The sequence below is a fragment of the Diospyros lotus genome, chromosome 9 (assembly GCF_014633365.1).
Source record: "Diospyros lotus cultivar Yz01 chromosome 9, ASM1463336v1, whole genome shotgun sequence".
Lineage (NCBI taxonomy): Eukaryota > Viridiplantae > Streptophyta > Magnoliopsida > Ericales > Ebenaceae > Diospyros > Diospyros lotus.
This window is the reverse complement of record NC_068346.1, coordinates 7,219,781-7,347,943: the sequence shown is the minus strand read 5'-3', so window position 1 is coordinate 7,347,943 and position 128,163 is coordinate 7,219,781. Positions and strand designations below refer to the sequence as shown.

At 34.9% G+C, this 128,163-nt stretch overlaps 5 protein-coding genes and 1 pseudogene across 8 annotated transcripts; 3 read left to right on the top strand and 3 right to left on the bottom strand.

The window, feature by feature from the left end:
• Positions 1-20,209: 20,209 nt before the first annotated feature.
• LOC127810467 (probable RNA-dependent RNA polymerase 1) lies at positions 20,210-38,001 on the top strand. The gene is made up of 4 exons (XM_052349978.1): positions 20,210-20,737; positions 27,442-29,309; positions 30,205-30,355; positions 36,811-38,001. The coding sequence occupies exons 1-4, from the start codon at positions 20,213-20,215 to the stop codon at positions 37,651-37,653; spliced, it is 3,387 nt and encodes a 1,128-aa protein (XP_052205938.1). The 5' UTR covers positions 20,210-20,212; the 3' UTR covers positions 37,654-38,001.
• On the top strand, positions 25,085-74,792 carry LOC127810464 (probable RNA-dependent RNA polymerase 1). Of its 4 annotated transcripts, XM_052349973.1 has the most exons (5): positions 60,352-60,689; positions 63,353-63,887; positions 64,685-66,552; positions 71,423-71,573; positions 73,643-74,792. In XM_052349973.1, the coding sequence occupies exons 2-5, from the start codon at positions 63,372-63,374 to the stop codon at positions 74,486-74,488; spliced, it is 3,381 nt and encodes a 1,126-aa protein (XP_052205933.1). In that variant the 5' UTR covers positions 60,352-60,689; positions 63,353-63,371; the 3' UTR covers positions 74,489-74,792. The 4 variants fall into 4 exon arrangements, with proteins under 4 accessions (XP_052205936.1, XP_052205933.1, XP_052205934.1 ...); XM_052349976.1 differs by lacking the exons at positions 60,352-60,689; positions 63,353-63,887 and adding an exon at positions 25,085-25,574; XM_052349974.1 differs by lacking the exon at positions 63,353-63,887.
• A 712-nt stretch (positions 74,793-75,504) lies between these two features.
• Positions 75,505-88,402, bottom strand: LOC127809228 (loganic acid O-methyltransferase-like; annotated as a pseudogene).
• Positions 88,403-96,527: 8,125 nt separating this feature from the next.
• On the top strand, positions 96,528-109,834 carry LOC127810463 (probable RNA-dependent RNA polymerase 1). The gene is made up of 6 exons (XM_052349972.1): positions 96,528-96,768; positions 96,944-97,011; positions 99,046-99,582; positions 104,176-106,043; positions 106,970-107,120; positions 108,708-109,834. The coding sequence occupies exons 3-6, from the start codon at positions 99,067-99,069 to the stop codon at positions 109,551-109,553; spliced, it is 3,381 nt and encodes a 1,126-aa protein (XP_052205932.1). The 5' UTR covers positions 96,528-96,768; positions 96,944-97,011; positions 99,046-99,066; the 3' UTR covers positions 109,554-109,834.
• Positions 109,835-110,200: 366 nt separating this feature from the next.
• LOC127810466 (loganic acid O-methyltransferase-like) lies at positions 110,201-115,641 on the bottom strand. Its single transcript, XM_052349977.1, has 3 exons — positions 112,511-115,641; positions 111,047-111,712; positions 110,201-110,759 (listed from the first exon to the last, which is right to left on the bottom strand). Exons 1-3 carry the CDS (start codon positions 112,604-112,606, stop codon positions 110,421-110,423), a joined length of 1,101 nt encoding a protein of 366 aa, XP_052205937.1. The 5' UTR covers positions 112,607-115,641; the 3' UTR covers positions 110,201-110,420.
• Positions 115,642-118,761: 3,120 nt separating this feature from the next.
• Positions 118,762-122,421, bottom strand: LOC127809896 (alpha,alpha-trehalose-phosphate synthase [UDP-forming] 6). The gene is made up of 3 exons (XM_052349059.1): positions 119,892-122,421; positions 119,526-119,799; positions 118,762-119,265 (listed from the first exon to the last, which is right to left on the bottom strand). Exons 1-3 carry the CDS (start codon positions 121,895-121,897, stop codon positions 118,963-118,965), a joined length of 2,583 nt encoding a protein of 860 aa, XP_052205019.1. The 5' UTR covers positions 121,898-122,421; the 3' UTR covers positions 118,762-118,962.
• Positions 122,422-128,163: the final 5,742 nt, after the last annotated feature.

The following is a 128,163-nucleotide window of genomic DNA, read 5'->3' as shown; positions in this document are numbered from 1 at the left end:
GCGAGGATAGACGGTGGTTCATAATGGAAACTAAATAAATATAGGATGCTACTATTGAAAAAAAATTAAAAATCCTGCTAAAGTTTAGGTTTTTTTGTTAATTAACCCTTATTATTATTTTGTATCATTTTCCTCTTGCATTGCATTTGCAACTAGACTCAAGTATATAAGAACACCTTGTATCTAATAGAAAAGTGATGAGCAGGAAAACTTCTACCTCTTATCTTCTCTGTAGCTGCTGGTACTGATATTCGTTTTGGGTTTTTCCTTAACCAATTATGTTAAGGTATCACTTTTGTACAGAAGTGCAATTATCCCCATCATATGAGATGTATTTGCTCATGATGGACTGTTTTTGTTTTCAATGCTGTAATCGAAATTTTATATACACCACAAGATATGTTGAGTTGAATTTGTGGTGCTTATTTTTAAGGTAAGTAGATGAAATAGAAGACATTTATAGTGAAAAAGATGAAGTAAAGAAAATTTGTTTAGAAACCTGACGATGTGAAAACAATAAAGAGAACAACGCTTAAATTTCATAAACTCACTTTTTATTGATTGCAATTAAAGTTTCTGATTGTTGATGTTGGTAACTTTTATTTTTATTTTTATTTTTTTGCAAAATTTGAAACATTTAAAGAAAATGGACAATTACTTGGTTTTTTTTGAGCAAATTTAAAAATTGGAAATGGTGAAAACAAAAGGGTATACTTGTTTCCATAGCACACGTTTTGGCATTTTCATTTACCAGGCCGAAGAAAGGTATCCAAGGGACAATTGAACACCTCCCCAAACCCAAAAAGAATCCTATTATATAGTAAAGTATTATAGTTGTAAATAATCTAACCAATATAAACATGGCATGGTATAGCTACCTTAATAAATGAATTGAATTCAAATGTTGGTTGGGTTTCAGTTTAAGTTTTCAAACTTTTTTACTTTTTTTGTAAGTATATAATTAAAATAGTGTGCCCTCTAGTCTCTATATCCCTTAATAAAAATTAATAAAAGGGTTAATTTCATACACGTTTTCGTTCATTTTCGCCCACTCTCTTTGTTCAAATTAAGAGATATTAATTACTAATCAAAACAATGTATTTTTACACCAAATACTAGTAATTAAATTATATTACATCAAAAATAAAATTTGAATAAGACAAAAAGAAAAATAAAAGCAACAATCATTGGAAGATGCATTTCGGCAATTGGAACCCATTTTCGATGACTTTGACCCACTGGGCACTTGTAATGGATATCTGGAACCGACATAGATGGATACACACGCACTAAGAGGGGGACGGGAGATGAAGATAAAGATGATGAAGATCAACCTACTAGTCATTGACTAGTTAGTTCTATTTAGATTTGGAAAATGAATCATTCTAGATTATTCTAGAACTTGAATAGTTTTAGATTGATTTGGGATTTTTTTCCAAATTTGAAATAACTGAACCCATATTTTAGGTCATTTTAGATATAAAAGGACCTAAAACAAACCTAAATTTTGCTTCTTTTTATATCAATGCAGTGAGGAAGTGAGCAACAATGGAGGGTAAAGAGATGAAGTGAAGATTGATAATGACAGAGACCAGTTATTCTTTTTCTCTCTCTTTTTTCTTTCTCTTGGACCTTAAAAATAGGCGATTTAGTTTGATAGACAGTTTAGTTTTGGTCCATATTCTTCTTCTTTCTCTCTCTACGTCGATTCAAGATTAATTCGCCAAAAATCGATAGCTTTAATATCATTATTTCTGGAATTTTGCTAGAGTCAAACCACATGGAAAGGGATAGATAAGAAATTTACTCATAAAGAAAATAAACATAATAATATATAATTATGAAAATACTATTACCTTATTGTTTTAATAGTATTTATTTATCATGCTTTATTTGATATAATTAAGATTTTTGTTTTAATTTCTGAAAGCACATCATAGTCCAAACCAAGTCTCTCAGTTTTACTTTTGATATTTAAGATTCTTATTAATTATTTTCTATTTAAAACTATACTTACTATTTGCACTTCCAATTATGTAATATTTTAAATGTCCCTAATGATTTTTTATTTCTATACACTTTATTCAATCAGAGTATTTAAAATAAAACCTTGCATTGCAAAAAATAAGTATTCTTTTTATAATTCAAATTTATATAAACATAAATATTACTTAAAGACTTAATTTTGACATTTGAGATGACAATCTGTATCAAAGTATTACACATTTACATTATTAATATATGATAATACAATATTACATAAAACCTTAATAAAATTTACTCTTGGTCTAATTTTTTTTTTTCGAAAAACAAAACCAAACAATTAAATACCATTTTCTACTTTATCTCCAAAACTTGGGAAACAAAATCTAAAATCCGAATTTTTTAAAGAATAATCACCATTAAATGTTGGAGTAATTTGCGTATGAAATGTTTATAACATTTAGAAAGCAAATAGATTTAAGGAAATTAATTTAAATAAATCATTCAAACATAAGAATAAAGATCTAAATTTCCAAATTGCTTAATCAAAGACGTATTATATGTATAATGATTTGGGTCCTCTGGAAATGACCATTGACCAGAGAAAAATGCTTAATGTTAAGAAACATTCTTTTTTCGAATCCATTTTAGAGGAAGAAATACATTCTCTTAATTATAAAAAAAATTATATTAATCAAATCAAAATTTTTAATAAGAAAATAAATAAAGCTCTCCAAAATATTATTGTATATGTTACAAAATTGGATCGAATACAAAGCACAATCAAACCATCAATCACATACACGAACACAAAATTTTATGTAAAAAACTCAAATCTAAAAAAAATCACAATTAAAAAGAACAAAATATCACTAAGTAAGTATTGTTACAACAAAAGTGATATTGTCACACAAATTTCATGGCATTAGGCACTTATTTATAGACCTAAAATTATCTATAAATGTACACAGAAAATTCTATCCTGCTTAGAAAATAATTCATGGAAATATTTCTCCAAATGAGATAATGCAAAAGAATATTTCTCCAAATGAGGTAAATTTGATTCAAAATCGAATTTAACAACATCCAAATTACAGTCAAATTCGAAATCATAATTCTAGTCTAGTTAGGAAATCCAATCACATATGTATTAAGATTTTGAGTCATAATTATCACAAATCTCCATCTTGATTCTAAATTCACATATGAAATTATCTAAAATTATTTCTTCCAATGAAATCACAGAGAATTAATCTCCATGACGAATACCAATCATCCACATCATGGGGAATACCAATCAAATCCACACATCGCTCACTACAGTGGATATGTCCAGCTACACTCAAAAGCATAAGTTACAAGATCAATTTCAACATACCTTTGAGGAGGTATGATATTTTTTTGGGTTTATCCTTAGCAATATAATAATCTGATGGATTGGAACTTGTTTTCGGACTTGACTTGGGGTTTGTCTTAATCTAAGATAAAGCCAGCTTAGATGTTTGACTTTTGTTGATTTCAACCCTCACCTAAATATCAGAACTATGGAGACTTGTAGGGTTATATTCTTTTGCATACGAACCACGAAGTATAGTAATTTCATCAAAAATAACTTCTCTGCTAATTACAACTTTAGACACTTTTTGATCCCATAACTTATAACCCTTAACACCAGATTTATAACCAAGGAAGAGGTACTGTTTAGACCTTGATTTTAATTTTTCATATTCAACATAAATAAATGTGAGACATCCAAAAATTTTCAAATCAGAATAATTTACAAGAGCATATAAGCATAACTCTTTTGGAGTTTTCTTGTTAATAGCAAACGAAGGAGATTGATTAACTAGAAAGCATGCCATATAAGTAGTCTCGACCCAAAAAGACCTTGATAAACCGGAATTAGACATCATACATTGTATATTTTCCATCAAGGTTATGTTCTTCTACTTGATTACACCATTTTGCTATGGCGTACTTGGAACTGTTAAATGTCTTAGAATTCCTTCTTACTTGTAAAAATTATTAAATTCATGTGAACAGAATTCTAAACTATTATTAGTGCGGAGACGCTTAATCTATCTTTCAATACTTGAAAGTAGCAAAAAGATTAGTCTTCTATTTCAAAAAAATACCTAGAGTTTCCTAGAAAAATTATCGATGAAAGTTAACATGTATCTTATACTACCTTTAGATGGTACTCTGGTCGGACCCTAGATGTAAGGCCCAACTTTTGGGCCTTATGTTGAGAAGACCCAAGAATTGAAAACCAAGCCCATATGGCCATATAAAAAGCCTAGGGCTCCTATTTCCCCTCTCTTTTTCTCTTTTGTTTCAATCTCTTTCTCTCATTTTCTCTTCCAACCAATTTTGTGCAAACCAACCGTTCGATCTTAGATCCAACCACATTTTCACAATGAAAGCAACCCCGATCTACATGAAAGTAATTTTGATGTGCCCCAACTAAGAAACGTTTGAGGGAATCCCGTATCTTCTATAACATTGTGAGTGGGTGAATTGTATTATGGTAGTAATTATTGCATTCATATATTCCATTAATTTGGTATTGAATATAATATGCATGATTTCATTTTTTATTTGCATTTGGGAAAGTAGAGTCCATCTTGTCTGTTTTGCGCATATTAACATTTGTGGTTAAATTGCATCTCTATTAATGTGGATATGGAAAGATACGATTCATGTTGTGTGGATTGTGGATGGTAGTATTTATACGTGATATATTGCATATGGCATTTGATAATATTAAATGATGGTATGAAAAGTGTGTTAAATGGAGTAACATCTAAAATCTTGTATGTTAACTACAGTAAATGTTAGCCGTTGGTGCATCACATATACTTTAGGGTGAGAGTGGGTTTGCCCTTACTTGGCGAGAGTGGTTCCGCCATGATGCTTACTTGGCGAGAGTGGTTCTACCGAAGTGAATCTTGTGGGTGAGAGTCGTTCTGGTGCCCCAAGAGAATGGAATATGTGAACTTTGGTTCTAGATGGTTAACTCATATATGTGCATGTCTATTCGTCATTACCTATATTTTTATAAGTACCATTGGATATAGCATGATATGATGATTATTCTTGGATGCATTGATTCTATATTTCTTCCATCATAATGTTTTTTTTTTACCCCTCACTAAGCCAGTGTCGGGCTTACCCCTCAATATTTAAGTTTTTGTAGGTTGACATCATTTTTGACGGTAGGAGTCGTGGTAAACAATTCTACTTCATTTTCTCTAGTCACGCTCTGGCTACAACACATGCATCTCATCTCACGGGTTGAGTATAGGGAGGTTTAATATTCCTTTCGTATGTGAAGTGAAATTTTTTGAATATTGTAAACATGTAATGGATTTATAGCCCGATAGGCACTTCAATATCAATTAAAAGAAATACAATTATTTTGTAATGTTTATGAGATCTTTAAATGTTTGAAGGTTTATGTGTATTGTAAGGCTTAATATTCTCTGTTGGAGTTTGTGACTTCTTGGGGGATGGTGCTGGTCATGACCTCGGATTTTGGGTCGTGACACTAGAGATCAGAATGAACATAGTGATGAGGGAATATTTATAGGGGGGCAATTTTACTGTGCTACCCCTAGAGGTTACTATTAACTTGGAGCCATGTGTGCTAGTAAAGGCCAATGGGCAATCACCACGTGTCAAGATTTAGGAGCTCCGCTTATCTTTATAATCTTTATTATGATTTTGAACTGGAAAGAGATAAAGAGGAAGATTAAGTCAACCAATGATATCTTTAAATATCTCAAGAATTATCTCTATTAGGGAAGATTATCTTTTCTCCCCATGGAAAGGGGATCGACATCTCTTTTTGAAATATATCTTATCTCATAAGGGAAAGGCTAACGGACATCTATAAATAGAGGACAACCTCTACAGGTATGGGATCTGATTCCTAAGGGACTCTTCTATTATTTTTCCATTACTATTATACTCCTCAAAAACCCTATGAACTGACTTGAGCGTCGGAGGGATCACGGGGAGCAAGTCCCCACCCTTTTTGCAAGTACTTGGTTCGAGACAGAAGAAGGTGATCGGCTCTGCATCATCCATTGGCGCCCACCGTGGGGCCTTCGTCTTTTCCTTCTGTTTTCCAAGTACAATTTCAAGCCGTAGGAAATCTATTCAACTCAATTACACATATTTGCTGATTGCATCATGGGTACGCTTGTTTCTCTTTTAATATTTTTTGTGCCTCCTACGGTTTTTATTTTTCAATTATTGTTTTATGTAAAAATAATTGAAAGAGAAGGCCGAAAGATTCATATATATATATGGATATATATATTCAATCACATAAAAGAAGCTTAATTCTGCCATTATTGTGGATCACACGCACATACATACATGATACACATTTACATTCATGTTATATATATATATATGTTGGAGAAAAGCTCCTCATAGAAGCCTAGCAGAGTAAGTAAGAAAAGAGGTGTTATATTATAATATTAAAGGGGAAGGCTTTTTGGAAAAAGGGTATATACCCAGAAGCCGCCATGGATGAGCCAGGAGATGGTCGCAGCAAGCAGCGATAATGGCGGCGACGGAAGCTCCGTTAATGTCGCTTTGGTTAAAACTTATCTCTCTTGTTTTATCATTCTAGTGTTTTAACTACTATCTATTGGAGAATTGCTAGTTATATAGGCAGAGGCAAAAGCTTTTAATTTGAATTGCTTGATATATATGCTCCAATGACTTGAATTTTAATTGATTCTGTTAAAATGTTCTGGATTAATAACGTTAACAGACGAAAGGCTTGCCCCGAACACCTGCGGATGTAGGCGTTATGCCGAACCGCAAAAATAAAATACTCTATTTAATTGCGGACGTAGGCATTACGCTGAACCGCGAAAACAAAATATTTGTTATTCTTTAATTGCGGATGTAGGCGTTACGCGGAACCGTGAAAACAAAATATTTGTTATTCTTTAATTGCGGATGTAGGCGTTACGCCGAACCGCGAAAACAAAATATTTGTTATTCTTTAATTGCAGATGTAGGCGTTACGCCGAACCGCGAAGACAAAATAAGGATATTATTTGAAATCCCGTCATCAACTATAATCCAAGCCATTATGTGCGCATGAAAACCGAAGGTCCGAAAGGCCTCAACAACGTAAGAGTAAATGATCAGATATGATCCCCGGGGGGCCTCGAACCCCCGAACACTCAAAAGCAAAGGATCAGATGTGATCCTTGGGGGGACCCGAACCCCCGAACACTAAAAAACAAAGGATCAGATATGATCCTCGGGGGGCCTCGAACCCCCAAACACTCAAGATGAAAGGATTAAATATGATCCTCGCAGGGCCCCGAACCCCCGAACACACATTATCTCTGACTGCGGATGTAGGCATCAAGACCGAACCGCGGAGACAAAATATGAACATTATTTCTAATTGCGGACGTAGGCATTTCGCCGAACCGCGAAAATAAAATATGGATATTCTTTAAAATCTTGTCATCAACTACAAATCCAAGCCAGCATGTGCAAACGAAGACCAAAGGGGACCACCCCTACTAATTAAGGCACCAGTTCGGAGGCTACGAACCTCCGCCAAATGAAGACCAAAAGGCATTAGTTCGGAGGCTACGAACCTCCGCCAAATAAAGACCAAAGGGGACCACCCTTACTAATTAAGGTACCAGTTCGGAGGCTACGAACCTCCGCCAAATGAAGACCAAAAGGCATTAGTTCGGAGGCTACGAACCTCCGCCAAATAAAGACCAAAGGGGACCACCCCTACTAATTAAGGTACCAGTTCGGAGGCTACGAACCTCCGCCAAATGAAGACCAAAGGGGACCACCCCTACTAATTAAGATACCAGTTCGGAGGCTACGAACCTCCGCCAAATGAAGACCAAAGAGGACCACCCCTACTAATTAAGGTACCAGTTCGGAGGCTACGAACCTCCGCTAAATGAAGACCAAAGGGGACCACCCCTACTAATTAAGGCACCAGTTCGAAGATTACGAACCTCCGCCAAATGAAGACCAAAAGGCGTCAGTTCGGAGGCTACGAACCTCCGCCAAACGAAGACCAAAGGGGACCATAGCCTCGGCCAATGGCCCCGAAGGCAAGGCACGCGGCCTCGACCAACACAGCTTCGGCCAATGGCCCCGAAGGCAAGGCACGCAGCCTCGAACAACACAGCTTCGGCCAAACGGCCCCGAAGATAAGGCAAGCGGCCTCGGCCCCCACAGCCTTAGCCAGCGGCCCCCGAAGATGAGGAATGCGGCCTCGACTAGCATAGCCTCGGTCCTAGGCCAAAAATAACAATAAAAATATATATATGTACTAATTTAAGAGCTGGCCCCTTTTCTACTACAGGAAAATTCTCGAACGTCACTATCACCTCGAGCGACCTAATCACCCTTTGCATGGGAAGACTGAAAAGGCACCGGGAGACTTAAGAAGCGAATTCAGCATCCGAGACTGCTAACCCAAATTTTTAGCAGAATTTTTTTACAGAGGCTCAGAAAAACAATGATGACTACTCCTTCAGCTACTCAAACTCCTCGCTCGATCAGCTCAAGGAGTGGGGGGCAAGTGATGAGGGAATATTTATAGGGGGGCAATTTTACTGTGCTACCCCTAGAGGTTACTATTAACTTGGAGCCATGTGTGCTAGTAAAGGCCAATGGGCAATCGCCACGTGTCAAGATTTAGGAGCTCCGCTTATCTTTATAATCTTTATTATGATTTTGAACTGGAAAGAGATAAAGAGGAAGATTAAGTCAACCAATGATATCTTTAAATATCTCAAGAATTATCTCTATTAGGGAAGATTATCTTTTCTCCCCATGGAAAGGGGATCGACATCTCTTTTTGAAATATATCTTATCTCATAAGGGAAAGGCTAACGGACATCTATAAATAGAGGACAACCTCTACAGGTATGGGATCTGATTCCTAAGGGACTCTTCTATTATTTTTCCATTACTATTATACTCCTCAAAAACCCTATGAACTGACTTGAGCGTCGGAGGGATCACGGGGAGCAAGTCCCCACCCTTTTTGCAAGTACTTGGTTCGAGACAGAAGAAGGTGATCGGCTCTGCATCATCACATAGTCTAGTATACCTTTAGCATTGTGAATGTCTTTATTAAATCCGACTCGTTTTTGCTTACAAAAGATGTAATGCTCACAGAACTCCAGTTTTCTAGTACTTGTTGTTGCTCAACTAACAATGAATTTAGATATGAAAAATCACCTTAAGATGACCCACGTGTAGCTTATCTGAACGATAGGTGACTATCTAGAACAATGGATGACTCACTCCGGATTGAGTGACAGCAATGGATGACTCTTCCGGGAGAAGTGACAGAAATGGATGAGTCTTCCGGGGTGGAGTGATAGTGATGGGTGACTTTTTTGGAAATAAAATCGATTAAGGACGCGGGTAAGAATCCCCGCGCAAACCCTTAGATGCTTAAATCAACCTCTCGAAAAAGTTGAATGCTCAAATGCAAGAAAGAAATGTGAGTGTGATAGATTGCATACCCCATGGGGGGAAAGGCCCTCTTATTTATAGTGATGGAAAAGGCTAACAAGTGTTAGGAGGTCCAATGTTCTTGGCGAGTAACTTGGAGACGATGTTGACCTGGTCTTGCGAGCGTGAAGACGAGTGGAGTGCAAACGTGGGCATGCGCATGAGCATGGGCACATACACTCCCATGGCACCCCCAAGTAAGGGTCACTTGGGGGTCTTGGGGCACTCACTTGGGTTGATACGGGCACGCAAGCTAATGTGTGTGTGCGGGCGGATAAGGCCTCGTGGGCAAACAAGACACCCCCAAGTGACCCTAACTCGGGGGTGCAGTTTTCAGCCACCCCTGAGTGACCCCTTACCCGGGGGGGGGGGGGGATCTGATGCGACCTCTTGGGCTACCACATGGCACAAACTCCTACCTCCAATTTGTTCACTTATTTTTGCTAACCCACTTTGTCAATTTATTTTGTAAGACATATCAAGCCATCTTTTGCTTTATGCAGCCATATCTATTTCACTCATATGTTCAAGATGCATGTGTTATAATTGAGTGATATCGGTATCAGATAAAGAAGAAATAGAAATAGAAGCATCACATGTAACAATAGAACCCTGCAAAACATACAATTGACCGTACTGTTTTGTACCTTTCATCACAACAAGAGCAATTTTACTGACTTTAATAACTCCACTTTCACCAATAAACTTGTATCCATTCAAATCAAGCGCACTCAATGAAATAAGATTTTTTTTTGAGATTAAGAATATGTCTGACATCAGTTAAAGTTCGAACAATACTATTAAATATCTTAATTTTAATTGTTTTAATGTTAACAATTTTACAAAAAAGAATTAGTACCCATCAACACATCACAAGAAGTCAAATATATGTAAAATCAATTCCTATTAGGAGACATATGAAATACGCATACTGTGGGAGAATTCAATATTCATTAGGTTAGGTAATTTTATTAGTTATAGTTTTTTTTTTCTTTATTTTTGGACTTGGATCTACTTTTTCCTCTACCACCAAAATTTATATTATGTGTATTTCCTTTAATCTACAGACCATGCCCTTGATTTTCAGAATTCACCAATAACTGCTTATCAATTTTTTCTTTCAAAAATAAAGTATTATAAACTTCATCTAGAGTGAGAGTATCACGATTATAGAGTATGGTGTCTCTTACGACGTTGTTAAAGAACATAACAAAATTAGACCCAAATCCTCATCATATGATACTTAACTTTCATTCTTTCTAAATCAGAAACAATTTCCTTAAATGTTGTTAAATGACTTTCAATTGACATACTTTCTGCCATTCAATGATAATATAGTTTTTGCTTGAGATGCAATTTATTGGTTAAACTTTTCATCATACACAATTGTTTCAGTTTCAACCATAGAGCAATAACGATTTTTTCTTTCAAAACATCCTGCAAAATTTGATTTGATAAATACAAATGAATTTGAGACAAAACCTTATGATCCTTGCACTATTTTTTCTCGATACTCTGGGATTGTGGCATTTTTTCAAAATCAAAAAATGTATCATCTAAATCCATCTATACTAAAATTGCATGCATCTTAACCTATCATAGAGAAAATCTAATATTCCAATCTAACAAGGAAATATCGTACTTCAACGTAGCCATTAAATAATCTCGAATAATGTCAAATAATTTAAATAAGAAATTTAATTGAAAACATACCAAAAATATCGAATCTAGGCTAAATCTGGGCAAACAATACCAATGTAGATTTGTTAATTTGGTTGACCAGTCTAAAGTGGGTCTGGTCCTTGTGGGTTAGATTTGAACTAGATTTGGGTTGAGATCTGGGTTGGTTGAAAGCTTGGACTGCTGCTTCAATGGCTGACCAAGGGTCATCAATGGCAAAGGAGATCAAGCAGTGACCACGCATATAAGATGAGATGAATGACAAGGATGAGGCGGTCAATCGAACAGAACCCAAGGGCAGTCGATTACAGTCGACAAAGAAGGCTGATTGTTGACAATGGTCGGTCATTGTAGGTCACCCGTGAACAAGAAAAGAGAACAGTTGCTTGGTTAGTTAGATGCAGCTAGACGACAGTTATGGTCGGTGAGGTCGACGTTAAAATGGAAGCTTCTTGATCAAGAGACAAAAACGATGATGGAGTCAACGTGGGTTGGTCAATTGACGCTTATCGAGAAGTCTGACTATTACTCGGCAAGATGAAGGACGATAGAAGGTGGACGATGACAGTGAAATTGAAGGTAGAGGCGGTCAACGGTGGTGGCTTAGTGACAGCGATCGAACGACGACGGTACTGGCAGCGACAGTAGGGGCAAAAGCTGGGAAACTTGAAACCCAACTGAAAGATGACGGATGATGTGCAAATCCAATAGTTGAGATTTGCCAGTCATTGATGGTTTGATCCAACGACTCTGATACCAGTTTGTTATGAAATTAGATCAAATACAAACCATCAATCACACACATGAACATAAAATTTTATGTGAAAAAACCCAAATTGAAACAAACCACGGGCAAATATATATATATATATATCACTAAGCAAATACTGCTACAACAAAAGTGATATTACCACACAAATTCCATGGCATTGGGCACCTATTTATAGATCTAAAATTATTTATAAATGTATATAAAAAATCTATCTTGACTAGAAGATGATTAATGAAGATATTCCTACAAATAAGATAAACCAAAAGGATATTTCTCTAAATGAGATAAATCACAATCAAAATTGAATTTGACAACATCTAAATTATAATCAAATTCATAGTCATAATCTTGGTCTAGATAGAAAAACCAATCATAGATGAATTAAGATTTTGAGTTATAATTATCACAATCTATCTAAATACCAAAGGGCTCTCCAAACAAGGTGTACAACTTGCTTGAGGGGTGTTTAGCGCTTAGTTTTGACTGCTTATAAGCTGTCACTAGAGCTTAAATGTTGTATATCTTATTTTGTTATACATTTGTTAAAAATTAAAGAGTTTTAAACACTGCTAAGCTTAAATGCTGTTTCAATAGCGTTTTATAAAAACTCCCCCCCAGCTTTTACAAAAACGTTGTTGGGAACTTATTTCATTGACCAAGTGATTTATAATTTTGCTCTCTTAAAGCTCTAATATTTCCTTGTCTGCCCTTAAACATTATTGCCTCCACAATTGGTTCCTCCGATCTCCTTCTCGTGGCTATCTCCATCCCCATATCGACCGTCACCTCTAGCCCCATCATCGTTGCCTTCATCTCCTCATTCTTCGTTGCCTTCAACTTTCTTCATTGTCGTCGCCTTCATCACTGTTATTAGTCGTGTTTTTGTCGTTGCCTTCTCCTTTGCCTCCATCGTCGCCCTACCCTTCTCACTGTATAACATATATATTTATATATCTAACATTTTTATGAATTAAACCTAAATTTAAATATAAAGTATTGTATTAATGTATTTTTAAATAATTATATATAATTTATCAACATCTAATGAAAAAAATTTATTAGTTGGACATTAATTTATAATTTATTTTTATTAAAAATCAATATTTTTATAAATTTTATTTGTATTATTTAGCAATAAGTTTATTTTAATATTTTTATTAAGTTCTGATAATTAACTTATAATTTTTTCAAATTAAATATGTAACTATATAAATAACAATTTAAAATATATTTATTTAAATATATTATTAATTTAAATAGTAGTTAATTTTTAAATTTTGCATAACTTGTAAGTAGAAAAGCTTATAAGATGAATAAAAAAATGATAAGCCAAATAGCCTCTTAATCAGCTTCCTTAATCGGAGAAACTAAGGATCTTTCTTTTCTTGTGCTTCGGCAACCTATGTCCTTACGCTTCGGCAACCTATGACAGAGAGAGAGAGAGAGAGAGAGAGAGAGAGAAAGCCACTTTAATGGTCAACCCTGGTCAATTGTCTCTTTTAGATGTGGAGTGGAATGGTCTCTCTCTCTCTCTCTCTCTCTCTCTCTCTCTCTCGTGTAGTATGGTAATTATGTGCAGGAAGGTCAGTATATACGCAATATTGTGTAGATTCATACAGTACATGTGTCTCTCCTTCTGAATTCTGAGTATAAATTTTTGGTCCATTCTATGAGGTTTGCGTGGTTCTTCTTTGCTGATCTCTGAAGCAGTTGAAATTCCTTTCATTTTCGGGTGAAACTCTCTCTCTCTCTCTCTCTCTCTCATTTCCTTCGCTTAGGTTAACTTCGATCAATCATATTGTATCTCTCGCTTTCAAATCAAGAACCCATTCTCTAGTACGTCTTTGCTTCATTCTTGGAATTTTCAAATCTTTATTTGGTTAGTTTCTTGCGCTTGGCAGTGATCCTCGTCTGTTTGGCTCCTGAGACCCAACGCAAGATAAGCAAAAGGAAAAGAACGGGAATTGTGAAGTGTTTTCCTTGCTGTTTTACTGGTTTCTCTGATTTTCTATCCAAATTGCCAAAGTATATCAGTGCGTGCTCACTTGTGCTTTTCCTTTTTATTCTTTCTTGTGGGAAGCTTTTCCTTCTTTTAACGCATTATTCTCTGCACTTTGTTTTAGTTGTTTACTTTGTTTTCTGCTATATTTGATGCATCAAAATGTCTTATGTGGCCTAAATCTTCTCCACCATGTGGCATTCTTTGAGTTGACACCAGTTAAACTTGGCGATTAACCTATGAAAATTAATTTGACCTTTATTAGTTTCTACTGAAGAAAACTGAAATATAATTTTAATGAAGATCTCAGAATTCAAATCTTGTGTACAGCCTTCTTTTTCTGGTTGTGTGTGTATATATATAGGTGTGTGTACATATATATATATGTGTGTGTGTGTGTGAGTCAGCCATGGCTGACCCTCTCAGAGACCTTCAGGTGGGTCGGCTTCCATGGCCGTGGCCATGGAATCGTGTGTGTGTATATATATATATATATATATCTGTGTGCGTGTGCGTGTGTGGGTTGACATGGCAGTCGACCCACTTTCTCTCTCTCTCTCTGCTACGGCTCGCGGCCATTGTACAGAGAGAGAGAGTGAGTGTGTGTGAGGGGGGCCGGCTAATGGCGGTGGGTCGGCAACCATGGCTGTCGCCCGTGTGTATATATATATACGTATGTGTTTGTGTGTGTATGTGTGTATATGGTGCGGGAGAGAAAGAGAGAGGTGAGGCGACGGTCGGGGGTGGTGGGCTGTGGGCTAAAATGAGAATTTTAAAATTAATGGGGAATTTTGCATGGTATGGGATGTAAAAAGCAATTTCACGGGCTGCGGATAGAATTTCCCTTTGTTGATGCACCGTACAAGTTGATTACTATAAAGTTTTGTTAGTTCAAGAGGGATGAATTAAGTTTTTTCATTATTAATAAAAACTTATATCAAGCAGTAAAAAAATAAGAAAATGCAACATACAAGGATATATAGTGGTTCGGTTACGTGTACTCTACTATCTTGGCTTCTCACCGAAGATTTAGGCTTTGTTTGGCAATGCGGTTTGACCGCTTATAAGCTATTAGTACCGCGTTTAAGTTGTAAGACTTATTTAATTACCTGTTTGGATTTACCAAGAGGTTCAAAGCTCTACAGCTTAAACACTTTTGTATTAGCGTTTAAAGAAAGTTTTGGGGTAGTAACTTTTGTAGAAAAGCTTGTGAGAGCTTTTGGAGTTGACCAAAGAAATGACTATTTTGCCCTCTTCCAATTTCAATATTTACTCTTCTCATCCCCTAATCCTCATCTTCTCCTTCAACGAAGCTCTCTTCTCCCACAAGATTTGTGCCTCCTCTGTTGCTGAATCTCCTCCCACAACAGTTGCTAGTACTACTGCCCAGCGTCGCCCATCGTTGCCATCGTCGCCCATCGCTGCCATTGCCTCCAGCGCCGCAAGTCGCCATCGCCGCGTACAAGCCACCATCGCCTCCTTTTGGTTCTAGAACCGCCATTAGCGTTGCCGTCGCCCGGGGTCTCTTCTGTCGTGTCTGCTGCTGCCTCCTCCTACTTCCAAATTGCCCTCTGCCAATTTCAATAATTTTATGTATTGATAAAATTAAAAAATAAATAATTTTATATAATATTTCAACATATATATTGAATATTTTAATGAATTAAATTTAAATTTATAGATAAAGTAAAAAATTATATATTTTTAAAATTATTTTATAATTTATTAACATGTAATTGTAAGTATTTTTGCAATTGGACATCAAATACAATTTTTTTAAAAAAAAATTATAATTTTTGAATTTTATTTACATTATTCAATACCATGTCCATTTTATCTTTTTATCAAGTTCTAATAGCTTATTAGTTCTTACAAAGTAAATACATAACTTTAGACTAATTGTTTAAAAATACATTTATCCAAACACGTTATCAATTTAAACACTACCCAACTTAAACACTATTAAAAAAATGCCTAGCCAAACTAAGCCTTAATCTTATCAACTTACTTTGATAGTTTTTGAAACAGGATCAGCTATGAACATTTATATCTAGTGACTTTTCAGCAGATTCAACCACAAGCAATATATTTTATTAGGGTAAGGCTTAACTTTCGGAACATCTCCAACTCTTTACCCCAAAATAATTTTTTTTCTTTATTTTTGTTATTAAAAACATTTATTTTATTTTCAAAATTATTTACTTATTATATATCAACTTAAATTACTACCTAAAAATAACGCAATTAACTAAAAAATTTCAATTATTAATAATATTTTTTTTATAAAAGCATTACATTTATTATCTCAATTAACAAATTAAACATTACATTCAACATGACAAAATTAAAAAAAAAAATTATTACATATAACGTAAAAACCCCATGTTCCTTTGGCCAGTATTTCAATAATATTAAAGGATTTGGAAGTGATTTATCGTATTATTAAATTATTATCTTTGTTTACGTAGCAGTTTGGTTTTCAAGATTTATGATGCCGTAGTGTTCATTCAGTTCATTTTTAATTATCGTGTCTGTAACTTTTATTTAGTAATTTTTAATTTAGTGTATTTAATAATTATTATTCATTATTTGATTATAATTTATTAATACTAATAATAAGTAAATAAAAAGATATACAAATATATAAAAAAGATACAAAAGAAATTAAAATTTGTTATACTTAAAATGAAAGGGTAAAATGAGGATAAACACATTATCCCAAATTTGGGGTAATTGAATATTGCTATCCCAAATTTGAGGTAATATTATTCGCCACTCCAAATTTTGGGTGGGATTTGGGCCGGGGTGGGTTTCAATGCTTTTACAATATCGCAAATAAAAATGTAAAAAGGAATTTAAGAAAAGGTACAAGAATAATAAGATTATAGACTCTTCTCTTGGATATATTGGATATATAAGGAGATAGAAAAATAAACTAAAGTAAGCTCAATCTCCATCTTTTGAATAAATAAGAACAACAAGACTTTTAATTGTAATATTTTAGAATTCTCATGGGTTTTTCTTTCTTTTTGAGTTCACAGCATTTTGTGCTTCATCAGACATCTAGCTCATTTTATAGAGTTTTTCTATTCAATGCTTCTGTGGAGTTGCCTTTCAAGGATGAAAATGTTCCTTTTGTGTCTTAACTACTGTATATATTTTGTTTTTACAATATCTCAAATTTCAATTAAAATATTAAAATTTGTGTGCAAATTATCTAAAGATCATTTAATGTTTTAAAACGTAGAAACAAATCGCATTTAATGAGTTGTAACGACTATAACTTTTAAATTCAGACAAATGTTACTCGAGTATAAATCTGTATTTACTCAACTAAGTTTGATCTTTATTCGACTATATAAATTTTATAATCAATTATTTTTATAATTTACTCGAGTACAAATTATCTTTTACTCGATTAAATTTTTGACATAAAAAAATTTAACACATACTCGATTACAAAATTCTATGTACCGAGTATAAAAGGATTTTTACTTGATTACAAACATTACTATTTGATTAATTTTATGGTTTAAAGACTTGACATATTTTAAATATATATTTACTTGATTACAAAAATATCAACTTGAGTACATATAATACATAACTCGATTACTACTTTAAATACTCAAATACAGATACTCCCGAGACTAACATATTTTTCAAGGATATATACTCGATTACAAAATCTATTCACTCGAGTACATATAAATCATTTCTCGATTACAAAAACTAAATACTCGATTATTGAATTGCCAAAAACTTGCATTATTTACTCGAACACACAAAAGATTATTTAGTCGATTACATTGGGTCTTTACTCAAACATACCTATATTTATAATTGACTACCTATTGAATAGCTAATGCTTGCTCAATTATAAATAAAATGCACTCTATTATAAAAACCTACTTACTTTGAATTTTAGCTTAAGACTTTTTTGATACAAGAATTACTCGAATATACACAGGATTTTACTCGAGTATATGAACTAAGTTAGACATACACTCGGCTAAAAAGAGCTTATTACTAAATTAATAAAATCTATAATTTGACTTGATTTAAGACCTTTACTTCATTCGATTACTATAAATTTATCACACACTGTTTTGGTCATTATCTATTAACATAAATTTATTTATTTTCTCATCAAATCAAAACTAACACATCACTCAACAATTACGTTTCCTTTAGCCTTTAATGATGTTTTGCATTTGCGCATCCAGTGTATAACAAACTAAGTTTTTGTCAACAAGCAGTCTTCCAAGTCTCAGTCTATCTTTGGTTTCCGGGTGTACATTGTGAGCACCATTAGGTAAAAATAAAAAGAAGAAACGAGCCCAGGGGCATACTCGAGTGGCAAAGAGGCAGGCTAAAAGTTTATCTGGGAATTCTCAGTGTGGATTCAATTTTTGGGGAAAGCAAAATGCTTTCTCATGAGGGAGGATTTTGGGAGTGACATCAGTGGTGATAAGCCCTACCACCCTGGTCATTCGGGCACATATCTCGATTTATCTTCTTAGTGTAGCTCTAGGGATGGGGTGACTGAAGACGCTAATAATAGAGCATAATCCAAAAAACAAAAAAAAAAGAAGAAACGAGGCTGATAGAATGTTCGACTCCCTCGGCATTCAATGGATTGTTAGCTGTTAATTCTTAAGTTTAAGATGTTTAATTGCTCCCATAAATGAGAAATCTGCTGATAAATGAATTCTCAAGAGTTCAATGATTTTCTTTTGATTATGCATCATGTCATAACTTTTATTTCTGATTTTTGCCATTGTAATTATGATACAATTTGTTAATCACCATTTCATCTAAAAATTTAAGTTGTTACATAAAGTGCTAATTTTATTTTCTATACTATTATTTTTCTCTCAATGCGCCTCTAGATTTGTGGCCAGATTTCACTGATAATTGGTCCAATTATGTGCAACACTGAGTTTTGAACTAAGAAACTTTGTTATGATATTGTGTTGAATTATTAATTATTATTTGATTAAAAAATTTAAGTTATTAGATAGAGGGTTAACCTTATCTTTTATAATATTGTTTTGCTCTCAACATTCTCAATTTGTTAACCACCATATGATCTAAAAGTTTAAGTTGTTACATAGAGTGCTAACTTTATTTTCTATACTATTATTTTTCTCTCAACACAACCCTAGACTTGTGGAAAGATTTCATTGATAATTGGTTCAATTATGTGTAACAATTTAAATATTGGGTTGGCAATGGGTTTTGAACTAAGAAGCTTTGTTATGATACTATATTGAATTATTAACCACTATTTGATTTAAAAATTTAAGTTATTAAATAGAGGGTTAATCTTATCTTTTATAATATTGTTTTGCTCTTAAAATTCTCAAAATTCCATTCCTGAAATCATGAGGTTTTCTCTTGTTAGATTACGTGCTAATGGAGCAAATGTTCTCTAAGAAGATAGGGTGCGTGTTCTTGATATGTCCTTGTTCATTTCATTTTTATTGAGTCAAATAGGAACAATAAAAGTTGATAACTTACAGCCAGTTGTCACTAGATGGTTGTTTGTGAAACTAAATAACTAATTCCTTTTACATGAGGATCTGCTGGTTTAAGTTCTGAGTGTAGAAAACAAACAAGGTGCCCTTTAAAATGTTTTATGTTTTTGATATGGAAAATCAAGGTATCTCTGTTTCTTATGCTTTGTTTTTTGATGTTATCCAGTAGTTATGTCAAGTCTTTGCCTGGTATTTTGATGTACTTTGATAACGTAGGTGGCCTTTAAGGTTGATTTATATGACTGAAGAGACAAAAAGAAAAGACATTGCGGATGTTGAGACTCCGAGTTTCTATTATTATTCTTGTGTATTAATACATTCGATATCTTAAACGTGGGACTGTGTAGGAACTCTTAAGTCATTGAAATATTCCTGAAATGGCATATCTATGGAGATTTTTAGAGTTCGAAGTTTAGAACCTGTTTATCACCCAAATGCATCTCGTACGTGGTGTTTAAAAATCCACCAATTACTGTTGCTTGCCTTTTTTTTTTATTCTTTGGCCCAGTTCTGGTGGTATTTGAATTGAAGAACAAGAATTCAAGTAACAACCACCTAGTGAGATTTAAGGCTTTTGATGATGATGATGGTGTCTTTGAATTCTCATTCCCTATAATGAAACTGCTTTTCTTTTTCCTTCACTTGTTATCTATTGCTGATTTAGTACTGCAATAATGAGACTGCAGTTAAAGTTGCTTGGCGAGGATGGGAAAGACAATTAAGGTGTATGGATTTCCTGTCCATGTGACTGCAGAACCAATTAAGGATTTCTTAGAGGGACACACAGGGAAAGGAACTGTAGATGCATTAGAGGTTAAGAAGCCAAGGTATGGTGGTCCAAGATCGTATGCCATAGTTCAATTTACAACAGTGGGAAGTGCTGAGTATATTATCTCCTTGGCCAATCAGGCCAATCAACGGCTGTGGTTTGGGAGTTCTTATTTAAGGGCATGCACAATGGATCTTGATATTGTTCAAAAGCCAAACGTCATTCTTTATGACATGGAAAGCATAATTTTGCATTTCGGTTCTCGGATCTCAAGGGATACAATTTCAGTGCTAATGAAAAATGCAAATACCTCTGCGAAATTTGGTTTTGGACTAAGGAAACTGTATTTCTTCCTCTCCTATCTTTCTGTAGAGTACAAACTTGAGCTCTCCTATGAGAACATCTTGCAGATTGAACTTCGTCGTCCAGGTGGTCGAACAGCACAGTTTCTTCTCATTCAGGTTTTGTGCATTAAAAATTCTAGTACTAACATTTTATTATTTGCTCTCAGTATCCTTCATCAGAATAGAATAATTTTCTTTTGAGTGCTTTTTCCTCTTGAAATAAATTTGATATTATCTGCATCTACCTCATTGGCTTCTGAGTTCTGACTGTATACAGTTATGTGGGGGTTGCATATGTGCAAGCGCATTGAGATGTGAAAGAAGATGGTTTTTAAGTGGTGCCATAGATTTTAAGGCAAGAGAGTAGGTAGGTGAATCTCCTACTTGTTTACCATGTAGTTCAGAGGAGCTAAATACTGTTATAATTTTTTGGGGGATTTATTGAAGGTTGCGTAATTGCTTGTTAGAAATGAAGTAAACTTTGTACCTATTATGGTAAACAGAGAAAAGGAATATAGAACAATACATGTTTAGTCAAACCTGCCTCCTTAGAAATTTTCTTGATATAGGTAATGTCAGGACATTATTTTGCATGTGATAATGCAAAAACAGCTCATAATCAACGTTCAACCATTTGTTGTTTCTTCGGGGGTGGGGGAGTGGAGCTTCACAGCTCTCAGTTTGAAAGCAAAGAATTTAGTGATTGGCAGTGTTCTAAAACGCGGCTGCCTAGGTGCCGCTTGAGTGCTAGGTAGCCCTTGGTCGCCGTGATTAAGGCCAAATCGGTCCCCCTAAGCGCCGACCTGATTAATGGAGCCTGATTAGCGCCTAACTGCCTGGGTCATTCACTCTCTCTCGTCAAACGTGGTCTGAACTTGTCATCGCTTGGGTCGTGCACGGCTTGGATTTGTCGCCACCTAGGTCGTTCACTCTCTCTCATTGGATGTGGCCTGGACTTGTCGCCGCCTGAGTTGTTCACTCTTTTTTGTTGGATACGGCTTGGACTTGTCGCCTTACTCCTTGCTGTGCCATCTTCGTCCTTGCTTGCAGCAAGCCATCTTCCTTCTTGCTGCTTGCAGCAAGTAGTAAGTTACAGCAAGTAGCAAGCATCATCTTGCTGTTATTGCTTGTTCATCTTAAATAATATCAAAAATATATATATATATATATATATTTTTCTAGACTCTGCCTAGGCGCTAGGCCCTATCAACCGCCCGACTAAGGCTTAGCACGTTTTATAACATTGGGGATTGCATAAAGTAAAGGATGAGTATAGGATAGTGATGGGATAAATTTATGCGGACTCATGTTTGGCAAAAGGTGTATAAATCAAGTAAAGTACTTATCTTATCTTAGCGTGTGAACTTGATGAATGAGGTATTACTGGTTACTATTTGGCAAATTACCGGATCACCCAATGATATGGATAAAATTTGAAAGAGAAGAAGAAGAGTCAAAAATAAAAAATAAAAAGAAAACAAAATTAAAGAAGAGAGAATAACATAGGAGACAAAAATTAAGTTTTTAATTGTCTCCCCTTTATTCATAATATTCTTTAACTATTTAATTGACTTCTCTTTATTCTTTAACTATTTATAATCCACTAACTAAAACAATCCTCGTGGACTTTGTCTATTAGAAATAGTTAAAGAATATCATGAATAAAGGGAAGGTAATTAAAATTTTAATTTTTATCTCATATGCTATTCTTTTTTCTTTAATTTTGTCTTTATTTATTTATTTTTTTTGCTCTTCTTCTCTTCTAAATTTTATCTATATTAGTGATATCAGAGCTACAAGAATCTTTTAAACACGCTCAAAATAGTTTTGATAGCTTGATAATATAATAATTGTCTACCATAATCCCCCGTTATACCAATTCATTTCTAAATTTTCAAGAAATTATCATATAAATCTGGTACATCAACTTTGAAACTTGCTCATCTTCACAAAAATAGGTTCCTTCCAATCAAGAGACATTAATGAAATGTTGCTGCACAAGGATGACTTGTCGCCAACAATCTTCTAACTGATTTTTGATTGGCTTGTGAATGTGAATTAAAGCAATGTATCTATTTTTAACCTCCTTGAATTCTTTAGAATTGTCGTTAAGGATTATGACAATGGATTTTTTTGTCAAAGATTGAGAAACCATCATAAATACCATCGTCATTAAACTCATCCAAGTATTCAGGATTATATTGTAAAAATAGGTTTGCTGCATCAAACTCATCAACGCCATACTGTTCACCGCAATCCTTTGCTCCAAACATTCATTGTGATTGACTTAAAGTCAACCGATTTTGATATTATTAATATAGATAAAATAAGAAAAAGAAAAAAAAAGAGAAAAAAAGAAAGAAAAGAAAGACAGAATTAAAGAAACTAATTAGACAAAATCTACTCCACATATCACCCATATGCCCTGTATAGAATCCAAATAATAAATTTGTTTATTAACTTGTTCTCTCATAAAAAATCATTGTGTATCATACTGGAATCATTGAAATCATCTTCATCTCGTCAAATCTTGAAGACTGGAAGCAAACTGAAATTGAAAATTGTAGAACTTTTTAAACAATTGCAAACGGTATGTAAAATATCTAAATCGCAGTGAAATAATCGAAACTAATTTGTCTAATGATTTTTGTATAAGAAAATTATAAAAACTTTCTTATGCATCCACCCCTTATTTGTTCAAGATTTGAATGGTAATGTCGAAAATAGTATATGAACGATTAGAAATTGATTCTAATTATTGTGTTAATTTTATTAGTTTCTATACTTGTTTATAAGCATCACACAGATATAGATAAATATATCTCTTTAAGAATTTGAATTAAAGAAAGTTAGTTGCTCACGTAATATTGTTATCACACAATTCTCTAATTAGTTATTCAATTATATTGTTAAAATTTAAATATAATTGAATTTAAAATAAATTTAAGTTCTAATTATTTATTTTATTATTTGAGAACTTATTTCAATATAACCGTAATTCTAACGGACAAAAATTGAAGGAAGAAAGAAAAATCTGGAAGAAGAAAGAAAAATTGATTGCGATGGCAGTGGAAAACTCCCATACCAGAGCTTTAAGAAAGCTAGTTGCCCACCCAGATCGGCAACCACCCTCATCGAAACCCAAAGCTACCATAAGATACCCCCATTTAAACACACTCTCTCCAATAAACAAAAGGAGCCCCCGTGCCACAAAATGGAGAAACAGAACATAGCCCTTGGGACTTGGAATCAAAGATTGGAAGAAGAAGAAGATGGCAGTGGCAGTATCTATGGAAGATCATCGGGCTCCATGGAGTGTGTATTCTGCAAGAGATAAAGGAAGAGGGAAATGTAGACAGAGGAGGAGAGAGTTATAATCTTGAGGGGAAAAATAGTCAGAAAATGACAAAATTTATCCCCACGAATGTGCTACTATTATACCTGGTAGGCGCCGGGACAAGTTTGTCTCATAGCAGTGGGGCAAATTAATATCTGGCTTGGCTATACCTGGCTTGCGTTTAATTTCAAACATGGTATTAACTAGGCAAGTGGTATTACTACTTTATACTTGTACCAAACATGCAGTTTGTTTTGTGGTCATTTTGTGTTTACTTCAATTGATTTTGGTGCTGTTATATTTTTTGTGAAACATCAAATGAGGCCCAAAGGTTGGGGGGCCACTTGGCAACCGTGGGCTGCCCTTTTGGGTGCCCACTGGAGGGCCATTTTGGCAGCCACCGTTGGCCCAAGCCCAAGCCCTTTGGCTTTTGCCCTTTGTTACGTAGTCTACAGCAGATCACCCCTTGCACGATTTTATCTAAGCCGTTGCTGTTGCCTTTATCCCTTGCCATCGTAGTCGTCCAATTGCCTTATTTATCACTCGCCTCGAGATTGATAAAGGGATTGGGAAGACAAAAGAAAAGAGAAGGGGGTTGGCTGAGAGTCTCTCATTTTTAGGATTTTTACTCTCTCTGTGTGTAAATTCTCTGTATAGTCTTTGTCTTCTTCTTTGTCCATATGTGTTCTCTGGTTTGATTCAAGGTAAACTCCTAACCTTTTCAAAGTGGTTTTAAGCGTTTTGTATAGAGAACTAAGGTTGTTTTGATTTTGTGTATGGTTGTAATCGGATTGATATATATAGTGGAGTGAGCTCTTTTCACTGGAACTCAAGTGGATGTAGCCCCTATTTGGGATGAACCACTATAAATCATGTGCCTCTTGTTTCGTTTATGCTTTTAATATCTGCTGTGTTGTGCTTATACTCTCGGCTATTAGAGTTGTTTATCAGCAGTGCTTGATTTTGACTGTGTATAGAGATTTGTTATCTCTGTTTACTCATAATAGGTGCAGTATAAGAAATGGAGCAAAGCAGCATGGGATAAAAGTTGGTTGCTGATTTCAGTTATTCTGTAAAAGTTGGCGTAGGAGAGATGATAATATAGTGCTGATGCTTGACAGACTGAAATGATTGTCTTAATGAGGAATACGAGTGGTGATTGGGGAAAATGATGGTTAGGAAGCCCAATCTGAGTTAATGTTGCCCGTGGAAGGAAGATTGCTTGCACAAACTAGATAGGTGCATTAGGAGGCCAATATGAGTTAATGTATTTGGGAACTGTAAGGGGTTTGCCTAACTGTTGAAAGGAATGGTATGTAGTAAGTGATGGTGATGGAATCGTAGCCTGAGGAAAATCACAGAACCTAATTAGATGTTACATAATTGAGTTTGACTAAGTTCATGCGGGGAATATGTGACATGGGACATTATGTATCAGGTGAGGAGAGAGTTAGAAAACTGGATGGAACATGTGGCTGCGATGCAATGGTCCTATGCCTCTTAATGATTTTCGAAGATGGTACTTGCTGTTCTCAAACCTTTAGGGTGTAAGATGACATATGACAGAAAGAAGATTATCTTATGTGGTGAGCATTAAGGAAATTACTCAATGCAAAGGTAGAGTTGTTACCTCTATGGGCTTTTGCAATAACATGTCAAGCCTATATTCCACTATATGAGCTCTGTTACTTAATTCTAGATTTTGACGAGTTTCACGTTGACTGTCAGCTACCCTCTATGGGCTTTTGCAAGAATTTTTTTTTTTTTTCATTCTCAGGATCCTTATAGTAGAATTATTGATAAATATATAATAATAAAGAAAAACTCATGTTTTTATAGAAGAGTTAAGAGGAGACTAGACGGGATACACAATATTTTTCATATTTGGAATTTTTTCAATCTGTTAGTGTGCTAACGACCTTCTCACTTCTTTCTAACTGAAATGTCTGCTTTTTGGGCAACCTCCCTTATATTATGGTAAAAGGTCATGGGCATATTACCTGAGCCATATTTATATTATTCTATGAGCTAGCTCATTCAAAGTAAAACATAAGAGTGATGCTTTTTGTTGTTTCTTATGTATTTACTGTTGGCATGTGCTTTGCTATTCTTGAAGGTTGTTAGTTTTCTTCACATGATATTTGCGGTCTATCAAGTCAATGTTTGTCTTGTTAAACCAATCTAACTTTTTTATCTTAGTTGCTATTTTCATTTTGCTCCTTTTTTGCTTTCAGATGTGCATCCTTGTCTCTAGCAAGCTAGAATTTGTGTTTCCGATCCTACCTAGTGGGGTTGAGGCTTCATATGTTGTTGTTGTTGCCTTTCTGTCAATGTTGCCAATTTCCAGAATCCTAAGGAGCTGTACTCAGCCTTGACATATGAGCAAGGTCAAAGCATTAAAACCCAAAGCGAATCTTGTTCAATCTTCACTACAAAAAATTTGATTTTTAGCAGCAGCTTTTTTGGCATTTAGCGGCAGTTTTTAACCGCCGCAAAGTGATTTAGCGGCGGTTTTGAAAACCGCTGCTGATATAGCCGTCGTGCAAAAAAAACCGACACAAAAAACCCGTTTTTTTTTGTAGTGCTTGCTCCTTGGCCTTCAGGAGAGTCTAAGCTACTGCCCCTGAACCTTCAACTTGCCTTAATGAGTAGCTCTCTCCTTTCTCATCTTTTATTCTCTTAGGAATCCTCCAAAATCACAAGTTGAGCAGTGATGTGGGGGAATGAAAATGCCTTTTTTTTAGTTTTTTCTTTTTTCTTTTTAAATTAACAACAGTATCGAAATAGAACAATATAGGTAGCAGAAATAGTCACTAGGCACATGACAGGAGTGCCAGGTACATAGTGGGGGCAGAAAATAATACATATTGGTGCAGCTATTCATTCATTTTTTTTTTTTTTCATTCAATATCTCTTTCCATGTTGTTCTCGTATCCATGTCACTCCAACATTCCTCTGAACTTCATATTTTATGTTATTTAGGGTAATTGGACACTCATCCCAGAATTTATGATCCTTCTGCTTGCTTATTTTTAGCGCTTAAAATATTAATTTGACCAATTGTTATGTGGTATAGTTATTTGTTTTGGAAATATAGGCAGCTATTTGTAGCATTTAAAACTGCTTGACCTTTCTCTTTCTGTCGATTACTAATTTAGTTGTTAGATATGAGAAGATTGACATGCGGATATATTCAATATCCTTGGACATCTTTTAGATTGGAGTCCATTCCCTCTTGCAAACTATGACCATTTCTATCTGACCTGGGCTAACTGCTGATACAATAATTTGTAGGCTAATATAATAATTCTGCATATGGGGAGCAAAGCAATGTGATCAGCTCCATTGCCTTGTTGATGCTTACCTTTGTAGTTTCGAATGCTTGTTATTCTATGTACTTGTGAACATCAATTCTTCTAACTTGTCCTTTTTATTTATAGTCAAAAAATTTCTTCATAGTTTTTTTCCCTTTGTTAACTGCCAGTTGCTTGGTGCACCTCGAATCTACAAGAAAATTGAAGAATCATTCTTCAGCTTCTATAAGGAAACACCTGAGGACAATTGGGTCCGGACTATTGATTTCACTCCATCAGGCCACATTGGCCAATCCTCTGCTCTGTGCTTGGAATTTGGATATGATCTTCAACTTCCAAACTTCAGTTCGTATTTTCCATCTTATCAGGAAAATGAAGGCCCATTTACCTTGGAAGAAGGTTTTACTTATTCACAGAATTTACAGCCAGTCCCCATTGTGGGACCTCCCCAAGGACATAAATTGCCATATAGCATATTATTCAAGGTATCTATGTTGGTTCAGAGTGGATATCTTCCGGGGCCTGTTCTTGATGACAGTTTTTTTCGGTTGGTTGATCCCCAGAGAATAGACATTGTGTTTATTGAACGTGCACTAGAGATACTATCCCATTTAAGTGAATGCTGCTATGATCCTGTGATGTGGCTCAAAACTCAATACACGAATTACCTCAAATCAAGACCAAAGAAGCCTACTATTACCTTGCATGATGGTTTGGTGTATGTGCGCAGGGCGTTAATAACCCCCAGCAAAGTTTATTTTTATGGTCCCGAGGTTAATATGTCAAATCGTGTTCTACGCAATTTTCGTAAGGATATTGATAATTTTCTCAGAGTCTCCTTTGTTGATGAGGAATTGGATAAAATGTATTCAACCGATTTGCGTCCACGTATAGCTTCTTCAAATGAGGAAAAAAGAACTGATATTTATACAAGGATACTGTCAATTCTTAGAGAAGGCATAGTTATTGGCGATTTGAAGTTTGAGTTTCTAGCCTTTTCCTCAAGCCAGTTACGAGATAATTCTGTATGGATGTTTGCCTTAAGACCTGGGCTAACTGCTGCTGATATTAGAAGGTGGATGGGTGATTTTTCACAGATAAAAAACGCAGCAAAGTATGCTGCCAGACTTGGTCAATCTTTTGGTTCCTCTAGGGAAACTTTGAGCGTTGCTAGGTATGAAACTGAAGTACTTCGTGACGTAGAGGTCGTAAGAGATGGAATCAAATATGTTTTCTCTGATGGCATTGGAAAAATATCTGCTGACTTTGCTCGGAGGGTGGCCATAAAATGTGGACTTGAAGGTTGGACTCCATCTGCCTTTCAGATTAGGTATGGTGGATACAAAGGAGTTGTAGCTGTTGATCCCACTTCATCAAGGAAACTGTCTTTAAGAAAGAGTATGTGTAAGTATGAATCAAAGAATAAAAAGTTAGATGTTTTAGCGTGGAGCAAATATCAACCTTGCTACTTGAATCGCCAATTGATCACGCTGCTATCTACTCTTGGGGTTGGGGATTGTATCTTTGAAAAGAAGCAAAGGGAAGCAATATATCAACTGGATGACATCTTAACTGATCCATTGAGGGCACAAGAAGCACTGGAATTGATGTCTCCAGGGGAGAATACTAAGATCCTCAAAGAAATGCTTGTGTGTGGCTATAAGCCTGATGCTGAACCATTTCTTTCTATGATGCTACAAACATTCCGCGCTGCCAAGTTACTGGAAATGAGAACCAAAACAAGGATATTTGTCCATGGAGGGCGATCAATGATGGGATGCCTAGATGAAACCAGAAGCTTGGAATATGGGCAGGTATTTGTTCAATATTCTAGTGCTGGGCATAGGCCATTTTTTGATAATTCGTCTGCGTATGGTGTTACTGTCTCGGAACGGCATAAAGTTATTTTAAAAAGGAAAGTAGTTGTTGCCAAGAACCCATGCTTGCACCCTGGTGATGTTCGAGTCCTGAAGGCTGTTGACGTGCCAGCCTTGCATCATATGGTGGATTGTGTTGTTTTTCCACAGAAAGGAACGAGGTAAGCATCTTTACCCCCTCTCCCCCTCCTTATTTTTTAAAATATCAAGTCTTAGGAAGCTGTTACCCAATGTTATATTCCAATGTGTTGCTTTAATTTTTCAGAGTTGCCAATAATTATGTTCATATATGCTTACAAATGAATTTGTAGCAGTTCCTCCAAGTTCTTATGTATTTCTATTTGCGGTTGTTACTATTCATTATTTGACTAACACGCACTGGTTTGGATACCGATATGGATACGGACATGGGATAGAGTGATTTGGAAAGCTAAGGATTGGGATATGGCATTGATATACTAAACCTTGGTATTTTTTTCTTAATAATGTCTATGGATGTAATAACTAAAAAGCACTAAGAATATTGAAAAAATAACACCAGCACAATATGAAGTATATATGAAGAGACCATTTAATATTTAGTGTTTGAATGTGTCACAGTGTATCACATTTGCCATGCTGAGACAAAGTATCCAATTGTATTACTCTATTTTCTAAATTTCTTGGTTTCCATTTGCATGTGATTTTACAAGTGGTAATTGATTGGATTAGAGCTATGGTTTCATCGAGGCCTTATTACTCGGATGCAGTCAAGATGGTTGGAACTAACAAGATAACAAATAAAGACAATGAGTTTTACGTGATTAGGAGGTTTTGATTTTATCTAATATATTTTAATTTTTTTGGGAGTATTAGTATATTGTGTAATAGAATTTTAAGTATAAGTATTATGCTACCATATTAGGTAAGATAAATACTTTTCATGGAAGATTATAGTATTATGCTACCATACTAAAGTTTAGGTGATCTTTACTTTTTTTGTAATTGATTCAAATAGGTGCACAATGGCCATATTCTTTGTTACAATTGTGATTGGTGTTTGTATCCCAATGACAGACCTCATCCTAGTGAATGTTCAGGAAGTGATTTAGATGGAGATATTTACTTCGTCTGTTGGGACCCTGATTTGATTCCAAGGAGACAAGTTAAACCCATGGATTATACCGCAGCATCAAGCATTTTGTTGGATCATGATGTTACAATTGAGGTATTGTTTAATTTAATATGTCTTAAAATGTTCAAGCATTTTTTTTTTTTTTTGCAATAAAGATTTTTCGTTGAAAATGATCAAGTGTAAAAGAGTTGCATCACATATACTATTGCGTACGTTGATGCAAGTTTCTGCACTATTTTTTCTATAATGAACTTTTTGTCCCTTTGGTTTGTCTTTCGTAGCTCTGCACAAGTATGGTTGCATTGTGAATTACTGTTAAAATACAATATTGTTTAAAGTATGATTTCTTGGGTTCACATCCTAAAGTCAATTGTTGTAAGGTTTGGTTGGTCCAAGATCTTATATACTGTTGAAAATGCCTCAGCAACTGTTATGACGTTAGAGCAGAATTGAAGATAATCTGGAAATCTCTCTTATAGCTGGCTTTGGGAGAGGAAAAATAGGAGCAGAAGTAGCTAACTTAATTGAAAAATAGTTAGTTACAGTCCTAATCTTTTGGCTTCTATTATGATTTATTTTTATTTATCTGTAGTTGAAATTCTTCAGATAATTAGTTCCTATATTTTAGGAGATTATGGATGAATTCAGTTAAGGTTTGATGTATTTAAACAATTCTAGAGACTCAATAAAACGTATCTGATGATTTGCCTCCATTTTGTGAATTCTCTCTGCTGTGTTTTACTTTTATTTTCTTAGTTATCACCAACAAATTGGTATCAGAGCTATTTTTCTTGCGGGACCTGTGAGCTATTTTTTTAAAGAAACACCATGCAAGCTGAAACTCCTTTTACTGCTATAGCTCCTCCAGTGTTTGATGGTCTAAACTACCAAGTTTGGGCAGTAAGAATAGAAGCTTTTCTTGATGCCAATGACCTCTGGGAAGCTGTTGAGGAGGATTATGATATCCCTCCTTTGCCTGAGAATCCAACTGTAGCTCAACTAAGGAATCACAAAGAAAAGAAGCAGAGAAAGTCAAAGGCCAAGTCTTATTTGTTCTCTGCAGTTTCTCCAGCAATATTCACCAGAATTATGACCCTGAAGACAGCTAAAGAGATCTGGGATTTTCTCAAGAAAGAGTATGAAGGAGATGAGAGGATCAAGGGGATGCAAAAGCTGAATCTAATAAGGGAATTTGAGTTGCAGAAGATGAAGGAATCTGAGACAGTTCAAGAATACTCAGATAAACTTCTGGGAATTGCAAACAAGGTGAGATTGTTGGGAGGTGAATTTGCTGATTCAAGGATAGTGCAGAAGTTGCTTGTGACAGTTCCTGAAAGGTTTGAGACAACAATCTCAGCCTTGGAGAATTCAAAAGACCTGTCAAACATCACTTTGGCAGAACTTTTGAATGCCTTGCAAGCACAGGAACAGAGAAGGTTTATAAGGCAGGAAGGGTCAATTGAGGGAGCATTGCAGGCTAAGTTGCAGGTTAGTCAAGGTGGTAAAGAAAAAAAGAAATGGAAGAAGGAGGAAGTGGATCGTTCTGACAGCAAGGTAGGAGGTAGTGGCAAGCCAAACTTTCCTCCTTGTGAACATTGCAAAAAGAAGGGCCATCCACCTTACAGATGTTGGAAGAGACCAGATGTTAGGTGCAACAAATGCAAGCAACTGGGACATATTGCTAAGATATGCAAAAGTAAATCTCATCAAGCTACAGAAGCTCAGGTTGCTGATCACCAGGAGGAGCAATTGTTTGCTGCAAATTGTCTTTTAGCCAATTGTTCAAAGGAAATGTGGCTGGTAGACAGTGCCTGCTCCAATCATATGACTAGCAATCTAGAGTTATTTAAGGAGCTTGAAGACGTCAGGGGCATGAAGGTGAAGATAGGCAATGGAGATTACATGGAGGTCAAAGGCAGAGGAACCATTGCATTGGAAACCTCTTCAGGTACTAAGATGATTTCGAATGTTCTTTTTGTGCCTGAAGTTGATCAAAATTTGCTTAGTGTTGGCCAGTTGCTTGAAAAAGGCTTTAAACTGTTGTTTGAGGATAGCATGTGCGTGATTAAGGATGCTAATGGTCAGCAGGTGTTTAGGGTTAGCATGAAAAGTAAATGCTTTCCTTTAAACCTGAAGAAAAATGAACAAACAGCTCATGTTGTTATTGATAATGCAACTGAACTATGGCATAAAAGATTAGGCCATTGCAATCAGGTTGTTTTGCAGGATCTCAGGAAAAGGAATATGGTGCAAGGATTATCTCTATTGGAAGATCTTAAATCAGTTTGTAAAGCCTGCCAGTTTGGGAAGCAAACTAGGCTGCCTTTTACTCAAACAGTTTGGAGAGCGACTCAAAAGCTGCAGTTGGTTCATACTGACCTTAGTGGACCAAAGTCAGAGTCATCTTTGAAGGGAAGTCGCTATTATATTGCATTTATAGATGATCTAACTAGAATGTGTTGGATCTATTTCTTGAGATTCAAAACTAAAGTTGCAGGAGTATTTTGGAGATTCAAGGCATGGATTGAGAATCAAAGTGGCTGCAAGATTCAGGTTATTAGATCAGATAATGGGACGGAGTACACCTCGGAACAGTTTACTAAATTCTGTGAAGAGGCTGGAATTGAGCACCAATTTTCAACTCCCTACACTCCACAACAAAATGGAGTGAGTGAAAGGAAGAATAGGACTATTATGGAGATGTCTCGCTGCATGCTTCATGAGAAAGATCTTCCCAAGAAGTTTTGGGCTGAAGCAGCTAACACAGCTGTGTTTTTACAAAATAGATTGCCTACAAAATCAGTGCAAGGGAAAACACCTTTTGAAGCATGGTATGGTTACAAACCTCTTGTAAAGAACTTAAAGGTGTTTGGTTGTATTTGTTATACTCTTGTGCCACAGGTAAAAAGAGACAAGTTAGATAAGAGAGCTGATCCAGGCATCTTTATAGGCTATAGCAATTTCTCTAAAGCCTATAGAGTGTTTCAGCCACAGTCTGGAAAAATTGTGATCAGCCGAGATGTCCATTTTGCAGAAGAGGAAAAGTGGCATTGGGAGGATAAAAAAGGCACATCAGTAGCTGTCTCGCCATCATTTGCAGCTCCACCATTAGTTGAGGATGAGACCGTTGATGATTTGCCAATCAGAGGTACAAGATTGTTATCTGATGTATATCAGAGATGCAATCTTTCTATGGTGGAACCTGGATATTACAATGAAGCAGCAACAGATCCCAATTGGATAGAAGCAATGCAGGAGGAGTTGAAGATGATTAAGAAGAATCAGACCTGGGACTTGGTTAACAGACCACAGCACAAGAAAGTCATAGGAGTGAAGTGGGTGTTCAAAACAAAACTGAATGCTGATGGTTCTATCAACAAACACAAGGCAAGCTTAGTGGTTAAGGGCTATGCACAGGTGTATGGAGTAGATTTCTCAGACACTTTTGCACCTGTTGCACGCCTAGATACCATTAGATTAATTCTTGAAATAGCAGCTCAGAAAGGGTGGACTGTATTTCAACTTGATGTCAAGTCAGCCTTTCTCAATGGCTACTTGGAAGAGGAGATTTTTGTGGAACAACCAGAAGGGTTTGTTGTTCAAGGGCAAGAAGACAAGGTTTATTTGTTAAAAAAAGCTTTGTATGGGTTAAAACAGGCTCCTAGGGCCTGGTATAGCAGGATAGATGAGCATTTGCAGAATCTTGGCTTCACAAGGAGCTTAAGTGAATCAACCTTGTACATCAAGCACTCACATGCTGATATATTGATTGTGTCTTTGTATGTAGACGATCACTTGGCGACAGGGAGTAATGTTAAGCAAGTTGATCAATTTAAGCAAGAAATGCTGAAAGTTTTTGAAATGACAGACCTTGGAGCTATGGCTTACTTTCTGGGAATGGAGATAAAGCAAGATCAACAAGGAATCTTCATATGTCAGAAGAGGTATGCAAAGGAAATACTAAGAAGGTTTTATATGGAAGAATGCAAAGCAATCGCCACTCCGATGAATCAAAAGGAAAAGCTAAGTAAGGATGATGGTGCTGAGAAGGCTGAAGAAGGAATCTACAGAAGTCTTATTGGTTGTCTCATGTATTTGACTGCAACAAGACCTGACATCCTTCATGCTGTAAGTGTCCTTTCAAGGTTCTTACATTGTGCTAGTGTAAATCATTACAAGGCTGCAAAAAGAGTCCTCAGATACATTAAGGGAACTCTTGATTATGGTGTTCAGTTTAAACCTAATCAGGTGTTCAAGTTGGAAGGTTATTCTGATTCAGATTGGGGAGGATCTTTAGATGATATGAAAAGCACCTCAGGGTACTGTTTTACTTTGGGATCTGGAGTGTTCTCTTGGAGTTCAAAGAAGCAAGAAGTTGTAGCCCAATCAACTGCAGAAGCAGAATTTATAGCAGCAACTGCAGCTGTGAATCAAGCTCTTTGGCTGAGGAAAATTCTATTTGATCTATGTTTGGTGCAACAAAAAAGTACACCAATTTATGTGGACAACCAAGCAGCTATAGCTATCTCCAACAATCCAGTTTTCCATGGCAAAACTAAGCATTTCAACATCAAATTGTATTTTCTCAGAGAAGTGCAACAGAATGGTGATGTTAAGCTTCTGTATTGCAAAACAGAAGACCAGTTGGCTGACATATTTACAAAGGCTTTACCTAAAACCAAGTTTGAACAACTGAGATTGGATTTAGGAATGTGTCCAGCTGCTGATGCAAGGAGGAGTGTTGAAAATGCCTCAGCAACTGTTATGACGTTAGAGCAGAATTGAAGATAATCTGGAAATCTCTCTTATAGCTGGCTTTGGGAGAGGAAAAATAGGAGCAGAAGTAGCTAACTTAATTGAAAAATAGTTAGTTACAGTCCTAATCTTTTGGCTTCTATTATGATTTATTTTTATTTATCTGTAGTTGAAATTCTTCAGATAATTAGTTCCTATATTTTAGGAGATTATGGATGAATTCAGTTAAGGTTTGATGTATTTAAACAATCCTAGAGACTCAATAAAACGTATCTGTGATTTGCCTCCATTTTGTGAATTCTCTCTGCTGTGTTTTACTTTTATTTTCTTAGTTATCACCAACATATACCCCTGCGGCATTCCATCTCTAACTAGTGTGGGACATGAAAATGATGTTGAATTTCAAACTTCACATGACATTTTTTCTTTTGTATAGGAAGATGCATATTGGTAAAGGTACCATCAATGGCTAAATAATGTTATGATGGCAACTGAGTTCCATAATTGGTTCATTTCTCATTCATGTTTGCATTCAAGTTAGTATCTCATGTTTTTCGTAATATAGCTAACTTCACATGATAAAAAACCAATTATCATTTTAGCAATTGTATTGCATGTCATCTTCAATAGCAATAATCACAAGTTGTAATCCTACTAGGTGGTATTAGCTACATGAATTCTAAACTTGTACCCATTTCTATCCATGGCTATATCATTTGTAAGGTTATATCCTATCCTATGTCATGTTTAAGGGATTACCATTAAGTTTTCATTGGTCTTCCTCTTTTGCTACAAAATTTTTCTTTTTCATCCACAGCTCACATTCTCTTATGATTTTTGCTACTTCCTTTACTTTAGTGATTGATATCATCTAGTAGTGGATGAAATCATTAATGTCCAGTTTAAACGGAAGCCTGGCTTCAATCCAATCATAGCGATCATCTTTGCATTTTGCCTTGTTCTGACATGTGTACATTATCTTAATCGCGACTCTCACATCTTATTTTCAATAGTTATATATGCCACTCCAATCTTATCTCATCTTATCTATACTCCTACTCGGCACATGTTGGTGTCAAACTTCTAACACTCTAGACTATCCAACAAAAATGGTTTTACAGATATTCGTTAAAACTTTCTTTTTAGCTTTAGATGGGTTTTATGATTGCATAAAATGCTGGACACTTTTCTCCACTTGAATCATTATGTGTTGATTACATGAGTGACATCTCTCATAATCTCCATATCTCACTATTGTATCATCCATACCTATTATTTGTTCTAAACTTATGTTTCACATACTTAGTTTTCAAACCTACTTAATTTAATAACTTTGGATGTAAATGTTTCTCTACAATTTAAGTTATTGTTCATGTTTCTTTTGTTTCATCCACTAAGTAACAAGTAAACAAGTTGTTTGGTAAAATTTCATGTTGACTGTAAAGGAAACTTAGGAATCTTATTTTTCTTGGGTTGATTTTATTGATAAGCTGAATCTTCAACTTGGCCAAACCAGTTTAACTTATAGCACCTATGGTTGATATAATTCCAGGTTGATAAAAAATATAGATAAAGATTTATTGATTGAACTTGAGTTCTTAAACATCTTTTATGCTTTGATGGAAACCTAATCCATATATTGCCTCCTCTACCAATGAGAAGTTTACTCCAAAGTAGGTGATGCCATATTCTTGCTCCAGTCTTTTGTTGCAGTATCAAGAACTTGCTTCTCTTATTTTATTTTGTTGAGTGCCAAAAACTAAAAATTTCTCATGGTTGTTTGTCTGATGCAGGAAGTTCAGGAGTATTTCACAAACTATATTGTTAACGACAGTTTAGGAATAATAGCAAATGCCCACACAGTTTTTGCTGATAGGGAACCCCTTAAAGCAATGAGTGATTCTTGCATACAGCTCGCGAAGCTATTCTCAATTGCAGTTGATTTCCCAAAGACTGGCGTGCCCGCTGAAATCCCATCTCATTTACGTGTCAAGGAATATCCAGATTTTATGGAGAAGCCTCCTGATAAGACTACTTATGAGTCACAAAATGTTATTGGAAAGCTTTTTCGAGAAGTTAGACACACTGCACCACAATCAAGCTCTGTCAAATCCTTCTTTACAAGCGAAGTAGCAAAGAAGTCATATGATCTTGACATGGAAGTGGATGGTTTTGAAGATTACCTAGATGATGCTTTTGATTACAAAAAAGAGTATGATTTCAAGTTGGGAAACCTTATGGATTATTATGGGATCAAAACAGAAGCTGAATTGCTCAGTGGTATTATGAAAATGTCAAAAACTTTTGACAAGAGGAGGGATTCTGAAGCCATTGGCTTGGCCGTAATGTCACTGAGGAAGAAAGCTAGAACATGGTTCAACATGAAGTCAGGTGGATCGGATGTTGTAACTGATGATAGTTATGCAAAAGCGTCAGCTTGGTACCATGTCACCTACCATCCTAATTATTGGGGTCAATACAATGATGAAGGAATGAAACGAGACCATTTCCTTAGCTTTCCATGGTGCGTGTATGACAAGCTTATCCTTATTAAAAAGGACAAATTAAGTTTTAGAATGGCTCTCCAATCATCCTCACTTGAAGGGAAGTTTAGCAGTGGCTTGAGTTTGAAATAGAAATCCAGGCTATCCAGCATCAAGCAAATTCTCTGCTTTGCAAGACTAAAGTACTTGAGGATGGCCCTGACTGAAAACTTTAATATGCAAAGACATTTGTAATGTAAATGTGTGCGTCTCTCTCTCTCTCTCTCTCTTCACGTTAGAAGTGTATAATTGTATGAACTTATTAGATGTAAATGTACCCAGAATATGGCTATGATTTGATCGCTTAGGCAAAAGACCAAGAAATGTATGCTGTTGATTGTGACCGGACCTAGTAACGTGTTATTGGACAGATCTATTGGTCTCTTTTCTTGTCTTGTCTTTGTCTTTCTAGACTCTTTTGAATTGAAGACCAACTTGAAGCTTTACCTTATGAAGCCATATTCGTAGAAAAATACTAACTATTTGCCAAAGGTGAGTTCATTTGTTCATTGAAAGCTCGACTTCACCTCTGCTTATTTTTGTGGTAGTCCAGTTCTGTATTGGTTTGAGTTGTATGAGATGAGTTTGTTTTGCTATCCCAGGTGCGGTTATGACCAAAGGTTGTAGCAAAGCCTATTAAGGGACTCTTTGTTTTCCTGTGCGAGGGTCAAGAGAGAATCACTTTTGTGCGAACTTGTGTCGTTTCTTTGCAAAATATCATATTAGTTCTTCCTATCAACAATTGATCCTTTAAGAATATCCACTTCTCCCTATGACTCACATTTCATCATTGTGGTTTGCTGTTAAGATTTAAGAATGTACCAGTAAGAGCCCAAAAGCCCTTGTGTAAGTGGGAAATAGTTCGATGTTCTTGCTGATCATACTAAAAGTACAAAGTTGATCAAAACACAAGTAACAAAAATCTGATCTCAAATGCTACATCATTTTCGCTTAAGAGTAACCAAAATCTGCCCACCCTTCTTGTAGCTTAGAGGATCGAGATGGGTGACTTGGGTCGATTTCCAATAGAATCCATCAAACAGGCCATCTATTATCTCACTTCCAAAAGTGTTCAACAATGCTTCCTTCCACAACAGCTCTTATATGAAGTGTAGTGCAAAGCCTGGATATTCACTAGGTCATCGTAATTGCCTAGTATGGCATCTATTAACTTTGCCCTTACAATGCTAAAACTGCCATTTCTTTCCACTGACCTGACAATCTCCTTCAGAGAGGCAAAGTAAACAGGCAAGTAGAAAGAGTCCATCTAAGCTTCATTGATCAATCCCTGCACAAATGATTGGTCTCCTCTGTGGTTAGTCCATAATCAGGTGCATTTTGTGCTCCAATAGAAATTAACTTCATTTAATTCTTCAAAAGAGGAAGAAAAAAAAGATTAAGAAAAATGAAAACTAAAACAAATATCTCTTGCGCTTGTTGAATCATTGAGACTTGACTTAGCAATTTTATGGAAAAGATGATTTAGTTTATTTTTTTGAATTTATTTTTTACTTAGTTAATGGTAGTTAGTTCCTCAAATCCAGCAATATAAATAGCTAAATAAAATTATTAGTTGTTGAGATTTATGTGGAGAAAATATATGTAATTGTAATCCTTTTACTTGTATTTAATCAACCAGTTTCAATGAAATAAATCATCTTCTACAACAAACTTATTCTTTGTTTCTTGAACCTTTTTTTCACTACACATTTATTCTTCCATTTTTCTACAAATGGAATCAGAGCCTTCTTTTTAAGGGACTGCGAGTGTCATTTTCTATTGAGTATGAATTTAAATACTTGTGAGTTTTGTGAGTACCCAAATTTTTTAGAATTTCATCAAGTAATTTTTCTATTCTTGCTCCTCCTCTCCTTATAGGAGAAAACTATCAATTATGGGCTATTAAGATGAAGTCTTACTTAAAAGCCATGAGTTTGTGGGAGGTCATCAAGAATGATGTTGATCCTGCTTCGCTTTCGCAAAATCCAACATTGGCACAAATAAGGAAACACGAAGAAGATATGGCTAGAAAACCTAAAGCACTTACCTATATACACTCAACAGTGTCATATGCAATTTTCAAAAGAATAATGACTTGTGATTTACCAAAGCAAGCATGGGATAAATTAAAGGAAGAGTTTAAAGGTAGTGACAAGGTAAAGTCAGTCAAGATGTTAACTCTTAAAAGAGAGTTTGAAATACTGAGAATGAAGGACAAGGAGACAGTAAATGAGTATTCTTCAAAACTCATGCAACTTGTGAATCAAATTCAGCTTTATGGTAAGACATTTGAAGACTCAAAGGTGGTGGATAAAATGTTGATCAGCTTACCAGACAAATTTGAATCTAAGATTTCAGCAATTGAAGAGTCTTGTGATTTGAAAAATTTGTCAATTGCAGAACTTATCAGTAAGCTACAGGAATAGGACCAAATGACCTCTATGAGGTCAGAAGAGAACACTGGATGAGCACTTATCATGAAGCACGAAGGCAAGAAAAATAAAGGGAAAGATTGGAAGAAATTTGTTGGTGAAAAATGAGGCAAAGATAGCTCCAAAAAGCTCGAAAAAGTATCATAAAAAAGGAAAGTTTCCACCTTGTGGAACTTGTAGAAGAACAAATCGTTTGGAGAAAGATTGTTGGTATCAAGGAAAACCTCAGTACAAATGTAGAAATTGCAAAAGATATAGATATACCAAAAAGTTCGTAGATTCAAGGTAGGGCAAGCAAAACAACGGGCTGTGGAGCAGGCAAACCACACCTAAGATCAATTATAACCTAAGGAACGGTTATTTATGATCAGAAACCTTCTCAACCACTTGAAGCCAATGTTTGGCTTGTTGATAGTGGTTGTACAAGCCACATGACAGGTGATGTAAGCATGTTCACTTCACTTGACATGTCCTACAAAGTCAAAGTAAAGTTGGGAAATGGAGATCTTGTACAATCTGAAGGCAAGGGTACTATTAATATTCATACTAGAGAAAGTACTGAGCTCATTTCTAGCATTCTTTATGTTCCTTGCCTAAATTAAAACTTGTTAAGTGTGGCTAAAATGTTAAAGAATGGTTATTCTTTGAATTTCAAAGATAGTATGTGCACTATTCATGATCCCTACGGGTGTGAAATTGCAAATGGTAGATGATAGTTTTTCTTTGGATTTTGGTGTGGCTAAACAACATGTTTATAATGCCAAATCTGATGAAACTTGGTTGTAGCATAGAAGGTTTGTGCACTATAATCAGAAATCCTTGAAGTGTATGGAAGATAATGATACGGCGATGGATATGTCTGTTATTTATGTGAGTGATGATGTTTGTGGATGTTGTCAAAAGGGCAAGATGCATAGAAAAGCTTTGTGAATTTTTGTGAAGCTGCAGGTATTAAACATCAGTTGATAGTAGCTTACACTCCACAACATAATGGGGTATCAGAAAGGAAAAACATGACGGTGATGGAGGTGGCCAGATGCATGATTATTGAGAAGTGCTTGCCTAAGTATTTCTGGGCTGAAGCTGTAAATACAACTGTTTATCTTTTAAACAAACTCACTACAAGATCTATGAAGGGTATGACACTGTATGAAGCATGGTTTGGGTTAAAACCATCAGTTAAGCTCTTGAAAGTCTTTGGTTCAGTGTGTTATTTTCATGTACCAGTAGTGAAAAGAAGAAAATTGGATGAGAAGGCAGAATTGGGTATCTTATTGGGTTGTGCAACTAATTCCAAGGGATAGTTAGCAGAAATCTTGGAATAGATGAGACTGCTTTTTGGAATTGGGAGAAAAATTTAGCTGAAAAGCAATCCACAATTTCAAATCAAGATTCAAGCTCAAGAGAAGCAAATGAAAATCAAAAGACCTTTGCTCAAAGTGAAGATGGAGATGATGATTCAGACCTAGAGTCTCCAAACCTGAAAACTAAATCTCTGTCTGAGATTTATGCAAGGTGCAACATGGCTATCTCAGAACTAGCAGATTTCATTGAAGCTTCCAAATATGAAGAATGGCAGAAAGATATGAAGGAGGAAATTGAAATGATTGAGAAGAACCAAACTTGGGAATTCACTGCCAAGCCAAAAGGAAAGAATGTTATAGGTGTCAAATGGGTTTATAGAACCAAAGTAAACCCTGATGGCTCCATTTTCAAGCACACAACTAGATTGGTTGTCAAGGGTTATGAACAAATGGATGGAATAGACTATAGTGATACATTTGCACTTGTGGCAAGACATGATACTATTAGAATGATGCTAGCTTTCGCTGCTAAACATTGATGGAGTGTGTTTCATTTAGATGTCAAGTCTGCCTTTCTAAATGGCATTCTTGAGGAGGAGATATATGTGCACCAACCTCAAGGTTTTGTAATTTCAGGTCAAGAAGACAAAGTTTATAGATTGAGAAAAGCACTATATGGGCTGAAACAACCACCTAGGGCCTGATATGCTAGAATTGACTCTCATTTGATCCATCAAGGATTCATGAGGAGAGAAAATGAAGCTACATTATATGTTAAAGGTCTTGAAGATGGTGAAAAGTTGATTTTGTCCTTGTATGTGGATGATATGTTGGTAACAGAAAGTAATTCTCAGCTTTTAAAGAAATTTAAAGAACAGATGCAACAAGAGTTTGAAATGTCAGATTTGGGGTTGATGAATTACTTCATAGGAATGGAGCTTTATTAGATGAAGAAAGGCATTTTTCTTACTCAAAGAAAATATACCTAGGATGTTCTCAAGAAGTTTAATTTGGAGAAAGGAAAATCAATTGCAATACCACTTGTCCAAAATGAAAAACTAACATTAGATCACTACAAGAAAATTTAAATTTAGTGACGGATTTAGTGACAGACAACCGTCCCTAAAAAATTTAAGGTTAGTTTTATATAAAATTTAAGATTTAGTGACGGGGCAGTTAGCCCCCGTCACTAAATTCAGCCCCCGTCACAAATTTAGTGACGGGTTGTCAACCTCGTTACAAATTTAGTGAAGGGGCTAACAACCCCGTCACTACCCGTCACTAAACTTGTTGTTTAGTGATGGGGCTGTTAGCCCCTATCACAGATTTAGTGACGGGCTGTCAGCCCCGTCACAAATTTAGTGACGAGCTGTCAGCCCCGTCACAAATTTAGTGACGAGGGCTGACAGCCCCATCACTAAACTCGTTATTTAGTGACGGGGATGTCAGCCCCCGTCACAGATTTAGTGATGGGCTGTCAACCTCGTCACTAAACAACAACTTTAAAATCCTACCCTCCCTCACTTTTTTCCGCGCTGTTTTCTTCTTCCCGATCTTCCTCTGCAATTTCTCTCTTCTCCCCCATCTCCCTCTGTGATTTCTCTCCTCCCACATCTTCCTCCGGACTGTTTTCTTCTTCCCCATCTCCCTTTGCGATTTCTCTCTTCTCCCCCATCTCTCTTCGCGTTATTTTCTTTGTCTGCTGCTGCCTCCCGACGGTTCCGCCTCTGTGCCATTACTATCGTTTTTTCAATCTTTTGGAGGTAATTTAATTTAAGGTTAGTTTTATTATTCAGTTAATAGTTATTTTATGTTAGTTTAATTTTAATTATTCTGTATTGTTAGTTTAGTTTAATTTAATTGTTTAAAGTTAGTTATTTTTTGTTAGTTTAATTTTAGTTATTTTGTGTTATTCAGTGTTGTTAGTTTTGTTTAGTTTAATTGTTTAAAGTTAGTTATTTTGTGTTAGTTTAATTTTAGTTATTTTGTGTAGTTTAGTTTTAGTTTAATTGTCTATATAATTTGTTACATTTAGAAATTAAAATGTAAAATTTATTGATTGTTATTTAGTAGTCATAGTGTACATGTATCTTATTTTGTTATCTAATTATATTAATAAATATTATTTTTTATTTAAAACAGTAAAAGTTTTCAATTTCAAATTTTTAATATTTTCTTTTTAATGTAAATTTTTAATTATTTCTATAATTAATTTTAAAATTTTATTTATTATATATATAATTTAAATTTTTAAAAAGGTTTCTTGTTATTTATTAAATTTTTATTTAAAAATTAATTTAATTTTTTTTTAATTTTTTAAAAGGATCTGTGGGGAATTCCCGTCACAGATCAGTGACAAGGTTGCAGAGCCGTCACAGATCTGTGACGGCTCTGCAACCTTGTCACTGATCTGTGACGGGATATCTTCACAAAATTCAGTAATGGAAGATATCCTGTCACTGATCTGTGACGGAATCCAAAAATCCGTCACTAAAATTTAGTGACGCCCACTTTAGTGATGAATTCCTTACCCGTCACTAAAAAATTTAGTGACGGAATTTCTAGTTTTAGTGACGGATTTTTCTGTCACTAAAACTATTTTTTCTTGAAGTGGATGATGGAGAAGACAAGGTGAATTCTATTGTTTACAGGAGTATGATCAGAAGCCTTCCCTATTTGGTTGCTACACAACTTGATCTTATGTTTTCAGCTAGTCTTTTGTCAAGGTTTATGCACTCACCAAGTTAGGCTCACCTTAATGCTGCTAGAAGAGTGTTGAGATACATTAAGGGTACTATTGATTTTGGTGTGTGGTATGAGAAGAAAGCTGAATGAATGTTACAGGGATATGTTGACAGTGATTGAGCTGGAACTATGGAGGATTCTAAAAGTACTCTAGGGTATATTTTTTCATTTGGATTAGGTCCTTTCTCATGGAACTCTAAAAAGCATGATGTGGTAGCTTAGTCAACTACAAAGGTTGAGTATGTGTCTACTGCTGCTACAGCAGATCAAGCAATTTGACTTTGAAAATTAATGATTGATTTTGGAGAAAATATCAAGTTAAGCCTACTGTCATCATGTGTGATAACAAATCTGCCATTGTTATTGCAAATAACCCTGTCCAACATGGTCGAACAATGCATATTAAAGTCAAATGTCATTCCATTAGAGAAGCAGAAAAGAATCAAGAGGTTAAGTTGGTGCATTGCAAGTCAGAGCTACAAATTGCAAATATCCTTACAAAGCCACTCCCCAAGAGTAGGTTCAAGGAATTAAGATGCAAGCTAATAGTTTCAGAGAAAAGTCTCGAGGAGGAGTGTTGAATCATTGAGACTTTACTTAGCAGATTTTATGAAAAAACTGATTTAATTTATATTTTTAAATTTAGTTTTTACTCAGTCAATGGTCAATGGTAGTTAGTTCCTCAAATCTAACAATATAAATAGCTAAATAAAATTATTAGTTGTTGAGATTTTTATGGAGAAAATATCTGTAGTTGTGGTCCTTTTACTTGAATTTAATTAGTTAGTTTCAATGAAATAAATCATCTTTTACAACAAACTTATTCTGCGTTCCTTGAACCTTTTTTTCCCTGCACATTTATTCTTCCATTTTTCTACCGTGATGACATTAGATGGCTTAGGCACTTTGAGAATTAAAAGCTCCAAACTTGTCCTATTATTTTAGGAATCAAGGCATTTTAAACATGAAATGGGGTTCATAATTTAAATGTGATCAAAGAATTCAAGCCATGATATATATATATATATATGAACTGTTTGTTACTGGCTCACTTCATTTGCCAAATCCATGAGGTTGGATCCCAAAGCATCATAGAGCCAACCACCACCTGACTGAGAAGGATGGCAATCATCAACCACCCCCGGAACCATGAGAAACATCATCCCTCCACTCGCCACCTTGATAGCTCTAAACTTTAAGAAGTTGTCCATGTCCTTAACAAACCGTGCTGCGTAAGCATTAGCTACTTCCTTTGAAGCCCTAGTGTAAAAAATTCTCCCCTTATTCCATGCAGGAGAGTCCTTGTCAAGGACCTTCTCGGGCACCTAGGATAGCCACTGAAGTGCAAAGGACGAGTAAACAATAATACGGAGGAAAGAATCAGGGAAGAGCTAGCCATGGAGTGAACCAGGCACGCCAGCAGCAAAGTAGGGTTTTCTTGGAGGGAGGGAACTGAAGAAGGTGTTGAAGTCATTGGCGACAAGGTCATTGAAGAATACTTGGAATTCACATTATCTATATCTATGCTTGAGGCGTTCTGCTTTCGTACTTGTTTTCAATAGCTTCTATTATGCTTTCCATGGAAAGGAATGTGTTGGGTCCAACTGAACATCCCAAATCAGCAATATGGAGAGAGTTTGAGATGGATGATAGGCTTCGAACATCAAGCTTCTAGACAATTGCCTCGACGATCATCATCTTGACGATTATTGAAACCTCTCTATCTACAAAACAAGGCAACAGTTATGTTAGTGTAGCGGTTTTAACTTTCTAAGTTAGGATCAACATTGAATTCAATACACCTGACCCTCAAACCACACTACCTTTGATGGTTTTCTGTCTAGAACTAGTCACTAAAAAATGTGCCCTGTCCTTATGAAAGGGTTGGAAAAGGATCGAAAAGACATATTTCAACTTAATAATATAAATGCATATGGTAGTTGCATATACGTAAATTCATATTTAGATTTACAATCCTTAGTGGTTCGAGACAACATCCACTAGGCAAGCAATATCAATAGTTCCTTGCTACTTAATTTAACTTATATTTTTTTATTGGGAAACTTGTCATGAATGTATGCAATGTGATCATGTGCATATAAACAAACGTATAGCCCCTCCTCTGATCAAGTGAGTTCCTTTTTTAGACCGTTCTTGAGATTGTTCATTCTCCCTTGCACCAGCATTCTTGCTAGTCTTTGTGGCAGTCTCCAATACGGTATTCCAAACAAAAAAAAGTATACCTGTATTCCCAGTACAAATATTCCCCATCCCTTGGATAAAAGTCAACTCAGAGAGACCTAAATTTAATAAAATGGTCAAAAAATTAAAAAATCCAAAAATATTCAAAAAAAATCTAAATTTCATAAAAAGATATACAACTTTCATAAAAAAAGACCTAAGAATATTAAGAAAAAAAGACTTATTTCATAAAAAATACCTAAAAATATTCAAAAAAATACCAAATTTGATAAAAACTTGATGAAAAACTATGATGACAAGAATTTAAATGAAAAACAACAAAAACTTTGTTGAATCCATAAATTTTGTTGACAAACTGTCAAATGAGATTTTAAACAAAAAGTGACAAAATAAACTCAAAGTACTCATCCAACCTTCATTAACACACACCATATGCAGTGGGAAACACTAATGAGGTAAAACTATCATTGAAATTTACTCTTAAAGAAAATAAATACAATAATATATAATTATAAAAATAGTATTTCCTTATTGTTTTAATAGTATTTTTATTAGAACCTGGTAAAAACATTATTTTGGTTCAAAAACCATAAAATAATGAATGAAGCAAGTTTTATCTTAATCATAAAAAGAAATGGTAAGATAAGTTTTGACAGTTATAATAAAGTTATTTTTTATGTGTGAACAATATTTTTATTAAAAATTAAAGAAAAATTATATATAAAAATATTTTTTTCTTTGTTAATAGTGAATGTCTATTAACGCTTTCCTTGTTACAATATTTTTTTTAAAATTTATTTTTAGTTTTATGTTTTGAATATCTATTTTGAGATTGTTAAAAACGCATTCTTTTTATCTGTAGTATTTTTTATATTTTAAAAATTTTGAGTGTATTTATTATAAAAATAACTAAAATAATTTTTTATTATTTTAAATTTTCTTTATAAATTCTTTTCTTAGTTTTAAAAATATAAAAAAAATATATTTTTATTATTTTAAAAAATTAAAAACAATAAAGATAATAGGATCTAATATTTCCTACACATTTTGTTTCAACTCTTATTAAGCTATACATCTTATCAGTTTTTATGCCCCCACATGTGTAGCCTATTCCTCATCATGGTACCAAATTTATATTTCTTATAACCATCCAACCAAGGTTTAGGTGTCAATGATGTTGGACTCCTTGTTGACTTGACTTGACTTGCCTGGTAGCACTTTTGGCTTCTTCCTTCATTAGGCACATGATTCAAAGTGTACCATCTGTAATGGCCCGCTCCCACTTACGGGTGTCACTGGTAAATAATCGACCAGATTACTTACCTATCAAATCACAACTGAAGGGTTGGACTATGTTTCAAGAGAAACGCCCTAAGTGGGAACTAGGTTTCGTCCTTCCCTTCGCTCTACTTAGGAATCGGTCCTAACTCAATCAAGAAGACACAGCGGACTGAGACCCGAAACCCGAGCGAGCTTCACCTCTCTTCAGCTCGCCCCATAGCAAGCCAGAGGTGACCCAGGCACAAAGCTAGCATACAAACACTTCGCTGAGTATTGGGGGTTTATGAGAACGTACCTCGCTGAACTTTACTAGTTTAGAAACTCGGCTTCTCCAACTAAGCCATATTCAATGAATAATCTCACAATCATTTATCAGAGAATAATGATTACAATAATTAAACACATCTAGTGCTCAATAGCGCTTACAATCAATCACATAAATACATGAATGAAAATAACGGAGAGTACACTACAACACATCTCAGGCAACAAGCTAATGCAACATAAAAACATTATCAGACACATTTACCAACTTGCAAGGCCACCTCCACATGGGGCCATCCCTTACCTGGCTCGAAGCCTCATCTCTGCCTCGGCGAGAACGCTAGCCCGAACTCCGAGCTCTTCTAGGATTACCGCATTCCCGGTCGAATCTAGAGGCAAACACATAAAAACCCAACTCTATTAACATTCGACATTAACCCAATGCCCTCGATTTGCCACACATTGCAAAATCACCATCAACACTATTTCCAAACAACCAACCACGGCATACATCAGCCGTTTAATAATTTCCAGCCACCCCGACCCGGGGTTAAATCCAACAACACTCCACAATTTAATATCTCACATAAAGGAAATATTTTGAAAGAAGTAATTAACTCACCTCAGATAATTTGGAAGAGAAAATCGGTCAATCACTCATACCGGCATTGCCTCATTGCTGCCATCTCAAGCCCAAAATCTCCATTTTCAAGCTTTCGACACGTTCCTTGTGCCCCAAAATAATTTCCAGACTCTTCCCCTATTTTTTCTGGAATTTTGGCTATTTTCCCTTATTTTTCCCATTATTTCCTTTTCTTTTATTTTTATTTTTTTTTCCTTTTCTGTTTTTTTTCCTCTTCTTCTCCCGCGCCTCCCCTGCGCGCGCACTGTTCATCGTCCCCAACCTCTCACTTGCGCACAGCGCACCCGCGCGCTGGCTACTGGCCGGCTGCCGCCGCTGCTTCCCTCCATCACCGCCTCCAATGGCGGCCACTAGATGACGCGCCACCTCTGCATCGGCTGCCTCTACCGCAAGCAGCCATAAATGGTCATCTATGCGCGCCGCTACTGCCATGGCAGTCCATCTCTGGTTGCCGCGAACACCATCGATCCTTCCAACTCCTCCAAGCCTTGATGAAAACCGACGACACCTCCAGCTACTCCCACGGCTCTGGAACCACCAAGTGCCCTTGCTTGGTCGTTGCTGCTGCTCGGCTACATCCATGGCTGTCGGCCACTACAGCCATCGCCGCTAGCCGCTAGCCGCATCCGCCTCTGCTGCCATAGCCGACGCCGCTACAGCTGCTGCTCGCGCGACCCATCGGTCGCTTCAGCTTATCCCCGAGCCACTGCCGCTTGCTGGCTGCTCTTGCTCGGCCTCCATGGTTGGCCAGCCATGGCCGCTGCATTCTTGGGTGCTGATCGAGTCCTCGGCTAGACCTCATCCGGCCTCTTCTCCCTCGATCTCACACTCCCTCGCAAACACTCGGCAATGCTCTCTCTCTAGTGAAGGCTCTCGGCCATTTCAAAATATCAGAGGGGAGGAAGCTTCCTCCCCACTTTCGCGTATACCGTATATATATATATAATAATTTACATTTTAATTCCCCAATTACACTATTATTTCACTGCCCAATTTCGATAATCCCACTTAAGGAATTTACTAATTGCACCTGCCCTCCAACCTTAATTAACTTTTGCTAAATCACACAAAATGTTGATTTTTCAAGAATTAATATTCGACTTTTTTACTCGATAAGGCCGATTTCGTCCCTGCGCCTATATGGGACCTCTATTCGATTCGAAAACGCTTAAGGATTGCCTTATTCAGAAAATCGAACCACCCCTAGGGTCCCCTCAGCTCCCAGGAGGTCCCCTCCGATTATTCGGTATTGGCACCCACTTGGGCTTCTACCGAAATTATTCCGAAAATTATTCCCGATCGGACTGCTTCCAGCGTCATTAATCTCATCTTGAGACACTCGTCAATCTCTTGCCCTCTTTCCTGGACATCCAAGTCCCGAGGCACTCCCAACCGCCAATTCGGCAAAGTTTATTAATTAATTTCTCGAGATTGACCCTTGGGCTTTCCAGACCACCCGAGGTCCTGATAAAATAATCCAAAAATTATTTATTTTCAATTCCATGTAATACCGGGTATTACACCATCCAATTGTTATTCATTTCTTCTTTGATTAAGGTTTATTTTCGGAATTACTATTTTTATACGATTCTTCATCGCTCATATCATCGATTTCGATAAAAGAGATAAATTATAAGTAGATATTTAATTCTTATACAAATCATGTATCGAATCCATAATCTACTTATATTAATTTTAATATATTATTTACCTTAAACATTACTTATGCCCTCAAAACAAGGTTTATTCAGTATTCACTTGTCGGAGTGACATGGTGCGCACATTTTTTGAGATGTACCATCCAATTGCAGTCCATTTTTTCTTCAATAAGTTTTACTCTCTCTCTCTCTCAAAAGGATGAAAAAGGACAAGGTGGTGATGGGTGTTTGCACTATATATGGCAATCCCTATCCATTGCTTGGTGCCCAAGTTCACGTATGCTTATCATCTCTAACTCTCACCATTTTTTTTTTGTTTGGGTCCTCTTTTGAAACCCTCACGTATATTTATCACAAAAATGAATATTGTTCATATAGGCATAGCACAGATGGTTTACAAGATAAAAAATTATACTCAATGATGTAAGTTCGAGTCATGGTAGTCATAGTACGGGAGTTTCATCTTCTTATGGGGGTGACTCTTTATGAATACTATGAACTGTGCCTCCTATTTTAAGGATAATCGTGTATCATGATTAACCCCTACCATGTATATAAAACAATGTGTGGAGGCCCTTGAGGAGAAAAATTTCACTTTTACACCCAAAGAATGAATATTGATTGGACCACTCCACTCCTCAAATCTCCTGTCAATATTAAAGTGTCAATGTCCAACTGCTCCTAGTCTATGTAAGGATATAAAGAAATTTAAAAAAAAGCAAGACTTTCACTTTATTACAAAAATATTTTTTTATATTTATATACTTTTATAGTATAAACATATTTTTTTAAATTAAAATGAATTATTTTTATTAAAATAAAACTAATTAATAAAAATGTCCATTCCCTCTGGCTTGCATATTGAATTATTTTCGTGTAAACCTTGTGATTTATTTAATATATTTAACATTTTCATTTTCATTTTTTCAAGCACATCTAAAAAACCTAGTCCCCTAGTTTTACTTTTGATATTTAATAACTCTTATTAATTATTTTATATTTTTTTATAAAAAAGTTAACTGTTTTCAATTTAAACTGTACTTTTTATTTTAAATATTTCTAATAACTCTTTATTTTTATATTTACACTTTATTGAATTAGGGCATTTAAAACATTATATACCTCGCATTGTAAAAAATATAAGTGCTTGGTGCCCAAGTTCACATATCTTTTTATCATCTCAAACCCTCACCATTTTCTTTTGTTTGGGTCCTCTTTGGAGCTTTCGGAAGGGGAAAGAGATCGAGAATGAATATTGATTGGACCCACTCCACTCCTCAAGTCTCCTGTCAACATCAAAGTGTCAATGTCCGACTGCTCCTTGTCTATGTAAAGAGACAAATAAATTTTTAAAAAGAAAAGCAAGACTTCACTTTATTGCAAAAATATTTTTTTTATATTAATATGTTTTTATATATAAAGATATTTTCAAATTCTAATTTTGAGACAATTTTTTTATAGAAAATCCCAATGTAAGTAATTTACGTATAAAAATTTTATATTATTTAGAAACTAAAAATAGATTTAAGCAAATTAATTTATATAAATTTATCAAAATCCTTGTATTTTCAAACATAAGAAGATAAAAATGACCAGTGACCGAATAAAAATGCTTAATTTTAAGAAACATCCCTTTTTTCAAATCAATTTTAGATGAAGAAATATATTATCTTTATTATAAATAAAATTATATTAATCAAATCAAAATTTTTGATAAGAAAATAATTAAAACTCTTGTATATTTAATTATTGATTACGTGTATGTGTGTATTTGATTATTGATTATGTGTTTGTGTGTATCTAATTATAAGAAAATAATTAAAACTCTTGTATATTTAATTATTGATTATGTGTATGTGTGTATTTGATTATTGATTATGTGTTTGTGTGTATCTAATTATTTTGTGTATTTAATTATTGATTATGTATATATATGTATCTGATTATTTTATGTATTTGATTATCAATTATGTGTATGTGTGTATCTAATTATTTTGCGTATTTAATTATTAATTTATGTATTTGATTATTAATTTTGTGTATTCATGTATTTGATTTTATTGTGTATTAAGTGTTCAAAAATAATCTCACGACTAAATTAAATGAATTCCCAATCAACTCGAAAAAAAAAAAAAAACACATTTATGTAGTTTTTTGTGATTTTTAACGTAGGTTGATCAATTGTCTTTTGTTTGCCATGAACAAGGATAATAATGAACATTACTACATAAATTTGCTAAATGATGACCAAAATATTCAGGTCGCAGTCGTGTCCTTGGTACTGGCGAAGACTTTTATCTATCCAGCGAGTGGTCAGAGATAAGTTTGGATGGAAGGTGGGGGACGACAGTTTTTTTTTCTATGGTATGATAAGTGGCACCCCCTTGGGATCCTTATCGATCGTTTCTCCTGTCAGCTCTCCCTGCGGCTTGATATCTCCATTACAGCTCGTGTCTCTAAAATCATTGTTGATGGTAGGTGGGAGTGGCCTTCGGACTAGACATCTCCATCCTTGGAGCTTATCCAGCACCAAATGCCAATCCCTCTTAGGGTGGGTTGCCACGATGTGCTCGTTTAGACTCCGGCTCAAAATGGTGCATTCTTTGTTAAGTCTGTCTTACAAGGTTTGTTAAAGCAACGGGACCGGGTCCCTTGGTATCGGCTTGTGTGGTTTGGGTATGGAGTCACCGCATGTTCATTTACTCTATGGTTAGCAGTTAGGGAACGGTTATATACTCTTGATCGTGTTAATCTATTTCTTCCATTTCCCAATAAGTGTTTTCTTTGCAGGGCAGAATCTGAGAGTCACAGCCATCTATTCTTTGATTGTTCTTATTCTAGGCAGGTGGTGTCCTTTTCTTGACGCTCAATGAAGTTTGCTTGGCCCTGGCATCGATAGGAGACGAGGGTCCTATGGGCAGTAGCTTGGTGGAAATGTAAAAATCCTTGGCATGTTGCTAATCGTTTAGTTTTGCAGACGAATGTCTATTTTTTGTGGGGTGAGCGCAACAACCGGTGTTGGCGAGATTCCGAGTAGTCTTTGAACCAGCTCGCCTATCAGATTCAATGTGCAGTGTGGGCATGGTTGGTCACCATCCCTTTTCCACATACTCTACAGAGCTGTGCGCTTCGACATTTCCGGCGGCTCCCTGCTAACCAGCACTCCTAGCTTAGGTTCATATATTGATAGATATAGCCTTGAGTGTGTGGTCATGTGTTGGTCCCGGGATCAGTTGATATGTGCACATCCTCCTAGTCCCTATGGTTTCTCTTTATATGCATTGTCAGGTTGGTAGCTCTTCTGTGGCTGCTCTCAAGTCTGTTGTTTGCTCCAGGTCTTCTCTTTGACCATGACTGTGATCTCTATTGGAGTTGTACCTATCTTTTTTTCCATGTGCCTCATTTGTGTTCATTTTATGTTATCTTGATTCTGTCATGTGTGGATCTTGAGTGTCTATTTTTGCTTATGTGTTTTGTTCTCTAGGGTATGCCCTAGTTTGTGTTTTGTACAGACAATTTTGTTCTATTTATACATATCTCTTTTACTTAAAAAAAAAATAAAAATTCAGGACGAGTATGTGAATGTGGTAACCACCTCATCCCAACTTAATTCATCCGAAATCAACACTCAAAGAAAGGTATGTACAAAAAAATTCTCAATGCATGAGAATTTGATTGTCATATCAACATGGTTAAATATTAGTATGAATGCTATACACGGCAATGATCAAACGAAACAAAGGTATTAGGAAAAGGGTTGTGTCTATTTTCATCAATATAAAAAGTTTGAATATAATCAAACTCCTAATTCGTTGTTGCACTGTTGGTCTACAATCCAACTTGTTGTGAGACTGTTGTGCGCTGACTTCCATGAGTTGGACTGCTGGGCTTAAATCCAATTATCGACTTAAATTGCATGAGCGACTGGGCTTTCATTTAATCATTGCATTTGGGCTTGGGAACTTCTCCAAATTAATATTCAAATTGGGCTCTATGCTTCACTAATTCACGTTGCAAGCATCCCAACTTAATTGAGAATACTATATATATATATATATATATTTATATAGCATGGTATATCATGATTAGGGTTGGCAATAGTTCGGTTTGGTTTCGGTTTTAATCATGATTTTTTTAGTTTGATCCATACCAACAAATAAAGACAAACTCTTGCAAATAGCATTCATAAAAAATTTTGATAACTCCATAATAAACAAAGACAAACTCTAATAACTCCACACCCCGAACTAAAACTAATCTCCCTAAATATTAGCTACCACAAAATGTACCTAAAACAAATATGTGTCCAATGTTTGACAAGCATACAAAGTTAGCAAGTGACCAAGGCCAAGTATCACCTCAGTATAACCAAATTGATGGGAAAGAACAAATTTATTGCAAACCCACCACTGAAGCCATTGGCAACATCTCCTACATGAGATTAGAAACTTCTCTTGAAAGATTTCATCAAGTGCTCTAATCTGATGGCATTGCCAAAAACTAGGCTATTCTTAATTTGGGTTCGGTTGGATTGAAAATTATATTAATCGATACTATGTTTAAGTCCGCTATATAATTTTCAATTCATTAACGCAAAACAACATACATCATGACTGCATCCTAGAAACAATTTGATGGTCCAATCATGGTACAAACTTAAGAGTAACGTGGAACAGAAATAGCGAGAAGAACAAGTGGGTTGTAAAATTTACCGATCAATCACCTCTTCTTGGTTCATACAGTGATTTCCCCCGTATTAGCAGAGCGTTGGTGATCACCATCAACGGATGTACAGGTCTGGTTATTGGGGAAAAAGAAATTCTGGTTTCTAACCCACTTCTTTTATCGTAGACAACTATGGAGTTGACAATCCATCTGGTTTTGGGGTAGCGAAACTTCGAAGCATTTGCTTCCAGAAAAAGCCCATCCACGCGACATGGTCTGAGTCTTATGAAAAATAAAGCTGTTTTGATGGGCGAGGGAAAGAGAGGCAGAGCGCGAGGGCGAGTGAGAGCAACAGAGGCCCAGTGGTGGCGAACAAGAGCAAGAGAAATGCAGAGAGCGAGGGCGAGGGCGAGTGGATGAGCAAGAGAAATGAGGCAGAGAGTGAGAGGCAGCGAGGGTGAGAGAGAGAATGAGGGCGAGCGAGAGCAAGATGGGCCGAGCCCTGGCGAGAGAAAGAGGAGTCGAGCCCTTGCGAGAGCAAGAGAGAGCCAATAAGGGCGAGCGAGAGCAAGAGAAAGGCAGAGAGTGAGGGCGAGCGCGCGTGGACGAGCAAGAGAAAGAAAGCAAAGAGTGAGAGGCAAGGAGGGTGAGAGAAAGCGAGGGCGAGGTCGAGAGAGGAAGGAGAACTTGAGAAGAGAAGGGGAGAAAAGAAGAAGAGAAAGGTTTGCAGGCAAGACAAGTAGGCTGGGGTGGGCTGGATTGTATATAATATACATATTATCTATACATATTATATTATATATATATTCGATTTAGTTTGGTTCGATTACCCACACATTCGATTCGGTTTGGGTTTTGGTTTTGGTTTGATTTTAGTGAAAATCATAACCAAACCATACCCATTAAAACAATGTTCGATTTTTCTACAAACCATCGTTTGACTAGTTCGATTGCAGTTCGATTCCCCATGATTTCGGTTACAATTGTCATCCCTAATCATGACACGCATGGGGTATATGACTTATATGAATATGTATAATATTTATGTATTATGCATAAATATATTGAATATATATTATATTTATTTCTTTATTACTATTATTATTATTTATATATTTTTTAAAATTTTAAATATGCCCTGATTTTGATTTAATCTTCATTTTTTTTTATATAAACTTGCATATAATCACAAAATATTCAATTAAATCCAGTTTTTAAGATTAAAATAGAAGTATAATTATAACAAAATTTATAAAATTGACTGCTAATCAAAATTTCAAGAGCAAAAAAAGATAATACAAGTAATCAGGATCTTCTCTTAAAAATACAAAGAGATACAACAAAATAATAAATTTTAGTACATTCTCTCTTTGAGCGCTCAAGTAGAATGAACGTGAAAGCTTGAGAGATTGTGAGAGTAGGAAGAGTTAAACTCAATTGATTGTGTATATGAGTGTTACAATTTTTAGCAACTTTAGCTCCAATTTATAGTCTTTTGGTATTGAATGCACCTACTGAATTGACTTAAACAATTGAAATGTTGGTTTTGTGTCATAATTATCACTTTTTGTCTCCACAATCCTCAAATAATTAGTTAGAAATTCATAAAATATGCACATATTGCCTGAAGATTATTTAATGCATTGAAAAGTAAAGACAAACAGCATTTAATGAGTTGTAACGATTATATTTTTCAAAATCAATCAAGTATTACTTGAGTATAAATTAGGAATTAATCGACTAATTTTTATCTTTACTCGACTGTGTACATTTTGTAATCAATTACTTTTGTTGTTTACTCAAGTACAAAGATACCTTTACTCAATTAATTTTGAGTCATGAAATTTTTTTTTATATGCTCGATTATAAAGCATTATCTACTCGAATAAAAGACTCTTACTCGATTAAACTTAAGATTTAGAGACTTGGCTTATTTCCAACCTATGTTTACTCGATTACAAAGAAAATTTACTCAAACATTAGGCGATCATTACTCGATTACAAAAACGATTTACTCGAGTATAGATTAGACATTACTCGATTGCAAACTTTACTACTCGATTATTTTTAACTGACAGAAATATGCATTATATACTCGAGTACAAAGATTTATTTAGTCGAGTATACTTTATCTTTACTTGACTAAGTCTACATATATAATCGATTATTTTTAGAGATAACAGAGCATTCACTCAATTATACAATTCTCTTACTCAATTAATAATAGCTTAAAAAATCTACGCAAGCCTTTTACATACTCGTAAACTTATTACTCGATTAATTTGAGATGATTTGAATAAATTACTTGATTAAAAACTAACTTTCTCAAAAACTTTTCATATTATTTCTAATTGTTTTAGTCATTATTCTTTAATTAAATTTACTAATTTTCTCATTAAATCAAAATATCAAATTTCTCAACAAAAATGCATATGGTAGTTGCAGATATGTAAATTCATATTTAGATTTAGAATCCTTAGTGGTTCGAGACAACATCCACTGGATCAGCAATATTAATAGTTCCCTATTACTTCATTTAACCTATATTTTTTGATTAACAAATTTAGAATTACCGCTCTTGTATGATCCCTGAATTATTAGTAAACTTGTCATGTATTCAATGTGATCATATACATACAAACAAACGACTTAAAATTTTCATAAAAAATCTAAAAATATAAGAAAAAAAAAACTTAAATTTCATAAAAAAATATAATTATTTTTTAAAAAATACCTAAAAAATATTAAAAAAAACTAAATTTTATAAAAAGATTTAATAAAAAACTGTGATAACAAGAATTCAAATGAAAAATAACAAAAACTTTATTGAATCCATAAATCTTATTCGTAAACTGTCAAACAAAGTTTTAAACAAGAAGTGATAAAATAAACCCCATCAAAATACTCATCCAATTATCATTAACACACACCATATGTAATAGGAAACACCAATGAGGTAAAACTATCATTGAAATTTACTCTTAAAGAAAATAAACACAATAATATATAATTATGAAAATAGTATTACCTTATTGTTTTAATAGTGTTTTTATTAGAACATTATTTTGCTTCGGAAACCATAAAAAAAAAAAAATGAATGAAGCCAGCTTTATCTAGCCAAAAAAAGAAATGGTAAGATAAGGTTTGATAGTTATAATAAGGTTATTTTTTATGTGTGAGCAATATTTTTACTAGAAATTAAAGAAAAATAATATACAAATATAATTTTTTTTCTTTGTTAATAGTAAATAAAAATATAATGTTTCCTATACATTTTGTTACAATTCTTATTAAGTTATATATCTTATCTTAGGATTATCGTCTTTGTGTGATTTTTTATCGTTCGTGTCCTCAATTTTGACAGAAAAAATAAATTATAGACAAACCTTTGATCATTGTTTAAATCAAATATTAAACTCATAACCTATTAATATTATAATATATCTCTTGCCCATCACTTGATATATATTCTGAAAATTATAAATCTTATCGATTTTATGCCTCACATGTGTAGCCTATCCCTCATCATGTCTGTTTCCTGTAACAATCCAACCAGGTTTAGGTGTTGATGATGTTGGACTCCTCGCGGACTTTGAAGCACTTTTGGCCTCTTCCTTCATTATATAAGTACATGATTCGAAGTGTACTATCCAATTACTATCCATTTCTTCTTCACTAAGTTTTACTCTCTCTCTCTCTCTCTCTCTAGCTCCAAAGGAAAAGGCCAATAAGGTGGGGGTGGTGATGGCAGTTTTATTCTCCCCCTGTCTGTCCGTCTCTCTCTTCTCAAACCCTCACCATTTTCTATTGTTTGGGTCCCCTTTGGAGCTTAGAGAAGGGCAAAGGGATCAAGACCGAATATTGATTGGAGACTCCACTCCTCAAGTCTCCTGTCAATATCCAACTGCTCCTAATCTATGTAAAGAGACAAGCAAAATTAAAAAAAGAAGCAACACTTCGCTTTATTACGAAAATAATTTTTTTTATATTTATATACTTTTATATATAAACATATTTTCAAATTTTAATTTTGAGACAATTTTTTTTATGGAATAATCACCATTAAATGTTAGAGTAATTTACGTATGAAATTTTTATAACATTTAGAAAGCAAAAATAGATTTAAGGAAATTAATTTATATAAATTTATCAAAATCCTTGTATTTTTCGATGATAAAAATCTAAATTCCAAAATTGCTTAACCAAAAACATAAGAATTGAATTCTCTTGAAATGACAAATGACCAGATAAATATGCTTAATTTTAAGAAACTTTCTTATTTTAAATTCGTTGCGGAAAAACTACAAAACAAACGGGTTAGTGCAAACCAAAAAAGGAACCAGATATAAATTAAAAGTAGAGAATGCGAGAACAGGAAGTAAACTCCCTGTTTCGACTAACGAATAGCAGTCACGAAGACAATGAATTAAGGCTTAGTTCTAGACTCGTAAACACCACTTAGGTAACTCCAAGAATATAGACATCAAGCCACAAAAGAGCACAAACTCCCAAGAACCAAAACCCTCAAACCCCCAAGCCTCTCGGCCGATCAACACCCCTTACCCAAATCACACAAACTTCCACACACAGTAGAATCCACCAAGGAACGGAGAGTAATCACAAAGATATGAGTTTAACAATGGCTGAGAACACTTACCTAAGAGAAGACAACAACTCAGACTAATTAATAGGCGTCACAAACGCCATTAATGGACAACCACAACGCACAATGAAGGTGCGACACCTAGCAATGAAAGAAACATCGAACCAAGAAGGAAACAAAACCATGAAGGATCGGCCATACAAGGAAGGAGCAAATGGCCACGGCAAGGGCACCTGAAAAGGAAAGAATCAGCTAGTGCACACATAGGGCATAAAGGGAAAAGAATCATTTTTATATTAAAGGCCTAGGGCACAAGAGGAGTGGGCTTAGGGCTTCATGGGCATGGGCTTGGGCTTTCTCCTTTCCTTGAGCAAATGGGCCAAGGCCTGTTTCTCTTTCAAAGAGAGGGTTAAGGGCTTATGGCCCGATTTCTATTTGAACTGTCAATAAGAGTGTTGAACTGTTGCTTCAATCCTAAGTCGAAGTCTACAAAGCTAACCTGAAACCATCATCATCACCTTGAGCCTGATTAGAAAATACAAACCCAACAAAATTCATTTTAGAGGATAAATATATTCTGGTTATTATAAATATAAAATTATATTAATCAAATTGAGATTTTTAATAAGAAAATAATTAGAGCTCTCGAAAACATTATTAACTATCTGGGGACTAAGGAACTCTCCAAACAACTTGCCTTACTCAGCTTCCTTAATCGCAGAAATTTCGAGCGTGACAGAGGAGATCTTTCTTTTTCCTATGCTTCGCCAACCTACCTATGAGAGAGAGAGAGCGAGAGAGAGACCATTCCACATCCAAAAGAGAAAATTGACCAGGGTTGACGATCAAAGTGCCTCTCTCTCTCTCTCTCTCTAGTCTAGTATGGTAATTGTGTGTAGGAAGGTCAGTATATACGTAGTATTGTGTAGATGTAGTACATGTGTCTCCCTTTCTGGGTATAAAGTTTTGGTCCATTCTATGAGGTTTGCCTGGTTCTCCTTTGCTGATCTCTGACGCAGTTGAAATTCTCTTCATTCTCTCTCTCTCTCTCTCTCTCTCTCTCATTTCCTTCGCTTTGGTTAACTTCGATCAATCATATTGTATCTCTGGCTTTCAAATCAAGAACTCACTCTCTAGTACGTCTTTGCTTCATTCTTGGAATGTTTAAATCTTTATTTGGTTAGTTTGTTGCGCTTGGCAGTGATCCTCGTCTGTTTGGCTGCTGAGACCCAACGCAAGATAAGCAAAGGAAAAGAACGGAAATTGTGAAGTGTTTTCCTTGCTGTTTTACTGGTTTCTCAGATTCTCTATCCAAATTGCCACGGGATATCAGTGCGTGCTCACTTGTGTTTTTCCTTTTTTATTCTTTCTTGTGGGAAGTTTTTCCTTCTTTTAACGCATTCTCTGCACTTTTTTTTAGTTGTTTACTTTGTTTTCTGGTAATATTTGATGCTTCAAAATGTCTTATATGGCCTAAATCTTCTCCTCCATGTGGCATTCTTTGAGTTAATTTGAAAATTAATTTGACCTTTATTAGTTTCCACTGAAGAAAACTAAAATATAATTTTAATGAAGATCTGAGAATTCAAATCTTGTGTACAGCCATGTTTTTCTGGTTTAATATACTTTCAGTTACCGAGAATTCAAATCAGGGACTTATCCCCAAGAAAAGAGAAAAGAAAATCCTATTACTGAAATTTTGACGTGCCTGCGGATTTTATTTTGTTGCTGCTGCCTATTTTAGAAAGTTGGCTGCTACTGTAGTCTTTAGAAAATTTCCTTTTCTTCATTGTTTTCTTACCCAATCTTCGCAATGCTACTGCAAATAAGAATTTTTTCAATTTTGAAATAAGTGCCACCTCTTTCTTTCTTTAGTCAATCACAATTTGTTGATGCACTGCACAAGTTGATTACGTTTCCTTTAGCCTTTAATGAGGTTTTCCATTTGCATCCAGTGTAAAACAAACTAAGTTTTTGCCAACTAGCAGTCTTCCAAGTCTCAGTCTATCTTTGGTTTCCGGGTGTACATGGTGGGCACCATTAGGTAAAAATAAAAAGAAGACATGAGGCTGATAGAATGTTCGACACCCTCAGCATTCAATGGGATTGTTAGCTTTTAATTCTTAAGTTTAAGATGCTTAATTGCTCCCATAAATGAGAAATCTGCTGATTAATGAATTCTCAAGAGTTCAATGATTTTCTTTTGATTATCCATCTTGTCATAACTTTTTATTTCTGATTTTTGCCATTGTAATTCTGGTACAATTTGTTAACCACCGTCTGAGCTAAAAGCTTAACCTTATCTTTTATAATATTGCTTTACTCTCTGCATTCTCAAAGTTCCATTCCTTAAATCATGAGGTCTTCTCTTGTTAGATTACATGCTAATGGAGCACATGTTCTGTAAGAAGATAGGGTGAGTGTTCTTGATATGTCCTTGTCCATTTCATGTTTATTGAGTAAAATAGGATCAATAAAAGTTGATAACTTACAGCCAGTTGTCACTAGATGGTTGTTTGAGAAACTAAATAACTAATTCCTTTAACATCAGGATCTGCTGGTTTGAAGTTCTGAGTGTAGAAAACAGCTCATTTTGCTTCCCTCCATCTTCCCAGGGCATAGAAAACTAACAAGGTGCCCTTTAAAATGTTTTATGTTTTTGATATGAAAATTTGAGGTATCTCTGTTTTTCATGTTCTGTTTTTTCATGTTATGCAGTAGTTATGTCAAGTTTTTGCCTGGTATTTGATGTAGTTTGATAACGTAGGTGGCCTTTAATGTTGATTTATATGACTGAAAAGAAAAAAAGAAAAGACATTGCAGATGTTGAGACTCCGATTTCTATTATTCTTGTGTATTAATACATTTGACATCTTAAACGTGGGACTCTGTAGGAACTCTTTGCTAATTGAAATATGCCTGAAATGACATATCTATGGAGATTTTTAGAGTTTGAAGTTTAGAACCTGTTGTATTTAAAGAGGAAAGATAAGCCACACACACGACCTTGATATCACTGAAACACTTTTGACCCAATCAACAGAGACTCAATCAGAAACAAAAAACATAATAAAAAGGAATAAATGGAAGCACAACAAAAAGAAGAAATAACACAACGAGATTTTACCGTAGTTCACCCCAAATCAGGGCTACGTCCACATTGAACTCTGGTGAGAAGAACTCACTGCACTATCCGAGAAATAGAGATTACACCCTCAGAACAAGTCACACAAAACTCTCTGTACAACACTGATTCGATAATCAAAAACGCCCGAGAATCACTAATACAGATTAGGGCTTAACCTCTCGAATCAAAAAAATAAAGACATAACATGTATAGAGCTTACAGTGCAAAACAAAGGAAGCCACAAGGCACCCTTGAGGAGACTCTCGAACCACTCACCTTCCCTTCTCCTTTCTTCTCACTTTCTCAGCCTTACCTTTCTTCTTCTCTGGCTTTGTTAATCTGACGCTCCAAATCCCGATAGTGAGCTAAATAGCAGATTTGGATGACTGGGATAGGGCTTCAGAAAGGTAAGATGGAAGGCTACGATTTGATTGTGCAACACGATATATCTTCGCACGGAAGAGAATAATCAGGTGCTATCTGGATGCTAGGATGGTTGCCACGTGGCCCTCCATTAGGCGCCATGAGGCAGCCCGAGGTTGCCGATCATGGCCCTCCAACTCCTTAGCTTAATACGGCATCGTTTGATGCTTCACTAACAACAGAACCTGTTTGTCTCCCAAAATGCATCTTGTGGTGTTTAAAAATCCACAAATTACTGTTGCTTGCCTTCTTTTCTTTGGCCCAGTTCTGGTGGTATTTGAATTGAAGAACAAGAATTCATGTAACAACCTCACCTAGTGAGATTTAAGGCTTGTGATGATAATGATGGTGTCTTTGAATTCTCACTGCCTATAATGAAACTACTTTTCTTTTTCCATCACTTGTTTGCTATTGCTAACGTAGTACTGCAATAATGAGACTGCAGTTAAAGTTGCTTGAAGGGGATGGGAAAGACAATTCAGGTGTACGGATTTCCTGCCCATGTGACTGCAGATTCAGTTAAGGATTTCTTAGAGACATACACAGGAAAAGGAACTGTAGATGCATTAGAGGTTATGAAGCCAAAGAGTGGCGGTCCAAGATCATATGCCAAAGTTCAATTTACAACAGAGAGAAGTGCTGAGTATATTATCTCCATGACCAATCAAGGGCTGCGGTTTGGGATTTCCTATTTAAAGGCCCGCATAATGGATCTTGATATTGTTCAAAAGCCAAAGGTCTTTCTTTATGAAATGGAAAGCGTAATTTTGCATTTTGGTTCTCAGATCTCAAGGGATACATTTTCAGTGCAAATGAAAAATAGCAATACCACTCTGAAATTTGGTTTTGGACTAAGGAAACTGTATTTCTTCCTGTCTTACCTTTCTGTAGAGTACAAACTGGATCTCTCCTATGAGAACATCTTGCAGATTGAACTTCGTTGTCCACGTGGTCAAACAGCACAGTTTCTTCTCATTCAGGTTTTGTGCATTGAAACTTCTAGTACTAGCATTTTATTATTTGCTCTCAGTACCCTTGCATCAGAATGGAGTAATTTTCATTGAGTGCTTTTTCCTCTTGAAATAGATTTGATATTATCTGCATCTACCTCATTGGCTTCTGAGTTCTGACTGTATACAGTTATGTGGGGGTTGCATATCTGCAAGCGCATTGAGATGTGAAAGAAGATTGTTTTTAAGTGGTGCCATAGATATTAAGGCAAGAGAGTAGGTGAGTCACCTACTTGTTTACCACGTAGTTCAGAGGACCTAGGTACTGTTAGGCTATCTTGGCAGTTCCCAGATAAGAGGCAGAACTATGGAAAATTTGGCTTTTTTTTTAAAATTGTTTCTCATTCTTGGAAAATAGATAATGAAGCAAACATAAAAATTCAAGTGGCATTGTTATTTTCTGAAATTATTTTTTGACTAATTATTCAAGTGGCTTGCCTTTTATGTTCTCAAACGTTTGGATCCTCAGTTGATGAAAGCCATTCAAAATACAGTGAACTAGTTTAAGCAGAATATGCAAATGTGAAAACTTTGAAAGATGTTATACTTCCAGTCCAATTAAGTGAATTTAGTGATCTAATTGATCCGTGTAGCTTTCTTATTTTCGTTAAGCAATGTGGTCAGCTTCATTGCCTTATTGACGCTTACCATTGTAGTTTCAAATGCATGTTATTCTATTTAGTTGTTAACATCAATTTTTCTAACTTGTCCTTTTTATTTATAGTCAAAACTTTTCTTCATAGTTTTTGCCCTTTGTTAATTGTCAGTTGCTTGGTGCACCTCGAATCTACAAGAAAATTGAAGAGTCATCCTTCAAATTCTATATGGTAACACCTGAGGACTATTGGGTCCGGACAACTGATTTCACTCCATCATGCCACATTGGCCAATCCTCTGCTCTGTGCTTGGAATTTGGATATGATGTTCCACTTCCAAACTTCAGCACGTATTTTCCATCTTATCAGGAAAATGAAGGCCCATTTACCTTGGAAAACGGTTTTACTTATTCACAGAATTTACAGCTAGTGCCCATTGTGGGGCCTCCCCAAGGACATAAATTGCCATATAGCATATCATTCAAGGTATCTATGTTGGTTCAGAATGGATATCTTCCAGGACCTGTTCTTGATATCAATTTTTTTCGGTTGGTTGATCCCCAGAGAATAGACATTGTGTTTATTGAACGTGCACTAGAGATGCTATCCCATTTAAGTGAATGCTGCTATGATCCTGTGACGTGGCTCAAAACTCAATACACGAATTACATCAAATCAAGACCAAGGAAGCCTACTATTACCCTGGATGATGGTTTGGTGTATGTGCGCAGGGTGCTAATAACCCCTAGCAAAGTTTATTTTTATGGTCCGGAGGTTAATATGTCAAATCGTGTTCTACGCAATTTTCGTGACGATATTGATAATTTTCTCAGAGTCTCTTTTGTTGATGAGGAATTGGATAAAATGTATTCAACCGATTTGCGTCCACGTATAGCTTCTTCAAATGAGGAAAAAAGAACTGATATTTATACAAGGATACTGTCAATTCTTAGAGAAGGCATAGTTATTGGCGATTTGAAGTTTGAGTTTCTTGCCTTTTCCTCAAGCCAGTTACGAGATAATTCTGTATGGATGTTTGCCTCAAGACCTGGGCTAACTGCTGCTGATATTAGAAGGTGGATGGGTGATTTTTCACAGATCAAAAACGTAGCAAAGTATGCTGCCAGACTTGGTCAATCTTTTGGTTCCTCTAGGGAAACTTTGAGCGTTGCTAGGAATGAAACTGAAGTAATTCGTGACGTAGAGGTTGTAAGAGGTGGAATCAAATATGTTTTCTCTGATGGCATTGGAAAAATATCTGTTGACTTTGCTCGGAGAGTGGCCAAAAAATGTGGACTTGAAGGTTGGACTCCATCCGCCTTTCAAATTAGGTATGGTGGATACAAAGGAGTTGTAGCTGTTGATCCCACTTCATCAACGAAACTGTCTTTAAGAAAGAGTATGTGTAAGTATGAATCAGAGAATACAAAGTTAGATGTTTTAGCATGGAGCAAATATCAACCTTGTTACTTGAATCGCCAATTGATCACGCTGCTATCTACTCTTGGGGTTGGGGATTATATCTTTGAAAATAAGCAAAGGGAAGCAATATATCAACTGGATGACATCTTAACTGATCCATTGAGGGCACAAGAAGCACTGGAATTGATGTCTCCAGGGGAGAATACTAACATCCTCCAGGAAATGCTTATGTGTGGCTATAAGCCTGATGCTGAACCATTTCTTTCTATGATGCTACAAACATTCCGTGCTGCCAAGTTACTGGAATTGAGAACCAAAACAAGGATATTTGTCCATGAAGGGCGATCAATGATGGGATGCCTAGATGAAACCAGAAGCTTGGAATATGGGCAAGTATTTGTGCAATATTCTAGGGCTGGGCATAGGCAATTATTTGATAATTCCTCTGAGTTTAGTGTTGGTGGCTCGGAACGGCATGAAGTTATTTTAGAAGGGAAAGTAGTAGTTTCCAAGAACCCATGCTTGCACCCTGGTGATGTTCGAGTCCTGGAGGCAGTTGACGTGCCAGCTTTGCATCATATGGTGGATTGTGTTGTTTTTCCACAGAAAGGAAAGAGGTAAACACTTTACCCCTTCTACCCCCTATTTTTTAAAATATTAAGTCTTAGGAAGCTGTTACCAAATGTTACATTCCAATGTGTTGCTTTAATTTTTCAGAGTTGAAGTTGAGCTATAGTTAACATGATATGAGTATGAACTCTGCCAACAATCGTGTTGTTGGAATTTTAGAGACATTGGTAATTATGAAATTAACGAACAAAAATTAAAAAAAAACATGAATGTGAAAGGCTATAACCCCATTCTTTTTATTCATATGAGCCTTTAAATAGGCAATACATGTCAACTGAACAACAAGAAAATATGATTTATTGCTAGACTTAAATTTAAAAAAAAATGAAATTATTTCAACGCACTAAATCAGCAAATAAAATTTTGATCCAATTAACCCACTAAATTAGCAACTTTGAATCAATATTCAACATTCCTCCTTGATTCAAAGTTGCAAAACTTCAAATTTTTATGGAGCACTTCTCTCCAAATTTCTTCCCAATTGTGAAGCACTTATCTTCACTTCTTGATGCACTTCTCATCACAATCAATACTTTTTCAAATGTAGAAAAAAAAAAACAAAAACAATTCAATTTCATGGATCACTTGTCTCTAAAAAATTCTTCTTGGTGCACTTCTCACCAATTAGAAGAGCGTTTCCTCTTCAATTGTTGTAGGATTGTTGCCAAGCGGAGATATCTCCCTTTCACTTTCGACCCACTACCATAAACTGAGACCTCTCAAATGAGCTTTCATTTTGACAGCCCATACTTAATAATTTTTTCCATCAAAAACTGGTGGTGAAAGAGATGATGTGTTGGTGGAAGCCATAGAAATAAATAAAGCGTTGATGGGTTCTCTCTCACAGGCCCCTTAAGATCATTGAATGCTTTGATACCACTGTTGAAATTTTAGAGACATTGGTAACTATGAAGTTAACGAACAAAAGCTGAAAAAAAAACATGAATGTGAAAGGCTGTAACCTCATTCTTTTTATTCATATGAACCTTTAAATAGGCAATACATGTCAATTGAATAACAAAAAAAATAGGATTTATTGTTAGACTTAAATTTTAAAAAAATAAAATCATCTTCACCCACAAAATCAGCAAACAGAATTTTGACCCAATCAACCCACTAAATCAACAACTTTGAATCAATATTCAACATTACTCCTTGATTCAAAGTTGCAAAACTTCAACTTTTTATAGAGCACTTCTCTCCAAATTTCTTCCCAATTGTGAAGCACTGCTCTTCACTTTTTGATGCACTTCTCATCACAATCAATATTTCTTTCAAATATTGAAAAAAAAAAAACAATTTAGTTTCATGGAACACTTCTCTCCAAAATTTTTTTCTTGGTGCACTTCTCACCAACTAGAAAAGTGTTTTCTCTTCAATTGTCGTAGGATTGTTGCCAAGCGGAGATATCTCCCTTTCACTTTCGACTCACTGCCATAAACTGAGACCTCTCAAATGAGCTTTCATTTTGACAGCCCATATTTGATAATTTTCTCCATCAAAAATTGGTGGTGAAAGAGATGATGTGTTGGTGGGAGCCATAGAAATAAAGAAGGCGTTGATGAGTTCTCTCTCACAGGCCCCCTTGAGATCATTGAATGCTCTGATACCATTGTTGGAATTTTAGAGACATTGGTAGCTATGAAGTTAACGAACAAAAGCTAAAAAAAAACATGAATGTGAAAGGCTGTAATCTCATTCTTTTTATTCATATGAGTCTTTAAATAGGCAATACATGTCAACTGAATAACAAAAAAATAGGATTTATCGCTAGACTTAAATTTAAAAAAAAATGAAATTATCTCAACCCACTAAATCAGCAAACCGAATTTTAACCCAATCAACCCACTAAATCAGCAACTTTGAATCAATATTTAACATGTAACGCCCCGTTTTCCCGGGCACATTATAACTTGGGACAATTCCGGGACAATAATTTTTTTTTCTTTCAAATATTAAAGCTAAATCACATCATTTCTCGAATTCGTTCCAGAATTTGCTAATAATTAATCTCGATAGAGAATCACTATACACATCAAATGTGGAAGCAATGATCGAAACCTGATATCTTAACATTGATCATAAATCAAATCTTATATCTTTATTAACCATAAGGATATATATCAACATTTCTCAAAATGTTTAGAATTCAAAGTAGCAGAACTTAAATACATGGGCTACATAACATACATTTCATTCTTCATGCATTCTGTTAAGTGTCATTTCATGCCTCATTTATCCTCGGATCTGCTACCATTTTTATCTGGAATGTTTGAATATTCCAGAGGCAAAACCCAAGTTAGATGATGAACCATCTAAGTAAGGGTACATAATGTTATATCATGTGTATGCAATGTCTTTCCTCATAGGTGTCAACTGCACCCCTCATGCTACATACTATTTTTGCGACCACCTCTTTCGAAGTCGGGGTGTATGGGTGTATCATTGGTAAATCAGCAGTGCCAGTTCGTACTCCCTACGGCCTCAATGCGAGTGATCAACGATATCAACGTGTATTTATGCATTTCATAGTCATATCATGTATGCAGTCTACGTGATGGGTACATATCATAATCACTTCAACTTAAACCTCAAAATATCATAATCACCACAATTATTTAAATAAGTATTAAAATCTATTTTTTCATAATTTCTAACATTTTCTATCATTTTTTCTATATTTCTTCCTATTTTTTCTTAATAAATTCAGATTAAATATTTCTAAAATATTTTTTCAAATATTTCACTACGACAATTCATAAAATAATATTCTTAAATTTCTAAAATTTTGTAAGAAATTTTACTTACCTTAATTTAACTTCATCTTTTTTTCTTTTTTTTCTTTTCTTCCCTTTTCTTTTTTCTTTTCTTTTCTTCTTCTACTATTCATCATCTCCCTCCTCTCCTCTGCCCTGCGCGCGCACCACCTGCCCAGCTTCCTTTCTCTTTTCATTTCTTTTCTTTATTTCTTTCTCCTTTTTCTTCTCCTACTCCTTCTCCTTATCATTCCTCCTTCCCTTCTTTCCCTTGCTTCTGCGTGCGCGAACCAGCACTTGCGCGCTGCCATGGCTGAAACCAGCCAACCCAGGCCACCTCCGTCCGCCCCTGCTGCCGCCGCTCGAGCCTTCGGTCGCCTCCGCGCCGCCCGCCATCGCGGCCTGCTTTGCCGCGACCGCTGCCCGCGGCCATGGCCGACCTTCGCATGCACTCCCATGGCTGCGGCTTGCGGCCATGGTGGCTGTCCACCTGATGCAGCTGCTTCCGGCTATCCCCGCGGCTGCCTCTGACCATCGCTGAGAGCTCCCAGCTCGCTCTTGATCTCCCTGAATCTCTCTTTCCTCTCTCGGCCAAGCTCGATGACGCCTTGCTTCCATCTCCATTCTTGCTTCTTTTCCTTCATTTCTCTCCCTATTTATAGCCAATACACTAACTCTCCTCCCAGCTGGCCATTCCTCTTTGCGTATAGCATACTTAATTTGCCGCTACACGTTTGCAGAGCATGGAGGGTTGCAGGGCATAGAGATTTTGCAGAGGCGTGGCCGTTGCGCGTCTGAGCACGCATAGATATATATATATATATAATTATATATTATACTAATTTATTACACATTTAATTACATATAAATTCTAATTTTTTCCTTAATTTTACCGGAATAATTCTCTAATTGCAATAATATCCTTAAATACTAAATTAATTAGCATTGCAATACCAAAAATATAAAATTAATAACTTAAAAGTTACTCGATTTGGATGATTTCATCCCAGTGTTCTCACTGGACTATTGTTTCATTTCGAAACCGCTGAAAGGTTGTTTATTATGAAAAACCGGAGCCCTCTAGGGTTTCGTTAATTTTTTTGAGTCTCCTACAACGATTCGATTTTACAGCCTAAATGGTAGCTGCATTTTAGCTGTACCGAAAACTGTTCCCGATCCGATTTTTTTCGATACCATAAATCTTATCTCGAGACGCTCGTCGAAACTATATCATTTTTCTTAGATAATTTTACTCCGAAACACTCCCTGTAGTCAATTCGATACTTATAACTGCTATTAAACCAATTTTTTCGATATTTTAAATTCATCGAAATTACATGACAACCTCGTACGAACATAGAGTATTACACAACAAATGTACATATATGCTTGCAAATGGATTTGTAGCATTTCTTCCAAGTTCCTATGTATTTCTATTCGTGGTTGTTATTGTTATTATTTGACTAAGCGCAGCACTGGTTTGGATTCCAATATGGATACGGACATGGGATAGAATGATTTGGAAAGCTAAGGATAGGGATATAGCAATGATATGCTAAACCTTGATATTTTTTTCTTAATAATGTCTATGGAGATAATAACTAAAAAGCACTAAGAATATTGAAAAGATACCAATATTCACTGTTTGAATGTGTCAGTGTATCTCCTTTGCCATGTTGAGACAAGGTATCCAATTGTATTATCTCTATTTTCTAAAGTTCTTGGTCTCCATTTGCATGTGATTTGACAAGAGATTAGAGCTATGGTTTCATTGAGGCCTTATTCCTCTCATGTTGTCAAGATGGTTGGGACTCACAAGATAACAAATAAAGATAAAAGTCTTATGTGATTAGGAGTTTTTGATTTTATCTAAATCTATTTTAATTTTATTGGGAGTATTAGTATATTCTGTGATAGAATTTTAAGTAGTAATATGCTACCATATTAGGTAAAGATAAATACTTTTCATGGAAGATTATAGTATTATGCTACCATATTGAAGTTTAGAAGATCTTTACTTTTCTTGTAATTGCATCAAATAGGTGCATAATGGCTATATTCTTTATTACAATTATGACTGGTGTTTGTATTCCATCGACAGACCTCATCCTAATGAATGTTCTGGAAGTGATTTAGATGGAGATATTTACTTTGTTTGTTGGGACCCTGATCTGATTCCAAGCAGACAGGTTGAACCCATGGATTATACTGCAGCATCAAGCATTGTGTTGGATCATGATGTTACAATTGAGGTATTGTTTTAACATCTCTTAAAATGTTTAAATAATTTTTTTCTGTAATAAAGATTTTTTAGTGAAAAAGATCAAGTATAAAAGAGTTGTATCACCTATACTCAGTGGTCGAGTTAGGACCTTGAGTAGGGGGGTAGAAGTCTCAACTTTGTATACTGAATTTTTTTTGGCATTACTTAATTGTCCTCTATCTTTTTTATTTTTTATTTTTTGGGGGGGGAGACTAATGTTAGAAGGCATAATAATTTATATACATAATATCAAGGGGCTAAGCGCAATTTTAGTTGGGGAGGGAGGGGCAATTGTCCACCCTCACATATACATAGATCTACCATTACCCATACTATTATCTTGATGCAAGTTTTCGAACTATATATTTTTTCTATAATGAACTTTTGTCCCTTTGGTTTATCTTCCCTAGCTCTACACAAGTATGGTTGCGTTGTGAATTGTTGTTAAAACACAATATTGTTTAAAGTATGATTTCTTGGGCTCACATCCTAAAGTCAATTACTGTCAGGTTTGGTTGGTCCAAGATCTTATATACGCCTGTGGCACTCCATCTCTCTAACAAATGTGGGGCATGGCAATGATTTTGAATTTTAAACTTCGTATGGCATTTTTTCTTTTGTTTAGGAAAATGTATATTGGTAAAGGTACCATCAATGGCTAAATAATGTTCTGATGGCGACTAAGTTCCATAATTGGTTCATTTCTTATTTATGTCTGCATTCAATTTAGTATCTCATGTTTTTCGTAATAACTAACTTCACGTGATAAGAAACCAATTATCATTTTAGCAGTTGTATTGCGTGTCATCTTCAATAACAATAATCATAAGTTGTAAACCTACTAGGTGGTTTTAGCTACATGAATTCTAAACCTCTAGTCATTTCTATCCATGGCTATATTCTCCATATGGTTATATCCTATCCTATGTTATGTTTAAGGGATTATTACCATTAAGTTTTCATTGGTCTTCCTCTTTCGCTACAAAATTTTTCTTTTTCATTCACTTTGCTCACATTCTCTTATGGTTTTTTGCTAACTTCCTTAGTTTAATGATTGATATCTTAGAGAGTCTACGTCAACTATAATCCACTCATGGAGTGCTCAAAAAAATTTATCTAGCAGCCAACGAAATCACTGATATCAAAAGCCTGGCTTCAATTCCATCATAGCGATCATCTTTGTATTCTATCTTATTCTTACATGTCTACACCATCTTAACTGCGACTCTCACATCTTATCTTCAATGGATGTGCTACTCCAACCTTATCTCATCTCATCTTATCTTATCTATACTCCTATTCTACACATGTTGGTGTCAAACTTCTAATGCTCTGGACCATTCAAAACTTTCCTTTTAGCTTTAGATGGATTTTATGATTGTATAAAATGCTGGACACATTATGTGTTGATTGCATAGTGACATTTCTCATAATCTCCATGTTTCACAATTGTATCATCCATACTTATTATTTGTTCTAAATTTATATTTCACACTCAGTTTTGAACGAACTTAATTTAAAAACTTTGGATGTAAATGTTTCTCTACAATTCAAGTTATTGTTCATGTTTCCTCTGTTTCATCCACCCAAGTTACATGTAAACAAGTTGTTCGATAAAATTTCATGTTGACTGTGAAGGAAATTTAAGAATCTTAATTTTCTTGGGTTGATTTTATTAATGACCTGTATCTTCAACTTGAGCTTTTTCTACAAATGTTTTGCCCTAGTGAGTGCCCCTTAATACTGTTCAAAATAAACCGATGTTTAGGCTTGCCGAACCAGTTAAACTTATAGCACCTATGGTTGACATATTTCCAGGTTGATGAGAAATCTAGATAAAGATTTATTGATTGAACTTGAGTTCTTAAACATCTTTTATGCATTGATGGAAACCTAATCCATATGTTGCTTGCTCTACCAATAAGAAGTTTACTCGAAGTTGGTGATGCTATACGCTTGCTCAACTATTTTATTGTAGTATTAACAACTTGCTTCTCTTATTTAATTTTGTTAAGTGCCAAAAACTGAAATTATCTCATGGTTGTTTGTCTGCTGCAGGAAGTTGAGGAGTATTTCACAAACTATATTGTTAACGACAGTTTAGGAATAATCTCAAATGCCCACACGGTTTTTGCCGATAGGGAACCCCTTAAAGCAATGAGTGATTCTTGCATACAGCTTGCAAAGCTATGCTCAATTGCAGTTGATTTCCCAAAGACTGGCGTGCCCGCTGAAATCCCATCTCATTTACGTGTCAAGGAATATCCAGATTTTATGGAGAAGCCTCCTGATAAGATTACTTATGAGTCAGAAAATGTTATTGGAAAGCTTTTTCGAGAAGTTAGAGACACTGCACCACAATCAAGCTCTATCAAATCCTTCTTTACAAGGGAAATAGCAGAGAAGTCGTATGATCGTGACATGGAAGTGGATGGTTTTGAAGATTACCTAGATGATGCTTTTGATTACAAAAAGGAGTATGATTTCAAGTTGGGAAACCTTATGGATTATTATGGGATCAAAACAGAAGCTGAATTGCTCAGTGGGAGTATTATGAAAATGTCCAAAACTTTTGACAGGAGGAGGGATTCTGAAGCTATTGGCTTGGCCGTAAAGTCACTGAGGAAGGAAGCCAGAACATGGTTCAATAAGAAGTTAGGTGGATCAGATGCTGTAAATGATGATATTTATGCAAAAGCGTCAGCTTGGTACCATGTCACCTACCATCCTAGTTATTGGGGTCAGTACAACGATGAAGGAATGAAACGAGACCATTTCCTTAGCTTTCCATGGTGCGTATATGACAAGCTTGTCCTTATTAAAAAGGATAAATTAAGTATTAGAAGGGCTCTCCATTTGTCCTCACTTGAGCAGAAGTTTAGCAGTGGCTTGAGTTTGAAATAGAAATCCAAGCTATCCAGCATCAAATAAATTCCATGCTTTGGCAAACTGAAGCACTTGAGGATGGCCCTAACTGAAAACTTTAATCTGCAAAGACAGTTGTAATGTGTGTATCTACTCTCTCTCTCTCCCCCTTTAAGTTATGAGTATATATTTGTATGAACTTATCAGATGTAAATGTACCTTGAATATGGCTGTGATTTGATCGTCTAGGCAGAAGACCGAGAAAGGTATGGTGTTGATTGTGACTGGAACTAGTAACATGTTATTGGAAAGATCTACTGGTTTCTTTTCTTGTCTTGTCTTTGTCTTCTGTTATTATTTTGAGATCAGTCCAAGAAATCCATGCTCTCTGAAATCATACTTCTTTTTCTAGACTCTTGTTGAATTTCAGGCCAACTTGACGCTTTACCTTATGAATCCATATTCCTAGAGAAATATGACTGGACTTCACCTCCGCTTATTTCTGAGTCAGTCCAGTTCTAGATTGATTTGAGTTGTATGAGATGAGTCTGTTTTTGCTCATCCCAGGTGGAGTTTTGAGCAAAGCCTGCTAGGGGACTCTCTGCTCTGTTGTTCGAGGGTCAGGAGAGAGTCACTTTTGTATGGAGTTGTATCGTTTCTTTGCAAAATATCTTACTTAGTTCTTGCTATCAACAATTGATCCTTTAAGAATATCCACTTCTCATTATGACTACACATTTCAACATTGTGAACTAGTGTTCAGATTTAAGAATGTACCAGTAAGTGCCCAAAGCCCTTGTGTAAGTGGGAAATAACTCAATGTTCTTGCTGATCATACTAAAAATACAAAGTTGATCAAAACACAAGTAACAAAAATCTAATCTATAATACTACATCATTTGCACTTCAGAGCAACAAAAATTTGGCCACCTTTCTTGTAGCTTAGAGGATCGAGATGGGCGACCTGGGTCGATTTTCAATAAAATCTCTATCAAACAGATCATTTATTATCTCACTTCCAAAGTGTTTTAACAATGCTTCATACACAACAGTTCTTATGTGCAGTGCATAAGCCTGCATAGGTCATCATAATTGCCCAGTATGGCATCTGTTAACTTTGCCTTTACAATGCTGAAACAACCATTTCTTTCCACTGAGCTGGTAATCTCCTTTAGAGAGGCAAAGTGAACAGGCAAGTTGAAGGAGTTCACCTAAGCTTCACTAATTAATCCCCGCACAAATAATTAGTATCTGTTGAGAAATTTATGCTTTGATTTAATGAAAAAATATTTTTTAGTAAATTTGATTAAGAAAATATCTTTTAGTAAACTTGGTTTATTAGTGATGATTAAAGCCATTTGAAAAATTCTTAAGTATAATAAGTGTTAAGCCGAGCCGAAGACTTAAACAAAACTAATTACAAAATGACTATCTCAGAATCCGAAAGCTTCAGTAGAACAAAAACCATTAAACACACTTACGCAATAAAAAACGCAAGCAAATCAGAACGTAAAGAAGAATAGAAGTAGAAAGAGGACACAACAAATTTACCATGGTTCATCCAAGTAGTCTATGTCCACGTTGAGCTCAAGAAGAAATAGCTCACTGCACTATTTCGAGAAAGGTTACAAAAAATCCGAACATACAGATTGTACATCAATGGTTCTTCTAACAAAATAACTTCAGAATCATCAAATATAGATTAGAAGCAAATCTAAGAACCAGAGATTACAACGAGAACATAAAGGTATAAGAATGAAAGACAATGCTCACCCAAAATGAAACCCTACACCGATTGATATTCCTTTTTCCCCCTTTTCTTTTTTGTGATTTCTTCCATCTACTTACCATCCCGAGACACTGTTGTATTTATATGAGAATTGGGTGGCCGAGATTAAACTAGATAAAGGGAGCATCAACGGCCATAAGTTGATCATAGATCACAATTAACAGAAAGGGCCAAAGGACATAAAGGCGTTGGGCAGAGGGATGCATCATTGATGGTTGCCAAGTGGCCCTCCATCAGCCGTCCAAGATGGCAGCTAAGGTTGCCAACTTTTCCCTCCAATCAAGATGGCATCGTTTCTTGATACTTCACACACAACAATAAGTTTATAATTGAGTATTTATTAAAAATAATCAAGTACTTAATCAAGCATGTGAGAATCAATCGGGTGCTTAGTAAGAAAAGTCTTTTGTGAAAATTAATCGAGTAAGCTTTAAAAGTAATCAAGTAATGCTTAGTTCATTTTCAAAATAATCGATTACATTTATAAGTATAATCGAGTAAGTATTGAAAGTACTCAACTATCTAGTTCCTTATGCTCAAGTGTGTTATGCAACTTTTAATCTCCTTTAAATTAATTAAGTAGAGTAATTCAGTAATCGAGTAATCATGGTTAATACTCAAGTACATCTGTTTAAGTAATTGAGTATCTTAAGTTCAAAAATCTGGATAACATTTTACTTAGTGAAGTTCTTTTATTAATTGAGTAATATTATTTTATACTCGAGTAGATATCTTACATAATCAAGTAAGGATGAGCTTAATTAAATCTGGCTAAGTCTCTGGACTCAAAAGTAATCGAGTAATAATCATTTGTACTTGAGTAAAGATAGAAATTAATCAAGTAAACTTAGTTGAATAATCAACTAGTAAACTTAATTGAGTAATCGAGTAGACAATGCAACTTCCTGGGTCTTAAAAATTAATCAAGTAATGAAATGGTCAAACTAGAGTAAGTTTAAAATATACTTGAATACATAATGTATCTAATCGAGTAAGGCTAAAAATTAGTCGAGTAATGCTAAAATTTACTCAATTAGTTTTTGTTAAATTTCAAAAAATATAGTCGTTACACTGCATTAAATGTTGTCAATTTCTACTTTTCAATTTATTAAATGTAATTCAAACAATATGTGTGTACTTTTGTAAATTAATAACAGTTGTTTAATATATAAGAGATAAAAAATGACAGTTATGACTCAATCAAAACATTTTAATTGTTTAATAAACTGTCAGTAAACATTGAATGCATAAAATTTATAAATAATCGATAGAGAATACTGAAGAAGTTTACAACACACAAGAAGACTTTGCAAAAAGCTTGAGTTGTCTTCATAAATCCTCCAAAGCCTTCTATTTCTCATGTGTTTTCAAAAATTATTTTTCGGTGAGATTTCGAGAGATAAATTCTATAATTTTATATTTTCAATCTCTCTCTTGTTCAAGAGAAATACCTATAATCACTGTTCTATTCTATTTTTTTTTATTGAGAAATCATTTCATATATATTGTGAAAGTTTGTAAAGGTTACGCCTAAACCTCAAAAGATAGTTTGGTTGTGGTTGAGCCAAGTGTTAAAAGCTAACTTGTAAAGGTTAAGTAGTCAATCATGTTCAAAAGCTACAAGGTAAAAGAAAAGGTAGAATTTGTATGTTTGCCAAAATCCTTAATGATAAACCAAGATAGTAGATTAGACTTTAAAACTGAACTACTTTAAATTCTATGTGTTGCTATCTTTATATTCTTAATTTATTTCAGTTATTTAAGTTTTTTTAAAAGGGGAAAAAAGCTTAATTCACTCCCTTAAAAGCTAACTATTTTAACAACCTTCTTTGTGGTTAGTCTATAATCAGGTGCATTTTGTGCTCAAGTAGAAATTAACTTTATTCAATTCTTCAAAAGAGGAAGAAAAAAACAGATTAAGAAGAATGAAAACTAAAACAAATATCTCTTGTACTTAGATGGCTTAGGCACTTTGAGAAATAAAAGCTCCAAATTTGTCCTCTCTCAAGACATTTTAAATATGAAATGGGGTTCATAATTTAAATGTGATCAAAGAATTCAAGCCATGATATATGAACCATTTGTTATTGACTTACCTCATTTGCCAAATCCACGAGGCTAGATCCCAAAGCATCGTAAAGCCAACCACCACCCATAATTGATGAATTGAGATTTAAATTAAAAATTAAAATTCTTATTTTATGAATCGTGAATCGAGAATCGAATCATAAGATTCGGTATACATTTTTAATTTCAAATATAAATAATATATATATCCATAGAAAATAAATAAAATATATTAGAATTATATCAAAAATATATTCATCTTATCTTTAAATTCAAATTGTACCAAATCAAATCACTTTCAAAATAACAAACTAGAAAAAAAAAATAACTGTTAGGCTACCAATAAACTCCATTATCCATAATCTTCACTAGTTATCAATCATCTTTATCTTCAAGTTAAAGAGCATCATCATCTTCATCATTTCCATCATCTTCTTTGTCTTCAAACGTAGCCACCACTTGCTCCATCCTCTACATCTTCTTCACCATCAATCATTTCTAAATCCAATTCTTCTTCCACTTTGTCTTCAACAACTTTTCCTTTTCCTTTTCTATCTACCTTCAAGTTTTTTGGCCCCATATTATATAATACAACATATTAGAATTCAACTCAAACTTACACAAACACATTAACTTAGTTTTAGAAAGTAGGAAACTATAAAGTATAGATATATACCCCTTCTATTATTACTTGATTGAATACCTCCATCATCTTCAAAGCCTTCATTAGCATCCATCCATGAAGTATCTTGGGGGTAAACAAGGGTTTTCTTGTTCAATGATCCATTTATCATCGGACTCCATATCAGTCAAACAAATAGGATCATAATTTTCACCTCTTTTCTCCCTCTTGGCTTACCTCAATTCAAGTTGAATGTTATACTTCACAAAAACAAGAGCATTTAATCTTTGTTGTTCCAAACGATTTCTTTTTTTTGGAATGGACATGCTCAAATGTGCTCCAATTTCTTTCACATCCCGTAACATTACATGTGAGACTCAAGGCTCGTATGGCTAGGTCTTGTAACTCTTTACATTCACCCCCATAGCTTTCCCACCATAAAGCTAAGATAGAAAAATAGAAAACTAATTAGTCTAATTAGTTTAAAGGAGCTAACAAGTGAAATTTGAAAATTGAAACATGATTGCTTCTTGTCTCTTGTTAAAGTAGCCATACTCATGCCAAACAATCTTTCTTTTTTTCTGAACTTTTCTAATTGCTCATCAATTTTGACTCTTGTTTCAATATTCAGATACATCTTTTCTATTGTCTTATACAAACCAACTTTAACTTCCATATCTGCATTAAAAGACTCATCATATTCAAACCTTAAAAAAATGCAATACAAGTAAGAAATAATAAAGCATATACAAGAATTTGTTTGTTATAGAAAATATGATTTCAGAAACTCACTTGGGATTAAGAAAATGTCTTGCTACATGAAGTGGCCTATGAAGTTGCAAATCCCATCTTGTATCAATAATGTTCCAAATGCGCTCATACTTTATCTTTTGATGGTTGAAATTTTGTGCAATTTTCTCCTTTGCCCTATCCATCGCTTCATATATGTATCCCATTGCTAGTTTCACATCCCCATCAACAAGTCTTAAAACTTTAATAAGTGGACTTACACATTTTAAGCAATACTTGACCGATTTCCAAAACTTGTCATCAGATAACAAGATTGCTCCCACTTTAATTGCATCCACCTTAGAAGCATAATGACTTTTAGCCCACTCTTCTGATGCAAACATAGCCCTAAGAGAAATCTTGTTTTCCTCAAAACTCCTCAATGTAAGAAATGATGTGACAAATCTTGTAACTCCTGGCCTCTTCAACTCTCTCTTCTTAGAGTACTTCCTAAACAAGCTAAGGACCCAAGCATGTTTATAACTGTATACACAAACTTCTTTAGTCTTCTTTATTGTATCTATGAAAATAGGCAACCCACCTATATCATATAAGATCAAATCAATGCAATGTGCCTCACAAGGAGACCAAAATAATTTTTTTCTTTTCTCCATCAACAAGTCACTCGCAGCTACGTAGGCCAAAGTACTATCAATCACCACTTGAACAACATTTTCCTCCACAATTTTCTCCACCAATGAATCAAGCAACTCAAATAACTTTCATGCATCTTTTATGACATCTGAAGTGTCAATAGATTTAAGAAAAATTATTCCACTTGGACTATTCACCAAAAAGTTTGTAAGAGACCTACTTTTCCTATCCATCAACCTATCCGACATCAAAGTACAACCGGTCATTTTCCACTCCTTTTTATACTTCTCTAGCATTGAATTTACATTGTCAACTTCCTTCTTAAAAAATGTAACTCTAGCTTCATGATAACTAGGAAGTTTTAAACCCTTACCATATTCACCAACTACTTCCATCATTGAAGCAAAAAGGGGACTTTTTACCAAAACGAAAGGCAATGCATGTTCATACAAAAATCTACAAATGCTATGAACAACAAGCTCCCTTTTCTTAACCATTGCATTTAAAGTTTGTTGTTTTTCTTTCCCTTTAATAACAAAGACATCCATACTAGTATTTCTTTTTCCTCCTACCATTTGAACTTTTTTTCTTGGAAACATTCTTTTTCATTCACCTTTTGTCTTTCCAATTCTCCTAAGATTTGAATACAAAATTCACTCACATCATCTGGACATTGTGTGCAAGGAGCCACATTATCATGATCACCCGCAAAATGGTGTTTCATTCGATTTATCCTTCCCCATCTTTCAAGTCCACAATAATTGCATTTTAAGTTCATTCTATTTTCATTAATTCGAGAGCAATATTCCCAAGTAGGATCATTACTATTTATTATAGATCCATTTTTTTGATCTTGACGCCATATTCAACGAGAAAGAAAGCAATATTCTTCTTTTAACAATGAAAAAAAATATAAAGTCAAACTTTTGAAATAGAAAACAGTAAAACAACATAAAAGAAAATAAAACTGAAAATAATATAAACTAGTTGAAAACTAAAAGTTTCACCATATAAAAAGAAATAATATTGAAAATAATATAAAATTATGAATTAGTTGAAAATAAAAAAAGAAGAACAATTTAAATAGACAGCAAAACATAATAGAAAAAATTAGAAGAAAAAAAAAAGACACAGCAATTAACATTGCAATGCAGCAACAAGAAAACATAAAAAATAAATAAATAAATAATGACAAGTTAACAACTACAAAATAGGTTGCCTGATAACCCCAAAGTTAACAAAAACAACTGGACAAGACACAGCAGTCAACACTACAGTGTAATAGCAAGAAAAAATAAGAAAAAAAACAAAACAACAAGTTAACAACTGTCTGATAGCCCCAAAGTCAACCAAAATAGCTAGTGCCTGGAAGTAAGCTTGAGTGGTTGAGGCTCATATGCCTAGCTGCCCACACCTGTAATCTCTTTGTTGGCACGTGAGCCTCATGCCCATAAGGTACCAAGCACATGAAAAATTATGATATCATTTTCAACGATGAAATGGTTTGACTAGAGAAGTGGCTATAGAAAATCAAGAACAAGTTGACACCTTCAACACCCATCAAGACTCCCAAGCTAGATTTTCTCTAGGAATAGGCATAGAATAGAAGCATGTTTTAAGCAACACAATCTTCTTCTTAAAACTTATATGATCTCGGATAAAACAAAGAAGAAGAAAGCAATACACCTTGAACAGAACCTGAAGTCTCACGGTCGTAGCTCTTGAGTCTCGCATTTGTTTTTGACGTTTTATATCATGCTCATATGCAGCGTTTTTTTCTTCTCCGTTTCAACTTTCTAGCTTCCAGCTCCTAACGTTTCAAGTATTGTCGTTTGACCTCATCTTTATTTTAGTTCTGTGATTCGTTCGAATCACTCGATTCTATTGATTCTTTTAATTCATGGTTGATTCTAAGGGATTTTTTATTCACCCTATAGATTCGACTCGATTTCTCTTTGAATCAAGTCGAATCGTGCTATTCGTATCGCGAATCACACAATTCTAACAATAGTGCCACCACCTAACTGAGAAGGATGGCAATCATCATCAACCCTTGTAACCATGAGAAACATCATCCCCCCACTTATGACCTCGATAGCTTTAAACTTCAAGAAGTTGTCTATGTCCTTAGCAAATTGTGTTGCGTAAGCATTAGCTACTTCATCTGAAGTGTTGGCGTAAAAAATTCTCCCTTTATTCCATGCAGGAGAGTCCTTGTGAATGACCTTATTAGGCACTTGGGATAGCCACTAAAGTGAAAAGGACGAGTAAACAATGTGGAGGAAAAAATCGAGGAAGAGTCGACCATGGAATGAACTCGTCACACCAGCAACGCAAAGTAGGGTTTTCCTAGAGGGAGGGAATAGAAGAAGGTGTTGAAGTCATTGGCAGCATGGTCATTGTAGAATACTTGGAATTCACGTAATCTATAGCTATGATCAAAACATTCTACTTCAAACTTGTTTTTGTTGTTTTGTCTTTGATATTTTAGTTTTGATGATGAAAAATAATATTATTGTTATATTTAAAAAATTTGTTCTTGGTATACCTAAGTTATTTTATAAATTCTATATCATCATGAAAATCAATTTCAACCAATTCCAAGAATTTCATTCTCAAATCTCTTGATGGCATTTGGTTTGGAAAAATAAGTTTTTATTGTCAAAAAAATCTTTTATATATTAAAATTGGTCATATTGCATTTGAATTTCAAATCCATGTTTTAATTTTGAAGGTCAACATGTCAACCATTTTTGAAAAATGGTCGACCGCTTTTGAAAAATGGTTGACCATTTTCTCTTAAAGTGTCAATCGTTTTTTTAAACATATTGACCTTTTTTTTGCAAACTCTCAACCAAGTGCAGTTGTCAACTATTGCATCATTTTCGATTGATAATTTTTGTCCATGTCGACCATTTTTCTCCTTCTAGTTGACCGTTTCTTTGAGCATGTCAACCATTTTTTTCTTTAACGGCTAGTTTTGCAAGCTCTAATGACCATAAATGGCTAGTTTCTGTTGAAGCTTTGGAGAAGTCTATAAATACAACTCATGGATGCTCTGGAAAAGATTAATGGATGGGAATAAGTTGAATTGAGCCTACAAAATCATTTTATTTGAGCTTAAAGTGTTTGTGCTTTATTTTTCACTCTAAAGGCTTGATTTTCATTTGTATCATTTTGTCCAAGTCTAATTGTGTGTATTTTGAGAGACATTGTAATTGAGAGTGTTTACTCTCATATCCTTTCTTTTGTATTATTCTTGTATTTCCTACCTTGTATAGCTATAATGCCTATTTGTCTAAATAGAAGGTTTGATATTTGTAGTTCGTAGCAGCAAAGCTAGCCTAAGGGTCACTTGGGCCCTAGGAAGTAATAAGTCTTGGGGCCTCTAAAAAGTAATAAAAATTATTTATTATTTAATATTTAAAAAGTATAATTTTGGGGGGCCCTAGACATAGGCCTTGATGGCTTATTCCTTCTAGCCTTGCGTAGCGGCTTATACTAGAGGGTCTGTCGGGTTTGGTAGAAAGTTTGTGGATGTTTGAAAATTTTTAGTAAAGAGTTAAGGTAGTAAATTACGCTTGATTTACCTAAACCATTATAAATTCTTATGTTCTTTATATCTCTTGTTTTACATTCTTCAAACATTGTTTTTGACATTTCATATTTTTATTTTAACTCACTAAAATCTCATTTCAAGCAAAAGATTTTCAAATCTTAAGATATTTTTAAATCACTCAATTCACCCATATGAGGTGTGTGATGCCATCTTTGTGCTAACCTAACAGTTTTCAATAGCTTCTATCATGTGTTACATGACAAGGAATGTGTTGTGTGTCCAATTGAACATCCCAAATCAGCAATGCGGAGAGAGTTTGAGATGGATGACAAGCTTTGAACATCATGCTTCTTAGCAATTGCCTCGACGATCATCATCTTGAGGATTATTGAAGCCCCTCTCTACAAAACAGGGGCAACAGCTATGTTAGTGTAGCAGTTTTACATTTTTAAGTTAGGATCAACCTTGAATTCAGTACACCTGACCCTTAGCCACACTGCCTCTGATGGTTTTCCATCTAGAACTTGTTGCTACGAGGAGGGTCCGCATAGAGGTTGTTGTGCGCTGACTTCCATGAGCTGGGTTGCGAGGCTTAAATCCAATTATCCGCTTAAATTGCATGAGTGGCTGGGCTCTCATTTAATCATTGCATTTGGGCCTGGGAGCTTCTCCAAATTAATATTCAAATTGGGTTCTATGCTTCACTGATTCACGGTGCAAGCATCCCAACTTAATTGAGAATATTATATATATATATATATATTTATATAGCAAGGTATATCATGGCACCCATGGGGTATATGACTTATATGTATGTGTATTATATTTATATATATTATAGTATATTATATTTATTTCTTTATTATTATTATTATTTATATATTTTTAAAATTTTTAAATATGCCTTGATATTGATTTAATCTTCATTTTTTTTATATAAACTTGCATATAATCAAAAAATTATTCAATTAAATCCAATTTTTAAAATTAAAATAGGAGTATAATTATAACAAAATTTATAAAATTGACTACTAATCAATTGCTCAAGAGCAAAGAAAGATAATACAAGTAATCAGGATCTTCTCTTGAAAATACAAAGAGAGACAAAAAAATAATAAATTTTAATATACTCTCTCTTTGAATGGCTCAAGTAGAATGAATGTGAAAGCTTGAGAGATTGTGAGAGTAGGAAGAGTTCAACTCAATTGATTGTGTATATAAGTGTTACATTTTTTAATGGACTTTAGCTCTGTCGACGTTCAATTTCAGTCGATCGTGATTCGTTTTAGGCTACGGTGAGTAAATTCAAAATGCCAAGAAGAAGAAAGGAACTAAAATTTCTAACGTGAGTCAACACCGGAATTTTTACGTGGTTCGGCCAGAACGATGCCTACTCCACGACCGCACTCTGATTATTCCTTTAGAATGGCGGTATCTGATTATTCCCTCATTCTTTTGTTCCCCTGACCCCTTATTTGTACTAAGGGGTCTTTACAATTTAGATAATATATAGAAATATAAAGACTGCATAATGAGGGACAAACTGCCCTTATCGTTTACATAAAACCGGGAGTGAGATCCTCATTATGAGGAGCATGGGCTGTTGCAGGTAAAGTAATTGGACCCTACCTCTGACTCATAGGCAGCTTTGCCACTTATGCGAGCTAGAGGTTTTGGGCTAGCGACCTGGGTGGTTCAGCAAACTGAAGGAGATTGCCGGGAGCTCGTTAGCCGATTGCTGGGAGCTTCTCAGAAGCTCGCTTTACGAGCTTCAGATTTCGATGGTGGCTGGACTTTCCTTGGCGAGGTCGCCTAGGCCTTCTCGGCTTTGGGTGATTGGGCCGATCCATCGGACTGAGCTTGGCCCGTAAAGGGGTGATGCGGGAACAACATATAACAAGCTCCTATTTATAGTCTTTTGGTATTGAATGCAACAACCGATTTGACTTAAACAATTGGAATATTGGTTTTGTGTCATAACTATCACTTTTTATCTCTACAATTCTCAAATAATCAGTTAGAAATTCATAAAATATGTACATGTTGTCTGAAAATCATTTAATGTCTTAAAAAGTAAAGACAAACTGCATTTAATGAGTTGTAACGATTATATTTTTCAAAATCTATCAAGTATTACTTGAGTATAAATTAGGAATTAATCAACTAATTTTGATTTTTACTGGACTATGTACATTTTGTAATCGATTACTTTTGTTGCTTACTCAAGTACAAAGATACATTTACTTGATTAATTTTGAGTCACAGAAAATTTCTTTATATACTCGATTACAAAACATTATTTACTCGATTACAAAATATGCTTACTCGAATACAAAGACTCTTACTCGATTAAACTTAAGATTTAGAGACTTGGCTTATTTCCAACCTATGTTTATTCGATTACAAAGAAAATTTACTCATGCACTAAGTGATCATTACTCGATTACAAACACGATTTACTCGAATATAGATTAGACATTACTCGATTGCAAACTTTACCACTCAATTATTTTTAACCTGACAGAAAAATGCATTATATACTCGAGTACAAAGATTTATTTAGTCAATTATATTTTATCTTTACTTGACTAAGTTTACATATGTAATTGATTATTTTAGAGATAACAGAGCATTCACTCGATTATACAATCCTCTTACTCAATTAACAATAGCTTAAAAAATTACTTAAGCCTTTTACATTCTCTACTGTAAACTTATTACTCAATTAATTTGAGATGATTTGAATAAATTACTTAATTAAAAACTAACTTTCTCAAAAAAATTTCATATTATTTTTAATTATTTTAGTCATCATTCTTTAATTAAATTTACGAATTTTTTCATTAAATCAAAGTATCAAATTTCTCAACAAAAATGCATATAGTAGTTGCATGTATGTAAATTCATATTTAGATTTAGAATCCTTAGTGGTTCAAGACAACATCCACTGGGTCAGCAATATTAATAGTTCCCTACTACTTAATTAAACCTATAATTTTTCATTGACAAATTTAGGATTACACTCTTGTGCGTGATTTATTAGCAAACTTGTCATGTGTAGCCTATCCCTCATCATGGTACTAAATTTCTGTTTCCTGTAACAATCCAACCAGGTTTAGGTGTTGATGATGTTGGACTCCTCGCGGACTTTGAAGCACTTTTGGCCTCTTCCTCCATTATATAAGTACATGATTCGAAGTGTACTATCCAATTACTATCCATTTCTTCTTCACTAAGTTTTACTCTCTCTCTCTCTCTCTCTCTCTCTCTCTCTCTCTCTCTAACTCCAAAGGAAAAGGCCAATAAGGTGGGGGTGGTGATGGCAGTTTTATTCTCCCCCTGTCTGTCCGTCTCTCTCTTCTCAAACCCTCACCATTTTCTATTGTTTGGGTCCCCTTTGGAGCTTAGAGAAGGGGAACGGGATCAAGACCGAATATTGATTGGAGACTCCACTCCTCAAGTCTCCTGTTACTATCCAACTGCTCCTAATCTATGTAAAGAGACGAGCAAATTAAAAAAAAGAAGCAACACTTCGCTTTATTACGTAAATAAAGTAAAAAATAGTTAATAGTAATTATAAGTAATGAATCAATGACAGAAAATGTCTCGGAGTGAAATCTTCTAAGGAAAATGATATGGTCTCGATGAGCGTTATGAGATATGATTTATGGTATCAAAAGAAATTGAATTGGGAACGATTTTCGGTACAGTTAAAATATAACTGTTATTTAGGCTGTAAAATCGAATTATCGTAGGGGACTCCTGAAAAATCAACGGAACCCTAGAGGGGCTTCGGTTTTGCGTAATGAACGACTCTTTAGTGATTTTGAGATAAAACAAAGATCCCGAGAGGATGCAAAAGCGAAATCATCTATATCGAGTAAAATTTAAGTTATTAATTTTGCATTTTCAGTATTGGAATACAAATTATTTGATGTTTAAGGGCATAGCTGCAATTAGATAATTATTTAAGGGAAATGAAAATGAATTTTTAGAATATATAATTTTTATTATTGCAATATAATATAGAATTATATATATATGTATATAGACGTGTTGTGCGTGCATAAGTGTTGGCTGCCCATGCTCTGCAAATGTAATGGCTTCAATTGGAGTAATCTTCACGTAATGCGCTGCTATCCCATGCCTCTGCAACTTACTCCACGCCCTGCAAGCTTTAGCCATGCCCTGCAACTTGATGGCCACTCCTTCTGTAAGTGGAGATTTTCATGCATTGAGAGATGGCACCATGGAAGGCTTGAGGCAAGGGAATTGCCTATAAATAGAGAGAAATGGAAGGCAAGCAAATGGCAAGCGAGAGAGAGCTTTGGCCGAGAGAAGCAAGGGAGAAAGAGAGAGAGAACTGGAAAGGAGATGAAGGCACGGCCATGGCAGTACCGCAGCAAGCATGGTAGCTCGCAGGGAAGGCAAGAAGCAAATGGGGCGAAGCTGGAGCAGCTGCGAGGAAGCTCGGTGGAGGTTGGAGCGACGGCTGGAGGCGGTCAAAGTTGGTCGCACAATAGCGGCGGCCATGGCAGAAGGCTGCTACAACGAGGTAGCGACCAGCTGCGGCCAACGATGGCCGCGAACGGCTGTCAGCGACGACGCGGCGGTCACGGCTGTCAGCGATGGCGTGGCGGTCGCAGCAGCGGCCGGGAAGGGCGACAGTAGGTAGGCGGTGGCGGCTAGGCAAAGCTGCTGTGACGAAGCAGGGGAAGAAGAGAAGAGAATGAAGAAGAAGAAGAAGAAGAAAATAAAAAGAAAAGAGAAGAAGAAGTAGAGGCACAAGGGTTGCAGGCGGGAGGAAGAAGAAGGAGGAGAAAGGAGAAGACGAAGGAGAAGAAAAGAAAAAAAAAAGGAAAAAAAGAAAAGAATTGAAGAAAAAATAGAGAAAAATAAAGAAAATTCTCGAAAAAATTCTGAAAAATAAGAAGAGGATATTTATTAATATTTCGAGATTTTGGATTAGAAAATGGTTCGGACACGCATTTCGAGGATGTGGCATACATACCGAGAAAACCAGAGAAGCTAAGTTGTAACGCCCCGTTTTCCCACAACGTGTATTACCTCGAGATTTTGGGAATATATTTTTTTTTTTTTCAACATCAAACACACAACATAAGTCTCTCGATACATATACCTTCATCATAATCATTTCCCGTCAATCTCGATCGTATCTTCTTAGCATATCAAAATTTAATAATAAATAAACTAAGACAGGTATTAACAATCACATCAGTGGAAGTAAGATTGAAACCTCAATGATATATAACTGACAATTTCTTTACAATAACCAAATCGATGTTTCACATGAAAATATCAAAATATTACGTAACCTCTGAACATCGTAATCATAGACAAAACCTACGAAAACTAAACATAGCAGCTACATCTCGATGACATTCTTTCCCTTGGTGCCACTGCTTTCACTTGGAACGTTTAAATATTTCAGGGACATAGTCCAAATTAGATGCTGAATCATCTAAGTGAGAGTTCAAAAATATTTTCATACAGATATGCAAAATCATATATAAAATCGATAAATCCTAACATGCACCAGCCTAAGAGAATCCCACATAGCACTTAACCCTAACCGGGGAAAATGCAATCTCTCTAAAGGCGACACGACCACTTCGGCCCATTGGCAAAACAATCATGCTTAAGAGGGACAACCTCGACATATGAACCCGGGAATCACCCCATTGTCATTGTTAGGCTTTACGCTCCTACTCAAAAGCATTCCAAAACTCAACGCAACCCTAGCCCCAAGAGTGTCACATTAGCACTATTCTCGGAATCGAAGTCATCTCGGCATTAATGCTATTGCTCAAAGGAACCTGGGATGGTGTCCATTCGCAGCCCCGCCACTTGAGCCAACAACCGGGGTGGTGTCCACTCTCAGCCCCGCCACTTGGGTCCTGTAGGGTGAAGTCCGTCTCAACCCCGTCCCAAGTGGGTCACCTAACATTAATCCTAGGTACGCATCCCGAGTGCTATCACTCTGGGCTACGTCACAGGTTACCAACCCACGTCCCACATGGACGACACAAAACTAGCCAATGTCGAAAATCATAACATGCATAGCTTAAAATCAACATTTCGATATATGAAATTTACCGTACGAAATTTAATGCATGTGTAAATAACTGTTTGGACAATCCATCACAATAAACCAAGCCACAGGGATGAACACTCACAGTAAACCATTCACATGTCACTTAAAGTCTTTTCGGATAGAACCACTCACCTTGGGCTAAATTCAAGATTCCTCGAAATGCGTGCCCGATCGACCTCGATTATCGTGCCAGGTGCTCTCTAGTTCAACATCGAGCTTTAATGATACCCTAGACATTGTATGCATTTAAAGGAAAATAAATATCTATTTTTCTCAAATTTCTCATAATTTTTATCTTATTTTCTCCGTTTTTTTTCTCTTGATAATTCCAAATAAATACCTATTCAAGCATTTTTCCAAATTTTTCTCCATAATAATTCATAAAAAAAATATTTATAAGCCTCTGGGATTTTCTGGAAATTTTCCAGATTTTTCTCCTATTTTCTCAAATTTTCATAATTACTTTTCCTTGAGAAAATTTATTTCTCATCGATTTACTTCGAATATACTTCAATAAAAATAAAAAAAACTCATAAAATAAATTCCTTATACTTATAGAATTTTTTCAGAATTTTCTAAAAATTCCTCCTATTTATTTTCTATTTACATTTCCTTTCAAAAATCAAAAATAATTATTTTCTCAAGAAATTTCCAAGATAAAAATTCATCAAAATAAACAATTAATCTTTCTTGAATTTCTGGATATTTTTCCAGAATTTTATTCCCTTTAATTTTATTTTTTCTTGAATTTTTTATATTTTCAGTATTTAAAAATTACAGAAAATACCTCTGATCATTTTCTCCGGCGACCTGCTCCGATGGCTGATCTGACGACACCACCTTGAAGCTCTCCTCAATTCGATCACAATGGAACCATCACATGGCCGAAAAAGTCACCGGAAATAGCCTGATTTGACTATTTATAGTCCGGCTCGGGCAAAGCTTTGCGTTTTTCGGCGAGCCAAATTGACCTTCGATTCGAACTCCGATTGATACGAAACTTTCCAGATCAGTTACCCATAACCTTGCGACCAAAAGCCCCTTATTAGCTCCCTCAATCGATCACTCTACAACCCGATTTTACCTTCACTCGTTATATATATATATATATACATACGGCCGAATGCAAAAACACATCTATACCGCCCCAAAAATTTCCAAAATCTCCAGAAATGATCCTCTTCCCTCAAGGATCAAAAGCCCCTTATTGGTTTCCCTCGATTTTCCCTCAAAACCGAGCAATTTGATGCTCCAAATTCAGCCAAAAACCCTTGATATTTATAGGCTAAATTCGACCCTCACGTGGTCGATTTCCGACCAAATCTCTTCCCACACGCCTCCTAGGCTGTCCTTGCCCATGCCCTAATGAAACTTGGCCGCCAATCTTCCGGATTTTCCGGCCAAATCCGCGGCCAGATCTGCCATGCTTTGGCAGATTTTCAAAAATTGCATTTTGGCCCCCCTTCAACTTCCTTTTATATTTTGGCTCTTATCCTCAAGCCCCTTAATTATCCAACTATACCACTAAGACCCACCAGATTAGTACTTCTCATTTCTCCCTTGAAACTTTTGAAAAATTACAGTTTTGACCTCTCTCGGGCAAATTTAGAAAATTACACTTAGACCCGATTGATCGTTTTGACTTCAAATCCACTTGATTCAACCTGAAACCACTTAAGGGTTGTTCTATACATCAAATATTAGTCCTAGACACACTTCGTTCATTTTTCGGATATCGTCTATAACAATTCGGTAATACGACCTAATTGGCAGTTGTATTTTTGCTGTACCGAAAACTGATCCCAATCTCGTTTCTTTCATCACTAAAAATCATAATTTATTTTACTTGATGGTACTATACCATTTTCCTTGGCTATCTAGGGTTCGGGGTAGTCCCTCCGACTAATTCGATCGTCCAAAACTGTGTTAGTGTACCCTATAGTCTTATTTTTTTTCAAAATTCCATTTATGCCCTTTATCAAATATCATTTTTATCCTTAAATTATTCTCGGGTATTACATAAGTTAAGGTAAGTAAAATTTTTTAAAAATTTTAGAAATTCAAGAATATTATTTTATGAATTTTCGTAATGAAATATTTGAGAAAATATTTTAGAAATATTTAGTTTGGATTTATTGAGGAAAAATATGAAGAAATAGAGAGAAAAATAAAGAAAATACAAAAAATTATGAAAAAATAGATTTTAATACTTATTTAAATAAATATAGTGATTATGATACTTTGAAGATAAAGTTGAAGTAACTTAAATTATAAAAAAATAGGTTTTAATACTTATTTAAATAAATATAGTGATTATGATACTTTGAAGATAAAGTTGAAGTAACTTGTGCAAGTTTTGAAGTTGGCACGTAAATCGAGGCGATACAAATTTCGAAGCAAGACACGAGACAAAGACAAGATAGCGAGAAACAACAGTTTCGAAACAACATCCACTAGCCCAACAATATCAATAGTTTCCTATTACTTAATTTAACTTATATTTTTTTTTATTGGCAAACTTGTCATCTATGCAATGCGATCATGTGCATATAAACAAATGTATAGCCCTTCACTCGACAAGTTGTCATGTATCTAGTTTCTTTCCTAACACTTTCCTAGTGATTTAAGTTCTCTTTTAATTTTTTTGGTGAATTCTCTTGGGATTTATGTTACATCTCTACAGCTACTGGAAATTGTAGTTTAAGGTCATCTAATTACCTTCTATCTAATCAAGAACGCCAGGAGCTAGAAGCTATAACCATCTCCTCACTCCAAACCTAGATTTCATGAAAGGGTAAAAATAAATAAAAAAAAAATCTAAAACTATTCTAAAAAAGATCTAAATTTCATAAAGGGCCCTAAAATTTTAACCTAAAATATTCCAAAAAAATTAAAAATATTCAAAAAAGACCAAATTTTATAAAAAGGTTTAGTAAAAAATTGTGATAACAAGAATTCAAATAAAAAACAACAAAATTTTTTCATTAAATTCATAAATTAAATTCATAAATCTTATTCACAGACCGTAACAAGAAGTGATAAAATAAATCCCATCAAAATACTCATCGGACCATCATTAACAAGCACCTTATGTAGTGGGAAACACCAAGGAGGTAAAACTATTACTGAAATTTACTCATAAAGAAAATAAACACAATAATATATAATTATGAAAATAGTATTACCTTATTGTTTTAATAGTATTTTTATTAGAACTTGGTAAAAACATTACTTTGCTTCAAAAACCATAAAATAATGAATGAAACAAGTTTTATCTTAGTCATAAAAAGAAATGATAAGATAAGTATTGATAGTTATACTAAGGTTATTTTTTATGTGCAAACCATATTCTTACTAAAAATTAAAGAAAAATCATATATGAATATATATTTTTTCTTTGTTAATAGTGAATAAAAATATATCTTATCGACTTTTATGCCTTCACATGTGTAGCCTATTCCTCGTCATAATATTAAATTTATGTTCCTTGTAACGATCCAATCAAGATTTAGGTGTTGACGATGTTGGAGGTTAGGGGCATAGGTCATATGACAAAGCACGAATCGTGATGTATTAGTATATCTTAGTAGGTCTTGAGTTCAAACCTAATCTTTTCAAAATACATTTCGCGACCTATCTCATCTTATAAAATTGGTCCAAAAGGTGAAATCGTTCACCCCGGACGCCCCCCACACCCGACCCGACAAGACGTGGGGGAGGTTAATCATGGTGACTTAGTCGGACGCAGTGGTTAGACCCGGGCTCACCGCGCACAAGGAATTTCCCTCACTTTGAAGAGAGGTATCCCCACACTGTCGCTTACGAGACTCGATCCTCGATCTTGGTCCAAAATTCACCACAAAAGAGACTTTATACCATTTTCTTGATCAACTGAGCTGTCCGGACCTCATCTTATAAAATTAATAGAGGAGAACTGCAGAAGAGCTATAACCCCAAGGTGTTGATGATGTTGGACTCCTCGTGGACTTGACTTGCCTGTCAGCACCTCTTCCTTCATTAGTCACTTGTGGGAGTGATGGTGCGCACATTATTTAAAGTGTACTATCCAATTCCTATTCATTTCTTTATCACTGACTCCAAAGGAAAAGGCCAAGAAGGTGGGCATGGTGATATGGGTGTGTTTGTACCATGGCAATCCCTATTCATTGCTTGGTGCCCAAGTTCACATATACTTATCATCTCAAACCCTCACCATTTTCTTTTGTTTGGGTCCTCTTTTGGAGGAAAGAGATCAAGAATGAATATTGATTGGACCCACTCCACTCCTCAAGTCTCCGGTCAATATTAAAGTGTCAATGTCCAACTGCTCCTAGTCTATGTAAAGAGATAAAGAAATTCCAAAAAAGCAAGGCTTCACTTTATTATAAAAATATTTTTGTATATTTATATACTTTTATATATAAACATATTTTTTCTAAATTAAAATGAATACTTTTTATTAAAATAAAACTAACTAATAAAAATGTCCATTCCCTCCATGGCTTGCATATTGAATTATTTTCGTGTAAACCTTGTGATTTATTTAATATATTTAACATTTTCATTTTCATTTTTTCAAGCACATCTAAAAAACTTAGTTCCCTAGTTTTACTTTTGATATTTAATAACTCTTATTAATTATTTTTTATATTTTTTTTTATGAAAAGTTGATTGTTTTCAATTTAAACTATACTTTTTATTTTAAATATTCCTAATAACTCTTTATTTCTATATATACACTTTATTGAACCAAGGGATTTAAAACATTGTATACCTCGCATTGCAAAAAATAAATATTCTTTTTTATAATTCAATTTTATATAGGAGCGAGCAGATTTATGCTTGAGTTGCCCTGGACAGCTCACAATTAAAATTAATTTTTTAATATTAAAAAATTAATTTTTAATATAAAAAATAATATTTAATAATAAATTAATCTTAAAAAAATCGTCAATATTTTTTAATGTTTTCAATATTTTTAATGATTTGTTATTATTGCATAAATTAAATTTTAATAGTATTAATCAAAATCCATATTTTCAATATTATTGCACACAGTTTCCCACCAAAAAGTTATCTTTAGTTTCTTTTTTTTTTAAGAAATAATATTCATTCCAGTTAAAAATGTGTTATTGAATCCCTCTAAAAACGTGTTATGCAATACTCAGAGCATGGATTATTCGATTTTCGTGTATAGACTATTCTATTATTTGATATTAAAAATTGAAAAACGTGCATAAGCAATAACTAATGGATTTTCCAATATAATTAATTAATCAAAAATAAATATTTTCTATCATATATTCTCATGAATTAATCCCCTCAATCAATCAATCAAAAATAAAATATTATTTATGAAAAATATTAATAGACAACTTAAACTATTAATTAAGTCATAAAAAATCATCCATATTTTTTAATGTTTTCATTATTTTCAATGTTTTGTTATTATTGCATAAATTAAATTTCAATAGTATAAATCAAAATCCATATTTTCAATATTATTAGACACAGTTTTCCTCCAAAAAGCTGCCTTTAGTTTTTTTTTTTTTTAGAAAGTAATATTCATTCCAGTTAAAAATGTGTTATATATTGAATCCCTCTGAAAACGTGTTATACAAAATTCAGATTTTGGATTATACGATTTTCGCACATAGATTGCTCTATTATCTGATGTTAAAAATTAAAAAGTATGTATTAGGACATAAGATCTTTATTCCAAAGATGTCATTGATTCCATCGGATTCAAGATTGTCGCTCAAATTTCAGAGAAAACAATTTTCTTTGATTGTATCCTGCGCTACGACCATTAACAAAAGTCAGGGGCAATAATTGTTGCACGTAAGACTTTATTTAAAAAAAATCAGTATTCAATCATGGTTAGATATATGTAATTGTATCAAGAGTTACAAAACGCAATGGTTTAAAGATAATAATATGTGATAAAGAAATAGAACAAACAAAATCAACAACAAACGTTGTATTTAAATAAGTTTTTAAAAATTTATAATATTTAATCTTATTATAAATTTCATTTGTTATGATATTTACAATTTAATAAAACTAAATTGTGGTGTTTCCAATATTTATTGAAAGTTCATATATTTTTATGTCTTCGTTTGTGAATTTATTTTTCGTGCATTACACGGGTGTAGAACTAGTATATTTATAACATTTAGAAAGCAAATAGATTTAAGGAAATTAATTTAAATAAATCTATCAAAATCCTTGTATTTTCCGATCAAACATGAGAAGATAAAGATCTAAATTTCCAAATTGCTTAACCAAAGACGTATTATATGAATAATGATTTGGGTACTCTGGAAATGACCATTGACACAGATAAGAAAAAGTTTAATTTTAAGAAACATTCTTTTTTCAAATTCATTTTAGAGGAAGAAATATATTCCCTTTATTATAAATAAAATTATATTAATCAAATTAAAGCTCTCCAAACAAGGTGTACGACTAGCCTTAATCAGCTTCCTTAATCGCAGAAATTTCGTGTGTGGCAGAGGATCTTTCTTTTCCTATGCTTCGCCAACCTATGAGAGAATGAGAGAGACAGAGGGCTACTTTGATCGTCAACCCTGGTCAATTTTCTCTCTTAGAAGTGGAATGGTCTCTCTCTCTCTCTATAGTGTAGTATGGTAATTATGTGTAGGATGGTTAGTATATACGCAGTATTGTGTAGATACAGTACACGTGTCTCTCTTTCCGAGTATAAATTTTTGGTCCATTCTATGAGGTTTGCCTGGTTCTTCTTTGCAGATCACTGAAGCAGGTGAATCTCTCTCTCTCTCTCTCTCTCTCTCTCTCATTTCCTTCGCTTGGGGTAACTTCGATCAATCAGATTGTATCTCTCGCTTTCAAATCAAGAACTCACTCTCTATAGTACGTCTTTGCTTCATTCTTGGAATGTTCAAATCTTTATTTGGTTACTTCGTTGCGCTTGGCAGTGATCCTCGTCTGTTTGGCTGCTGAGACCCAACGCAAGATAAGCAAAAGGAAAAGAACGGGAATTGTGGTATGTTTTCCTTGCTGTTTTACTGGTTTCTCTGATTCTCTATCCAAATTGCCATGGGATATCAGTGCGTGCTCACTTGTGCTTTTCCTTTTTTATTCTTTATTGTGGGAAGTTTTTCCTTCTTTTAACGCATTCTCTGCACTTTTTTTTAGTTGTTTACTTTGTTTTGTGGTAATATTTGATGCTTCAAAATGTCTTATCTGGCCTAAATCTTCTCCACCATGTGGCATTCTTTGAGTTGACACCAGTTAAACTTGGCGATTAACCGATGAAAATTAATTTGACCTTTATTGGTTTCTACTGAAGAAAACTGAAATATAATTTTAATGAAGAACTGAGAATTCAAATCTTGTGTACTGCTTTGTTTTTCTGGTTTTATATACTTTCAGTTACAGAGAATTCAAATCAGGGACTTATCCCCAACAAAAGAGAAACGAAAACCCTATTACTGAAATTTTGACGTGCCTGCGGATTTTATTTTGTTGCTGCTGCTGCTGCCCATTTTAGAAAGTTGGCTGCTACGTACTGTCTTTAGAAAATTTCCTTTTCTTCATTGTTTTCTTACCCAATTTTCGCATGGCTGCTGCAAATAAGAATTTTTTCAATTTTGGAATGAGTGCCACTTCTTTCTTTCTTTAGTCATTATTCCTAGTTTGTTTTCGGATAATTACAAAAAACATGGAATTATAGCAAGTCCCTCAGTCACAGTTTGTTGATGCACTGTACAAGTTGATTACGTTTCCTTTAGCCTTAAATGAGGTTTTCTATTTGCATCCAGTGTATAACAAACTAAGTTTTTGCCAACTAGCAGTCTTCCAAGTCTCGGTCTATCTTTGGTTTCCGGGTGGACATCGTGACCACCATTAGGTAAAAATAAAAAGAAGACATGAGGCTGATAGAATGTTCGACACCCTTAGCATTCAATGGGATTGTTAGCTGTTAATTCTTAAGTTTAAGATGTTTAATTGCTCCCATAAATGAGAAATCTGCTGATAAATGAATTCTCAAGAGTTCTATGATTTTCTTTTGATTATGCATCTTGTCATAACTTTTTATTTCTGATTTTTGCCATTGTAATTCTGGTACAATTTGTTAACCACCATCTGAGCTAGAAGCTTGACCTTATCTTTTATAATATTGCTTTACTCTCAGCATTCTCAAAGTTCCATTCCTTAAATCATGAGGTCTTCTCTTGTTAGATTACATGCTAATGGAGCACGTGATCTATAAGAAGATAGGGTACGTGTTCTAGAATGTCCTTGTCCTTGTCCTTGTCCATTTCATGTTTATTGAGTCAAATAGGATCAATAAAAGTTGATAACTTACAGCCAGTTGTCACTAGATGGTTGTTTGAGAAACTAAATAACTAATTCCTTTAACATCAGGATCTGCTGGTTTGAAGTTCTGAGTGTAGAAAACAGCAGGGCATAGAAAATTAACAAGGTGCCCTTTAAAATGTTTTATGTTTTTGATATGAAAATTTGAGGTATCTCTGTTTTTCATGTTCTGTTTTTTTATGTTATGCAGTAGTTATGTCAAGTTTTTGCCTGGTATTTTGATGTAGTTTGATAACGTAGGTGGCCTTTAAGGTTGATTTATATGACTGAAGAGACAAAAAGAAAAGACATTGCAGATGTTGAAACTCCAATTTCTATTATTCTTGTGTATTAATACATTTGACATCTTAAATGCGGGACTGTGTAGGAACTCTTAACTCATTGAAATATGCCTGAAATGACATATCTATGGAGATTTTTAGAGTTTGAAGTTTAGAACCTGTTTATCACCCAAATGCATCTTGTGGTGTTTAAAAATCAACAAATTACTGTTGCTTGCCTTCTCTTCTTTGGGCCAGTTCTGGTGGTATTTGATTGAAGAACAAGAATTCATGTAACAACCTCACCTAGTGAGATTTAAGGCTTGTGATGATAATGATGGTGTCTTTGAATTCTCACTCCCTATAATGAAACTACTTTTCTTTTTCCATCACTTGTTTGCTATTGCTAATTTGGTACTGCAATAATGAGACTGCAGTTAAAGTTGCCTGGCGTGGATATGGGAAAGACAATTAAGGTGTATGGATTTCCTGCCCATGTGACTGCAGAACCAATTAAGGATTTCTTAGAGAGATACACAGGGAAAGGAACTGTACATGCATTAGAGGTTAATAAGCCAAAGAATGGCGGCCCGAGGTTATGTGCCAAAGTTCAATTTTCAACAGTGAGAAGTGCGGAGTATATTATCTCCTTGGCCAATCAACGGCTGTGGTATGGGACTTCTTATTTAAAGGCCTGCACATTGGATCTTGATATTGTTCAAAAGCCGAAGGTCTTTCTTTATGGCATGGAAAGTGTAATTTTGCATTTTGGTTCTCAGATCTCAAGGGGTACATTTTCAGTGCAAATGAAAAATGCAAATACCTCTGTGAAATTTGGTTTTGGACTAAGGAAACTGCATTTCTTCCTCTCCTATCTTTCTGTAGAGTACAAACTTGAGCTCTCCTATGAGAACATCTTGCAGATTGAACTTCATTGTCCACGTGGTCGAACAGCAAAGTTTCTTCTCATTCAGGTTTTGTGCTTTAAAACTTCTAGTACTAACATTTTATTCTTTGCTCTCAGTACCCTTCCATCAGAATGGAATAATTTTCATTGAGTGCTTTTTCCTCTTGAAATAGATTTGATATTATCTGCATCTACCTCATTGGCTTCTGAGTTCTGACTGTATACAGTTATGTGGGGGTTGCATATGTGCAAAAGCACATTGAGATGTGAAAGAAGACTGTTTTTAAGTGGTGCCATAGATTTTAAGGCAAGAGAGTAGGTGAGACTTGTTTACCATGTAGTTCAGAGGACCTAGGTACTGTTAGGCTATCTCGGCAGTTCCCAGATAAGTGGCAGAACTATGGAAAATTTGGCTTTTTTTTTTTTAAATCGTTTCCTGTTCTTGGAGAAGAGAGAATGAAGCAAACATAAAAATTCAAGTGGCATTGTCATTTTCTGAAATTATTTTTTGACTAAAATCCCAAAGTAATGTACTTTTAAGGAAAGTACTTGAACATGCTTTTTATGTTCTCAAACATTTGGAATCCCCAGTTGATGAAAGGCATTCAAAATACAGTGAATTAGTTTAAGTAGAATATGTGAATGTGCAAACTTTGAAATGTGGTATACTTCCAGTTCAGTTAAGTGAATTTAATGATCTAATTGATCCATGTAGCTTTCTTATTTTCGTTAAACAGTTTCGAAGAAAAAAGTATCAATTGTTGTGAACTGAATTATATTGAAAGTAGAGTTCACGCATGAGAAAAAAAGGAAACCAGTTGCCAATGTTTGTAAAAATGGTTTTTACATTATAATTTTGAATAATGACAAAGACCATGTTTTGTCAACACCTAACTATTAATATAAAATTGCTCTCATATTAAGAAGTACCTTATTAACATCTCTAATAGTATAGTCCACATGATCCTACTGATGTCATTTAACATTTAGTCCATGTGGCACTAAATTCTCATTCCATTGCTGTACCAGAACGATTTATGTTCTAGGTAAGGTTGTGATGAAGCTATAAAAAACAAGCCCTATAATAAGATGAGAAGGGGAAAGTTATGGTTTATGTTTCTTTCTTTCTTTTCTTGTCTGTCCTTAGGTGGGGGGATCTTGGTTTTCTTGCGCTGATTTGTTTTATGACCAGTGTGTATGGATTTCGTTGCAAGCGGGTGGAGGAAAAAGTTAACCCTCCCTGAAGGATTTTTTTTTTCTTTTTTTGGATTTATTGAAGGTTGTAACTTCTTGTTAGAAATGAAGTAAACTTTGTACCCATTATAGTAAACAGAGAAAAGGAATATAGAACAATACATGTTTAGTCAAACCAGCCTTCTTAGAAATTTTTTTGATATAGGTAATGTCAGGACATTATTTTGCATGTGATAATGCAAAAACAGCTCATAATCAGTGTTCAACCATTTGTTTTTTACTTTGGGGGTGGGGGAGTGGAGCTTCACAGCTCTCAGTTGGAAAGCAAAGAATTTATGGGTCGTTTGGTATGCAAATTATATAGTGATTGGATAAATTTAAGGATGGGAATAAGATAGTGATGGGATAAATTTATGCCGACTCATGTTTGGCAAAAGGCGTATAAACCAAGACAAATGCTCATCTCATGTTTAGTGTGTGAACTTGATGAATGAGGTATTACTGATCACTATTTGACAAATTACCAGATCACCCATGTGCCCTATATAGAATCCAAATAATAAATTTATTTTTTAACTTGTTGTCTCATAAAAAATCATTGCGTACCATACCGGAATCATCTGAAATCATCTCCATCTCGTCAAATCTTGAGGACTGGAAGCAAACTGAAATTGAAAGCAAAGATTGGGGAAAAAAAAATCTGGAAGAAAAAGAAAAATTGATGGTGATGGCAGTGGAAAACTCCCATACAAGAGCTTTAAGAAAGCTAGTTGCCCACCCAGATCTGCCACCACCCTCGTCGGAACCCAAAGCCACCATAAGATACCCCCCATTTAAAAACACTCTCTCCAATGAACAAAAGGAAACCCCCTGCCACAAAATGGAGAAAAAGAACATAGCCCTTGGACATGGAATCAAAGATTGGAAGAAGAAGAAGATGGCAGTGGTGTTATCTATGGAAGATCATCGGGTTCCATGGAGTGTGTATTCTGCAAGAGATAAAAGAGGAGAGAAATGTAGACAGAGAAGAGGGGAGAGTTATATTCTTGAGGGCTAGTCAGAAAATGACAATTTATCCCACGAATGTGCTACTATAATACCTGGTAGGGGCCGGGATGAGTTTCTCTCACAGCAATGGGACAAATTAATATCTGGCTTGGCTATACCTGTCTTGCGTTTAATTTCAAACATGGTATTAACTAGGCAAGTGGTATTACTACTTTATACTTGTACCAAACATGCAGTTTGTTTTGTGGTCATTTTGTGTTTACTTCAATTGATTTTGGTGCGGTATAAGAAATGGAGCAAAGCAGCATGGGATATAAGTTGGTTGCTGATTTCAGTTATTCTGTAAAAGTTGGCGTAGGAGAGATGATAATATACTGCTGATGCTTGACAGTACCAAAGGCCAATGAACTGAAATGATTGTCTTAATGAGGAATACCAGTGGTGATTGGGGAAAATGATGGTTAGGAAGCCCAATATGAATTAATATATTTGGGTAACTGTAAGGGGTTTGCCTAACTGTTGAAAAGGAATGGTATGTAGTATGTGATGGTGATGGAATCGTGGCCTGAGGAAAATCACAGAACCTAATTGGAATTTGGATGTTACAGAATTGAGTTTGATTAAGTTCATGTGGGGAATATGTGTCCTGACAGTATGTATCAGGTGAGGAGTGGGTTAGAAAACTGGATGGAACACGTGGCTGCGATGCAGTGATCCTATGCCTAACTTAATGATTTTCGAAGATGGTACTTGCTGTTCTCAATCCTTAAGGGTGTAAGATAACATATGACGGTAAGAAGCTCATCTTATGTGGTGAGAATTGAGGAAATTACTCAATGCAAAGTTAGAGTTGTTACCTCTATGGGCTTTTGCAACAACATGTCAAGCCTATATCCCACTATATGGGCTTTGTTACATGAATTCTAGATTTTGACAAGTTTCACGTTGATTGTCAGCTACCCTCTATGGGCTTTTTCAAAAAAAAAAAAATGTTTTTCATTCTTAAGATCCTTATAGTAGGATTATTGAGAAATATATAATAATAAAGAAAAACTCATGTTATTATAGAAGAGTTAGAGCAGACTAGAGGGGAAACACAATATTTTTCATATTTGGAATTTTTTCAATCTGTTAGTGTGCTAATGACCTTCTCACTTCTCTCTGACTGAAATGTTTGCTTTTTGGGCAAATTCACTTATATTATGGTAAAAGGTCATGGGAATATTACCTGAGCCATATTTATATTATTCTATGAGCTAGCTCATCCAAAGTAAAACATAAGAGTGATACTTTTTGTTGTTTCTTATGTATTTACTGTTGGCATGTGCTTTTCTATTCTTGAAGGTTGTTAGTTTCCTTCATATGTTGCTGTTGCCTTTCTGTCAATGTTGCCAATTTCCAGCATACTAATGTACTCTCGTGTATACCGTTGACTGACTGCATTCTTCCTATCACTTCTTTAGACACTTCTGCATCTGTCTTCTCAAGACATAAGGAGTTGTACTCAGCCTTGATTTATGAGCAAGGTCAAAGCATTAATACCCATAGCAAATCTTGTTCAACCTTGCTACTCGGCCTTCAGGATAGTCTAAGCTACTGCCCATGAACCTGCCACTTGCCTTAACAAGTAGCTCTCTCCTTTATCATCTTCTATTCTCTTAGGAATCCTCCAAAATCACAAGTGGTGATGTGGGGGAATGAAAATGGCCTTTTTTAGTTTTTTTTTTAGAAAAAAAAAAAACTGACTGGAGTGTCAAAATAGAACAATATAGGTAGCAGAAATAGTCAAGAGGCAAATGACAGGAGTACCAGGTACATAGTGCAGGCAGAAAGCAATGCATTTTGGTGCAGCTATTCATTCATTTTTTTTTTTTTTCCATTCAATATCTCTTTCCCTGTTGTTCTTGTATCCTTGTCACTCCAACATTCCTCTGGACTTTATATTTTGTGTTATTTAGGGTAATTGGTCACTCATCCCATAATTTACGATCCTTCTACTTGCATTTTTTTAGCGCTTACAATATTTGACCAGTCCTTATGTGGTACATTTGTTTTGGAAATATAGACAGTTATTTGTAGCATTTAAAACGGCTTGACCTTTCTCTTTCTGTCGATTACTAATTTAGTTGTTAGATATGAGAAGATTGACATGGAGATATATTCAATGTCCTTGGACATCTTTTAGATTGGAGTTCATTCCCTCTTGCAAACTGTGACCATTTCTATCTAACCTGGGCTAGCTGCTGATATAATAATTTGTAGACTAATATAATAATTTTCAATTCTGCTTATGGGGAGCAAAGCAATGTGGTCAGCTCCATTACGTTATTGATGGTTACCTTTGTAGGTTCAAATTCATGTTATTCTATGTAGTTGTTAACATCAATTCTTCTAACTTGTCCTTTTTCTTTATAGTCAAAATTTTTCTTCATCGTTTTTTCCCTTTGTTAACTGTCAGTTGCTTGGTGCACCTCGAATCTACAAGAAAATTGAAGCATCAGTCTCCAGCTTCTATAAGGAAACACCTGAGGACAATTGGATCCGGACTACTGATTTCACTCCGTCATGCCACATTGGCCAATCCTCTGCTCTGTGCTTGGAATTTGGATATGATGTTCCACTTCCAAACTTCAGCACGTATTTTCCATCTTATCAGGAAAATGAAGGCCCATTTACCTTGGAAAAAGGTTTTACTTATTCACAGAATTTACAGCTAGTGCCCATTGTGGGGCCTCCTCAAGGACATAAATTGCCATATAGCATATTGTTCAAGGTATCTATGTTGGTTCAGAATGGATATCTTCCTGGGCCTGTTCTTGATATCAATTTTTTTCGGTTGGTTGATCCCCAGAGAATAGACATTGTGTTTATTGAACGTGCACTAGAGATGCTATCCCATTTAAGTGAATGCTGCTATGATCCTGTGACGTGGCTCAAAACTCAATACAAGAATTACTTCAAATCAAGACCAAGGAAGCCTACTATTTCCTTGGATGATGGTTTGGTATATGTGCGCAGGGTGCTAATAACCCCTAGCAAAGTTTATTTTTATGGTCCCGAGATTAATATGTCAAATCGTGTTTTACGCAATTTTCATGATGATATTGATAATTTTCTCAGAGTCTCTTTTGTTGATGAGGAATTGGATAAAATGTTTTCAACCGATTTGCGTCCGCGGATAGCTTCTTCAAATAAGGAAAAAAGAACTGATATTTATACAAGGATACTGTCAATTCTTAGAGAAGGCATAGTTATTGGCGATTTGAAGTTTGAATTTCTAGCCTTTTCCTCAAGCCAGTTAAGAGATAATTCTGTATGGATGTTTGCCTCGAGACCTGGGCTAACTGCTGCTGATATTAGAAGGTGGATGGGTGATTTTTCACAGATCAAAAACGTAGCAAAGTATGCTGCCAGACTTGGTCAATCTTTTGGTTCCTCTAGGGAAACTTTGAGCGTTGCTAGGAATGAAACTGAAGTAATTCGTGACGTAGAGGTTGTAAGAGGTGGAATCAAATATGTTTTCTCTGATGGCATTGGAAAAATATCTGTTGACTTTGCTCGGAGAGTGGCCAAAAAATGTGGACTTGAAGGTTGGACTCCATCCGCCTTTCAAATTAGGTATGGTGGATACAAAGGAGTTGTAGCTGTTGATCCCACTTCATCAACGAAACTGTCTTTAAGAAAGAGTATGTGTAAGTATGAATCAGAGAATACAAAGTTAGATGTTTTAGCATGGAGCAAATATCAACCTTGTTACTTGAATCGCCAATTGATCACGCTGCTATCTACTCTTGGGGTTGGGGATTATATCTTTGAAAATAAGCAAAGGGAAGCAATATATCAACTGGATGACATCTTAACTGATCCATTGAGGGCACAAGAAGCACTGGAATTGATGTCTCCAGGGGAGAATACTAAGATCCTCAAGGAAATGCTTATGTGTGGCTATAAGCCTGATGCTGAACCATTTCTTTCAATGATGCTACAAACATTCTGCGCTGCCAAGTTACTGGAATTGAGAACCAAAACAAGGATATTTATCCATGGAGGGCGATCAATGATGGGATGCCTAGATGAAACCAAAAGCTTGGAATATGGGCAGGTATTTGTGCAATATTCTAGTGCTGGGCATAGGCAAGTATTTGATAATTCCTCTGCGTATGGTGTTGGTGGCTCAGAACAGCATAAAGTTGTTTTAAAAGGGAAAGTAGTTGTTGCCAAGAACCCATGCTTGCACCCTGGTGATGTTCGAGTCCTGAAGGCTGTTGACATGCCAGCTTTGCATCATATGGTGGATTGTGTTGTTTTTCCACAGAAAGGAATGAGGTAAACACTTTACCCCCTCCCCCGCCTACCCTTATTTTTTTAAATATTAAGTCTTAGGAAGCTGTTACCAAATGTTAGATTCCAATGTGTTGCTTTAATTTTTCAGAGTTGAAGTTGAGCTATAGTTCACATGATGCAAATATGGACCCTGCCAACAATTATGTTCATATATGCTTACAAATGGATTCGTAGCAGTTCTTCCAAGTTCTTATGTATTTATATTTGTGGTTGTTACTATTCATTATTTGACTAAGAAGCACTGGTTAGGATACCAATATGGATACGGACATGGGATAGAATGATTTGGAAAGCTAAGGATAGGGATATGACAATGATATGGTAAACCTTGATATTTTTTTTCTTAACAATGTCTATGGAAATAACTAAAAAGCACTAAGAATATTGAAAAGATAACACTAGCACAATATGAAGTATGAAGAGCATTCAAATTCATTGTTTGAATGTGTCACAGTGTAACACCTTTGTCATGTTGAGATAAGGTATCCAATTGTATTATCTCTATTTTCTAAAGTTCTTGGTCTCCGTTTGCATGTGATTTTACAAGTGGTCATTGATTTTGGAGATTAGAGCAATGGTTTCATCAAGGCCTTATTCCTCTAATGTAGTCAAGATGATTGGAACTAACAAGATAACAAATAAAGATAGAGTTTTATGTGAGGAGTTTTTGATTTTATCTAAATCTATTTTAATTTTATTGGGAGTATTCATATATTGTGTGATAGAATTTTAAGTAGTATTATGCTACCATATTAGGTAAGATAAATACTTTTCATGGAAGATTATACCATTATGCTATCATATTGAAGTTTAGATGATGTTTACTTTTCTTGTAATTGCATCAAATCGGTGCACAATGGCCATATTCTTTATTACAATTGTGATTGGTGTTTGCATCCCAATGACAGACCTCATCCTAATGAATGTTCGGGAAGTGATTTAGATGGAGATATTTACTTCGTATGTTGGGACCCTGATCTGATTCCAAGCAGACAGGTTGAACCCATGGATTATACCGCAGCATCAAGCATTTTGTTGGATCATGATGTTACAATTGAGGTATTGTTTTAATATCTCTTAAAATGTTCAAGCATTTTTTTTTTTTTTTGCAATAAAGATTTTTCAGTGAAAAAGATCAAGTATGAAAGAGTTGCATCACGTATACTATTATCTTGATGCAAGTTTCTGCAGTCTGTATTTTTTCTATAATGAACTTTTGTCCCTCTGGTTTATCTTCCCTAGCTCTGCACAAGTATGGTTGCATTGTGAATTGTTGTTTAAACACAATATTTTTTAAAGTATGATTTCTTGCACTCACATCCTAAAGTCAATTGCTGTCAGGTTTGGTTGGTCCAAGATCTTATTTACACCTGTGGCATTCCATCTGTAACTGATGTGGGACATGGCAATGATGTTAAATTTCAAACTTCGCATGGCATTTTTTCTTTTGTTTAGGAAGAAGTATATTGGTAAAGGTACCATCAATGGTTAAGTAATGTTCTGATTGCGACTGAGTTCCATAATTGGTTCATTTCTTATTCATGTCTGCATTCAATTCAGCATCTCATGTTTTTCGTAATAGCTAACTTCGCATGATAAGAAACCAATTATCATATTAGCATTTGTATTGTGTGTCATCTTCAATAACAATAATCACAAGTTGTAATCCTACTAGGTGGTATTAGCTACTTGAATTCTAAACCTCTAGCCATTTCTATCCATGGTTATATCCTATCCCTTGTCATGTTTAAGGGATTACCATTAAGTTTTTATTGGTCTTCCTCTTTTGCTACAAATTTTTTCTTTTTCATCCACTTAGCTCACATTCTCTTATGATTTTTGCTACTTACTTTAGTTTAGTGATTGATATCTTAGAGAGTTTAAGTCAATTAATCCACTTGTGGAGTGCTGAAAAAAATCATCTAGTGGCAAGCAAAATCACTGATATCCAGTTCAATTAGAAGCCTGGCTTCAATACCATCATAGCAATCATCTTTGCATTCTGTCTTATTCTTAGATGTTTACACTATCTTAATCGTGACTTCACATCTTATCTTCAATAGTTGTGCCACTCCAACCTTATCTCATCTCATATCATCTTACCTTATCTGTACTCCTAATCTGCGCATGTTGGTGTCAAACTTCTAATCCTCTGGACCATCCAACAAAGATGGTTTTACAGCCATTCGTTAAAACTTTCCTTTTAGCATTAGATGGATTTTATGATTGCATAAAATGCTGGACACATTTCTCCACTTGAATCATTGTGTGTTGATTACATGAGTGACATCTCTCATAACTCCATGTCTCACAGTTGTATCATCCATACTTATTATTTGTTCTAAACTGATGTTTAGGCTTGCCGAACCAGTTAAACTTATAGCACCTATGGTTGACATATTTCTAGGTTGATGAAATCTAGATAAAGATTTATCGATTGAACTTGAGTTCTTAAAACATCTTTTATGCATTGATGGAAACCTAATCCATATGTTGCTTGCTCTACCAATAAGAAGTTTACTCGAAGTTGGTGATGCTATACACTTGCTCAACTATTTTATTGTAGTATTAACAACTTGCTTCTCTTATTTAATTTTGCTAAGTGCCAAGAACTGAAGGTTTCTCATGGTGGTTTGTCTGATGCAGGAAGTTCAGGAGTATTTCACAAACTATATTGTTAACGACAGTTTAGGAATAATAGCAAATGCCCACACAGTTTTTGCTGATAGGGAACCCCTTAAAGCAATGAGTGATTCTTGCATACAGCTTGCGAAGCTATTCTCAATTGCAGTTGATTTCCCAAAGACTGGTGTGCCCGCTGAAATTCCATCTAATTTACGTGTCAAGGAATATCCAGATTTTATGGAGAAGCCTCCTGATAAGACTACTTATAAGTCAGAAAATGTTATTGGAAAGCTTTTTCGAGAAGTTAGAGACACTGCACCACAATCAAGCTCTATCAAATCCTTCTTTACAAGGGAAGTAGCAAAGAAGTCATATGATCTTGACATGGAAGTGGATGGTTTTGAAGATTACCTAGATGATGCTTTTGATTACAAAAAGGAGTATGATTTCAAGTTGGGAAACCTTATGGATTATTATGGGATCAAAACAGAAGCTGAATTGCTCAGTGGGAGTATTATGAAAATGTCCAAAACTTTTGACAGGAGGAGGGATTCTGAAGCCATTGGCTTGGCTGTAAAGTCACTGAGGAAGGAAGCCAGAAAATGGTTCAACAGGAAGTTAGGTGGATCAGATGCTGTAAATGATGATATTTATGCAAAAGCATCAGCTTGGTACCATGTCACCTACCATCCTAGTTATTGGGGTCAGTACAATGATGAAGGAATGAAACGCGACCATTTCCTTAGCTTTCCATGGTGCGTATATGACAAGCTTGTCCTTATTAAAAAGGACAAATTAAGTATTAGAAGGGCTCTCCATTTGTCCTCACTTGAGCGGAAGTTTAGCCGTGGCTTGAGTTTGAAATAGAAATCCAGGATATCCAGCATCAAGCAAATTCCATGCTTTGGCAGACTGAAGCACTTGAGGATGGCCCTGACCGAAATCTTTAATCTGCAAAGACAGTTGTAATGTGTGTATCTACTCTCTCTCTCTCTCTCTCTCTTCTCTTCACGTTTGGAGTGTATATTTGTATGAACTTATTAGATGTAAATGTACCCTGAATATGGCTGTGATTTGATGATTTAGGCAAAAGACCGAGAAAGGTATGTTGTTGATTGTGATTGGAACTAGTAACATGTTATTGGAAAGATCTATTGGCCTCTTTTCGTGTCTTGTATTTGTCTTGTCTTTGTCTTGAGTTACTATTCTGAGATCAGTCCAAGAAATCCATGCTCTTCCAAATCATACTTCTTTTTCTAGACTCTTGTTGAATTTAAGGCCAACTTGATGCTTTACCTTATGAAGCCATATTCCTAGAGAAATATTGCTTGACTTCACCTCCGCTTATTTCCGAGATTGTCCAGTTCTAGATTGGTTTGAGTTGTATGAGATGAGTTTGTTTTTGCTCATCCTAGGTGGGGTTATGAGCAAAGCTTGCTAGGGGACTCTTTGCTCTGTTGTGCGACGGTCAGGAGAGAGTCACTTTTGTATGAAGTTGTATCGTTTCTTTACAAAATTTCTTAGTTCTCCCTATCAACAATTGATCCTTTAAGAATATCCATTTCTCACTATGACTACACATTTCATCATTTTGGACTACTGTTAAGATATAAGAACAGTAAGAGCCCAAGGCCCTTGTGTAAGTGGGAAATAGCTCAATGTTCTTGCTGATCATGCTAAAAATACAAAGTTGATTAAAACACAAGCAACAAAAATCTGATCTCAAATGCTACATCATTTGCGCTTCAAAGCAACAAAAATCTGGCCACCCTTGTAGCTTAGAGGATCGAGATTGGCGACCTGGGTCAATTTCTGAAAAAATCTGTCAAACAGGTCATCTATTATCTCACTTCCAAAGTGTTTAACAATGCTTCCTTCCACAACAGCTCTTATGTGCAGTGCATAAGCTTGGATATTCACAGGGTCATCATAATTGCCCAGTATAGCATCTGTTAACTTTGCCCTTACAATGCTGAAGCAGCCATTTCTTTCCACTGAGCTAATAATCTCCTTCAGAGAGGCAAAGTAAACAGGCAAGTTGAAGGAGTCCACCTGAGCTTCACTGATCAATCCCTGCACAAATGATTGGTCTCCTTTGTGGTTAGTCCATAATCAAGTGCATTTTGTGCTCCAGTAGAATTAACTTCATTTAATTTTTCAAAAGAGGAAGAAAAAAAAAAAAGATTTAAGGAAAGTGAAAACTAAAACAAATATCCCTTGTGCTTACATTGCATGGCTTAGGCATTTTGAGAATTAAAAACTTCAAACTTGTCCTATTATTTTAGGAATCAAGGCATTTTAAACATGATGTGATCAAAGAATTCAAGCCATGATATACGAACTGTTTGTTATTGGCTCACCTTATTTGCCAAATCCATGAGGCTGGATCCCAAAGCATCATAGAGCCAACCACCACCTGATTGAGAAGGATGGCAATCATCAGCAACCCCTGGAACCATGAGAAATATCATCCCTCCACTCGCCATCTCGACAGCTCTAAACTTCAAGAAGTTGTCCATGTCCTCGGCAAACTGTGCTGCATAAGCATTAGCTACTTCATCCGAAGCACTTGTATAAAAAATTCTCCCCTTATTCCACGCAGGAGAGTCCTTGTCAAGGACCTTTTCGGGCACCTGGGATAGCCACTGAAGTGCAAAGGACGAGTAAACAATGTGGAGGAAGGACTCGGGGAAAAGCCGGCCATGGAATGAACCAGGCACACCAGCAACAAAGTAGGATTTTCCTGGAGGGAGGGAACTGAAGAGGGTGTTGAAGTCATTGGCAGCATGGTCATTGAAGAATACTTGGAATTCGGGTAATCTATATCCATGCTTGAGGCATTCTGCTTCATACTTGTTTTCAATAGCTTCTATTAGGGTTTGCATGGCGAGGAATGTGTTGGGTCCAACTGAACATCCCAAATCAGCAATGCGGAGAGACTTTGAGATGGATGACAGGCTTTGAATATCAAGCTTCTCGGCTATTGCCTCGTCGATCATCATCTTAATGATTACTAAAGCCTCTCTCTGCAAAACAGGGCAGCAGTTATGGTGTAGCAGTTTTAAATTTTAAGTTACGATCAACCTTGAATGCAGTTTTCCCCATCTCTTGTGTAAAAGCCAGTTCAGAGAGATCTAGTTTCAGGCCTAGTTGCCATCTATCTAGTTTCTTTCCTGGCGCCTTCCCAGCAGCTTAAGTTCTCTTCTCTTTGCTTGTGAATTCTCTTAGGACTTATGTTATATCCCTACAGCCTGTGGAAATAGTAGTTCTAAGGTCATCTAGTTGCCTTCCATCCAATCTAGTAGGCCAGGCGCTAGGAAGTATAACCATTTCCTCTCTAAAAGCAAGTGAAAGCAAGGGCTTGTGCAAGCAAGCAAATTTTTCCCCAGCGAATTGGAAGAGAATCAACAGAATCCTTTTCAGAGTAATTCGCCATCTTGATACAACTCTTAAGTTGTAATATGTTCTACAAGTATACTTCTTCCCCTTTCTTTCTTACCGCGACTAGTTTTTGTGGAGTGACTCCAATGAGAACAGAAAGAGTGAAGGCATTAACAGACCCTCCTGAGAAACCCAATAAATCAAAACTCATCGACCATTGTTTTCAACAGGTGCTCAAATACCATGGTGAATATTATCTAAGAAATTTTGAGTATATAACTCTATCTGCTAGCTTTGAGATTAAGCCTTCTAGTTCTGTTGGCATGCACATTTTCGCTAGAAACAGGGAAATGTCCCATAATGCTTAGATGGGATTAGGGGTATAATGCAGATAATATTCTAGCAATGCGTTTTAATTAGCGGAAGAATGGTGAGATGTGTACCTGAAACCTGGAGTTCCTGGAGTAGCTGTATGTGCCATTTCCACTATTCATGAGAAATGGTTCTGGGGATGAGGTTTTGTTGTTGTTGCTGCTCATCTCTCTCTCTCTCTCTCTCTCTCTCTCTCTCTCTCTGTGGAAGAGGGGGGGAATGATGAACCTATACAGGGAACTCTCCCACTTAACAATTGGAGAATGCTTATGGTCCTTGAGGCCTTTAAAATGTTTGTAGTTCCCAAGGTTTCACGACCTTATGAGAGATTATCTGGAATTGGACAAATTAATTCCAGCTTAGATCTTGCAACCTTTAAATGATTGATCGAGTGATGAGTTCTACAGTTTTGACTCTGGGAACTGAAACTTCTAGTCATGATCTTCTGAAATACAAATATATAAATGCATCATGAAAAATACAAAAGAGAAACTTGTGTGCTAGAAATCGAAAATCACCTCGGAAAATTGGCGAGTTACCTGTTTATGGTAAGTTAACAAATACATCCATTCAATTTGAATTAATGGCTTAAACTCCAGGTGGGACAATCCATTTTATCCATGGGTCAAATTAATAGAGTTAATGGGATGTTTGAGATATCATAATTGATGCAACCAGTTAAACTTAAAAGTATTTTAACAGGCAAATGCACCAGAAATTGAGTATGAAACAAATTTTTCTGTTTCGACATTTATCCAGATACCCCCAAGACTGCCTTAGCACCAAAAGAAAAACTATACTTCGCAACAAAATGGTGAGGAAATTATCCTTTATTTCTTAGTCCCTCAATTAAGAAGAGAAATTGTACTTTCCAATTTACAGTATTTTTTCCCCTTTGTATATCATGTTTGTGAGTTTCATAGACTTTGAGTCCTACAGATGGTGCTTACACATAAGTTGTTCCCTTCTCTCCAGCCTCTCTCTCTTGTTTACACATGACCGTGCAGATTAATTACTAGCAAACCATTATTGTGAAAGAACCACTAATTCTTTTAATGCTAGGGTTTTGTGCTTGTTATTTTACTGTCTTTCTATAGCATATGTGGATCTGTTACGAATTAGGAACTTCAAGAATCTCTCTCTCTCTCTCTCCCTCTAAATTATTTCGTTGTTGGGACTTTTTGTCCATAGTTCACAGATAGATGATACTTAATCTGCCTCCACCACCAGTCCAAGAAACTGCAAATAAATGTATACATATCTATATGTGTGTACTAAACATTTACTTAAATTACTGCAGACCTGTCTGATATATTTTATTGGCAGTTGTATTGAGGCCTGGAATGAATGACAGCTAGTGGTTTCTGTGCTTTGTTTTGTTTTGTTTTGCTCATTCTGTTCATCTTATATATATATATATATATAATTCGGAATATTCCTATTCTGAACTCATTTATTTATTGGCTTTTTGGTGTGCGTTCATCTTTTCTCTTGTGCTTTTGGAGGCCATAGGAAACTGAACGGGGAGCTATTTTTTATCCCTCCAAAGGAATCTTCCTTGGTCAAGCTAAACTGGAAGATTATTTAACAATTCTCTAAGTTTAGATTTAAATAAACCAAGTCACTTGTGTTTCTTTATTCTAGTATCAGTGATGCAACTAGCAGCTTGAATGCAAGTGGTAATATAATTCTGCAATTTGTGTGCAAATGCATGAACTTCAGCAGGATGTTCATGATCAAGGTTCAAAATATCTTTTCCATGGACTGTTTGGTAAGCTCAAAAATGAAAATGTTTCAGAAAAAACATTTGTAAACTAAAGATAAATGATAATACACACAAAACATAAACCAAAAACTACACAAATATCCACAAAAACTCAATACTCAATTCATTGGACATATTGAAGTCTATACATCCTTTTACACAAGGGCACAAGTAGTCCGTTTGAAAATAATTTAACCAAAAAACACGATTTCAAACAAATCAAGTATAAACGTAAATAGAAGTTCTAATAGACATACCTATAAAATGAGTTGATGAAAAGGAGGAAATTTGTAATAAAAGAGGGAGAGAAAGATAAAAGAAAACTCAATGCAAAACCCTTAAATATGACATAAAATACAAGAAATTAGAGAGGAGATGGTTGTGGATAAGATGTTTAGAGACCTAAAATTCATGTAGTCATCACACTTAGATCAAATTAAGGTTTGTGATTGATGGTTGTCGTTGTCTTCCCCATGTAGTGCCTAAACATCGGTTACATTAGTATATATATGTATTTCCTAATTTGCAGATCATACGTATTAAGAGTTTTCAATTCTTTTCCTTCTTTATTTGTTTTTTAACATTTTTCTTCCTTCTTTCTTTTATGTAGTGCATCTCACACACCCTCAGGTCCCCAGTGGGCTGATCCTAAACAAACCAAAGCAAGCAGCTGTAAATATGAAAAAACTAAAATGGCCGAATGTATAACAAAAGCACATCAAGAAGATAGGAAAAGATTAATTATGGAAGGAATAATCTGTGGTGATTAGACATCCAGCCCACAGGTTTAAAAAGTTAGTAAGCATTCTTTAAGACGCACGCTTATGAGAAGGCATGTGAGCTCATGTGAAAGGAACAAGATGACATTGAAAAGTTGATCAAGCCTTTGATTAGTCAACAGTGATGGGTGCTAAGAAAAATGCAAGGAGTCTGACATCTTCTTCTTAAAAGGCAAATAAATTAGAACTCTTCGGAAAAACAAGATCCCATCTTATTACTGCTGTGAGAAGTTGATCTCACATGTTGGGAGGCAGAAATGGACAGAGAGAGTAAGCCCGAGCCTCCAAGGGTAGGCCATCCTTTCATGAGATTTATTAACTACTTCGTTTTCTTCATTAACGGTTGATTTTGTTTCAAATAAGATATGGTCAGAGATGGAGAAGAATTCATGTAGCTAACTGTGTTTAGAATGATTTAAGGCTTGTAATCGTTCTATTGTAGCTGCTGATGCTGGTTTGTTTCAAACAAAGAGTAACCACAACATTCAAGTGTAGTCAGGGGCGGAGCCACCGGAAGCCCAGTGGTCAGATTTTTTTTAAAAAAAAAAAAATTATTTTTTACAATGATTTATTATTAAAAATAAAAAATATATATTATATTTTATTATTAGAAATAAAAAGAAAAAACAAGTATTGAAGAAAGCAGATATATAATGGCCCAATAATAACCATCACAGCATTTTTTATAATTTTATTTTTTTTACTAAAATTAAGTATTGAAGAAAATTGTAAAGTAAAGAAAACAAGTATGGAAAAAATTTATATTGAAGAACATAAATAAATTAACAAAATAAATATTAAACAAATTGATGTTACACAACTTTCTATAAATCCTAGATTAATAACTACACTAATGGATTACAATATTAATTTTTAAAATTAAATTAGAAAAATTTTCTTGCAAAGAGATTTGTGTTCGTCTCGAAATCAAGACGATATATTATAATTTGGTTCAATGAATTTAATAATTGGTTGAAATATAATATAAATAAAGATATCACATTTTACTATATTTTTAAAACAAATAATGGAGAACAAAGATATGATAATTCTTTAATGAAAGAAGGGTTTAGTAATTTAAAAAAAAAATACTTTAAGTTCATATTGAAAATGCTAATAATGCGCACAATTAAACTCGAAATAATTATAAAATTTTAATAAATCAAGAACAAAATATTGAGATAATTTTCTTCAAAAAATTAGAACAAATACTATGTAATTATCAAATTTATTTAAATATATCAATTAATTATATTCAACTTCTTCCACAATAAAAACTAACCTTCCGCAATCATAACGAGTTTAAAATTTTAAATAATTAATATAATCTTTTTAAACAATTATAATTTTTAATATAAAAATTTATAAAAAAATAATTATAAAAAAATTTAATATTATCATTATTATCTTATTTTTAAAATTATATTTTTTATATTTAACTTGCACCCCCACTGAACCAAAATCTTAACTCCGCCCCTCAATGTAGTTGCCGTTGCTGGTCCCCAAAGAAATCTCCATTCATGCTGAATCAAGGGTAGGGTTCAACGTCCGGCTAGCCCTAGCCCTTTCTTGAAAAGCCTAGAGTTTTCAGCCACAAAATAACATAGGAAATAACGCACAAAAATCAAGATTTAATGGGGGCTGGTTGGTTGGTGCACTTACTTCCATCCAACAAATTTATACCTCAATTGACTGTGACTGTGATGCCCTGAATATCCTTAGAAGAATGTCGGCCATGTACGGTCACCATTTCTTGAATCATTTAGTTAGTGATTCCGAGAATACATTTATAGCCCAACACCTGCTCCCCCAGTTTCTTTTACAAATTTGGGAAAATTTACAATGTTTCGTCTTATAATGAATATTAATAGGGAAACAAAACAAAAAAAAAAAAAAAAAAAGGGTCCCTGTCAACATATTAAACCGTAAACCATTCACCATTGATGACATCCTAAAAAAATCGGGACAAACCATTCAAGCAGGTGACCATATATTTATTATTTTTTTTTTCCCATTTTTTCATATCAGAAACAGAGGAGTTGTGAATTTTACTCTTGTTTATAAACATTATTATATCTATAATTTATGATAGAAAGATTCAATGATCCTAAATTACTACTGTTTTGTGAAAAGGCCAACACACAACATTTGTTGAGAGGCAATCCAAAAATCGCACTCCAAGCAACAATCCAAAAGTATGCCTTCCAAAGGAGGAGAATCTCTACAAAAAAAAGTAAAAAAAAAAAAAAAAGCTCAACTGTAAAGCCAAGGTTACAACTGTGCAAGCCAAGAGTTGCGCTTATATCAAACAAGAAGGTTACTAGAATCATCCCACAGTTTATACAACAAACTAAAAGCTAAATCAAACAAATAATGATACAAAACAAAAATAGCCATCATAAGCCTTAAATCTCCTCACTAGTTGGTTGTCTACATTTTCTCAATTATGCACACAAATTTGTCCTGCAGTGAGATTTCATTCCCCCATCCGTCAGGGTTTGAACCTAGTAGAGAGTTTCAATCTTGCAACCTTGGCGGCTGCATTGGACCTAAATTCCAGCAAATGCTCCAACAAGAACCAGACTAACTCTAGAATAAAAGAAAACATCTAAAATGCTAATATGTTTCTACATCAAATGGTCCAAAAATTCATGCAGCAAAAACACACGCACACACCAGAAAGGAAGAATTAACTGAAAAATAACTCTTAACAAGAAGTTCCTTCATTTTCACCTGCATACGACCAGAACCATAATGAAACATCAATTACTCCATTAAAAAAAAAAAAAAGAAGGCAAGTTACAAATTATAATGACGATATCCCTCAGCCGTAGGAACAATAGCAGCTACCCAACGCCTGGCAATTGCACAACAGGAAAGCAAAACAAGAGATATTTGACAAGAATGTATGATTACCCGACAAGAATGTGCAAATGATACATGTTAAAGAAACAAACAAATAAGAGCTCGATGAAGACCATAATAACCTAAAAAAAAAAAGAAATTTCTTTAATTGTCTATGAAGAATGCAACAATAATGAGTCATCTTCTCATTCATTTCATGCTCTATTTATCTTCACATCAGCTACATGTATGCAAATGATACCCAAAAAGAAAGCCAAACAATAAAGACAGACAACAATGAAGGAAAGCAATAATAATGAGGACATAATAACCACACCAAAAAAAAAAAAAAAAGACAAAATAAATTTCTTTAACTGCCTATGAAAGAAAGTGAAACAATAAAGAAGACAACAAAGAAGACATAATAACCAAAAAACCAAAACAAACTTCTTTAACTGCCTATGAAGGAAAGCGACAATAATGAAGCATCTTCTGATAAATTTCATGATATATTTATTTGACAACTACATGGACTAGCATGCAAATGATACCCAACAAGAAAGCAACAATAATAAAGACCATGATAACCTAAAAAACAAAAGGAACAACTTTAACCATCTGCTAAGGAAAGCAATAAGCCTATCTTCTCATTCTTTTCATACTATTTATCTCTATGACAGCTGCATGGACTAGTGATGGCGTGCACAACAAGAGTAACAGGGAGAATGCACAACCGGAAGTATTCTCATTAAAGGCAGACACGAGCACTTCACTAATCAAGAAGCTAACAGAACTAAACTACTCATGAATTCAGTGACAGCTGGGTATGGTGGGAAAAAAATTGTTGACGATCTAAATTTTTAGTACTTCCTTCCCAAAAAAGGCATCTTACCAACAGCGTGCAGTAGAAAGAAATGAGAGAACAAGCAAGGAGTAATGGAAGGAATTATGTATGTACATCTTTACTAGATAAAAGATGAAATACCAAGAAGAAGTGTCCAACCATGCACATTCTCTGAGCAGAGCTACAAATTTACAACTGGTGAAGATAAAGAAAAGCAAACAATTGTGGATGACATTTCATGGCCTAATTATTTCAATTTGTGAAAACTTTTTCTTCTTTTCTTTTTGCAGCCTACACATGTACCATTTGCCCCGAAACAGTTGCCAAGCCCTGCATCAGTCTAACTATTTCAACGGTATCATCAAGATAGTACTTGGCCTTACTGGGTTTTTGACCTACAGTGCAGGCAAACACTTCCGCGCCAGGAGCAATGGATGAACCTGCTGCAGAACCGTTGGCCACAGAACTGTTGATCACCTCAAACATGTCCTCATCAGATCGGTCATCTCCTACGCACAGAACAAAATCAGGTGACATTTCCCTCTCTTGCATGGTAGAAAGTAGGCGTTTAGCTACAAGCCCCTTGCTTACTCCCTGCACGGATTGATAGGTTTAACTCTATATGCCAAAATATACAGATATATGCACACATATATATTAGCTTTTCTTTTTATTCCTTTAAATCATGCTCGACTAAAAAGGTCACTCTTTAAGGCTCCAGCATGAAGAACATGGAAAACAATAGATACTATAGCATGCCCCTACACGGTGCATGCATTGCTTTTGACAACAACATGTCGCCTGATTTTGAGGCAGTTAAACATGATTAATTGTTCTACACATATAATTCATACCTGCGGTTTAACCTCCACCATGTTCTGCCCTCTTTTGACTGTAACTGGTTCATTAGCAAGCACACTTTCAAGATGATCATGAAGTTCCTTGGCTTGGCATGATCCAAAATCAGGATCCGAATCCTCGTAGCACCAAACTAAAGCAGTTTCCTTATCCTCAATCATGGACCCATCAGTTGTCTCTGTGTAGAGCTTCATAACTGGTTCTGCAATCTGTTTCCAACTACACTCTACTGCCGGTACACATGTTTCCCACTCTGCATCTCGCTCGAGCCTGTGATTGGACAAAGTACAGTTTCCAATAAAGCAGTTCTATGCTGTACAAACTAAAATTTCAACAAAAGAAAAGAGGATATTGTAACTCACCTTAAGAAATAACCATGCTCAGCTGCAATTCCAAGTTTCTTGCAGGGAGAAAACCACTCATCTAGTGTGTCACGGGTTTTGGCACTGACAATAAACACCATATTGTTCTTATCTCTACACAAAGTATCTATGATTTCTATGGTTTTAGAGCCTGGACTCTTATCAATTGAAGCCTGAGGCATTAATGTACCATCATAGTCTAGAAGGATTGCTCTAGTTTTAGTCCTTTTGTAAGCAGAAACTATGTGCTCCATAGCTAGCTTCCTGAAGCTTGGATCTAGTGCAACAACCCTAAAACTTAACCCAAATCCAATTCCCCAACTCCTTCGCCGCACGTGATCCTTACATGTCCTCTCCAAATCTTGCAAAAAACTACGTGCCCAGTACCCAACATCATGGGTACTAACATATCTGTAATGCTTTTCATGCCGCAACTGTTTCTCTTGTTCAGGCATTACCAGGGCACAGTCCATTGCCTCTGCCACTGCATCAATATTCCATGGGTTGACTCGAATTGCTCCGCTCAGAGACGGGGAGCATCCAATGAACTCGGATACGACTAACATACTCTTCTTTGGAGTGGACAGCCTCAAATCCAAGACCTTATCTAACCTCTCATTTCCTTCGCGACTGATAATGTATTCATATGGTATGAGATTCATTCCATCCCTGACTGCTGTGACCAAACAACATTCAGCAACTACATAGTAGGCAACTTTCTCATAAAACTTGAGGGGCTCATCAATCAAGACAACAGGCTCGTACCCTGGTTTACCAAAGGCTTCATTAATCCGCTTCACCGTTGAATATGTCTCGGCTTGAACTTCTTTCACATCTTTACCACGGCCCCTAGCTGGATTTGCTATCTGCACTAAAACAACTTTCCCTTGCCACTCTGTATGCTGCATGAGTAGCTGTTCCATTGCCAATAACTTCAAGCTGATACCCTTAAATATGTCCATATCATCCACCCCTAGCAACATTATCCTACCCTGCTCACAGAACTGCTTGATTAGCTCAGCAACCTTCGCTTCAGTCTCTGGAAGGTTCAAAACAGATTGAAGCTGGCCCATGTGGATGCCAACGGGAAGAATTTTGATACTCACAGTCCGACCATAATACTCAAGGCCTATATAACCCCGCTTTGATTCATAAGACAGACCAAGCATCCGACTGCAACACGACAGGAAATGGCGTGCATAATCGAAGGTGTGGAAGCCAATCAAATCAGAATTCAACAAAGCTCTCAGTAGCTCTTCCCTGATGGGTAGAGTCTTATAAATCTCTGACGAAGGGAAGGGGCTATGGAGGAAAAACCCTAGTTTCACCCTGTTGAATCTCTTCCTCAAGAAGGTTGGTAACACCATAAGATGATAATCATGAACCCACACAAAATCATCTTCCGGGTTAATCACTTCCATGATCCTATCCGCGAAAATCTTATTAACCGAGACATACGCCTGCCACAGCGAACGATTGAACCGGCCGCCGAGCTCAGGTGACAGGGGCAACATATAGTGAAACAATGGCCATAGCTGTTGTTTGCAGAACCCATGGTAGTATCTAGAATACAGATCAGGGGGTAAAAAGGTAGGCACACACTTGAATGTTTCTAGAAGTATCTGCGACGCCTCTTCTTGATCATTAGGGTGAATTTCTTCCTTGAGGCAACCCACATATATAACATCAATTTCATCATCACCCAACCCATCTTTCAACTGAAGGAGAAGTGAATCCTCATCCCAACTGAAAATCCACCCCTTCGGATTCTCAGTTCTCCTTTGAACCCTAATTGGCAGTTGATTGGCCACGATTATTATCCGGTCACGCTGGACCGACGAAGATGGGTCAGAGCACACGCTCTCTGCCGGGTCATCATCTATATCGGACAGTATCCCGGGAACAGTCATGATTCTAGGAATTCGCCGACCAATCCGGCCAAAAGACGGCGACGGAACCTCGCCGGAGGCGAGCTCCAAGAGGTTAGAATATGATCTTGACACCATTTTCCCGACAGTTCTATGTGCTCTATGTATATATATATGTGATTAAATAACAACCCTTACAGAGAAAACCCTAAATTAACGCAGATAGAATGAATTTAAGCTAATAAAAACGATCTTAACCCAAAATGAACCGAGAGAAAAGTTTAATCCAGGAAAGTGAATCGAACCATAGGGTTGATTGCAACAAAATTTCTTACCAAACAGAGAGAAATAGAACAGATTCGGATCAGGCAAAGAGCTAACAGAACACGTTCAGGGAAAGATTGAGAAAAATAGCAGAGAGAAGGGAAATAGCAGGGAAGAATCCAAGAACAGTCGGAGAACATTTACCGGCTTTCATTCACATTTGAACCCCAAAAAAGGGAAAAAACAAAGGCCAAATCTGGTAAATAGGAAGAAAGCAAAGCAAAGCTCCTCTTTTCTTTCTTTCTTTATGCTTATCTTTCCAGAGAGGAGAGGAGAGGAGAGAGATAGAGACAGAGAGAGAGAGAGAGAGAGCGCGCTTCTTCAGTTAAATGTGCAACACAGTGTTTCAACTGGAGATATATACTACGAACATATGCCTTGGAATCTTCTATTGGGAATTATTTTAAAGCATGGACCGTTGGATCTTCGGGGCAGGATGGTGGGCAGATCGGACGGTGGGGAGATGGGGGTGCACGTGGGACAGGGTTGTACGGCGGGGTCGCCGGCGACGGGACGTCCGTATTGTTGGTGCAATCGGGTACGCTCGTAATGGTATATGGTTCCTGCAGTTTGACACGTGGCACATTTCAATTGCATGGAACATTCACAAGGATTGTTTTCATTTTTTATCTCCTCTTAAATAATTTGATGTTATAACGGTATTTCTATAAAATATTTAAAATTATTAATTTATTACACATTAATCGTTCTCACTCAAATATTTGTTTTTTATATTGTAGAAACAAATGCAAATGTTAAGCGATTTGAGAAGAATTCAAATATTTTTATATTTTTAAAATGTCTCTAAAACCTTAACTATTAAAGTAAATATTTAATAAACTAGCATTATCCCATCAATCATCATGTTACGAGCAAATCGAATCAAATTAACTAAATTTATCAGTTTGATTTGATTTTTTTTTTTATCTATTCGATTCGATTAATTTTTTTAAAAAATTTAATTTTTAATTTTTTAATTAAAATAATCTAACCGACTAAACTTTAAAAAAGATGTTATTTATAAAATGACATCATTTTTTAAATTTTATATATTTTTTATCAGTTATTTTGATTTTCTTTAATTTTTTTACTTTTTTTAATTTAATTGGTTCGATCCAATTTATACGGTTTGAGTTTAATTTTTTGATTACCAATTAATTTAATTTTTTAAGTTAATTGATCGATTTAATTTAATTTTATTATTTGATTCGATTTAATTAGTGAGTGAATTACGATGAATTTAATAATATCAAACATATGTACTTTTATTTGGGTAATGTGGGACACGTGGCAGGATGTGATTTTCTGAGAGCTTGAGAGGAAGAGACAGGGCGAAACCATTAACCATCCGGACAAAGATCGAAGTCCAACGGAAGTAGGAGGGTGTCAAGTAATTAGGAGCCAAATTGAAGCGTGCAATGCAACACAAAGCACAGCTTCATCCTTGCTCATTCCCGCAGCTGTCCACACGCTCCCAACAACATATATTCTTTGTATCCCACCCATCACACCATCAAAAACAACTGTCAACCTTAATCCACTTATTATAATACTTGTCAAATCTTGCATTAACAATCATGGGTATTATTATGTTGATCGTGTCGGGCAACGAAAATGCACCGCACCCATTTATTAACAATCATGGGTATTATTATGTTGATCGTGTCGAGCAGCGAAGGTGCACCACACCCATTTATAAAATTCACATCCCCTTCTCTCAATTTGCCCGTATTGATGGAACAGCAGAAAAATTTCCTAATAATCATATCCTTCTCTAATTTTTGCAAATAAGTATGATTTTACAAATACAAGTTGGGCACATTATGATTGTAAGTTTAAATTGTGTTAACACCCATTACTATTAATTACTAAGTCTTTATAATTATCATAAAGCAAGTGACATGACAAAATAACTTTAAATTCTTTCATGTCACTTTTTTTTTATAATAAAAGGGCATCTCATATGGATGAGTCCTCTTACCTTACAAATAGTTGTTGGGAGTGTTACATATGAGCACATCTTTCCTTGGCTTTACTTACGAAATTATTTAGATATTTGAGTTGTGAAAGTAATTTTATTTTTATAAAAGTAAATGAAAAACTACGACTAATACAATCCCTTTTGACATAACAAAAGTACCCTTTAATATGTAATTTGTATTCTAAACTTCTATAAATATTATTAGTCAATATTAGTTTATTTTAAGATAACTTATGTTATGAAAAAATGTAAGTTATAATGTACTAACTTATTGAATAAGGTATGGGATAGTTTATAAGTTATCTTGCTTTGTCAAACAAGTAGAGAGCATTTTTAAACCTTTAATTAAATAGCCTATACTATATATGGGTTTAATTTCACCAAATTTAAGCACAAGCAAGCCGTATTTAGAGTAATTTTTACCAATACCCCTGTATTTTAGGTTATTTCTATGGGTATTCTTGTGATTTAATATTTAGAAAAAAAAATTAAGCCCCGTTCTCTTTAATGTTTTTAATTTTTAATTTTTAAAAATAGTAAAAACGTGTTTATTTTTATATTTTTAAAAATTTATTTTCAAAAACAATAAAAAAATTTGTAAAAAAAATTCAAAACAATAAAAGGTTATTTTGGTCGTTTTTGTTATAAATACACTCAAAATTTCTAAAACACAAAAAACACTACAAATAAAATAAAAATATATTTTTAATAATTTTAAAATAGACACTCAAAACATTAAATTAAAACATGAATAGAACAATGCTTTAGCATTTGAAGTTACTTTAAGAAAAACAAAAACTTATTCAATTATGTCAAGTTATTGATTGCTAAAGAAATGATAGATTTCGTTCAAATTTCACCTGATATTGTAAGTCTAGTTTTAGCAAAGGCTTTGTTTGATTTAAATTTAATTTTTGAGACATAATATTTAAAAGTAGCATAAACCTTAAAAAGTTAATTTTAAATTATAAAAAATCCTTATAAAATAGCAAAGCTAAATTAGTATTTATGACAACAACTTAACAAATTCAAACCTCAACCAACAGTGACAAGTGCCAAGCCAACTAATAATCAAGTCCACCTATGTTTTCATAACAAAAATAGATAGCATCTAAGATTACTCGTCACTTTAGTAAAGATAACCTCATTAGACATATAAATTAACTCGGGGTTATACAGTATCAATGTTGTATTGATATCGATAAATGCAAGCTATTGTCTTCGGTATGTCAAGCCAATTTATAGTTATTAATCTTGGGATGCCTTCCCTTGTAGGGGACTTCGTCACTCGGTCTCATAATTTTCAGCATGAGAGATAAATCTGAGTCTAATCCACAATGACTGAACAAGGGGTGGATTCGAATCTGGGAACTCAAGCCGCCCACCACTCCCTACTGACCACTGGAGCAATCCTAGGGGATAGCTATTTACCTTTTTTAAATAATAACGTGTTCAATCGATAATTTATTATGGATTGACTCTTTGCACGAAGAGTTCAACTTTGGCGATCGCATCGAAATTGTTTGTTTTATTTTTATATAAATATTAGAAAGCATATTAGCATAATGATAGAAAAAAAATACTATAAAATATATTTTTAATAATTTAAAAATATTTTTTATAAATATGATCTAGAATATTTTATAATACATTTTCCAAATTATCATATATTTTATAGTTGGAAAATATTCTTTTTAAAAGAAATGCTTGTTTTTAGTTTAGAACTACAAAAAAATATTTTGTGTTAAGTACATTTTTAAAAATGGTTTCACTCCACTAATGATTATGATTATATAATAATTTTATATAATACTTATATATATCTAAGGAAATTAAATAGGGCAAAAGCCCAAATACTAAAACATATAAATGTTATATTTCACCATATATAACATAATAACAAAACATCACATTAACTATAAGCGGTGCATGCGGTCACAGAGACTCTTATCAATTATCATACATCGGGGCAAGCATTGATCCCCAATCATTCAGTTGGTAATGTTTAACATTGGGATAATGTTAACAACAAGTGCCTTTATAACATTGGTTAATATGTCATAAGTGTATCTTATATTGTAATAATGTGCACTTATTACACTTTATTTTTAATGCTCAATACTCCAATTGCGTGTTGCTAAATACATTGTGTTTTAATGAATATAAAACTCAAAATTAAAAAATTAAAAAATAAAAAGAACGTAACCTTATTTTGTACGACTACAAAAAATTTCAATTTCTAGTGTCACGAATTTCACTTTTTTAGTATAATTGACATAAACCCTAATTTCTAGCATTGTCCTCTCATTTTTTTTGGAATCACAATACTAATATTCTAGAATAGTGAAAACACTCAATTTTTTATTTTGAGTTTTAAATTTATTTTTAATTTTTTATTTTAATAGTTTGTTTTCAGAAAACCAAAGACACGTTCTGTTTGTCATTTTGAAAAATTATTTTTTAAATAAAAAAATTAGAAAACATGTTTACTTTGAAATTTAAAAAAAATTATTTTCACTCACTATTTTTCTCTCAATTTCACTCATTATTTTATTTATTTATTTTAATAAATTTTAATTCTATTTATTTTACCTTCTCTATAATTTTTACACATACACAAATTAATAACAAAATAATCATATAGACACGTAAACAAAATAATTAAATATGCACACATTTAAAATTAATAATTAAATATACAAATCAATAACTTAATACATAATATCAATCATCCAAGACATTGATAAATAAAAAATATATAAAAATCTCACAAACCCACTTCAAAGGAAATTTGGTCTCCAATTTTTTGGAGATTTCAATCCAAAATTCAAAGGAAACCCACAAAAAAAAACATGAAACTGCTCGTCGCCATTGTATATTTGTCTTACAAAACCCACGAAGAAATCACAAAGTGGAAATTTGGTCTCCATTTTCTGTCACTGCTCGTCCTCGCCATCGCTGTCGTTGTTCGTCGCCATTGTTGTCGCTGCTGTTGTTGGTTTTCATCGTCGTTGCTGATTCTTCTTTGGCAGATTCAACCTGCCCATGTCGCCACTGGATTTGATAGTTGTTAATGGTGGTAGAAGGGTGGGGTGGGGGAGGGAGGGGGGGGGGGGAAGAGATGGCCACCATCAGATCTACTATTGTTGATGGTTGTTGTGTTCAACTAGTTACAAGAAAGAAAAGAAGAAAAAAAAAGGAAGAAGATAAGCCATTGCAAAAGCTGGAAAATGTGATATTTTTCACGTTTTGGGTTTTCTTTATAATTTTTTTTTTTAATTTTAAAAATATATTTTTAAAAACAGTAAAGTAAACGAGTTTTGAGTGTTTTAAAAAATTAAAAATAATCTAAAAACAATAAAGAGAACGCAACCTTAATTTCAAGTTTTGAATTCATTTCTTTTAGTATTGCGAGGACATCTTTCAATTTCAATTTTTTTTAATATTGTAAACCCTACTTTTTGGGTACCGTGGAGACAAACTCTAACTTTAGCATTGGGCCCCACTTATTTTTTGAACAACTACACTAATATTCTAAAACTATGAAATTTCAATTTTTAGTACAACAACCATATGTTTTAGTACCACGAGGACATCTTTCAATTCTAGTATCACCTTCATTATTTTTGGTAATGCAACACCAATATTTTGAAATTAAAAAAAATTGAAAGTGTTTTAAGAATTATTATAAAATTCTAAAATAATATAAAATCATAAAATATATTTCAAATCATGCAAATTGCAATAGTTCACTAAGGATAAAATTTAGTATAAATTGTTTAAAGTTATTATTGTTTTTATTATGTAATTATAATATTGTAATATAATTAATTATAATATTGTAATGCAAGTATAATAATGTAAAATCATGTAATACTGCTAAAACATAGACATAGACATAATATGGTACCTTAATATTGTTACCGGTTAAATATATATTTTTGTTATAATACTTTTATATTTTTTTATATCTATTTGAATTTTTTTTTATTTTGATTACATTTTTAAATTTATATTTTTAAATTAATTTAATTCTTATACTTTAATATTTTTTTTATGACAACTCAAATTTTTTATTATTTTAATTAGATATTTGAAT

Coding starts and splice junctions, on each gene's coding strand:
- LOC127810466 (XM_052349977.1), bottom strand. CDS start 112,606: ATGAGCAGCAACAACAACAAAACCTCATCCCCAGAACCATTTCTCATG. Junction 111,713..112,510: donor CCAGGAACTCCAGGTTTCAG/GTACACATCTCA, acceptor CCTGTTTTGCAG/AGAGAGGCTTTAGTAATCAT. Junction 110,760..111,046: donor TCATGGATTTGGCAAATAAG/GTGAGCCAATAA, acceptor TCATTTGTGCAG/GGATTGATCAGTGAAGCTCA.
- LOC127810467 (XM_052349978.1), top strand. CDS start 20,213: ATGGGAAAGACAATTAAGGTGTATGGATTTCCTGTCCATGTGACTGCA. Junction 29,310..30,204: donor TTTCCACAGAAAGGAACGAG/GTAAGCATCTTT, acceptor TCCCAATGACAG/ACCTCATCCTAGTGAATGTT. Junction 30,356..36,810: donor ATCATGATGTTACAATTGAG/GTATTGTTTAAT, acceptor TGTCTGATGCAG/GAAGTTCAGGAGTATTTCAC.
- LOC127809896 (XM_052349059.1), bottom strand. CDS start 121,897: ATGGTGTCAAGATCATATTCTAACCTCTTGGAGCTCGCCTCCGGCGAG. Junction 119,800..119,891: donor GAGCATGGTTATTTCTTAAG/GTGAGTTACAAT, acceptor GTCCAATCACAG/GCTCGAGCGAGATGCAGAGT. Junction 119,266..119,525: donor TGGTGGAGGTTAAACCGCAG/GTATGAATTATA, acceptor CAATCCGTGCAG/GGAGTAAGCAAGGGGCTTGT.
- LOC127810463 (XM_052349972.1), top strand. CDS start 99,067: ATGGGAAAGACAATTAAGGTGTATGGATTTCCTGCCCATGTGACTGCA. Junction 99,583..104,175: donor CAAAGTTTCTTCTCATTCAG/GTTTTGTGCTTT, acceptor GTTAACTGTCAG/TTGCTTGGTGCACCTCGAAT. Junction 106,044..106,969: donor TTTCCACAGAAAGGAATGAG/GTAAACACTTTA, acceptor TCCCAATGACAG/ACCTCATCCTAATGAATGTT.
- LOC127810464 (XM_052349973.1), top strand. CDS start 63,372: ATGGGAAAGACAATTCAGGTGTACGGATTTCCTGCCCATGTGACTGCA. Junction 66,553..71,422: donor TTTCCACAGAAAGGAAAGAG/GTAAACACTTTA, acceptor TTCCATCGACAG/ACCTCATCCTAATGAATGTT. Junction 71,574..73,642: donor ATCATGATGTTACAATTGAG/GTATTGTTTTAA, acceptor TGTCTGCTGCAG/GAAGTTGAGGAGTATTTCAC.